We start from the raw sequence: 144,179 nt of genomic DNA on the forward strand, positions 1-144,179 counted from the left end.
TTTAGGGGTAGGGTGGCACAGGCAGGGTGTTTCAGGGACAGAAGTAGGACTGATAGGCTGTTTAGAGGCAGAAGTGGCACAGACAGGCTGCTTCAGTGACAGAGGTGGCACAGCCAGGCTGCTTCCGGGGCACAGGCCTACCACTTCAATGTCTAGCTTAGTATATAATGATGGATTACCGTCAATGTCTGGCTCAGTATATAGTTATAGGAGTTATGCTGTATCATATCTGTTCAGTAAATGTTATTTGTTTAAACTTATTTAATTTATTTATAAGGTGTTTTTTTTTTCAGTTGACATACAATTTGCCAACATTAATTTTTTGTGGGTGTCTTTACATTTTAAAGTGGGGGGTGCCACATACAGTATCCACCCAAGGGTGCCAAATACTCTAGTTATGCCCCTGGGATGCACAATACAATTTTGTAGAGGACTTTAATCACAGGTGTTCCCATACATTACTTTTGTACTTATAACCTTTTGCACCAAGCAGGTACAGGTATGGCAGTGGCAGTGAAGATTGAACCTGGAACTATAAGTCCACCAGCCATTAAATCACAAGCGCACAAAGGGATTGATGACCAGTCCAGGCTTGGGTACGGCTTAGTTTTATAACTAAAGATGTTCTCCTAATATGCTATGATATTGGCCCCCAATAAAGTACCTCAAAACCTTTGCAAAGTATATGTTCATCCTTTAATAGTAAATGGATGGTGACAGCAGTGCACCAAGGACGGTTACTTCTGCTGTGCCCTATATCTCTTCGGCAGTGTGCAAGAGAGTGTGTTTGTATGGCACACGTCTACTTCTTCCACATATGGTTTAAGGTGGTTTAGTATATGAATGTCTTTGTTTGATGTTCTATAATATATATACACACACACATATATATATATATATTACCTTTAGCCACCTAGGCCCTGGCAGAACCCTGTGATCCCCAATCTCTCACACATACAGAGGTTACAGTTTCCTGGAATACGTGAATCATTAGACCCTAAAAATAAGTAAACTAGTTACATTAACCGTTTCTTATGTTTTCTGTCAATAGCTGAAATGTGTATATGGGTAGTTTTGGCAATTTGCACCAATGACAACAGACCTGCCAATACACTCAGGTTTATTAATGATAAACTAATAATGTATGCGCATGAAATGTTATTGGCTTTGGTACAAAATGTAGCATATATATATATATATATATATACATATATATATATACTGTCTTACTGTATATATATATATATATATATATATATATATATATATACAGTAATACAGCAGTAATGCGGATGCGTATACGTTATTTATAACCATAGCCTTCTACCTGTGAGTATTCATCTTAAAGGAATGCATTTGGTACATGAAGTGGATGCTGTATATGTGTTTTTGTATAACTATAGGCGTCATAGGCGTCGAGCTAGGAGTACTCATCGCAGAGGAATGTCTCCCGTACGTTAAATAGATGTGCGCTACCACAGCCTATGTGTCCCAGCACCTCCTCCCCCCTCTCTGGTCCATTCCCAAAGCCCCGCCTAATCTTCGTCCTGTTCTTCGGACACCTCTGGTTAGGCGCTCTGTGATTGGCTGGGCCTCTCCATCCGGGTACTTTGCGCAGTTGCAACTCGTTCGCCTAGAGGTACCAATATGGCGGAGGTAAGGAGGAAAACCGGGCCGGAGCGGGGGGAGGGAGGTTTTACACGGAAATCTCGGGCTCGGGAACCTCTTCACTCGGCTCATTCACACCGGAATCGGACCTTCTGCGGTTTAGCTAGCGATATGGTGGCGTAGGGGACTTGAGGTTAGCGCAGAGCCGAGGAAATAGTCCGTAGGCCGCTGATGGGAGCGGACTGTCCGAGTCGGGGGTGGGACCGAGACCTTAGAGGCGGTGGCTGCCGACTCGGAGGCTTCCGGTGCTTGGGTCTGATGCCAGTGTTGGTTGTTATCGGCTGTGTACTTCTACTTACCGTATTTTGGTCTGGCTTTATATGTCACGCTGTTCATCTCCCGGTGCGTAATTTCCAGCTAAAGTCTCTGTAACCTGCGCCCGGGGCACGAGCCCCTGATAGCCGCTTACTCCGGTGTAACTCTGCTTACGTGCTGCGGGCTGCGAACTGTTTGCGAGTTGAGGAGGATGATGTATCCGCTTACAGTTCGCTGTCTCCACTTTGTGCGCCCGTACGGCTGGGTATCTGGGTGCAACTGCTGAAGCGCTTTGGGGTATTTTTGTTGGTTCTGTATTTATGATGCACTTTTATAAAGACAGTGCCGCAGCACGTACACGTATGCACCGGGCACACACCTCGCACCGGGCACACACCTCGCACCGGGCACACACCTGCATATCATCCTTTGGATCACTCATCTGGCTGCAGTCTGTTGTAAGACTTTATACATTGTTGTAATTTGGCGTTTATGGAATGGATTTATCATCTGTGTGGTTTTTTTCCCCTGTATAGCAGCGAATTAATACGTTTCCCAGCTTTAGTTTGTGCCCATAATGAAAATGTCAACTATTATTTGAAAAGTATTCTCGTTCAGAAGATGGCTTGTTTTGTTTTGGAATGTGATTAGTAACAAATACTTTTTGTATGTTTCATGCTTATTGCCTTGTCTTTTTTTTTTTTTCTGTACAGGCTTCGTTTGACAGTTCGAGTCCAGGTATGTACTTTTTTGTATGTTTATTCCTTTTTTTTATGCTAAGATTTTAGACACCACAAGTGAAGACTACCAGTTAGATGCATCCTACTTAATGTTTGGGGGCAGGGATTTTTTATTTTGCTTTACCTTTTCATATATATATTTTTTTTATTATTATTTTTTTTTTATATATGCTGTATATTAAATGGCACTGATCTTTCTTAAAACGCTAACTCTTGTAATGTCTTTAATTTTAGTTGGGGGAGGAAATTCAAAACACATTCAAGCAAAAATAGGTAGTCATTTATTTTTATTATTTTTTTTTGTCAATATTTAGTTTAATTGCTACTCAAGATACGATTTACACGGCAGTAGCAGCACTGCTGCTGTATCAGGAATAATCCTTTGCAAACGCTTTAAGCACTAATTCTACAAATACAGAAGGAACACAAATGTTGTAAAAATTGAACTCCTTGATAAAGCCTTGTTTAAAATGTTATAAAACACAAACATTTTGTAATTGTTTGAATAATATATTAAGCTGCTTTTCTAGTTTACTATATATATATAGTATTAAATATATATATGTAGTTGCACACACCCTGTGTACTAAAATATATAGGCAGCTTATTACTAAATAATAAAAAAAAAATATATTGAACTCTATATAACTTTTTAGAAAGCTTTCGTAGCTGCGTGCTTCAGTTTTTTTATTTTATGCAATCTAACCGAAGCAGTAAAGGGTTATTATTGTGTTCTTTTTAATATTCTGTATTGATTAGTGTCAGTGGAAGTTGGTGAGATTTGGCTGCTGTAATCAGAACACATTTTTATTTTACTTTTAACATTTATTTACTCTTTTACTTCACCTTTCAGTAAAATATTTACTCCTCTGATTATGTATTATGTTTGCATACTGGACCGTGGTTCCCGTTTTCTGTGTTTCTTCAGTAGCTCGGCGTGCTGATATCTTCTATAGATATATGCGTCATAGCGATGCCTACAGTGACGCTTAGTGTTTCCGAGTTATTGCAATGTAATAACTGACAGATGAGTCTTGGGTCATATGCTACATACCCTGTAATACGCCGAGTACCACGTTTTACAGTGACACGCAAACTTTGTATGAATATAAAAATGTACAGATGACCTTTCAGTTCCAAGTTAGTTTCAGGTTATCACTGATTCTAGCTTGCGGTTCTATAAAGTATGCATGAAAGAGGCTTTTTAAAGGCTACTAAGGATGGCCTTAGGCTAGAGTCTCGGCTCTTAACTTCATTTGAGTCTCGAAAATACTGTTTTTATTTCAATTTTTCTCTGAACTAGATAACTACTGAAGCATTTCACAATGAAATATTCAATCAGAATGACAAAGAGAAAGTAAAGGTAATATGAGAAACATAATGTTTTTGTTTTTTTTAATTTTATTTTCAGTATAAGTGAGGCTGCTGGTGTTTTCAAGGGATTGGCAGGAGGCAGAACTGCTGTACTGTATCTCCAGTATAACCGCTTTTCAAAGGCAGATTGGGATAATGCATTTTGCTTGACCAGGGAAACCTGATTTGTTTTGTGCATTCGCACCTCCTTGCTGGGAGAGTCGGCCCTGAATTTGACCGCATGTTGGTATTGTGGATATGTTATCGCTGTACGATGCACTTCTTGAGAAAGTCATAGACATGGGAGAACAGCGTAAGATGGGTCATAAGACCCAAGTCCAATCAAACACATTTTTCAGATCATTCTTACTCCAAATTTACCAATATTTCACAATGTGATAATTTAATGGAGCAAATGTTGTTTTTTTGGAAGTTGCCAAAGTTCTTTATTGAAGGGCAGTGAGGATATAGAATTTAAATACATTGGACGCTTATATTCCTTTTCATTTGTAGGTTAGCATAGTATGTTGAGGGGGGGTCTGCACTTCCAACTGATCCTAATTTTGCTTGTGGGGGAGATGCTTTGGAATTTTGCTCTTATCGATTCTGGAATATTTTTTTTATTTATTTTTTTTTGGAGCCCTAAGTTTATCAGATTGAACTGTTTTATTCTTATGTTTGGAGCGACCACTCAAAAGATCTGACAATATGGCTTTATACTCTGATGTAGAATAGTATGGCATGCATATCGTAGAATGGACCTGTCATCTAAAAACAAATCCGCAGAATTGTTGGCATACAATTTTTTTTTTTTTTTTTTTTTTCTCGCCCCCCCCATGGACACTTTACTGATTCCTTACATTGAAGGATTGTTACTTGTCCTGCTCAACTTTGTTGTGTTTATTTAGCTTTTTTTCTCTAATACAGAACTTGTTTTTAGATGACCGTTATATAGGTCCGCGGGTTTGCATGTAAGTGTGAAGCCGTTACATGTACCCGATGTAGTCTTACTTTCCCTTGTGGTGTTTTTTGTTGTTTTTTTTTTCTCCCTCCCTAAGCATGAACTGTAAGCATTTTACCAGATCTATTTGAGGTGAAGCCATGTAAATTATAAGGTGCCCGGTATACCTGTATTTTTGTGTTTTGCAGTTTTTTTTTCTTAAACTGATATTTCAGTGCTCCTCCTTGGAAATAATTATACGCTAACTCAAGGGAATATGGATATTTATTTTTTATGAATACACAAGGATTCTTTAGTATTTCTATATTGTGTGATTTAATGTTATCATTATTGGCCTATAAATATATATTTATATAAATACTTCTGCTTATAGTTGCTATAGCTGTGTTATATTTTGATTTCCTCTCCTGATCAATATTGTTTTTTGTAAAGCGAATTTGTTTTTTGTTTTTTCTCTGTTGCAGTCGGCTCTCTGTCTTCTGAAGACCATGATTTTGACCCTACGGCTGAAATGTTGGTACATGATTATGATGATGAGAGAACTCTTGAAGAGGAAGAAATGAAGGAGGATGGAAAAAACTTTGCCTCTGAAATTGAAGATTTAGAAAAGGTACCCATTCTTTAGTATTGGAGGACCATTGAAATCATGCCCCAGACTACCTCAAGTAGCTTGTGTTGGGAAAGCTCGCTGTAGGCCATGTTATGCCTGTTTTTCTGTAGTGTAACTCCCAATTTCTTTGAAAAGTCCATACTATGCCACTAATGCACTGCGTTTTGATGACTTAGCTCATGTATTATCAGGGTTTAATGCCATGTAACCTTTGTCGCGCGGTTAAAACATCTACAGGGCAATGTCGCTGTCCTGCGTAGGAAATTCAGGCCACTTTAAGAAAGCCTGCATGGATCTGTCACTTTGGGCAAAACATTTTTTGGTCGCAAGCTGGCACCTTAAATCTAACCAGAACTCCCTTTCTTGATGGTTTGTCAGCTGCATAATTGTTCCCAAACTTTTTTTTCTACAGGAAGGAAACATGCCTTTGGAAGATTTATTGGCAATTTACGTCTATGAGCCTGCGGACCCAGGGTTGGCGGGTTCCAGTGCAGGTAGTTCCCCAAGTGAACTTGCTGATGAACTGCCTGATATGACTCTGGATAAAGTAAGTGCTAAGCAAGTATACAGTGCCTTTTTTATTATTTAGAATTTTTTTTTTTTTTTTATCATTGATCAGAGATGGCAGAATGCAATGAACAGTATATTAGAATCTTTCAAAGCCAAGGTGACAGATCTGTGTACCCAGTTATAATATTTTTTAAAGGTTCTGAAAAAGATGATTTGAAAGTCTGGTCTTTGATGTTAAAGGTGTCTAAGTCAGAAGGTTCTGTCTGTATATAGTTTCCTGGGGATTTGTTTATGTTCGAAATTTTAGAGCTTATGGGCACCTTGATAACTCAGTTTTTTACAGTTGGAATAGGGATTTTTGATAAATGAGCAAGCAAAATGGGGGGGGGGGGTTAATTTCAGGGCACCAGTTTACAATAACTATATATACCATGCAAAAATTATGTCTCGTGCAGTGTCTGTGATGCTCAGCCAGAATCTGAAGAGAAGTGTGTCTGTGGTTCAAAGATGTCCTACAACTGGACAGCATCCTTTTTCATTTTACTCTGATCTAGGGAATATATAATTTTAATTGAAACCTGCAGAGCCAACCAAATCAAAATATATCCCATGATATCTTTTGCAGCCCTCCTTGTTTTTTCATGTGGTTTACGGTTTGTATAAAGAAAATACACATCTTCTGCTACCATTGTATATGTATAGAAACTGACAACTTAATTTATCTGATCTTTTGTCTGCAGGAGGAAATTGCAAAGGACCTTTTGTCAGGTGACGACGAAGAAACACAATCATCTGCCGATGACTTAACTCCATCTGTTACATCACATGAAGCTACAGACTTCTTTCCACGCCCTTTAAGATGTAAGATATTTTGAATTATTTGGGAAAAGTAATTATGTAGTTGCCACCATTTTTGCTTTTTATTTAGAAAATGTTATATGAAGATATGCAAAAGCTTTTTTTCCTATATTCAGTATTGGTGGAGAACAATAAGGAAAAGTTTTGAAATGTAACCTTAATTACAGTCTTCTAAAACTCTGAGCTGCGATCACGGGTAGGGAGATGGCAGCCTGAACACGGCAATTTCCCTGATCGACTGCTTGGCGGCTAAACACTGCTAAACTAACAAAAGATCTTACATGGAAACTACACTGGTGTTATAGCCTTAATGTTCCTACATAATTATATCTCCAGTTGATTAGGGAATTTCATGTGTCCAGAAGACTTTAATAAAGGTTACATTTTATCTACCTAGGGCAGGGATGTCCACCCTGCGACCCAATAGCTGCTGCAGGACTACATCTCCCATAATGCTCTTTCAGCTAAGGGGCTGGCTGAGGAGGATGAAAAATGTAGTCCTGCAGCAGCTGGAGGGCGGCAGGTTGGACGCCCCTGACCTAGGGAAATACAGGAACTTTTTCTTATTGTTCTCCACCGATTGCAACTATATAGGGTTACCACAAATCCTGATATTCATTAAATCTACTCCTAGGACATATTTGTATTAAATACTCCACTATACCCAGCATTGGATGTACTCATTGCAGTTGGTGTTTTGCCGTGAAGTTGGTGTCATCACTACATTGTATACAGGGCCAAAAAGTCTTGTTGAAGAAGCTTAGTTGAGTTGTTTTTTCATTGAGTAGGGAAATTGGGGCTAAAACTTGTATTTTACTTGAAAGCTCCCACATTCCTGCATAAAGCTATGGTTTTAAACTGTAAAAGGATGTTATAATTCTCCCAATTTAGGCTTTATTTTGTGATGTTTTGGGTAATTACAAACTTTCTAATCAAGAACAAGCATTTTATGTGAATTTTTAGAAGCAGAGTTTGCAATTTATCGGACGTGTAATCAGCATTGATAACTTTTATATTGCTATTTAGCAAACACTACGTGTGATGGTGATAAAGAATCAGAGAGTGAGGATTTGGAAACTGACCTTGGAACTTCTCCTGAAGATTTAAGAAAGGTAACATTGCATGTGAGCTACCGACTTATTTTCACAAATGCTCATAAGTTGAATCAGTCAGATTTTTCTTATCATCTCAGAATTTTGTTTTAAGCTTCCTTCGCATGTAAAACAAGCCACTTTTTTTCCCTTAGGAAATAATGCTTGGTCCACAGCATCAAGCAGAAGTTCCACCTTTTCAGGGAAACTACATGCAAGATTCAACAGGTACGTTGTTTATTTTTTTTTTCTTTTAATGCAAAATGTTTTCTTCAATGTGTTGGGAACGCGTCACTTTGTGTGACTCCTTGATCTGCCGCTGTTTCCTCCTTTTTTTTTTTTTTTTTTTTTTTTTTTTTTTTATCAGTGCTTAATATATTTTCATGTTATGTTTGTAGTAGGACTCATTGTTTGTTTGATGTACTAAAGCATGAACAAAACTGTTTGCAGAGTACGAACATGAGGATCAATTGCTTTGGAGCCCTGATGTTCTTCCAGAAAGCAAAGTAAAGGAGTTTCTTTACGAGATATCACGCGCTGCTAATGAGCGAGTCACAGACCGGATTCTAGATGGAATGCTTATGAGGGACAATGAACAGGTATGGGCCTTTTTCAAAAGGTATAACAAGAACCTTTTTGTTCTGCACTATCGGTTACTATACAATAAATCTTCCAAACAAAACTTCTTGAATTGTTTATTTTTTATTTTTTCCTCTATTTTTAGGCACTACATGAGCTCTTCAAGTGTGATTACAATATTAAGGAAGCTGTGGAACGTTATTGTTGCAATAGAAAGAGTTCACATGGTAAACCATTCAAGAACATATTCATTGCTTTGCCTGCTGGTGTACTGGAAATGTAATACATTTGTAAACTAGCAAAACTTTATTTTATCCTTTGTATCAAAACCTGCTTTCTGATAACGAGGCTTTAAATATATTTCAGATTTAATCACTCCTTGGACAGAGGAGGAATGTAGAAATTTTGAGCATGCACTTCTAATCCATGGGAAGGATTTTCATCTGATACAGAAAAATAAGGTAACTTGCTTGGAAGTATAATCACTGCCATATAGTTTTTCTTCCAAGCCATAAAGAAGTACTACACATTGCTGTGTCACTGTCTGAAAAGTGGCAGGTTTTGTACGCATTTTGTTACATGGGAACTTGCTTTTTTAATAGTGTTTTTTGGGGGGGGTTTATCTGTAGGTGAGATCGCGATCGGTTGCTGAATGTGTTGCCTTCTATTATATGTGGAAGAAATCTGAGCGGTATGATTATTTTGCCCAACAAACAAGGTTTGGAAAGAAAAGATACAATCACCATCCAGGAGTAACGTAAGTTGAAACACTGTTACTAAATTTATAAATCCTTATTTTTTGTGTGGAAAAAGCTTCTTCCTTGAAGATTGTGGCCTCTTGAGGCAGAACAATTGTACAGCAAATATAAAAAAAATAGTTTTTGTACAAATTTCATATAAAAGCCACCCTTTCATTCGGTCTTGAAAAAGCATCATTATTTAAACTCGCTGTCTGAGATTGTAGCTTAGTACCACTTGTTACCTGATCCACAAATAACATCACCAAATATGCCATGCCCTTCCTCTCGTGTAAAACAGTATTAGATTTTGATGAAGTGATGGGGGTGTGCTGAAGACTAGTAAAGACGGCCAAAATAAAGGTACTACAGTTCTGCACAGTATGATAGCAATATATAAATGAAAGTACTTTAATATGCATTATTAAAAAGCCACTAACCTGGCACAGAAGCGCTGATATTTCTTGCCGCTGATTTAGATGTTAGAAGCAGCCATTCAGCGGCAGGAAAGCACTTCAATTGAAATCAGTGGAAGCTCTTTCGGTGCATATACATCATGGTCTGAACTAGAGATTAGAAGGCCTGGGGGAAAAATGGAAAAAACAGTGGAGGGCTTTTTCCAAAGCAATTTTTATCCTCAGAAAATATGGAGTATGGAATGTGTTCTTTTACAATGATAAACGAGTTTTTATGACATGGTTTTCAAACTATATAACATGAATACCTTCATGAGACTTAAGAGACTTTACGTAAAGTCACAAATCATTGCAAGTTCTCTCACCTGAATAGAAGCAAATCCTGGAGTAGAATGCATATACTGAGAACGCAATTCTCAAATAGTAATATGCATTCCTGCCTCTAGGGGGCGATGCAGGGAAAAGTTTGGTTTGGTTGTAGCCGAGCTCCATCTTGTTGGTATACAATAGTAGTTTGTCCTCTCAGTTAGGCCTTAATTGGCACGTAAGAGGTTAAATTCATCTGAAAAATTAGGCTATCCTTATAACCTTTAAATTATTCCTATTAACGTTCTCCCCAATCACCGCTTAATGCTTACATATAGAGTCTGGCCAGTACATTTTTTTCTTTTCCGACATCATGTTCTCATGTATACTTGAAACGTTCTTGACACAGACAGACTTTTTTCCGTTTGTAACAAAACAAAAAAAAATATTAAAAAGCAAATTTAGTTTATTTACTGAATAAGCTGTGCTTTTCTTTCAAGCACAACATACACTGCATTTCATGTTCCCAGTTTAGCAAAATGATTTTCCTTTTCAATTTTTCTGTAAATTTCCTTTTTCCCCATTGCTTCAAAATTTCTAGAAATCTTACATCCGCCCGCAGTGTTTGGTGAAATTGATAACGTGCGGAGCGATATGTTCCACCGAACACATAACCTGCTTGGGAAATGGACAAATGCATATGGGAATTCTGCAGAATCCTCCCATACATTTGCAGGGGGACACCTCAAAAATTTAAAGGGGACCACACGGCTTATGTGCATTATGGGGGCTGGATTGTCTCTTTTGTATTAAAGGAGCTATCCCACCCACTTAATGTGTTTCTAATTTTATAGGCAAATTGGCATTATAGCCAATATGCCACCATTTATTAGTTTTCATATCTTTCATCCTTGACGCTTTTTTATTTTAGGGATTACATGGATCGTATGGTAGATGAAGCAGAGGTACTTGGAAGCACAGTCGATTCGTCAGCCTTAACCTGTCAGCATAGGGTAGATCCCATACCTGACTCACAACTTAACATATTGAATTCTATTACTGCTAATGACCTGACAGGTGAGTGTGATGCATGGATTGTCAGTCCCTTTTTAAGACACCCCTCCCCACATACACCCCCCCTAAACTTACATTTGTGCTATCTCTATCTTATTTTCAGCTTTGACAAACAGTGTGGCTACAGTATGTAACTCTACAGATGTAAACTGCTTGAACGATGGTTTCCCAGTGCTGGACACCCTGCCAAGAGGACCGGTAAATCATGTGCCTGTTGGGACGGAAGACTTGCTCAATTTACCCAGCAACGGTGAAAGTGATTGTTTTAACTTATTTGAGACTGGATTTTATCCTTCCGAGCTCAACTCTGTGAGCTTATGCAACGAGGAATCAGAGCGGCCCGCAAAGAGGCTAAAAATGGGAATCTCAGTTCCAGAACCCTTCATGAGTGATGTTTCTGTAAATAACCTTGGTGTGGACTTTGAGAACCATACACACCACATTAGCAGTGCCAAAATGGCTGTCTCTGTTGCAGACTATAGCAGTTTATCCGCAAATGAGACAAACAGTTTTATAAATTCGCACACGCTACATCATACAGCCCTGCAATCAGAATAATTTCACCATCTAAAAAACATTGCATACGCGGGTGCAGTAAATATAAACTTCGGGTCTGCTTAGTCTTTCACTGGAAGTTTGGACTTTTTTTTTTTTTTTTTCTTCTCTATGACATCAGTGATGTCTTTGTATGTAAAGAACTATATCTTGATTTTGTCAAGAACTTCAATTTGGTCCATTAATGTGGAATAACAGAATATGTTCAGCAGAGTTGGGAACTTGGATTAATATGTGAGAATGCAACTTTACACTTCTGTTTTTGTTAGTCTGTAGATTTTTGGTCTCCATCTTGATACCAGCACAGGTTCTGAATCCTAAAAAAAAAAATGGTTTCTCTTGGTCTATGCTACCTTTTTGCAGAAATGGGTGCAGTGGAAAAATCAATGTTTACAGGTACCGCTCTGATCCCTGCTTTAATGTAGCATTTTATTTTTGTTTTTTAATTTATTATAAATCTATATATATATTTTTTTGTTTTAAAAATGGCAGGGCTTGGATATTGTAATTCAGACAGCGCAGAAATCTTTTTTTTTTTTTTTTTTTTCCTTCCCTATACCATTTTGAAAGAGATACAAAAAAGAGCACTTCATTTCACACCAAGATGGCAGCTCAAGAAGCTGGCACATGGGTACAGTGCGCTTTTATCAGCGAGCCTTGCTGTTCAGCTTGTAGCAGTTACCAGAAGCAGCAGCTTGAAGCAAATCTTGTAATACTGCCAGAATGGATCTGTGTACTTTTTAGCAAAATGGGCAAAACTTCTTTTTTTGTTTGTGTGTGTGTGTGTGTGTGTGAAATTGTATTGTATATTTGGTTAATGGGGAGGGAGGGGGGGGGGAGAGGGTGTATCCACACCTTTTATTTTTTAAGATTGTAAAATAAATTACACATTGAGCTGTGTATTGTAAAATGACCTGAGGCAGCTGACATTGTCCACAAGCACAGTCGGCAAACTCTCTACCACTAAGTTTACACAATGACAAACATTCTAGTTTTGTTTTTCTCTATTTGAGGTTGGGTCTTTTTGTTAATGGATGTACCACTCCATTTGTGTTCGTTTTCCCCACACAGAGCCGAGAAGATTCTGGTTTCAACAAAGATTTCTCTACGTATTACATATGTTTAATAGCTTGAAAAGCATTTCTCCTAGATATGGTTTATTGTCACATGCAACTTTGGGTTCCAATACATTAATGACCTCCTAACAGCAAAGAAGTTAACGTGTGCTTTTTTAATTTTTCTTTTTTTCTTTTTCTGTAAATGTTTGGAAAAAGGCACATATTTCCTTGTGCTTCCTCTGCCAAAGCGCCCTTCGTGTTGCTTTTCACAACCCATTTTGTTGTTTGCCCGCCAGTTAATGATTTTGATGCTTTTTCTCCCAGAAATAAGGGAAGCTGCCACATAGGTAGGAATTAAACAATATGATTGTGTTTCCACCTGTGGGAAAGGTTATTTCATTGTATGTTTGCCTTTCAGTTTCTGCTAACGTTCCTGCGTTTTGGGGTTTGAAATGAGCGATTACACCTTAGTTAGAAGGGAGAGGGTATTTATTGCATGTACTGTCAACAGCCTTCATGTTTTCAAGTGACTTTCTTTTCTCCCCATTTAAGAAAAATTTTACAAAATGTGCCGTTTTTGTGGAGGGGTGTTTTATTCGTTAGAGTCTGCTCCCTACCCCCCCCCCGTTAATAACCAATTTTTTATTAAAAAAAATGTTGTGCACAGCTGTTCTAAATGCTCTTATCAAGATGACTTCCCATTAAGAGCATTCCCTGTGATCGCTCTATTTCTTCGTGTTTTTTTTTGTTTGTTTGTTTACAGTGACTATATAATTTCATGAGGATGAGTGAATGCTTATACCAGTTGCACTTAAATGAACATGACCATTCTCTATAGTAAATGCAGTAATATTCAGTATAACTATGCATTGCTGGACTCAGTGTAAATGATTGCCTCAAATTTGTCGTTAGATTTTTGTCAGTAATATGTACAGACCCTTTAGTAATTCAGTGATAAAGTGGTAACTTTTATTATGCCCTTGCTTCTCTTTAAGGAGCTTTTTACAAATGGAATAACCTTTCTTTTGCCTGAGTTGCCAACAGTCCAAAGTGTGTTGGCTGCTGCTCAGGTACCAGATGGTTGGAAACTGTGAGTAAGCTAGCATAGAATATTTACCTCTAATTATTATTATTATGAGGCAATAACTTGCAAGAATTTTTTGTAAATATGTGTAAATGTTCCTTATAGATATATATTTCGGTAATATTGTTTTCAGACTTTTCTGCATTGTATAGTAAACATATTTTGTGCATGCATAATGTGTCACAATATATACCACTAATAACTTTACCCATGTAAAATATCTATTTATTCTTTGGTTTCAAAAAGTTACGCCATTTTTTGTTTTATTATAACCCTCTTGCTTCCTCAGGGACCTGCAATTTCAAATACAGAAGGTCAAATGTATAGGTAGTGATATAATGATGTGCAGCGGCGCAGGCCCCTCTTAGAAGCCAAGTGGTCAAGGCATTTTTCTAGATGGCATGAAGGGTCCTGCAAACGTGAATAATCCAGCTTGCCTTTTAAGTCCATAAATATGAAAGCACAATTCCTTTTTAGGAAACCTCTTTCCACTTTTTCTTTTCATACCGACAAACCAAAAAGGAGGGGAACAAACCCATCCATGAGCTGTTTTGTTCATTCTAGAGGATCTGGTTCATTTGGGAGTGTAACTGGTGCTGTACTTAGAGCAATACTGTAGGCCAATAGCGCACCAGTCGCAAGCTGCTTGGCACCTCTTCATGCAGCCAGTAAGCTGGGCTATGTCCTCATTCTGAGCAGATGTTTCCGATGTGTTAAAGTGTACCGACGATTTGACAGTTTTCATAGCCATTCAATGTGAGTCGCACAGAAACCCATGACTAGTGAGCCTAATGAGTGAAGCTTTTGCAGTGTTTGGACCAAAATGATTCCATAATAAAGGGTTAAAGGTTGCGAAACTTGCAACCCTGTCATTTCTGAGTAACTTTGATTTGATTGTCCATTTTGTTCCTTCATGTATGTTAGCTTGAAAGCTGTCAAGAAGCTAACGGTCCATGCTGACATTAAAATGTTTAGTGTCCATTCAACAAAAAGTCTTAATTACTGTATCATTATGTTGAGAATGACTGACTGTATTTTGAACATGATTACGTCTTTAGAGCTTACATTTTTTGAATGAAACTCCTTCGTTTTGTGTGTTTCGTTTTCTTCCTCCTCTGCCCTGCTTTCTCAGTATCTACCTATTTCTCGGTTTGAAGGATGTGAAAAAAAACTGAAAATATAGCAAATTATACAATTCAACAACTCTGCCATTCCCTTTAGATGGAAGATGGGAATCTTCCTTCACGCTACATCTGGTATTTTGGTGAATATCATTCAGGTGTGTGTATGTATATAATATTATACACACGAGCCTGTGCAGTATTTCTTTACCATTTCATGTTATGTGAGCAGCTTCATTTCTAAAGGGCGATGAAAGTCCAATGTAAAGCCTTTCCTAGATCAGTCCAAAAGCTAGTAACATATAGATAACATTATCACTTACCTTGTGTAGTTCACACCATTCTGGATGTATGTAGCTTGAAAACTTAATTTTCTAACAAATCCATATGTTTCAAAAGTTGGACATATTTTTGTTGAGATTCTTGATAAGGTCCCTTATCTTTATTAAAAAAAAAAAAAAAAGAAAAAGCATTTTGACCTCTTTTTTTCAAATGTCCTGCGGAACATCGACCAAGGGTATGTTATTCCTCTTACAAGCAATTAGAGTATTCTATTTTTTATAAGAGCTAGAAATTATACATATAGACTGATTATAACTTACTGAAAAGTACCTTTTTTTTTAAGTGAAGAATGCCATGTATATTTGTTAAAAATATATGTATGAATATTCCTATTCTATTGCCAGTGTGTTCAGTTTTTCAAAAGTATAATCCTGAAGAAAATTGGTGACAATCAGAAATAGTACTGAAGGTTTGAAAAGGTCACTGTTCATTAGTTTTAATATCTGTACATAGACACTGGTGGGGTTTTTTGTTTGTTTGTTTGTTTTTTTAACATTATTTTGTATTTTTGTTGTACTTTAACATATGGTGTACAGTTCCAGAAATAAAGTCTGGAAACCTTACCATCTCATGCGTGTTAAAGAGATTTTTCTAATGACTTTTGTGTCTGATTGTATTTTGTAAATATTAAGCATATTCTTATGGCGGGTTATAAAAAGTTAATAAATATCTTTGTATCTTGAAAGCCGAAGGACAGAGCGGTGTTTTTTAAAATGTGTATAAGCTTTATTAAATAACTAGGCATCCATACTAAACCCCCCCCCCCCCCCCGAGTTACATAGATAAAAAACCGGGGGATTGAGATTGTGAGCATCTTGAAGAGCTATAACAATTTTGGTAATTAATTCATTTCAAAAGTTTTAATGGGCCCCAGCCACAAAATTTTGAATTTGGTTAATTTGTTGAGGTTATTTTGTAGGTGGTTACAGAAAGGTAGAAAGTTAAACTAAAAAAGAGATTGTGGAGATTTTGGTACCAGGTATGTTATGTAGTCTGACCACAATATAGTTCAGATTGCCATTTCTTCTATGTCTTGCAAAATCTCCGCTAGAATTTGGTGTGAAAATCATATAGAAAACTCTAATTCCCTTGGTAATTTTTAAAGTATCTCGGATATGTGGCAGAGGGAGTTGCGGTTAAGTCTACGGAGGGGAGTCATGATCATCTTAAAATCCCTGCAGACTATTGTGTTCCCTTTCCTGATTTTGTAAAAATGTTGATAAATTGCAACGGACCAATTTATAGATTTATAAAGAATGATACGCTGTGGGGTGGTCTTTGCATTTAGGTGTTTGAGGTTTCTCAATGATCGTATAGGCAGTATTTTTCTTTGTACCATTGCATCATAACTTTCTTGGTAATTTTTCTAAATCATTAGAGCAGTGTGACATACTAGGTATTCCAATATATATTCTATATCAAAGTTAATATGTTTAGAGTGGGACAATATCAACTGTTAACATAGCTGTTTTATGATACAAGTGAAAGTTTGGCACTCTCAGTCCCTGTAAATTGCTTGTTTTTTGAAGTACGTTCAGTTAGAGCCTGGATTTCTTATAGTTAGAGAGAAGCTAGAAACATCAACAATGACTATCTAATCGAGGCTTTGGAGTCTGAGCTGGTATTCCTTGAAAACCATAGAATAATTTTGGCAAGGTTGACACCCTAATGGCCTCTGTTCTCACCAGCCAGGTATATAGTTTGGAAAGCCTTGGTATGTCTAGCTTAACTTGTTTGATATATTGTATTTGTCGTTAAAAGTGAGATTTTTGGGGAATGAGTCCCCAAATAGTACGTACACGCTAGAAACTCAAATGATTACGGAATTATTGCTCCACAAACTAAATGAAAATAAATTAACACATGAAGTAAATCAAATGATTGGGCAGCTGTCTTGATCGGTTCAGGGGAACCTCAGTCAATACCAATACTCAGTAACAACGATGCAAGAGGTGCACTATATGGTTATGAGTGTATTACAAAAACAAAACATAACAATCAGAAGCATATAAATGATCAAATTCATAATGCTGGTATATTCACGGAAGTCTTTGTCATGTCCCTGGTACGTGTATTAAATTGACTAATGTGGGAGGTTGAAGATCCAAATGAAAAGTCAAATGAATAGCTGTGACAAACTTGTGTGTTTCTTGTGCCCTGGCACAGACCAGCAATGGAGCCAACAGACTCAAAAGTAGATCCCCTGGAACAGGACTTGAGATAGAGAAACCCAGTGATGGTGAAAAACCTCTCAGCTGCAATAATACCGACTGGACACCCTGGATGTGCATCATCCGCCATATAGATGCTCCTGAAGTAAAAGAAATCAATGGGCATACACATCTGATGGAACACAGACCAAATAAAAGCAAGTGCCACAGGAAAAACTTCCTACGAGCACGCCTGGCTAGCTTCGTTCACGATTTGACCTTTCTCAAACACAAAATTATTAGTAACATATAACGCCATACCATAGGGTTTCTGGACTTCCAGCATTGATTTAGTAGATCCACCAACCCTAATCCAATAGCCACCAATGGTTACTTGCAGGCCCCCCAGTAACAGCTGGATTAGAAACTTCCCCCTAAGGGAAGTTCTTTTGGTTCAAAAGAAACTGCAGTAAAAAGATGGACTTTAAACATGAGGCCGAACAGCTTAGAGAACCATCTTTATCTAAAGGCTACAAAACGAATATTGCAGATAGGCCCTTATTAGAATTAGAACTAGGAGAGGGGGTAGAACTGATATGTTGAGCAATAAGCCCCAAAGGCCTGATGGGTTTATGAATTAATGCTTGTTTATCCCCCTTTATCCAACTCTTGGTAAGATTAGGAACATAAGCAAGACACGAGGGTCTCTCCAGACTTGAGGTTGAATAGAGGTACCCCATTTAACCATGCAAGTCATTGGAGCCCATTTTACTAATCCCATGCCCATGCATGGGTGGTATCACTGCACTCAGGAGATGCTGCTGCATACATACTGGGTTTTGTTTGGCAGTGACATAAACCAGAAGCTGTAAAATCATGTCTGAATTGCAATGTGTGTAAAAAATAATAATAAAAACAACCCAAAAATTTAACAAATGCCAGTGATAAAATTAATGAATGGAAAGGGTTAAAATACCAACATTTGAAATACCCTGGGGTGTCTAGTTTTCAAATACATATGGTTTGAACTGATGGGTTTCAAAAATAGGATAACGAAAGCACCACCATTTTGCGCTAGGGTGAGCTTCCACCCAACTGGAGGCACTTTCTCCTCTCCCTTATTGGATGATCGAGGATGAGGACAGCATAGGAAGAGCCACCATTTTGGCCAAAGATTGTCCGGAAACAAATGGACCAAAACGGAACCGCAAATTTTGTCTGAATTGTTTTTGGCCCATTTGCACATGTCTAGTAGAAACATTTTTCTAGTGTGTTTATCAATCTTATTAGGAAGCATATCCAAACAGGGCAATTTTGGGGTGGGTGAGTATTGGAATTGGAAGAATAATATTAAATAATTGAAAAACAAAAGACCAAAAAGGAAGAATGTTAATTCATGGCATACTTTCTATTAATGTAACGGAAACATTTCTCTGAGATCTTCCTGCAGATTTGTCGGCTGCACATCCATGATGCAGATCTCCCGCTCCACCACATCCCAAAGGTGCTCTATTGGATTGAGATCTGGTGACTGTGGAGGCCATTGGAGTTCAGTGAACTCATTGTCATGTTCAAGAAACCAGTTTGAGATGATGTGAGGTTTGTGACATGGTGCATTATCCTGCTGGAACTAGCCATCAGAAGATAGGTACACTGTGGTCATAAAGGGATGGACATGGTCATCAACAATACTCAGGTAGGCTGTTATGTTTAAATGATGCTCAAGTGGTACTAAGGGGCCCAAAGTGTGCCAAGAAAATGCCCCCCACACCATTACACTGCCACCATCAGCCTGAACCGTTGATACAAGGCAGGATGGATCCATGCTTTCATGTTGTTTACGCCAAAGTCTGACCCTGCCATCTGAATGTCGCAGCCTGAATTAAGACTCATACCAGGCAACGTTTTTCCAGTCTTCCATTGTCCAATTTGGGTGAGCCAGTGTGAATTGTAGCCTCAGTTTCCTGTTCTTAGCTGACAGGAGTGGCACCCAGTGTGGTCTTCTGCTGCTGTAGCCCATCTGCTTCAAGATTCCACGTGTTTTGCGTTCAGAGATGGTATTCTGCATACCTTGGTTGTAATGAGTTGTTATTTGAGTTACTGCTGCCCTTCTGTCATCTCCAACCAGTCTGCCCATTCTCCTCTGACCTCTGACATTAACAAGGGATTTTTGTCCACACAACCGCCGCTCACTCGACATTTTCTCTTTTTTTTTGGGCCGTTCTCTGTAAACCCTAGAGATGGTTGTGTGTAGATCAGCAGTTTCTGAAATAGTTAGACCAGCCCATCTGGCAACAACAACCATGCCACATTCAAAGTCACTTAAACCTTTCTTCCCCATTCTGCTGCTCAGCTTGAACTTCAGCAAGTTGTCTTGATCACGTCTACATGCCTAAATGAGTTGCTGCCATGTGATTGGCTGATTAAATATTTGTGTTAACAAGCAATTTAACATGTGTACCTAATAAAGTGGCCAGGGAGTGTGTGTCAGGAGAATATTGGAAACAATCTCTAATTTCTATTGTTAGATTTGACATCAGTCATTTAGCAGCACCAGATTTACTAACAGTCTCTGAAAGAGTAATTAAAATTGACACATTACATGCAAAATGAGCCATACATCATAAACCATCATATTGGGGCAACAATTCTTGAAATTGTGTCCTCATCATTTTGATACTTACAGATACAGAAACAAGTGTGGGAGTAATTACTGGGTGTTTATTTAACACCCTTGAAGAAATTAACAAGTGATCATAAAACTTTTCATGATTTCCACCTACAAAGGTTTATTCACCTAGCAGCAGCTGGTGCATTGCATAGCAGCTGAATGTGTATTGCTGCTTGTTCTGTTACACAGCATCTGTTCAGACTGACTTTAGGCAACCTGACTAATTGTGTAGGGCAGGAGTGGGGAACCTTTTTTCTACCAAGGGCCATTTAGATATAACATCAGTTGCAGGCCATAGAAAATTATCAAGTAAAAAATTAGCCCCACATTGTATATTTATCCCACCAGACAGCCCTCCCTTTCGTATTGTTTTATGTGATGACCACAGCCAGCACCCCCTTGTGAATTGATGCCCCCAGCCAGTACCACATTGTATATTTATGCCACCCAGCCAGCCCCCCTTTAGTATCATGTCAGTCCTGGCTTGCATCTACAGGACCTGCCTTGCACCCAGACATATTACCTCATTCAGATATTCATTTACTTAAGCACACATACTCATTCATGCACCCTCCTCCACCCCCTTACCTGAACTGCAGATCTCTTTGTGCTGCTAGCAGACCTTCTTCCTTCTGTTTTGCTTGCATGTGCGAGCAAGGCACTGTAAACAGCGGGCCCCTTTAGAAGTGATCGCGGGGGACGCCCAGGCCCCCTAGTGCGGCGGGCCGGTCAGTGTTGCGACCCCTGCGACCGCGATTGCTGCCTCTTTCGCCCTGCGGGCCAGATGTTCCCAATCCCTGACATAGAGCAGATCTGCCTGCTGCAGCAAAAAGGTTGGACCTACATATATGTACTAAGGGTCATCCAGAACCTGTTTTTGAAGAGGGTTTTGCATCAAAGGGCATAAAGAGTTAGAGATCATAACATTCTTAACCCCTTAACGTCCATTGCAGGGTCAGGCACGCCATGCAAAACGGTCACTTAACGACCTATGACGTGCCTGACACGTCATCAGACTTAAACAAGGTTAGAAAGTGATCAACGATCACTTTCTAAGCTTAAACGGTGTTGCTGTAATGCCTCGATGTCGAGGCATTCAGCAACACCGAGATCGGCATGATGGGCCATGTCCAGCGACACCAAACACTTACCTCTTGATGGACTGTGACCGCTCCAGAGAGCGGTCACAGCCGCAGCTGCACGTAGTCTTCACCATCCGCAAGATGGCGGCGGCCCGGGAAAAAAAATAATAACGTTGAAAAAGTTCGCTAGACAGTCTCCAGACCCTCTAGAGAACTCTGGCTCCACTTGCAGGTTGAATACAGGTACTGCATTCAACCATACAAGTCAATGGAGCCCAGCTTTCTAATCACTATGTGATTAGTAAAATATTTAAAAAAAAAAATAAAAAAATTTAAAAAAAGGAAAAAAAGAAAAAGCTTAAAAAAAACATGGTAACATTTAAAAATTATTATGCTTTAGAGGAACTATCCAGTTCCAGCAAAATGTAAAAAAAAGTCCAAAAAGAGTAAAATAAATAAAATAAAAAAATAAAGTTTATTATTATGAGCAAGTGCTAAAATTAGCGCTGTATCTTCCCAAAAATCCTGATGTGGAAAAATTTAAATAAAAGCATTTCAAATACCCAAGGGGTGTCTTATTTAAAAAAATGAATGGTTTGATGGGGTAAATTGGAGTGGCCGGGCTCAAAGATAGGGCATAGGCACAGACTGACCGAAATGGGGGGGAAAAAAAGCGCACTTCCAAAATGTGGCATTTTAACCTCAAACACCAGACAAACCCATACATGTGGGGTATGACTGAACTCGGGAGATGTTCCTGAACACATATTAGGTTGTTGTTTGATAGTGACGTATACCTGGAGCTATAAATTTATACCCAAAGTACAATTTGTGGGGGAAAAAAAAAAAAAAAAATACTACCACAAAGTGTGGCAAAGGCTGGTGGTAGAATCTGATTCATGGAAAGGGTTAAATACTACCATTTTAAGTACCTTGGGGTGTCTAGTTTTCAAAAATATATGGTTTGATGGGGTAAATTGTAGTGGCCAGGCTCAAAGATAGGGCATAGGCACAGACTGACCAAAATAGGGGAAAAAAAGCGCACTTCCCAAATGTGGCCTTTTAACCCCAAACAGCAGTCAAACCCAAGCATGGGTGGTATCACTGTACTCGAGAGATGTTGTTGAACACATATTAGGGTGTTGTTTGATAGTGACGTATACCTGGAGCTATAAATGTATACCCAAAGTGTGTAAAAAAAAAATACCAAAAAAATACTAACACAAAGTGTGGCAAAGGCTGGTGGTAGAATCTCATGCATGGAAAGGGTTAAAATACTAGCATTTGAAATACCTTGGGGTGTCTAGTTTTTAAAAATATATGATTTGATGGGGTAAATTGCATTGGCCGGCTTCAAAGATACCCGAAATGGCATGGGGAAGAATTACCAGTTTTGGAAAAAATGGTTTTGAAATAGCAAAACGCTACCTGTACTTAATGCTCCATAACGTGCAGAAAAAAACATAAAAACATTGGGTATTTCTAAACTCAGGACAAATAGTAGAATATATTTAGTAGGTTTTTTCATTAGCTTTTTTGGATGAGTAAAAGATTTTTGGGGTAAAAGTCAGAAAATGTGGGGTTTTTTTACATTTTTCATCATATTTTATTATTTTTTTTTATGGGAAATTAGATAATATGATTAAAACAATGGTATCTGAAGAAAGCCCTTCTTTTCCTGAAAAAAACAACATATAATTTGTGTGGGTTCACTAAATGAGTGAAGAGAAAATTACATCTAAACACGAACACCGCAAAAGTGTTAAAACAGCCTCGGTCCCAATGGTACAAAAGGTAAAACACAGCCTGGTCCTTAAGGGGTTAAGCCAATACATCATTTTAAATTTAGGAATACCCTGTGAAGATGACAACTTTCTTGAAATTTGTGTTATACAGTGTCTGCTTTTGTTTTCGTAAGAGAATCTTACAGTTAAAGAGTCAGTGAGATGAAATGGCAGCTCTCATCAAACTCACCTGCAACCATTTACTTACCCACAAATTACCGTATTTGCTCGATTATAAGACGAGGTTTTTTTCAGAGTAAATGCTCTGAAAAATACCCCTCGTCTTGTAATCGGGGTCGTCTTCTAATCAGACCTCAAATGAGGTCTGACTATTAGACTAAGATCCAGATCCCCTGCATCGCTGCAGGGGACCTGGATCCTCCTGTATGGTAACCTCAGCTGCTGCCGGCGTCTATCACCGAGCGCCGGCGAAAGTGCCGGCAGCAGCCGAGGTTGCATACGCGCGTACCTTCCTGCTCCCGGGATAGCCCGCCCACTGCGGGGAAGCAGAGCCGGTTGGGGAGATTGCTGCAGGACCGGGACCCGGCGGCACTGTGCCGTCCCAAAGCAGATCCGGTAGACCTCTTCAATTTTCTGGAGGAGGCGGGGCCTAGCGGGGTCACACAGCATCATGCTGAAATCCCGTGGGAGCTGCAGCAAGCGCCTGCTGAGGCATCGCGGTGAGTGAAGTGCCTGAGTATATTAGTGTCTGGGTAGGTAGGTAAGTGTCAGAGTGGGTAGGTAAGTGTAAGTGTCTGGGTGGGTATTTTAGTGTCTGGGTATGTAAGTGTCCCCCTATATGCCACTCTGTCCCATGATATGCCTTTTAACCCCCTATATGCCAGGGTGGCATATAGGGGGTTAAAAGGCATAACATGGGGCAGAGTGGCATATAGGAGGGTATAAGGCATGCCTGGGGGCAGATGTGCATAACTGGCTGCAGATGAGCATAACTGGGGGCAGGTTGGTAAATAAAAGGAAATTAAAAACAAAAAAATAGACATGAATTATTATTTACTAGTAAAACTTTTTTCCTATAGGGTCGTCTTATAATCAGACTTTTTCTTTTTTTTCCTAAATTAATATTCAGATTTTGGGGGTCGTCTTATAATCAGGGTCGTCTTATAATCGAGCAAATACGGTAAGTCCTTTTTCAGTTGGGTTTATTCACTATAAGGAGAGTTGTGGTTTCAACTCCTTTACTTCGCAATGCATTATGAAGGGCCAACAATTACATTACATTTATTTATAAAGCACCAGCAGATTCTGCAGCGCTGAATCAGCCAAGTTTCTCAAGCAAGATGGTGCTGAGTTGGCCCTGCATAATGAAGTGAAAAAGTCAAAATGTTCCAGAAGCTGACTTTCACTAGGATTGGCACTTTAGAATGTATAGTGACAGCAAGGAGTTCACATGACAAATCTCCAGTCATTTCTTCCAGCCTCGATGAATTTCTGCCTTTTCTTTCCTCTGTCTCCGCAGTGCTGTCTATGTGTATTTGAACAGTGATGCACTTTTTATACATAGTATCTATATTGCAGGGGACCAAAGTCATTGGTTCTCATATTTTCTTATTTTATTTATTGTGGGTTATCCCCCAACCATTGGCATCTCTTTTCATTTTTAGATAGTTATTCCTCTTGGTGTACTCTTCAGATAATATACTTTCCTTTGTTTCTGCGCATCTTTCCCGATCAGTCTTGTCTTCAGCAAGCGGAAAGCAATACAGCAATGCCCTGCTCCAAGGTGCAGTGCCTTCCAGCGACTTTCCAGGCACACTGATCACTGCCTAAAGTCAGCCATGTTTCACAAATGGTGTGACTAGGATCATGTGCAATTCTTTTTCTCTATATAGATTCTGTGTCTCACTTTTCCATAATACTTTGTTCCAGAACTACGCAGATCTTCATGTACTTTTTAGCAAGCTTTAGCCTGGTCTTTCTGTTGTTGAACCTTACCATTTGTGGTAAACCCGCTAAGATCATGTTGTGCTAGTCTTCTTCTTTTTTATACTCTGACATTTCAATGCCTTCGTCTACGAATGGGTTCTCCATATGTTCAACAGTTAAAATTAGGCTATTATTCACAACTGCAAACATTATTCAATCATCCACTACAGTGGCCTGTCATGGTCTAGCAGGTCATTTGCTATTGTTCAGCACACCTGTGTGTTTTTGCTGTTTAATTTACCACACGGTTGATCTACTTACCTAGTCGTTTGGATAAGCCTCTGATTTATTTCCACTCTACAGCCTCTTCATGGCCCGCTGGCATTGACATTTCTTCACTCCATCTTAAAACAGCAGCAGACTCCAAATGCAAATCATACATCTACATTATTATATCTTTTAGTGTTGCAATATGTCATAGAAGTCACATGATGCCGATATGGGTTTATAAAGCAATCAGAATAAATTTTATGACCTTTGCTTGTGCCTTCTTATTATTAAAGTGGAGATTTTGTATGGAGCCTAACGGTTCTCTTATAGTGAATAGCTTGAATTATTTGCACTAAGTGAATAAAGTATTATTGATTGGAGGGGGGTCAAGGCAACTTGCTGAAGTTCAAACAGAGCATCAGAATGGGGAGGAAAGGGGATTTAAGTGACTTTGAACGTGGAATGGTTGTTGGTGCCAGATGGGCTGGTCTGAGTATTTCAGAAACTGCTGATCTACTGGGATTTTCACTCACAACCATCTCTAGGGTTTACAGAGAATGGTCCGAAAAAGAGAAAATATCCTGTGAGCAGCAGTTGCATGGACAGAAATGCCTTGTTGATGTCAGAGAAGAATGGGCAGACCGGTTCGAGATGACAGGCAACAGTAACTCAAATAACCGTTCGTTACAACCAAGGTCTGCAGAATACCATCTCTGAACGCACAAAACGTCGAACCTTGAAGCAGATGGGCTGCAGCAGCAGACGACCACACCGGGTGCCGCTCCTGTCAGCTAAGAACAGGAAACTGAGGCTACAATTCGCAGAGGCTCACCAAAATTGGACAATGGAAGACTGGAAGAATGTTGCCTGGCCTGATGAGTCTCAATTCCAGCTGCGACATTCAGATGGCAGGGTACAACTTTGGCGTAAAAAACATGAAAGCATGGATCCGTCCCGCCTTGTATCAACGGTTCAGGCGGGTGGTAGTGGTGTAATGGTGTGGGGGGACATTTTATTGGCACACTTTGGGCCCCTCAGTTGAGCATTTTTTTAAACACGACAGCCTACCTGAGTATTGTTGATGTCCATCCCTTTATGAGCACAGGGTACCCATCTTCTGATGGCTACTTCCAGCAGGATAATGCACCATGTCACAAAGCTCACATCATCTCAAAATGGTTTCTTGAACATGACAATGAGGTCACTGAACAATGGCCTCCACAGTCACCAGATCTCAATCCACTAGAGCACCTTTGTGATGCAGTGGAACGGGAGATCTGCATCATGGATGTGCAGCCGACAAATCTGCAGCAACTGCGTGATGCCATCATGTCCATATGGACCAAAATCTCTGAGGAATGTTTCCAGCACCTTGTAGAAAGTATGCCTCAAAGAATGAAGGCAGTTCTGAAGCCAGGTCCAACCTGGTACTAGCAAGGTGTTCCTAATAAAGTGGCCAGTGACTGTATATTGCTAGGTGTTTGTAATTATGCCTAAGTATAAGAGTATCATATTTTTAAGTTTATTTCATTTTAATGGTCAAATCTGTCCAAAAATTTTGTTGGATGGTATTATGGAGACAGAATGTCTGGACCAATTTCATCAAAAAACTTTTTGATGTTTGACACAATCTTTGAGAGCTCAAATTTAGGTAATTAGAGATCTATTATTTTCATTCAACTCTTTAGTATTCTTTATATTTACATGTTTTTCCTGACTAATTTAAATTTTACGGCAGTTTCCCAACTTTAAAGAAAGTTATTTCCACTTACTTTCTCCATTTAAACTGGATTGATAATTCCTCATCAAATAGCATTACATAAGTTATGGTGGGTAAAAGGTGATGGAAACCCTTCCACTTAAATTTAAGGGGTAGTAGAAGTATTATTAAACACTCATCTACAGACACCAGACAAGCCAGAAGGCTTGTTTTTCACTCAGAAATCTCATGGTGCTCCGACAACCACAAGGGATTCTGGGTAGGCGCATGCAAATAAGGTTAACAATTATCACCTTTGCCTCTATATCCACTTTATACATGGATCCCTTGAAAGTAATTGTCCGCTGTACAAGACAGCCTTTAGACAAAACTCAGGAAGAGGTACAATAGCCAGATCACCGCTCATGGACAGCTGTTTCGTCCTTCATGGGACTCGTCAGCATGAGGTTGTGATACTGGCTTAATAGTTGAGCCTTGGGGTAGCTAAGAAATACCATTACATAAGTTATGGTGGGTAAAAGGTGATGGAAACCCTTCCACTTAAATTTAAGGGGTAGTAGAAGCATTATTAAACACTCATCTACAGACACCAGACAAGCCAGAAGGCTTGTTTTTCCCCATGAAGGACGAAACAGCTGTCCATGAGTGGTGATCTATTATATAGATAAATTATGTGTCAATTTGCAATGCGATTCCTGTGAACATTTGATTTACAGCTAATAGTTTAGACATGTTTATTTTGATCATAATTATTTCCTACACCTTGTACAGGTCTCATGTTCACCAGTTCTTTATGGGGTTTTGGTTAGGAACAGTGATACCAAATCTTCTTTGTATCAAAAATCATATAAGTATTGTTCATAAATACAAGCTTATTCAATAGACTACTAAAAAAAGGTGCAGTTTTTTTTTTCTTACACACTCCATTCTTTTAGTCCTTGCATACTAATTTAAATGGATTGTTTTCATATGGTTTGCTGAACTTTAAATATCCGACAAGGTTGGTAAAGCAAACTAGTTAATTCTGACAATGAAAGTATCCAAAATCGTAATTCTTATCAACAATAAAAAAATCAAATGGTCAACAACTATCGAACAAGTGTGAAATAGTTTGAAAAGAGTTCCTCTCCACAATCAATGTCCCTGATTGCAACTAGCACGACACATCTTAACAATCTGAAACAAAACACAAAGTAAACAAGTTATTACAATAATAATAATAACAATCATAACATTAATAGTCATATCACCTATATAAAATTTGCTACAGGGGTATAAGGCAGCAGGGTAGATTAGTGCAATGAGGAGTTGGGCACTCTAAATAACCAAATATTCTGTGTATTCTGCTTGTTAAATTGTTGACAGATGTGATGTACCCTCAAGATGAGAACAATCCTCCATTGATAAAAAAACACAATACAGAAACGTGTTGCGTGTATCGGGGCCGAACGTATAGAGAGAAATTCAAGGACAGAGCAGAGCAATCAACAGACATGTTCCACTGTTTGCTAGAGCGACTTTTCCTATAACTAATGTGCCGTTTGAACGCAGAACTTTCAATGTTTGTATACGGCATTGGCTGAGGCTCTGCCCATTTAATGCAAGACACTCCAAGAGCATGCAGCTATTATTGTAGTCATGCCTGGCACTTGTCGTACGTTACAATATAAATATGCAAACACCACAAATGGAAACCCCAACAGCTACAACATGAAGCACAAACCAACACATTGAACATGTTGATAAATACAAACCCTTCTGAATTGTGAGAGTAATTGATGTTTGGAATATACTGTCGTAGTTCAACTGGGAAACATTGAGGTACATCAAATTCCTGATAGCACACATTAGCAGCACATTCTAAGGGAGAAGAAAAGGTTTATTTTTATTTCAATTCAGCCTCTTAAATTTCTGATTAAATAAAATAATAAAAGAATCATGGAAGCAAAGACAAATGAGTAGTAACCATCCTGCTGAAACATACCTACTTGCTGCATTAGCAATGGAGATGCTAAGCCATATTTATGTGAAAATGTAAGTTCTTTTCCCAGTCTTGGGGTGGAATGCATAAATGGTACAACTAATATAAAGCGTAGCAACGGCAATAGCCTTTTCTCACGCATTATGATTTAAATCACTTTCCGATATCTCTTTCTGGAATCAACACTGCCTCGTACCCCCATCTCCGGAATGAAAAGTTCAATGAACGCACACTTTTGGCCAAGAAACTCGCTCTGTGTGTATACCCTCACTGGGAAAGCATGCACCATCTCTGATGGTTGGGCTCAGGAATTCAACCCAATGGTCAGGCTATGGGTCAGAGCTAGTATTTATCTAGTAGGTGTTTCCCAATACAATATTTTCCAGTTATTACGATCAAAAAGTGTTTTCCGCCTCTGTAAGCCTATAATTCATGTTCTTTCTGGAGTCTAAGACCTCGGTTTTACTTTGTACACAAGTCACTTACTGAGCAGGCAGCAGGCCACATGAAGCCTTCAGGTGCTGCTACTAATTCCCATACATTTCGGTAAGCCTATCAAGGCCAGTGTAAAGGTAAATGTGTAGTGAGGTGGCTAGTGGCTCTTCTATCACACTAACATGGCTGGCAGTAACAAGTTACCATATTCAACCCTAGTCACATAGCATTAAACATCTCTCCAACATTACCACCACGTACCATTTGAACAGTTGTTAATATATTGTCCAACAGTCAAAGGATTATAGAGACTGGCTGTAAGCCAGGAGGTATCGCACAATTTCAGAGGACCAAGCTGATCTCTTCCACTGCAAGACCTGAAAGAAAAAAGCAAAACACTTTGATCAGCTGTTACAATGTAGGGCATTACTATTTAATATTTTAAAAAGGAGGTTCAAGAACAGACATCCAGTATCACCAACTGACACAGTGCCTGTCACTGGGCCACAGGATCTACACACAACTCTTTTATACTACATTTCCATTTCTCGCGGTGGCAATCACGACTGACCTACTGTACTCACTGCTTGTGCAAACGTGCGAGACATCTTCTAAGACTCTAAAGGCGTAATATGTACCCAGTCCCAAACGGCAGATTAGAATAATTCAGTCTATTTTTAGTTTAGTCTCCCAGTATTTTAGAGACTGACTTTAATTAGTACTTGGTCAGTCTTTAAATCAGGCTAGCTCTATGCCTATCCCATGCATATGTTTCCTCACTTTATGAGCCTCCACCAGAACCTCCTCTCTGCTACTAACGCCTCTCGCTATACAACCCGGGACCCTGCTTACTTTTCCCAACGGTTTATCGCATTGTCTGCTTACCTTTAGGCCGTTAGAAATAATGACTCCCAAGTCCTCCTCTTTCGTTGTCACTGACAGAACAGCATCCCCTATGCTTTATTCTGCCTTGGGATTTTTACGCTACTAACAAGACATTCCTCTGAATATACACCATTAATAACAACCGTCTGTCTCCTATCAGTCAAGTCTACCTAATGCTCTTCCCTGGTCTGATATGCTAGTTACACGAGGATTGCTGGTGATGTCAGAAACAGCCCCATACACACAATTTACATTTATAGGACGGCTTACATTCACCAAGTGCAGTGGGGAAAAAAGTATTTTCACCCGTTATAACTGACCATGTAGAATACAAGAGCTGATGTCCATGCACCTCACAGTAGTATGAGGTTTTTAAAAATAATGTGAGCATCGTCCAAGAAATAAAATCCAATCTTTATTGTAAACTATAAAATTATCGCAGCATGAGGAGGAGATAGCCTCACGCCTTTCCCTTTAGCAGACCTTGGTGAATGTAAGATGAAACGCGTGAGACTCCTCCTCATGCCTTATAGTTTTATTAAAAAGTGTCTCTAGTGAGCGCTAGACCGCGAATATAGGCCGCACCCCCACTTTAAAGACTTAAAGTGGGGGGAAAAGTGCGGCTATATTCGAGCCAATACGGTACATCATTTAAAGTGGTATCTCGTATGTCAGGTTTTTTTTGTGAAGGAAAAAAAACAAACAAATGCCATACAATCATGTGCAGTACTGACTCCACAACACACATGCATGAAACCCGGTAAGTACATTAATGAATTTCATTATACTGAGAACATAACCGAGCAACTTGTGATGCTTTTATAGCTCATTCCCAGCGTTCCTTTGTCTTTCCTGCCCAGATCATTTATAATTAAGGACTGGTCACACACTGCCCTCTTCTGGCTGAATCAGAGAATACACGTGACTACCCAATCTCAATTACTACTCGTCACATTTTACTGGGCATTTCTTTTCTGCGGAGACTTGCAAAACATCGTGACACATCTGCCCATTATTTCTTTTTATTTACCCAAAGCTTACAAAATAGACAGCTGAGCAAATTAAAGTTATAAAGAACCCTACAATTTCCTTCTCATTAGCTTATCCGTGTTAGATACCAAGAAACAATATAATCCCCCCCCCCCATTCAGACGCTCTCAAATACACAGGGAATAAAACCTGCATTTGACTAGAAACAGTATCAATGTATAAGCTCTCCTGTGATACCCAAAAGTTACTAAAGAAAGTCCTACAAACAAAAACTCTGTTGCTTACCTGTACACAGACTTAGAGATCCCTTTGTCATTTCCATCAATCAGAATGCCATCAAGGCACCTAAAAATAAACGGGTTCCCAATTGACTGAAAGAAGATAGGTTCATACTTCTGATACACAGTACCTAATGGAAGAAGAGCAATTTATGGTCATAACATACATCGTTTGCAGTCTGACACCTAAATGTGAACAGGTTTCTAAGGATGTCACGCTGTCCCTAGAGGAATTATATTCCTTTCCGCAGAAAAGCATGGGAGATAACTGATAACGCAGCAGTGAGATACCTCTGTGTGGAGAACCAGCTCTTCCTTCTACCAACAGCAGTATAACCCTCCTGCCCCGTTCACAACCACCAAACCCGTTAAGCCAGATGCATATGTTCCCTATGAGTGCTGGGAAAGTATGGAAAATCTATATAAATTAGGTATTTCTGAAATCAGGACACCTGAATTGATAAACTTGGAGGGAATTTTCCATCACTTTACCTAATTTTGTGAGGATTCAGAGGGAAAATGTAAAAAAAAAATCAGTTTTTTTTTTTTCTTTCTAATTTTCTCTAGTTTTTACTAAATTTCTCATTCTAAGTTTTCAGCTAATCATCCAACTATGGTATCAAAAGAAAGCTCTATCTCTCCTTGAAAAAACAATATATAATTTACATGGGTACACTATTTGCAGGAAAAGAGAATAATCGCTGAACCGACATAGCACAAAAATGGCAAAATTGCTCCGGGACTTGAGGTACCAAAAACCCCTGGGATTGAAGAGGTTAAGATGACAACGCTTTCTCAAAATAAACACTGAGGTGACTGTTTATGGCAGAGATAATGATGCCCCTTTCCTAATAGACCGTCATTAATTAGGAGACAAAGAGCACAAGGACCGTGTGTTTATATAGTAGAGTTACGGCAAATGTGCCGCCGTCGCTTTCAAGCGGAACGTGTAACAAAAAACTACAATACTACTACTATACACATACAATGAATCGCAGAAACTTTCTGAAACGGATTTCTTACACATGTACCGCGTACGAAACAAGATATCCAAGTTCTAAGCTTTCTATTCCAGAAGCAGAGCCTGCTCACCATGCCACATTGTTACCCGTTGCTCATGAACTTAAGTGACTGCGTTTACCATTCTACCCCAAGTTTTAGACAAAACAGTAATTTTGCCATAAAACAACAAACCGTCCTTACATCGGCCTTAAAGATATATTACGAGGTAAATCCAGGCATCACACAATGTATTTGATAAAGTTGCTCTGAGTACCGGGGTACATCGACACCACTGCTCCTTCTCTCACAATCCCTCTGGAAACAAACACTCCCGTCCCAGCAGCATTTAGAGAACTCGGCCGGCGTACAACAGAGAATCCCAGGTTATCATAAAGTATTTCATCTGACTTCAGGAGGGTCTCGCTATCCTTGGCGTGTGCGAAAGGCTTGAGATTTTCCGTCACAGGAGGCTGATAAATTGATTTCGTTGCTTCGGGGAGCACATTAAGGAGGTCAGTTTGTTGGCGGATATTATATATGAATAGCGCCCGGAATAGCTTGAGCAGCGCTGAATAAACGTCCGTATCCGGAATCACTTTGTCAGCGCATCCTTCAGACACATAACGCAAGGTCCTGTGAATACAAACACACGTACTTACAGGTCATTTCAGAAAGCGCTGTCCCCCATGCTTAGACCCCCCGCCCCAGATCCCACTTTCTCTACCTAGTCAAATATCACCACTAATTTGTCTGTGGGTTCTTTTTGTCTGTCTGTGTGTAATTAGATGATAAAAGGATACTTTTGTACTAGTGTAAAAAATAAAATAAAAAAAGAAGACCTCCAATTCCTGTGCTGTGGATAAAACACTCCTGTCCCCCACCGTAACATCAGCACCACAGACTAGCACGCTTACCGGGATATGGTGCTGCTACGGCAATCCAGCCAGAAGAGAGAATTAGAGGGAAGGGTGTATCATTTGGCTCTAAGTCTTCGCTCGCACCAGAGTTTTTCCATACAGCCCTTTCAGTAAGTGGCCGTTCCACACACGGGGCCGGCGGATATTACGCCGTCTGTATTAATTGCCCGCGTGTCAATACCCGTCATTGTTTAAAATGTGAATGTTTGCCCTATTCCTTTTTCTCCGGAAGTGCAAACGGGCAAAAATAATTAGGACTTTTTCGGTTCGTTTTTGGACAACATATCACATTCCCTGCCCATTCGGTTCAGCCGAATTTACCTAAATTCTGTAAATTTGCAGTTTATAGGAATTTAAATGCACAAGTCTAATGGCCGATGCTCTTCTGTGACCTAGGGCCCTGCAGGGGCCACACGGGCTTGTTCGGGCATCCTGGTTAGTCAGGTTTCCCACAGATATCTGCCGGTGCAGGTCACAAGCGGGCAAGCAATGACAGCGGTGTGTCCTAACGCCACGCAGGGGAACCACAGAGTGCATGTGGCACAACTTGGGCATATAGGGGCAGTTCAGAGGCAAATGTGGTACAAGCAAGCAGGCAGGGGCAGCACATAGAGCACATAGCACGCAGGGGCAGTACAGAGAGTGTGTGGCCCTACTGGGCCCCCCCGGGGGCAGTACACAGAGTGTGTGGCTCTACTGGGCACCCTGGGGCAGTACACAGAGTGTGTGGCTCTACTGGGCACCCGGGGGCAGTACACAGAGTGTGTGGCTCTACTGGGCACCCGGGGGGCAGTACACAGAGTGTGTGGCCCTACTCGGCACCCAGGGGCAGTAAAGAGAGTGGGGCACCCGGGGGCACCACTAGGTATGTAGGTGCAAGGCGTGCAAGTGCTGGGCATGCAGAGGCAGCACAAAGAGCGCCCCCCTGCGCGACTCAGAAACCCGGCAAAGTTAAGTGAGTGAAGCCGGCACTCCGCGTTCTTTCTCACCTGCGGTTTCGGGCCATGTTTAGCGCCACCCAAGGCACAAAACGATATTTGTAGGATTTCCACCTGCGGAGCACTGAACGGAGTAAGGAGCCCGGAGACCGCATGTCCGAACACCGGAGAAGCCAAAGAAAACACGGAAAGCATGAGGGTCACTCACTATGCGGAGGGAGGAACCATAACGGAGTGGGAGGGAAGGGAATGACATCACAGCAGGGCGCAGGGGGAAGCAGTCCGGGGGCCGCTGAGGCCCTCTAGCGGAGATATCATGTATGTGCAGCTTGCACGCTGACAGAGACACTTCCATGAACGACCCATAATACCAGACCTAGCTTTCCGTTTACAGCACCCCCACCCCCCCTTTAAGCCGCTGAAATGAATACAATCTCCCGCTATATAGAAGAATATTTCGGAGCTCTAATACGTAACATTTCTTCCATACTCAGTTTGTATTCTGCAACAGCAGTGACCGTGATTTCTCACACGCAAAGGGTTTTATTTAGTTCCCGAATGCTTCCTCAAATTAATGCTTAGTGTGAGCAACAGTTTTTTTTTATTTATTATTTACAATTTAATGCTTCTTCAGGAAGGGAGTTGCGGAGTAACTGTTTTCCAGCACTTTATTTATTTATTTATTTTGAGCTGCCCTCATCAGAGAGCCACGCAGCAGGGCTTGAGATCATTTTGGTGTCTTTGTAAACTGCAGGTATTCCAAAACATGTCAGGGACATCAGGGTCTTGTAAGAACGCGTTCTAGACATTTGGATTCGTACAAACTGAAATTTGAATGATTTTTTTTAAAATTCATGAATTCATACAAATGTCTGAAAACGAGGACCGGCTCCAAAGAAAGAAACAAACAAACAAAAATGAATCAGCAGTGACGGATCTGCAGGGGTCGCGACTGCGAAATCTTTTTTAAGTTTTTTTTTTTTTTTAAATAAGGCAGGGGCGTCCAACATGCGGGCCAAATGCGGCCCGCGAGACCTCGAGGTGCGGCCCGCGTAAGATCGGCAGCCAGGGCAACCGATCTTACACGAGCCGCACCTCAAGCCCTGCTACTTACTTGTGGGAGGGTCTTCTGGACAGCACAGAGGAAGCAGAGTTCACGTGACATCCTACTTCCTCTGTGCTTTAGCAGAGAAGGCAGAGGGAGGCCGCGCCCCCTGCTGAAGTCTGTGAGCGGCATCGAGGGAGCTGCAGTGCAGGTAAGGGGGTGGGGAGGGTGTTTGAATGAGTGTGTGTGATTGAGGGAATGAATCTGTGAATTAATGATTATATGAATAAATGAGTGTGTGTGTGTGTGTGATAGCATGGATGTGTAAGTGCTGGAACCTAGGCATGATGGGACTGTGATTGCTGTTAGCAATCACACTCCTATCATGCCAAGTCAGCCAGTACATGCTGAAACCTGGCCAGCTGCCCCCCTTGTGTAGTGATGCTGCCAGCAGTATGGGGTCTGCACTTACAGCCACCCTGTACCAGCATGTACTGGCTGACTTGGCATGATAGGAGTGTGATTGCTAACAGCAATCACAGTCCCATAATGCCTAGGTTCCAGCATTTACTGGATGGATGTGTAAGTGCTGGAACCTAGGCATGATGGGACTGTGATTGCTGTTAGCAATCACACTCCTATCGTGCCAAGTCAGCCAGTACATGCTGAAACCTAGCTAGCTGCCCCCCTTGTGTAGTGATGCTGCCAGCAGTATGGGGTCTGCACATCACTTACAGCCACCCTGTACCAGCATGTACTGGCTGACTTGGCATGATAGGAGTGTGATTGCTAACAGCAATCACAGCGAGCACAGTCCCATCATGCCTAGGTACCAGCATTTACTGGTTGCCTGGGTATGATAGGAGTGTGATTGCTGTTAGCAATCACACTCCTATCATGCCAAGTCATATTGCTATTTTTGTCCAATTGTGTGTTACCTACTTTTATTAAACATGTGAGTTTTTATTATTATTTTTAAAGGTGGGGGTCATTTTCGGTTTTGGCTAAGTGAACCCTGAATGTTTTGGTCCAGAATTTTCATTTTAGTTCATCCCTAGAATAAATCTAGGGAATCCTGAATTTGTAGTCGCAAAACTTTCAAGGCCCAGAAATCAGTGAGAGGAAGAGTAAAGGTTTTGTGTCATTTTACTTTACTGCATATTTTATTAAAGGCCATATTTTTTGTCACAGTGAAAAATGAGTGCGGCCCGCGCACGTATACAATTCTGATGAAGTGGCCCACTGCAGAAAAAACTTGGACACCCCTGGATTATGCCCTTTGTACATGCGCCCCTTTTTCTTTGATTTTTTTACAGATATGATTCAATATGTAAATTGAATTTGTTGAATTAGTTGAAAAAAAATTGTTGGGTAAAAATCATGTTTTTTTGGGGGGTGAGGCCCTGAGGCGTCTAGTTACGCCCCTGTGAATCAGAGAGCATTTTGTGTTTTTATTTATTTTTTTAAAACTTTCTCTACCGTCTCCGCTTCTTATACCTTCTCAGGTGGCTCTGCCCTGCTGCAGAACTTCTACGCCAGGCCAGAATAATGAAGACGGATCCATGGAGAAAGAAGGATTTCTATACTGCCTCACGCAGTAAGCCAGTATTCACATCCTCATGCTGATGAGTCCCATAAAGGACAAAACAGCTGTCATCAGGGGTAATCTGGCTACCTCATTCCCGGGCTTTTGGTTAAATGCTCTAGTACAGCAGACATTTGCTCTAAAGGGATCCATGTATAAAGTGCATTTAGAGGCCAAAGTTGATTATTGTTAACCCTGTTTCCATACACCTACCCAGAATCGCTTCCAGTTGTGGCAGCACTATGAGATTTATGAGGGAAAAACAAGTCTTCCCGCTTGTTTGGTTGGTGTAGACTAGTGGTTATTAATGCCTCTGCTCCCCCGTTAATTTCATCCAAACAGAAAGGGCAGGAAACACAATTCATTGTCCGAAAACGAATGGACCAAAAATGAAACTAAATAAATAAAAAATTGGTCCAAATCATTTTAGGTCCATTTGCAATGCTCTACCTCCTTCACCATTCTATTGCATAGAAAGCCCATAACATAAAGTGAGAATTCTTACCTGGGAATTCCTTTTCCTTGTCCATTTCCAAGGTGGCACAGGAAAAGAAGAAGGCTCCGCCTACCAGGTAAGGCAGGAAATACTATAAAAAAAGGAGACCTCCCCCTTCCTCCCCAGTGTGGTTAAAAAGAAAGACTCAGACAATAGACAAGCAAAAGTAAATTTAATGGGTGGGAGTAAAAGTGTGCCACCTTGGAAATGGACAAGGAAAAGGAATTCCCAGGTAAGAATTCTCACTTTCCTTGCCATTCCAGGTGGCACAGGAGATAGGGAGGGAAGGATTCCAGTCTGCAGGACACGACGACCAAATTGAGACTCGCCAGAGACATGAAGATTCAGCCTGTAGTGCCTTACGAACGTATGAATCGACCTCCAGGTCGCTGCCTTGCAAATGAGAGACGGATTCACCCCGGAGAGTTCAGCCCAGGAAGTCGAGACGGATCTGGTCGAGTGTGCCTTCAGGCCAGAGGGAGGTACTCTTCCCGCGGAGATATAACATAAGGTGATTGCGTCCTTAAGCCAGCGGCTTATGGAAGCCCTGGATACTGCTCTGCCCTTGCGAGCCCCCGCAAAGGACAGGAAGAGAGCGTTGGATTTATTCCAGGAAGACGTACGCGAGAGATAAGACAGGATACACCTCTGCAGGTCTAGTGAGTGGAGTTCCAGCTCCATGGGATTCTTGGGATCCGGACATAAAGTAGGTAAGACGATCTCCTGATCCGAATGGAAAGGTGAGACTACTTTAGGGAGAAACTCTGGTGGTAAACGGAGGATAATGCAGTCCGGCAGAATCCTGAGAAAAGGCTCCACTCTGGAGAGAGCCTGGAGCTCACTCACCCTCCTAGCGGAAGTGAGGGCTACTAGAAGGACAACCTTGTAGGTGAGCAGCTTTAGAGAGGTATCCTCCAGAGGCTCAAAAGGAGACGTGGTGAGTTGGTGCAACACGAGGTTAAGGTCCCAAGGTGGAACCGACGGACGGAGCCTAGGGCGAAGTCTGCACATCCCCTTAGAAAATCTGGAGATCCAGGGATGGGAAGCCAGATTGGAGTCCAAGAAGTTGCTGAGAGCTGAGATCTGGACCTTGATAGTAGCAGGTTGTAACCTCTTATCAAAGCTGTCTTGTAAAAAGCGCAGCACCTCACGGCTGGATGGAGAGGATACTTCGTGCCCATTGCACCAGGTAATGAACGTTTCCCAAACCTTCTGGTATTTAGCAGCCGTAGTTTTCTTGCGGCTGGAGAGAATCGTTTCCACTACTGATGAAGTTAATCCCATTGAGGTCAGGATCTCCCTTTCAGAAGCCATGCTGAGAGGTTGAGCCGGGAGGGATCTGGGTGGAGAACAGGGCCTTGAACGAGAATATCCTTCACCTGAGGAAGAAGCATGGGCTCGTCTACGGCCAGGTTGGTAAGGTCCGAAAACCAGATTCTTCGAGGCCAGAAAGGAACAACCAGGATGACACTTTGAGGGTTTTCCCGAATCTTCCAGAGCACTCTGGAGATAAGGGGAAGCGGAGGAAAAACATACGCAAGATCGAAGTCCCAGGTCTGCGAGAGTGCTTCCAGGGCTCGGGGACGGCCGACTGGAGAGAGAGAAAAAAAACTCCTTTATCTGTTTGTTTAGGTGCGTGGCCAACAGGTCTATCTGAGGAGTACCCCATTTCTTTGTGATGAAGGCGAAGACCCTTTTGCTTAAGGACCATTCTCCCAGAAGTCCTGAGTTCCTGCTGAGGTAATCCGCCTCCTGATTCAGTGAACCCTTGAGATGAACCGCGGAGAGAGTGCAGTGACTGAACTCCACCCATCGGCAGATCTGAGCGGTCAGGGTCTGCAGGCGCCTGCTTCTGGTGCCACCTTGTTTGGAAAGATAGGCCACAACGGTGACGTTGTCTGAAAGGATCCTGATGGACTTGTGTCGCAGGATTGTAGACCAGAACCTTAGAGCCCTCCAGACCGCTAACAGTTCTAGAAAATTGATGTGTAGGTCTGATTCCTGAGGAGACCAAGTTCCCTGGGTAATATTGCTTCCCATAACAGCACCCCAGCTTCTCAAACTGGCGTCGGTGGAAATTATCACCCAGTCTCTCGTCTGCCAAGAGAGCCCCTGTGAAAGATTCTTGGCTGTCAGCCACCATCGGAGTGACTCCCGAACGAAGAGAGAAAGTCGGACCTTCTTGCGAAAGGACATCCTGGAGCGATCCCAGTGATCCAGCAGGAACTGTTGAAGAGGTCTTGCGTGAGCAAGTGCCCAGGGAACCGCTGAGATGGAGAAGGTCATTAGACCGAGCAAAGACATGATGGCTCTGATGGACACTGACTTGTTCGTTAGGACCGCATGTGTGAATTCCCTCAATCTTAGGATCTTGTCCCGAGGGAGAAACGTCTTCTGTACGTGTGAATCGAGGATCATTCCCAGAAAGGTACGACGTCTGTTTGGAAGCAACTGTGACTTGAGTCTGTTTACTAGCCATTCTAGGTCGTGGAGGGTCCTGAGAGAAAACTCCAGATGGGACTGGAGCAGAGTTGCTGAGGCCGCTACGAGGAGCCAATCGTCTCGATATGGGACCACCTTTATGCCTTTTTGCCTCAGAAAGGCCACGACCACCAACATGAGCTTTGTGAAGATCCGAGGTGCTGAAGCAATTCCAAAAGGAAGAGCCCGAAACTGAAAATGTTGAATACCTTGAGCTAATGGAACGGCCAGACGGAGGAATCCTTGGTGGTCTCTTCTGATGGGAACATGTAAATAGGCATCCCGCAAGTCTATGGTGACCATGAAGTCCCCCGAAGAAATGATCTCTGTGGCGGACTTCAGGGATTCCATCCGGAACCTGTTGTATCTTATACAGGTGTTCACCACCTGTAGGTTGATTATTAGCCTGAATTTCCCGGATGGCTTTGGCACGATGAGGATCCGGGACCAGAACCCTTTCGTGAATTAAGTTGTTGAGCGTGGAGAAGAAACCCGATCTTTTCCAAGGATCTGCATAGCCTTGTTCGATGATGCGAAGGACCCAGGGGTCTGAGGTGATCTCTTCCCAGGCATGAATGAAACCAGTCAACCTGCCCCCTACCTGAAGCCTGCTGGCGTCAGAACCTTCCTGCTTTACCGTCCCTGCCTCTTCCTCTTCCTCTCTGGAATCTTCCTCTTGCGTAGGGTTTACCCCGAAAGAACTGGTAGTCTTGATTGGAGGTTGAGGGCCTGTAGGACTCTGTCTCTTGGAGCTCTGTAATAATTTGACCTGAAACGAGGTGGTCCTTTCCTCTGAGGTAACCAGTGCTTGTCCCCCGTGGTGGATTCTAGGATCGTGTCGAGATCGCTGCCGAAGAGGTGGGTCCCCTGGAACGGAATGCTGCACAGCTTGTGTTTAGAGGCATTATCTGCAGACCACGACTTAAGCCAGAGAGCTCGCCTAGAAACTGCTGAAAGCGCAGTGGCTTTAGCAGACTTATGGACTGATTCAATGGAGGCATCGGAGATGAAATCAACTGCTAAGCAGGTGTCGGACAGGTTTCTTGCGACCTGCTCAGTCCCTGGAATAGCTGCAAGGTCTTCCACCGCCTGTTGGAGCCAGATTTTAATGGCTCTAGAAGTTGACGCCATAGCAATAGCTGGACGAAAATTCGCCGCTGCTGCTTCAAAAGACCTTTTGGCAGCGTTCTCAGACCTCCGGTCCATGGGGTCTTTGAAATGGGACGCGTCCTCCAACAGAATGGCTGTTTTTTTCGTGGCCTTGGCTACTGCGGTGTCGACTTTCGGGACTTCCCAGGCCTCAGAATTCTTATTATCGAAAGGAAAAAGCTTCTTGGTTCTGGAGGATGTGAAGAATCTCCTGTCAGGATATTTCCACTGCTCCGTGATAATGTCAGAAAGTGAATCGTGGACTGGAAAGGTCTGCGGTTTCCTAGAGTGACCCTGAAAAGGATCTGGTTTTGCAACTGGTATGTCATCCTGTAGATTCAAAGTAGATCTGACTGCAGAGATGAGTTTCTTCAACTGGAAAGAAAAAGGTTTCCTCTTTAATCTCCCCGTCCTCATCAGAAGACTATGGGTCATTCGACTGGTAGTCATATTCAGAAAAAGGAGCCGAATAATCTTCCGGGTTATCTGGGAGATAATTTGGTGGACCCTGCTGGTAAGGTTGTTGCTGGGGTACAGGTGCCTGAGAGGAGCTTGCCATGGCTCGAAAACAGTCAAAGGTAGACTGAAGTTCCCCCTTCAACCAGGAGGTAAATTCCGTTGTGGAAACTTCTTTAGGCCGAGAGCAGGAGTTGCATGTTTTGGCCGAAGGGTCATGCAGGGTCTTTTTGCAGGATGAGCAGGCTTTGTTCTTTCCCACAGATTTCCTATGTGGGGAGGCTTCAGGAGGGATATCCTGATTTTTATCTGACATGACCGAGGAGAAAAACCACAAGCTGTAACTGCAGAAAACAATGGCATAGGCAACATAAAACTTTTTCCAAGAGGGCAACACCTACTTGAAATGGCAGTAAACAATCCTCAGGCACAATAGCAGAGAAGTAGATACAAAACTACAGCACAGAAACAAAGAGCAAGGAAAGATCTTACCCATTCTGGCGTTTTATAGAGGCATTTAGGTGCCCAGGACCGGAAACCTCACATCCGGAAATTCCCAGCCAATTGACCTCTCGTGACCCCAGGTCGCTGCACCGGAAGTGAAGCCGATTGGAGATATGAACGTGTGCCGAGAAACCGGCACAGCCGGTTAGAGATCTCTCCTGCCGTGCCACACTCTGAGGATTCCCCGGGACAGAGTGAACCATGGCTGTGGGCAGAGCTGAACGAGGGCTGAGCCTCGTGTGCATTGCCGCGATGAACGCGGAGTTGCAGCTTCCGAGGCTGCCGCACGAACCCTGGATCCACACGGGACCTCTGCCGGGTATCAACAAAGGACGCCCCCCCGGGGCTCCGAGAAAATAAAAAAAAAAGGAAGTAGAGGTAAGCTTCAGCCTAACCGCTACCTGAGTAGGGCAGGAAACAACACTGGGGAGGAAGGGGAGGTCTCCTTTTTTTATAGTATTTCCTGCCCTACCTGGTAGGCGGAGCCTTCTTCTTCTCCTGTGCCACCTGGAATGGCAAGGAAACCGATATTATAAATACCCTGTTAAATACAACCTAGTATCCGTATGTGTAGTTGCATGTATAAACTCGACTTGTGCATTTGTTTTCAGTGCCAAATTTTACCGTCCAAATGCAATACTAATTCTTCATTCATTAGTCCCGCCGCCGCCATTTTAATCACACTAAGAGGAGGAGAATCTCGCCATTTTGTCTGCATCAAGAGGAGGGACATTGAGTGAGCTGATCTTTGTCCAATCGGCTCACTCCTGTCATATCATGCTGAGGGCTTGTCCAATGGCTGTGCTGTATCTTTAAAATAAAAATGCAGACTAGTAATGGAGAGCCTATAAAACAGCAGAGCAGGCAGGGGATCTGTTCATGACACAGTTACTGCTTTCTGTGACACTGCTCTTCCGCAACCAAGCATTTTACAGAGTGAGATTCTTCCGTGTGAGACTTTGTGAGCCTCGGCCTGCCACTTCTCACAGCGTCTAAGACTTTTTTCTACACGTTTATTTCTTGTTTCCATGGCAACCTGAACGAATGGGATTTCAAAAAACGAAAATGTTGTACGAATTTTGTCGAATACAAAGAAAATCCCCTGTGCCCAAGTCTAATAAAAACAAACAGCCCAAGTGCCCCTTTTGCAGGAGGGACTGCTTTACTTCAGGACACCAAACCCTCTGTCGGCAGCTCAGAGTTTGATGCCAACGACTGAGTTGGCATGTCCAGGCCTCTGGCAAGCAAAGGGTTAAGCCAGTATGAATTTATATTCTTTGATCTAGGGGCATACAGGATATTCCTTGAACAACAGTCCTTAAAGTGTTAACATCACCAGCACTGGATTTAAGGTATTGTAAAATGAGATGGGTTACCTAGGGGTCAATCATTATATATTATAAAATATGTTTTAAAACACTCAGGTTTTATCCTTTTGAATACACAAAATGCCCGGGGAGGGTGTTCTTATGAACTTAAAATATGAGGAATGTAATAGGACAAAATTATGGAGGTGTGCTGTAAATTGCATGACAGGACTGATTGAGTCTGTTATTGTCAGGCCAAACCTCTGAGCTTCCCAATTTTGGGTTCAACTCCCTTGATTCACAATGTTCCCTGTCAAATTTCTCTAGAGGAAGGGCTCAGATGCGTTGCTTAACACATAATTCAATCAGTGAGGTGACTTTCAAGAAATCTTAGTGATTTAAATATGCTTTATACAGGGCCATTTAAGCTATCATTGGAGCAGAAGCTCACTGGGGTTGTCATAATGTTAACTAAAGTGAGAAGTGAATTAGCACATCATGTTAAAAATGGCCATTACTGCCCCAATAAGAGGGTTGTAGCCAAGCAAAAGCCCTAGAAGATTATGATTTCCCACCCCTACAAAAAGGATAACCAAAAAAAATTCCAAAATAATTTAAATTAATATCGCAAAGAAGATGAAAACATTGACAAAAAGAAACCAGACTCTTAGTTTGTTCAAAACCTTGGATTTACTATAAAGACAAAAACACCAGAAATACATACAAATTATACTATAAAATCCATTTGTGGGTTAAAAACCTTTAATAATTAAAATATATCTTGATATATTTAAAATAAAGGATACATTTAAGCCAAATGTTCTTAACCCAGAGATTTCTGCAACATTAGCTTGCACAGTAAGGAGCTAAAAGATTAGCCCTCGAGCCCTGGAAATCTTAGGAATCATACAGCAAATAATAGTCTCATTGTGAACTTTGGTAGAAGAAGAAAAAAAAAATCTAAAAGGACACCTGAGGTAGTCGAGACTGGAATAAACAGCAGTAGACATTATTTACAACTTAAGAAGAGTACCAAATAACGTTAAAGGACATCACAAAATAAAAAACACAATTATACAGGTATTCAGTCCAGCTTTGATCCAAAGAAATAAGATTACAACACAATATGCATAAAGAAAAAAAACACAATTGCCAGCAAGCTGAAGGAAACGAGGGTGACGGCAACATGGAAGAGAGTTTGAAGCGTAGGAATCAACAAGTTATAACACTGATCAGATGAGGTTCAGTTCTGTAAGGAGAAGCATTATTCATTACAAAGACCAATCTTCCAGTATGCGAAACAAGAATAAAAAGCAACAATGGCAGCAAGACAATAACAGTAAGACTTAAGGGAAGAAATAAAAATAAATCAGGTTTATGCCGTGGCATAATAGTCAAGTACAATACAGTTAGAGCTACCAAATTTCACATTTAGGAACAGTTTAACTCTTTGGAACTTGCTTGCCTGTCACACAATAAGGAATGCTGGATCTCATCGGCTTGACGTTCACATTTAACACCTCGGTGTTAGGCATGTTTCAGGGTTATTTGCATCTTTTTTTTTTTTTTTTTTTAGATGCAAGGAAAGTACATTTTTATTACATGCACAATAGCTTATTTTATCATCTCTTTCATCCTGAGTTTTGGAATAATCGTGTATTTTTTCAATGTGCAACAAACTAACCGGGGCTTCCAATGAGTTAAATACAAAACAAGCCATTTTTGATTGAAAATCTAACCGAAAGAAAAGAAAGCAATGCACCAGCTGCCTTTTAATTTAAGTTCCCATGCATAAAATAACAGGAAAACTATTTAAAAATAGAATGCTTAAAATTGAACACGAAAAGCATCACCCGCTGAATAGATGCAGGAAGCATTTAACGCGACACTGACTGATGCACAACAGTCCTCCAAATGTAGAAATACACTTTCAAGTAGTTTTTTGTCTCTCTTTTTTTTACACTTAACCCTTTGAGTGTCAGCAAGGCTGGCAACGCAATGGTTACCCTCACAGGCACCCAAAGTGCTCAATTGCATAACAGCCACATCCTACTCATAACGTACAACACAAGAAAACCCGCAGAAATCTATTTAAAAAGTACATAAAACGTGATTATGTAAAATACGTTTGATTTGGTTTGGAAACTACAACTTAAAAAGCTACACAATAGAATAAAAAAATCCTGAATGTTCCAGAACATTATTCCAATTAAGATTATGCCTGCTTTGTATTTTTGCAGAAGGATGCAACAGGTGGAGCAACCAAAGCCCTATCCAAATATTAAAAATGACAGAAATCACAAAAATACAGATGAATCCATTTCTTGAGGGGAAAAAAACCCAAATTGTTATGATGCAAGAGAAGAATGAATGTGCCAGTACAGATGCGGAAAGTCGGAGCCGCCTTATAGAAACGGCTGCGGGACACAGTGTGGACAGTATTTACACATTGCAAAATCTTGATGGCCTTGTATCGGGATCTCCTGCAAAAAAAGAACCAGGAGCTCAAACAGTATTCCCTTGCCCCATGACAACATCTCTTAAAGGAGGCTTCTAAACACTACTTTGCACATACATCATATACTGTGCACACATCCACGGAGAACACATGCGCCAGATGCCTCCTGACATGCACACGTTTCTGTAGGTTCCAATACACTGAATAGAATATGTGTGTGTTTGTGAAGCACAATGAAGGGAAGGAATAACATTTTCTTTCAATTTAAGGGGTCTTCCAAAAGGCACAGTTTGTCAAAAATATGTGCTGTATATTTCATCTAGAAATATAATCCTCGTCTGAAGCTTCCAAAGGTTTTGAGTTGTCATGCACAGGGTAGGGATGCTCTATACTGGGCCTATCACCACGGCTGATAAACAGGACACGCTGCTGCATTTCAGCAGGACCCATTGTCTCTGCAATCAGTAGCAATTATTCTTTTAAAGTCTTCTCCTTTTACAGTTTCTTCTACCACTTTATTCGAAAGACAGGGTGTTTCAGCAGCTCCCTCGAAGGAGGTCTGTCTTGGGGCTGAAGCTCCAAACACCGCAGGGTCACATCACGCAGACCAGGAGAAAGGTGCGGTGGGATTGTTGGAGCGGTTGTGGCACTTGCAATCTAAAATAATAAAATTTTAAGTTATACAGATAGATAGATAGATAGATAGGATACATATATACACACACACAGACACATCTGCTTCCAAGATATCCATGCATAAGCCTGTCCATTACAAAATGCCACAACACAAACAAGACAAAGATATATACACATATTATATACATATATATATATACACATACGCATATTATATATATACATACCGTATTTGCTCGATTATAAGACAAGCTTTTTTTCAGAGCAAATGCTCTGAAAAATACCCCTCGTCTTATAATCGGGGTCGTCTTATAATCAGACCTCAAATAGGTCCGACTATGAGACGACTAAGATCCAGATCCAGATCCCCCGCAGCTGCAGGGGACCTGGATCCTCCTTTCCTAAAGGGTCGTCTTATATTCAGGCTCTCTTTTTTTCCTAAATTAATATTCAGATTTGGGGGGTCGTCTTATAATCGAGCAAATACGGTGTGTATATATATAACAATAAGCTTGACTGGGTGATGCTCGATGCATTTTTTTTATTTTTTAGTTTTGCCAAAATACACAGGTTTGTGTATTGTACATGTCCATTTACATGTGGCAAGAAAAAAGCTATATATCTATATAATCTATATCTCTATATATCGCATACATATATACACACATATACATATAGAAGCTCTTCTTTCTTCTGAGGATTTCTTCTGGTTCATGAGTACCATAAACAGTCCTCAACATGTTAGTCTATTATACAGAACTATAAATGTACGTATTGCCTGGCTCATTAAAACACAAGACAGGCTTGCAAATTGTTTGACCAGGCTTCCTAGTTGAGCGACTACTCCTCTCAACCCCTGTGCCAGGTTTATCAAAAGCCCAAAAATTAGGGGCAGAAAAAAAAGCCTGCTGACCTGCATGTGCTTCAGACTACCTGTGACAGTATGCCATATAAACTGTAACAGAATTGCTTACAACCAGTTGAAATAATAAACCTCTTATAACCCCATATACATCTAATATATTTAAGGACGAGACCCGCTTTGGCTCTTACCTTGAATATGAGAGCAAGGTGATTAGAGTGCTTTTCTGCATTCCACGGTGGTTTGGCACAAGACATCTCAATAATGCTGCAGCCAACACTCCACACATCACAGCTTCTTCCATACTGCTGCCCCCGAAGCACCTACAAAAGCAGAGGAAAAAATAGGAAACAAGCCTCAATTTTACAGTTCATCCACCGTACATCTTACCACAGCTTAAGAAACCAAAGGGTAGCTGATATTCATGGGACCCGAGGTTCCACAAGTCATCTACACCCAATACAGATATTTGAGGAATTGCTAAAGTGGAAATGAACATTTTTTTTTGGTAGATCTCATGAAATGTGTAACTACTTAAGGGACTCTGCAGCTATCACAGGCACTTTAATGAGACGCCCAGCACATGCGCAGAAGGCATTCCCATTAATTTCAACAAGAGCGCTTTGCCAGTCAGTGCTCAAGAAAGGCTATGTTTGGGTGTCTCATGAATGTATTATTTTAGTACTGGATTCCTCATTGTGTGGGCTGTATGGGACACTAAACTATCCCCCTTTAAGGTGATCATTTAATCAGCAGGGGAAGAACACTAAACACCTAAAGCCGATTTGGTCTCTGATTCTATTTCGCTACCAGACTTACCTCTGGTGCCATGAATGCAATGGTTCCCAGTAGCTGTCCCTGAAACTCCCCAGCGCCAGTGCCCTTTGATGCGAGCCGAGCTGCTGCTCCAAAATCTGCAATTCGCAGCCGCTGCCCAGTGCTGTCAATGAGTAGATTGGCACCTAGAAAAAGAGCGAGCACTCAGCTTTAATCTTTCATTCCCAAAGCAATCAGCTTTAATAAACTTTACCAGGTTATTTTAAGGTCTAGACAACCAGTGTGATTCCAATGAACTAGGACTAGTGGTTAAGCATTATCTAACATACAGCTGGGAAAAGTCCTGTCTGGTTTTGTAAAGAGGATGCCCAAGAAAACAAACACCACCAAAGTCTGGCGCTGGTTTCATTTGTTTGTACGGGCAAAGTACCGTATTTGCTTGATTATAAGACGACCCTGACTATAAGACGACCCCCCCTAATCTGAATATTAATTTAGGAAAAAAAGAAAAAGCCTGAATATAAGACGACCCTATAGGAAAAATGTTTTACCAGTAAATGTTAATTCATCTAAACTATTACGTTTTTTAATAAGAGCTATGATTGAGAAAAATATTTTTTTGTTTTTATTTCCTTGTATTTTCCAACCTGCCCTCCAGTTACGCACATCTGCACTTAGGGGGTTAAAAGGCATATTATGGGGCAGAGTGGCATTTAGGGGGTTAAAAGGCATTTCATAGAGCACTCTGCCTCCAGAAATGCCCTATGCCCCCATTTAACAGCCCCCCCCACCCACACACACACTTACCGGTGCTTCCAATTTCCTGCTGTATACCGGGGCAGTGGGTTGACGTCCACACGATCCGCGTAGACAACTTACGTTGCACTCGGAAGGAGGTGTGGCTAGCAGCGGGGGTTGTCTGGGTCCATCGCGCAGACCTTCCCCGGCTGTCAGAGATCAGAGTTCCCCGCACCGGTAAGTGTGTGTGGGGGAGTGTTAAATGGGAGGGAGACAGAAGGATCCAGGTCCCCTGCAGCGGTGCGGGGGATCTGGATCTTAGTCTCATAGTCAGACCTCTATTTGAGGTCTGATTATAAGACGACCCCGATTAGAAGACGAGGGGTATTTTTCAGAGCATTTGCTCTGAAAAAAACCTCGTCTTATAATCGAGCAAATACGGTAATCAAACATGCACGCTTCACGTGTGAAAAGATAATCAAAAATTAACAGCGCATTGCAGGAGTCCTAAACTGTTCTATGTACAGAATATAGGACTCATACCAGGAAAAAAGAAAACTATGCTTTCCCCATTACCAGGCTCAAGCTAGTTGTCAAACATCACAGGGTCATGATATAACCCCTTTGTGACAGAGATCTTTCACCCTAAGCCATCCGAGCTTTTTGCTGTTTTTAGCATATTCTGCCACTTTTACTTAGAATTTCTTCTACAAATTTACGTCCAGCTTCTGAATAGAATCTCACATGCACGTTTTTAATTTTAAAGCAAAATGCTCCCTCGCAGAAAACATTTTTATTTATCAACTTTTAAATTATTTATGTAATAATTTATTTTGATTAATAAGTCTTTAAAGACTTCCAGGATCTCTTTTGCAACTTGATGGTACCCCTTATGATGCCATGGGTACCACTACAGCCTGTTTAACATTCATTTTTCATTTTGTTTCATTTTTAACTAATTGTTTAAAATATTATTGAAGAGAAACAGCTTCTCACTCTTCACTTTGATCCCTACTGCTGCTGATCACAGAGCGATCAGTAAGCAGGGCTCCATTGCTCTGCACTGTTGAGCCCAAGACTGACACTGCCAGCAGAGAATGCACCAACTTTCAGGTTATTTTTTTTCTTATTCCTGAGGGATTGGTCAGCAGGAAGGCTAGCAATACTAGCCGTTGCTGACAAGGCAGACCCCAGGCTGTCTAAAGACACCCTGATCCCCATTTCCTGCCGGTGTGAAACCCATAGGACAGGGGCGTCCAACATGCGGCCCGCGTGACCTCGAGGTGCGGCCCGCGTGAGATCGGCAGCCAGGATCACAAGCCCTGCCGCTTACTTATGGGAGGGTCTATTCTCTGCTCCAGTCCTGCCTCCTCTGTGTGGAGAACGAGGGAGGCCGCGCTCCCTGCTGAAGTCTGTGAATGGCATCGAGAGCTGTTGTGCAGGTAAGGGGGTGGGGGAGGTTGTTTGAATGAGTATGCCTGTGAGGGAATGAATGTGTGAATGAATGAATGAATGAATGAGTGTGTGTGTGTGTGATAGCATGGATGTGTAAGTGCTGGAACCTAGGTATGATGGGACTGTGATTGCTGTTAGCAATCACACTCCTATCATGCTAAGTCAGCCAGTACATGCTGAAACCTGGCTAGCTGCCCCCCTTGTGTATTGATGCTGCCAGCAGTATGGGGTCTGCACTTACAGCCACCCGGTACCAGCATGTACTGGCTGACTTGGCATGATAGGAGTGTGATTGCTAACAGCAATCTGCTAACAGCAATCACAGTCCCATCATCAGGTTCCAGCATTTACTGGTTGCCTGGGTATAAAAAGAGTGTGTTTGCTGTTAGCAATCACACTCCTATCATGCCAAGTCAGCCAGTACATGCTGAAACCTGGCTAGCTGGCCCCCTTGTGTATTGATGCTGCCAGCAGTATGGGGTCTGCACTTACGGCCACCCTGTACCAGCATGTACTGGTGACTTGGCATGATAGAAGTGTGATTGCTAACAGCAATCTGCTAACAGCATTCACAGTCCCATCATGCCTAGGTTCCAGCATTTACTGGTTGCCTGGGTATGAAAAGAGTGTGTTTGCTGTTAGCAATCACACTCCTATCATGCCAAGTCATATTGTTGATTTTTGACCAATTGTGGTGTGTTACTTTTAATAAAAGTGTGGTTACACACTAAAATTGGACAAAAATTACTGGTACAATGCCCAGCCAACCAGTACATGCTGGAATCTGGGTATGCCTGAGATTGCTGTTAACAATCATAATATATAATTTTTTTGTACAATTTTGGTGTGTAACTTACTTTTATTAAAAGTATGTGGGGGGGGGTCATTTTCGGTTTCGGCTAAGTGAACCCTGAATTTTCGGTTTTGGTCCAGAATTTTCATTTCGGTGTATCCCTAAAATAAATAGAACTATTTCCTTTTAACTTATCCAGAATCCTAAATTTGTAGTCACAAAACTTTCTAGGCCCAGAAATCAGTGAGAGGAAAAGTAAAGGTTTTGTGTCATTTACTTTATTTTAATCCGCATATCTTAAAGGCCATATTTTCACATAGTGAAAAATGAGTGCGGCCCGCGCACGTATACAATTCTGATGAAGTGGCCCACTGCAGAAAAAACTCGGACACCCCTGCCATAGGACGTACTATCGCATCCTCTGTCATCTAGGGTCTGTATTATAGGATGTAATAGTCTTAAGGTTGCAAAGTGGTTAAGGGTGCTTTTCTTCATTATTTGCGTTGTATCAGTGAATCTTACAAGAGATTATGATCATCATTATCTGTCAGCCTGCCAATGATCCAGAACATCAATGACGGAAAGGTTGAAGAACAAGAATTTTCTTTCACAGTTTTGCAGTTTATTCACAAAAGCGCATAGAAGAACAGAAAGCAACTTAATAGCATGTCTCACTAGGATGTGTCAAGCTTTAGCTCCATTGTGGCATTTGAAAGGAAAAATCTCCAGAAATATCGGGTCTAGAACTCAAATGCAAGGCAAACGCCCTCAGCACAAGGGAACCAACAACCACAGAGGTTCTATATGGCAGGCTATTAAGTTGAGTTGTTCTCAATCTCTTCTTGTGCGCAATGTCTCCCCTTTGAGATCTTTTGGGGCTTACTCTAACTATACAGTCAAGTCCAAACATAGACCTACTTATGCCTAGACTCATACCAATCACACTCCAACAACAATGCAATATTGAACAAATGTGCAGAGAAATATGAATTTAGGATCTGGAAAAACATGTGTCCCTGAAAAATCTACGTGCTCTCAAATTACTAATGTGTTTGTTTTTTTACACAATGGATGTATTATAGTAGGACTCCCTGCGTCCCCCAAATGTTAGATTAAAAAAAAAGAGGTAGTACAAATAGACATGGTTGTGTGTGTGGTCAATTAAATTGCCTCCAAGAAGGGGATCACTTTGAGAAACTATAGAGCACTATTACACACAGCCTGGCGATTCATACCTTTTATGTCTCTGTGAATGATCTGGTTCTCGTGCAGGTATGATAGGCCACGCAGCAGCTGCTCAGTGTAGTTAATGATTACAGTTTCCTTAAATGCTCCATATTTACTCAGCAGGTGGGCAACAGAACCACCTAGAGGATAGATGTGGTGCCAATTAATTCTCAGAAAATAATCATTACTTCCTCACTTTATTCCATAATGCAGATGGCTCTTACCTGCCATCCATTCAATGAACAGGTTGTAGTTGCTCTTTTCACATGTAGCACCTAACATTCTAATAATATTAGGGTGAGATAGGTGGTTCATCATCCTTATTTCTTCTCTGAGAGCCTCAACTACCTCTCCTTGCTCGGCTGAAGTATTCCGCACGTAGGTTACCTATCAAACATGGACATTCAAAAAAACAGTTAAAAATCCACTTTTATGGCGACCTTAGTGGAACATTTTCATTTAGGGTACATTTATCTACACATAGGATTAGAAGCCTTTCCATTTGGCAACTGCTTAACAGAAGGGAACGTTCACTGCAAATGCCTAAGCCATTGTGTTCAGCCAAATGGGCTCAGCAAACGAATACATTACTTTAGTCGCTTACTGGAAAGTAAATTGAAGGCTAGGCATTATACATATTATAGCCTATACACAATAATACACAAAAGAAAAGGTAGGGTAGTAATGCTGGATAGTGAAAAGTATTTACTCCACTGAATGACAAAGCGTTTCTTTATTTGCAAAAAAGCTAAATCAAAAGTCACCTGTTTAACGGCCATTAGTGTTCCAGTTCCGACATCCTGAGCTTGATAGCAGGAAGAAAAAGCCCCTAAGCCGATCTGCTGGCCTTTTAGCCACTCCACTTCCTCCCTATAATGATGTTTTGCTTTGGTATGTCCAGGCAGGGTCTCCGGAGTCTGTCAAAAAAAAAAAAAACATAAAAAATATTACAAGTTCAAAAGAAATGAAAAAGATAAGCTTTAAGTGAAAATATAAAAAGTAAAAAAAATAAACCTTCCTGCTGGTATGTGGACAGCATAAACAGTATACATATAATGAAATCCTAGTTAGCAAAAGTTTCTACATGAAGTATTCTAAAATACATAGCACTTTAGTGACATGGATATTTTTCTCCATAATGTTGGTTTACAGAAGAGGCATTATTATTACCATGATTATACCAACTACAGCTATTTTATGACTATTAAAATTACATTAAAATTAAGAGTGTTTCTGCTTTTAAAACAGCAAGAAGACTGCTGATTTGAATTTATGAGATTAAATATTTGATTTAAACTCCTTGATTAGTGAATAAACTAGGAACGGTTTTCAGGTTAAAAATTATCAAGAAAGAATAGATACCTTGGAGGAGAGAAAACAGGGATGCTTCCAACGAAAGTACAAGTAAATTTCAAAAGGAGGAGAAATCATTCTAAAGGTAGAGCGTCAGAGGCTTAGATGTGAAATACTTAAGTTTTACTTCACCAAGGGGGTGGTAGATAAGTAGAACAGCTGTTAATACAGTGAGGGGATTTAAACACGCATGAAAAAGAAACGGGAAGATAAGATGGGCCGCATTATTCTTATCAGCATTCAAACTCCTATGTGTTGCAAAAAGAGACATGAAAATAATGCTTCACGGTCACATCCAGATAGGCTTTTTGGGGTTTAGATCCTTAGTGACTTTTGCCAACCCCCACCTACTATAACGCTATACTACAAGGGGTAGTAAGGTCAAAATAAGAAGAATTAGCTTTCCAAGGTTATTCTATATATCCTAACACACGGGCTCTGATAGATGTACGTTAATAAGTATCAAGAAAATGCAAACTTACATCCTGCTGAATTATAATAATGTCCTCCCCATTTTGAACCTGCAGCTGGGGTATAACTGGCAAGGCATCCTGGGAGGCGGACATTGCCAAAACAACGGCTAGAGCTTCTTCTTCCTCTGCTTCCATTTTCTCCTTGCATTTCTGATTATGGCTAACATCATCTTTGTAAGTGTTATCAACCTCTGCTTTCTCGGTAGAAAGTACAGCAACTTCAGACTTGAAGGTGACGGTGCTATCGCATGCTGAATTTGAAGCCTCCAGAAGGTCCTCCATGCTAGAATTGAGCTCAGTGTTGGCGTCCAGTCGGCACTTTTCCTCCACAGGTGTGAACACCGTGTCATCACTTGGTATAACTGCATTCATGTTATTACCGCAGTTTTCACAGTGTGAAACATTCAAGTCAAGAGTCATATGGGCTTTTGGAGACTCTCCTGTTTTGCCCATGTTGTCACCGATTGTTGGTCGAGATGGCTTTGGCCGGTGTATTTGATGAGATGGTAATGGTCTTGCTTGAGTGAAAACAGGAGAAAGTTTCTCAGGTTCCTTACTTCCTGAATAGTGCTTTTGTATTTGAAGTGAAAACTTCCTCTGCGTTTGAGGGGAAGCAGAAGACAATTTAGAGGGTGTAAAAGCCTGAGGTTTAGGTTTTGTGGCATCTGTGCCAGGGCCAGCTGGCACAGAAGGGGTAGAAGTGGGAGAAGGCAAAGTTTGGAAAAGGGAATGGGGGTGAGCGGAAGACTGAGAGTTCAAGCACTGACTCGGTGGTCTACGTTTTGTTTGAACAGCAGGCTTTGGTTGCTCATTTGTTACAGAGGACAAACTTAGTCCTAAGGACATGACTTCCAGTTCATTGCGTAAATCCTCGGGGCTGGAATCCGATTTTGAGTCACAACGATCTCTGCCCACTTTCCTTGATAGCTGCATAGTATTTTCGGGGGAATTATTTTGTGAGATTACTGGGGAGTTGGCAGGGGCAGAAGGCTGCACAAATGCTTCTCTGCGGTGTTCGAAGGCCTGAACATCTTCAAGACCCTGTTGGATAACATCGACAATGTCCATCTCTTCAGCGATCGCCATTAGACGTCTCCGCATGCGGATGTAATGTGTTGAACTGGTTGCACTTAACATATCCAGCAATTTGACGTACACATGAGGAACTCTTGCAACCATTCTTGCTGCACTTAAGAACACCCTGCGTGACAGCTTCCCCACCATCGAATGTGAATTGTCAATAGATTGCAAGGCAAAATTTAACAAGGACAGCAGGTTCTTATACCTGTGAAGTGAGAGGGGACAATAATGAACATACATTCTTAAGGCGGTTTGTTATCACAATATCATTCAACTGGAATGTACAATGTCCGCGGCATCTTTACGTAAATCCAATTTCATATTCTTCCATTGTGTTTTCCCCAATACCTTTCCACTGCTGCATCAGCCTGCAAAACCTCTCCGCTGATAATGTGAGGATAAAACTCAGCAGGAAACTCCAGAAGAAGTCTGTCAATTAGACACAGACGGCCGAGAAGAGCCTGCCAGTTGGTAGCTTCTGTTTGGGTGGCGAGAATACAGTTTAGGACATAGTCAACGCCACCAATTCCAATGGAACCTGACAGGGAAGAAGAAGAGAAAAACCCAAACATATACATACTGCTTATACATGCTTCATAAAAATGTTGTTAACCAAGATAAACATTTCCCATATATTTTATATATATATAGGTTATGGATCATTAGTCATGGGTCAATAACACTAATCAAGAATAATACTGTAATATAATAATAATGTTAACATACTGCAGTTTAAATGCAAGATTTGAAGCATGAATAGGTGTGAAAGTGAAAAAGTAACCCTACAGCCTGCAGTTAACATGTTATAGGTTTATGAAATGTCAGATATATAAGATTAAAACGTGAAAATAACAGTCTACGGCTCAAGTTTCATAGGACAATGTGTTCTTTAAGATTGTGTACCTTTAATTAATTAGAATGGACACACTTGTCTGTGTGTAATATAAACAAGTCACAAGGCAATATATATTTATGCAAAATATATGCCTGGGTGAGTATGTCTTATAATTAGTTCTACCCATTTCTCCAGTTTTTCTTTTGTTAGCGGTTTGGTTTATTTTCAGATGCACAAAACCGTCAAGAAATAAAAAAGCAATAATTTACCAGATTTGAGTATTTCTCTTCCGACCGCCAACTCTCCAGCTTGCCCTTTGCATAGCTCCAACAACGTTGACACTGAAAGTTGGCTTGTCCGGCTGCAGGGGGTCAGACAAGATTTAATGGTCATCTGTCTTCATTCAAAAGCACAGATTCTATCTAGCTAAAGTCAATTAACTAAACCTACTTGTAACTATTGCTTGCTTTCTAGTCTATGTACATTTTTGGAGATACTTGAAAGTGAAAGTATAAGTATAGATAGAATGTAATGGTTGTTATCTGCAGTCAAATTCTGTGTTTGTGTGACGGGGGAACATCCATAACCATTAACTTTCTGCCCTGAATTCCTGTGCTTCCCCGCACCTCACCATAATAAAGGCAGCTACATCAGCAACTTAATGGAAGAGCAGAAATAAGGGAGGGATAATCACACAGAGCGTGATAAAAGTCTATAGATGACTGCAGGACTTCACAAGTTGATCTGCTTGAATTAAGACAATATTTTTGACAGTATTCATCCTTTGCATACTGCTGTAGCAGCCCAGTAGTAGGTTCAATGTACCTGTTGGCATCTGCACACTTGACCAAGATGGTTTCCACCACCGGGTTGAGAAGTCGTTGCAGTTTCTTTCTTTCCGCTGGCGTATGGCAGGGAGTATACACCAACATGGCTCGCAGGGTTTTCTAGAAAGAGTGGACAAAGTTACTACCGGCCGAAGCTCATGAGTCTATGTTTAGCTTTAATCACAGGGAAGCTGGTACAAAGAAACGAGATATAAAAGTAAAGCGCTGACACTTACTAAAGCAGCGACATACACCTTGTAGACAGGGTCAGCGCACACCATAGACAGTACGCTGCAGCATGCTTCCACCACAACATCCCCTGAGATACTGGATTGAGATGAGCCACTAGCAGCCTGTGGGGCACTAGGGGTACCCCCACTGCCTGAATTTCCAGTGCTTTCACCATTTGCTAAGAGAAGGGCTCCGCTGACATCATGTGAAAGACGGCGCAAGGCCATTTCTCTAATATTCCAGTTGCGAGAAAACAAACAGCCCACCAACTCCATGCCGAACACCTGAAAACCAAAAATAATATTGACGTTATTTGGTATAATTACTATAGGATGCATGTGCATCCCCAGCTCTATATGATATATACGCAGTCTAGTAGTGGATACATCTAAGTAAGTAGAAATTTGGGTATTGAAGAGCTACTGCCCACGAGCTTCCTACCATAACCCTTAGTTGTACCCACCACACTATCCCTATTTCTGAAAAGGCAGGACATTAGATGGTAAACAAAGACTACAAACAGTAAACTGAGCCCAAGCGAATCCCTCAAGATTTTACACGTAGCCAAGATACCTGAATCCATGGCTCAGCCATGCTCTTGTAGGCAGAGGGAATTTGCTGGACTCCATAATGTGTCAGGTTTAAGTTGGAGTCCTGCGACCTTCTTTGGGACCCAGCTGTAGACGGTTGTTGTAGAGATGGTTGCTGAACAGCACGATGGACGGGAGGAGAATCCACAGGACCAGGTAACTCATGGCTACAAAATACAAAAACAAACTGTATTAAAAAGAGGCGGTCTGGAACTTTTATTTTCCTTCTTCAATCAGTGATGCACTCACAAGCCCCGGGAGCAGGAAACTTGGTGTTTGTTGATGGTCATTGCACCATGTTTCACACAAAAAAAAATTAAGATACAGGGAGCTTATTGGTTAGCCTAATATTTCAGTAAAGTTTCTTTAAAAAGTTGTGGGTAAAGGTAGGTGAGATGGGTACTTAAAATGTACTTTTATTCTACACAAGACATGGATATAATGTTAAGTCTTGCTTCTCAACTTACAAACAAGATGTCCCACATAAAGATCTCTCATTATATCTACCTGTAGAAATCCTGTGACCTCCACTTTGAACGACAAAGTGGACAAATCAGGGGCTCCCTGTTTCTTCTGCACTCCTCAGCCCCTGCAATATAGAGACACATTTAAATACATACAGCAGTCTCAGCGAGAAGCACAGAGTACACCAATTGCCTTTAGCAACATCTGCTTGATAGTTCTAATACAAGAAAATGATAAAACTGAGCACGCTCAACACCCAGTAAAACAGACCAGTAAATTTTAATGAAGGCGATGCAAGATGCTAAAGACTTGAGACGGAGCTCCAGCTGCTCCTTGGGGTGAAGAGTCTTGCACTAATGTTATGTTAACATACTGTCCACCGTTATCCATGGGAAATCCCAAAGTTTACTATAATTACACAAGTTACATTTACCTTTAAATAAATATATCTGCTGAATTTGACGTCATACCCCCTGACTTTTAAAGCCACTGCTGCAGATGTTTAGTAGATCAGAGAATTCACGTCTTGTAATTAGTGCTGGTTAGAGCTCTCTCTATACGTTATGTAAACTCATCAACGCAGCACAGATGTCGGCGAGCGATTGCAAAAGACATTGACCTAGATATACCGACACAAACAAAAGCAGATCCAGCAATATACTGACATTATCCTATTTGTGTGTCTTATTATTTGTACTTCAACTGCCAATTCTCTACATAGGGCAGGACAACGGTTCCTCAGGCACTGTTACATGAGCCACTTTTGAGCAGATCACATGTATTGAGAGCATTTAACCAAATTACAGCTGTCCGAGTACAAGATATGAACCTCTCTGAGCCGTGCTTGTAAATCTGAGAAGGCGATATGTACCGGCAAAGACAAGCGACAGAGCTCATATAACAGAGCGTACGGAAACAAAGTCCTTATCCTCATGGCTCTGTACCTTAGTTTTTTTTATTTTGTTTTTAATCATCCCCATGTTGACATAGAAGGTATTTTATTTTGACCGCTATATTCTATATACTGAGTGTAAGGATACTGAATCTGTGAATTTTATAAGTTATTTTATAGTCCTGTCCACTTAGAGGCAGCATTGCAACAAAATACAACATTTCTAAAAATCGGAAGGTCTGCAACAGATGTTGCATTGCATTTGAGATTTAAAAAAAAAGGTATTCAATTGTAAACGATCAACAAGCCTATTGAAGCTTGCGTTTCATTATATTTCCACACTTTTTAAAGTGTATATCGTTGTCCAATGGTTATCATTTTAAGTGTTTTAATCATCGTTTTAACTGTAGGTAAGGTTTTATTCACTAACGAGGAAGTTGGCAGCAGATTTGAAGTTTGTTCTCCCGCGCTTCATTTTACATGATAAAGGGCCAATCCCAGCGAGCGTCTGCTCAGAAGCCGTTCTGTACAAAGCAAATATCAAATATGAAAGTTCCTTGGAGACACCTAGTGAACACACCATGCAGGAGACGCTCAGTGATTTTTGAACAGAAATGTATTTTGTTTAGATAATTTAAAAGTTTAGATAATTTAGGGAGTTGCAACCATAAATCTACTGTCAACGCCTGCTTTAGTAAATAAATACCAAAACAACGTTCACTGAATGTAAAAAGCTGTCACCCGGGGGTTTTTTCCCCCAGTAATATTTTGAAATGACTCCCAATTCACACAGAGGCGAAGCTCTAATTATGCTCACTGGGTCTTGCATAGCAGTGACAAAGTCCCCTAGGTGCCGGTAGTAACGCAAAGTAAAAACCTGACATCTACGCGATTATTAGATGACCGGTGACCGTGAATGTCATGCAGTATGGCGGCGGGTGACGTACAAATTGACATGCAGTGATGGTGCAGCTTGTTTCGGCAGCCTTCTTCACATACTATCAGGCTTTCCTCATCCAGCATGCCCAGCAAACAGATGGGGCACATCTGCTCCTCTTCATCCTTCATGCTGCCAAAGACGAAGAAACAAACAAAAACGATTAATTTCATGCACTTTGGATATATTAGGTGTACTTAACTAATTCAGTGTCAGATGGTTCAAAATAGTCAAGTGGAAAATCACTACATTACAAGGAATAGAAAGCGTCACAACAGTGTTGGTGATCTGGTTAGTTTTATAGGTATAACTAAGACTTTGTCTTTCCAATGGGGTTGCCGCACTCAACTTAAGTTTGGCAGGATGAGAACATTTAAACTCCCTAAAAATCAAAAAGCAGCGGAGCTTCTTCTGCATGGAGCCAAGTCTGACTTATCTAGAGAGTTTGAGGCTATTTCACACAAATTTTCCGGCACTGTATTATGTAGGGCCATCGCAGCCATTCTTGCAGGAAAGGCTTGCCGGAACTGGCCCATAATACTGCATACATGTCAGGAATATTGAATGTTATCATATACGTATATACAACACGAAATATTTGGGAACAAAAATATGTCTGTTATTCTTGCTTCTGTCATACTGAACTAGTTTGCGTCCAGGTCTAGGTTCGGAGAACAAACATCCTAAATAAGGCTGATACTTTATTATATGGAATCCCTGACATCTATTCTTGTTATAATACCGGTAGGTTTGCCTTAAAAGGAACCTGTAGTCCCTACAGCGGTATTTTTATTTTTTTAAACACACGTCAGAGCTCATTTTATAGCTTGCATATTGGAGGATGCATCTCAGCTGCATTTACTGAACCCAGGTAAAACCAGCATGGCTACAAAGGGCCTTCTCCGGACTATGTGCAACAAGGGCATCATGGTATTTAACACGCAAATAGGGCTGAAGTGCTCCTTTAAAAAGAATGATGGTCATTAGTGTTATCAGTCATGCTTCCAAGAGAGCTACATGTCTCACGCAAAATTATGAAAACCACCATTACTTAATATATTCAGTGATACACAGAATTCTTAACAGACGTCAAACTAATAAAAACAAACAATGCAATCAAATGGCATACGTGGAATACACCTGGCTAATTAATCTCGAGCTTAATTTTCACTTAAATAAAACAACTGTAGCCTCCTCAGATGAAAACTGATAAAGGCATTCATAACAATTCACATGGTCAAAAATTCTAAAAGGTTTAATAGCACTGGAATTCGCTCACATTTGCAAGCTCACGCGCTCCCAACATGTCCTTTCCTAGCAGCCCATTCAGGGCAAAGATGCGTGCCAATGGTACGCTAGCCTTCTGGACCAGCAAATGTGACAATTGACAATAAGGGACATGCAGTACTGCCTAATGTATAGCAGTCCTGAAAGCAACACTTAACCTACTGCTTAACTAGTTATCCATTATTCCTTTGTACCGTATCTGCTAATGCTTCTAAAATATAATTTTATATAGCGCGTCATCAAAAATAGCAAAGATGGCATTGGCCTAAAACCGTTAAATCTGAGCTGCAATCCTCACCTTTCACCTTATGCCTAGAAGATTGTAATCTCTCAAGCGCAGGGCCCCCTCTAATTCTGTACCATCACATCTTATTTGTGTTCAATTTATTGTTTGATTTTATAATGCATGAGGGTCTCTACATTATTATTAGTTTCTGTGTCAATAATGAAAATAAAGGAGACAAACTCTCAGCACCAATTCCTAGGTACAAACCTGGCATCTGAACTAGATGTTGAGGTGGTAGATGATGACAATGTATGAGAATTTGACATGCGTGACACAAACTTCTGGATGGTGTTACGTGATGGAGCTTTGATCCTTGAGCTACGTCTACTGTGATATTTCTGGAACAAACTCTCAACCTAACAGAAGAAAACAGCAGGTGTGAAATCTCATACGTTTACAGAAAAACACAGCTCAACACTAAGCCACCCAAACTATCTGAGCACCACAACAGCGACATGAATCGTATCAGAAGGATGCAGGTACAATAAAACTAGGTACCCTGAACATGTTTGAATGAACCACAAAGGAATAAGTCTTTTGATTAGATCCTGAATACGGGCTAGATGCTCATAAACGCTAATGTTTAATGTACAGCGTGTTTTAATTTGAGAACACCAACTGAACACTAGCCTACCAGAGGGCAGATATCTGCGTTGTCAGTTGAGCCTCTCGTTCGAAAGCCCAAAATGTCCCTTTATATATTTTCCATATTTGACCAAAACACACACACAGTTGATGAAGCACCTCAAAATTCTTTAGCGCTTTCCGCCAGAGCATGGTGTCTGAAGGTTCCAGCTGAAACACTCGCAGCATGACAAACAGGAGGTGGATACAGAAAGAGCCTCTGCCACAGCTGCACGTCTGTAAGAGAGAGACTTTTAGTTTGGGGAAAACATTAGCGGTAGACTTATCGGTGTGATCTTTGGGTTAGAAAGACGGCGTTTGAAGGCTGTAACATGCTGGCGACTACATTATTTAGTGTTAGATGCTACATTCCTGGTTATGTGTTAAAAGCATTCTTACCTGAGGTCCAATGAAGACTCTGTACTTATTATCAGGACTGTCCCCACCAATTAAGAAAGAATTGGGTCCAATCTGCTGCAGCAAGTAGAGTCGGGCTCGCATTACTTTGTTGACTCTGCGGCTGGTCTCCTCGGGACTGTACGGTGAAAAGCCATCAGGAGAGGGCGCTCTTCGGGGCGGTGTAACACGTCCACTCTGAAACTGCAAACAAAAGCTCTTATTCTACTAGCACAAGTATAATAGGAAAGTGTGAATAACAGGCTATGTGGTAAATTTACACACAATAAATAATAAGCACTTCATAGTAAAAGGTGCATCTTATAATAAAACATGTAACATGCCACATTATCAGTTAGGAGGCCTGCTAGCACTTACTATGTAATGAACATGAAGCAGAACATTCAGATAATGTGAATGGCTTTCAATCTCTTAAACGGAATCATAAGGAATTTTTCAGATTGGAACTCACAGGGATGGGAGATATTCCTCTCCGCCGTACTCCTGGAGAATCTGGCTTCGTTGATTTGGATGAGCTTGACGAGCTACTAGGCGAAGGGCTACGCCTTCCTTTTTGCAGGTGGGTCAACCCGTTCAGAGACCGGTCACCACTGGAGTCCGTTTTGGAAGAATCCGATCCATCAGCTTTCACGGGAATTGGTTTAACAATCTAGAACATAAAAGAAAAACAATAAGTAGGTTAAAAAGGTGTTATATAGTCATATAATCAAAATAATTAACCTGGCGTGTGCTAAAATTAATGTATTTGTCTGAAAGTGAAAACATTATATATAGTTAGGTAGGTATTGAAGAATCTATGAAGTCTGCTTTAGGACCACATGGCATCTCCAGAGTTTAAGCCGTTCTCGGGGCGATGCACTCCCAGCCTCTTCACCCTCCGTCCCTCAAGTGTGTGTCCTCTTATGTATACAAAGAATATGGGGGAGGACAAAAGGTTCATTAACCTATTTAGTGCAACGTCTATGTAAGTGTGTGTGGTCTCTGCACTGGTATTTTGACTTTTTATGTTCCAGAGGTTTTGTGTTTTGCATCACAAAATCTCAACGTGATTGAAACCCAATAGTCCTTCCCAAAATTAACTGAGTTAATCTACTGAGTAATAGACCACGTCTCTATTAAATACTTTTTTTTTGGCAGATTTAGCTACGGACTTCCCATGTAAAAACGATACCATTGCACACTGGAATACACACACAGCGTATATTGCTGCTGCTTCGTATGTGAAACAATATAACGTTTTCATGTTAGCCTAGGCTGACCTAAGAGGGCAGTGTGACTCCATAAAATGACAGCGAGACCAGGCTTACCACAGGGCCGCGTTTGTTCTTCCTCTCCAACCATTCGTGCTTCCAGGCTGGCATGCACGTCGCCTTGAGTTTCTCCCTGATCATGCGCTCCTCTGGGCGGTCATCCATTTTCTGTAAGCCCCTGAGTGTTTCTTTATTCTCCATGTCACGGCTGCAGGAAAGACAAAGCACAGATCAAATCATTAGCGAGGTTGCTGGGCAGGGTGCGCGGTGGCACAATTTCCAGCCTGTCCACCGTGCTTCCCTGCTCTCGTATTACAACTACTGGAAGATTAATTCCGACTGGCCGGAGCAAGGCACGTAAGCAGCGCTCTGAAAATATTTGCTGGTTTGCTTTTTAGAGCAGAAGTGCCCGAGGACATTTTGGACATCCGAGAGCCGAGGATATAAAGAGTACAAATAAAATCAATAACCTTTCAAGAATACGAAAGAACACAGCTAATGTATTATGTTTCAGCACGGGAGAATCATCATGATAGAAGCTACAAAAAAAAAAAAAAAATAATAAAAAAAAATTAAAACATAAAAGGACGTTAACAGCCACAAGTAGCTGGTGTGAAGTTTAATCATATGTGTAAACATTATACACACTGCATACAATTAAATTAGAGAATACACTACCCATCAGATTACATTCATACTATAAACTATTTCAGCAATAATGTGCTTTTCACCCTTTTAAGATGAATAGGGTTAGAAGCATGTGTTTCTGCCATGATAAACAAGAACCTGGATTGAAAACGTTCATCAGATACATTCTAAGTACAGAAGTATAGTGTTGTCTTAACACTTTGTAGCACACATAAAAACAACTCAGGTGACAAGTTTAAAGAGACAATCTTAATGCAGCCCCGTCAATGAAGAATGCATATTCTAAGTCAATGTTAGTTTTCGGTTGCTTAAATCAGCAGTCTCTGGTAGAAAAGTGCTCCCATTGATATTGATAGGAGCATGTTCTGGGCATGTGTTCTGGGCATGTGTTCTGGGCATGTCATTAGACCCCCTGGAGACATAACATCCATAGAGATGGAGAAAAGGCAAATGCATGGGTGGCCAAATACCAACAAATATCTATGCATTTACAAGAGGGAAAGGAGCGTTAATCCAAAGATGGCACTCCGCTGTCATATGTATTAAACTATACGGGAAAACAAGCGTGTGGGTACATCAAAAAGTCAAGTCACGATAATGAACCATGTAGTTACGAGTAGCCGTATTAGTCCAGTAACATAATTGCAAAGTAGCAGAACGTTGTAGAATACGTTTTATTGGACTAACCGTATTTTTGTAATAAACCATGTTAAGAGGAGGGGAAAAAAAACAAAAAACGCAGAGAATTGTGTTCCTCTTGGAAAGAATATCAATTCAACTTGGCAACGCGACTACAACACTACAGATCCCCTTCAGAAAATAACCTCTGTGCAGACACAAGAGCCTGTACAACGAGCACCAAAACAAAAAGCCAGATAACGTCCAGCATATGGTAGGCAGCCCCGAACACTAGCCTTCCAGCAATAGAGAGGAGGGAGGGGAGGAAAAACACCCTCGGAGAAAATCCCTTTCAATTAACTAGGTCGGGAAACTGGATAAGAGCAAGGCTTTCTGAACCCAGTGTTTGTGCTTGATCTCTGCTGACTGCTATAACTGAAGACATTAGTACTGCATGCGGGGAGAGAAAAGATCCTTTGAGATGCAAATGCCTGTAAAATAAATACTCTCGGGCTTTTATCATAAGAGTAAATACATCGAGAAAACATAAGAGGCAGGAAGGTATAAAACCGATGTACGTGGATTACCCCAACGTCTCACAGATTACATTTTAAGTAGACTAATACCCAGCGCTCACACGTTTTGTTCACAATTGCAATTGACCTGGAAAATGTTTTGCCTGCACACAACGATCAGAGTATATGAAAAAATGTCTATACACGCATGGGATCGGCACACGACTCCTGAATCTAAGACAAGAACAGAAACCGATTAACGATGGAGTCTCTACCCCATGGGGCAGGCCAGAGGGGCCGAATGGATCTGCCGTCAAATTCTGTATTTATATACCTCACTCTCGCATACATACATACACACACACACACACACACAGACACACACACACACAATGTCGCAGGTCCTGGATGAATACATCACCGGGCTGAACCCTTTATATTGGGCTTTCAGGGTCAATGAAAACAAATTCTCTAAACATCGTATCCCATAAAAGCCATTATGTGACTATCCAGATATAGCCCTTCCCTCGACGTCTTTAGATGCCTCACATATAAGTCTAACACGTGTGTACTAGTCGTGCCGCGGTTACAATACTTCCCAAACACGTTTGCTTTAAAGGAGTTTGGAAGGAGATTACGGGCGACCCGTTTGTCAGCACGACCTTTGGAAAGAAATTGAGTCATTACAATAATTTATCAGGAAGGAGTAAAGGATCTTGGAGGAAAGAAGAGAGATGTGATAAAAACATTAAATAGATTTAATAAAGTAAAGAAGAGATGTTTGAGAGGTCAAAGGGTAAAACTGGAGGGGTCAGAGGTTTAAATGTAAAAATGTTTGCCTTTACCGAGAAGTTGCCAGCCGCCGATTAGAAGTGATGTTTTTTTTTTCTGTTTTTAAAGAATGCATATTAAATAACTTTCTGATCAGTAACGGTGGTCTGAATTCTGTCAGTTTCCATGGACCAAGAAGCCAATCAGAATTCAGCTTTTATTTGAAATATTTATTTTGGTTGTTTATATTTCTCCATCACCCTCAGTTCCTGATTTCACTAAAAGTAGGACTATGTAGGACTCATGAAAACGTATGAATTTATCCGTATTTGAACTTCGGACATAGTGCTTGGTGTAAACTAATTTACATTAAAGAATATTCCATTCAACCAAACATTGCTTGTGTCATTCACGTCTTCTTGATTGGGCAAAAGCTATCTTGGAAACAGACATTTGGCAGAATTCTTTAATAATTAGAGTAAAATGCTGAAATGGTGGAATGCTTAAAACAACGCAATACAAAAGATAGCAAACTAGATTTATCCAAGACGCAGCCAACTCGCAGGAATGGCTTTAAAGGACACGCAGATTAACTACCGGTCTCTCGACATCTTCCCAAATGATGGGAAGCGAAAGAGTTAAGTGCAGAAAAAGTGAAATAAATTGCATGCAACTTCCTTTTTCTTTTTAAGGGGACTTTGTTTTCATTCTCTTTCAGACTTCCTGCCTCTAGAACACACACACGCATACACACACGCATACACACACGCATACACACACGCATACACACACACACACAGGGACAGCTGCGTAGTTCAGCTCAGCAAAAGAACATAACAAATGGAAGTGCTTCAGAGCTGCAGCCATCTGAAAGCATGTTGGGAAAAGGGCCCATAAAACAAACAAGAATATCTGTTTATGTTTTACGAAGCGAACGGTACCAGAGGCTTCGAAATAATATTTTCCCAAACGTGTTTTTGCAGCTTTGTGCTCACACACATTTGCAGATTAAAGTGGACCGCTCACCAAATATACCGTATTTGCTCGATTTATTTGCTTGATTATAAGACGACCCCCCAAAATCTGAATATTAACTTAGGAAAAAAAGAAAAAGCCTGAATATAAGACGACCCTAAAGGAAAAAAGTTTTACCAGTAAATGTTAATTCATGTAAACTATTTTTTTAAATAAAAGCTATGATTGAGAAAAATATTTTTTTTTGTTTTTATTTCCTTGTATTTTCCAACCTGTTCCCCAGTTACGCACATCTGCCCCCAGGCTTGCCACACCAATATGGCATTGTGGCCCATGATATGCCTTTTAACCCTCTATATGCCACTGTGCCCCATGGTATGCCTTTTGACCGCCTATGTGCCACTCTGCCTCCAGAAATGCCTTATACCCCTATATCCCATTCTGGCATTTAGGGGGTTAAAATGCATATTATGGGGCAGAGTGGCATATAGGGAGGTATAAGGCATTTCAGGAGGCAGAGTGCACTATTAAATGCCCCCTTAACGCCACTCTGCCTCCTGAAATGCCTTATACTTCCCTATATGCCACTCTGCCCCATAATATGCCTTTTAACCCCCTAAGTGCCAGAGTGGCATATAGGGGTATAAGGCATTCCAGAAATGCCCTTTGCCCCCATTTAACACACACACACACACACACACACACACACACACACTTACCCGTGCTTCCAATTTCCTGCTGTATTGCCGGGGCAGCGGGTTGACATCTCCTTCCGCTGCACCGGTGCGGGGAACTCTGATCTCTGACAGTCGGGGAAGGTATGCGCGACGGACACAAACAACCCCCGCTGCTAGCCACACCTCCTTCCGGCTGCAGCGGACGTTGTCTACGCAGATCACGTAGACGTCAACCTGCTGCCCCGGCAATACAGCAGGAAGCACCGGTAAGTGTGTGTGTTGGGGGGGGGGGGGGAGACAGGAGGATCCAGGTCCCCTGCAGCGGTGCGGGGGATCTGGATCTTAGTCTCATAATCAATGTCCTTGAAGACTCGCGTTGGCCATCGCTCCAATAAATCTCCGTATACAGGCATTCATTCTAACTGAATAAGTAAATAAAACTGAACGTGAAATGGTGCTCACTTTACAATTTATGGTTTCCATTGCCTCTGGAGCAAAAAACAAATTAGTCACTCATAAGAATCAAACCAAGACAGCAAGTAGTCCCGAGACGGCCTAGCTTGGCTAATCATGAGGGGAAATACGTTCAAGTAATATGATACACGATTAATAAGATCAAATGCGTGACTTCTGTAGAACACACTAAGCGTTGTATGAGGTTTCTTACTGTGCCATTTCATATCAAAGAGAAATAAAGATCTGCCTAAACTATATTTTGACGTTAATGCCGACTCTTAATCTACACGTTATCTTGAACGCCATGACAGTAAACACAGAACAGGACCTTCCCAGATAAGTCATGAAGTTGTTTCTTACAGAGGAACCCCGGAATACATACATGTAACACGTGTGGCTGTAAAGCTTTGGAACATTTGCAATGAAAAGGGATCATGAGAGTTTCTCAACAACTGGAGAGTTTCAGGGTTTTACTACCTCGTCCACAGTTGTTATAAAGACGTTTCTGTGAGGAAACAAAAGGTTTCAAGTTATTTTAATGATTTAGATTTTGCGTGGAAGCAGACGTTAAGAGTTAATCAGTGGCTACAGATTACTTTCTGAATGATCAGTAGAAGGATTGAAGAAAAGATGGCAGCAATAGAGAAAGAAATAGCAAAGATCCTTGAAATCCCGAAAGAACGAACGAAAAAGAACAACGAGAAAGAGACAGAGTAGAGAGCGAGACGGCTCAATCTGCACTTGTGTTGCAGGAGCTCTCGAGCTCTCATGTGACAGTCGGCCCAGTTTACTTTCACGCGGCACAAAGGCCTATTGTTTTTCTAATGCAGGTGGGAACGGTGAAGCTTTCCAATAAGACGAGAAACGGGTTTGTGCACATGACTTTCCTCCCCAGACACAACTTTATGAAATTAATGGGATCTCGCTGTGTCGTGTGATTTCCAGGGGAGGGGGGGAGAAAAAGGCTGGTTTCAGTCATACGTTTATACGAATTATATGAAGCAAAAAATGCAACGTGTACTATTCAGGTATTCGGTTATAGGAGAATACATTTTTCTAACAAAGCAAGGGTTTTTTTTTTGGCTCAATTATTCTATAAAAGACAAAAAGGTAAGAACAATACAATCCGTGAAGTCATTTTGACAACACTTGCTACTTAAGCTGTCACCATAATGTTGTGGCAAAACGAACAAGAATTTGTCCTGTCAACAAATGTTAAGGGAAGGCAGTGACATCTTCTCCGGGGTTTTCATCGTCACAGAATAGGCTCGGATCACCAGGCTGGTAAATCCCATCAGAGGGCCCTACTCGCTAAATAGGAAGCAGTGTTTTTACTTCTTAAAAAGGGACACCCCAGCCATCGCATGTACTTTAACGCATATTATATCTGCATGCGCCGCCCTCCGCTTGCAAACACACGACTCTGCAGAATTCCTCCATATGCATTTGTCCCTTTTCCCATCCGCCAGCTATTTCTGTGCAGGAGACGTACATATCTCCATACACGTGATATATTTACTACCAATCAGCTCCTGTTCAGGGGGCCTGAACAGGAGCTCATCGGTGCACATGCGCTGGAAGCGCTCCCACAGATTTCAATGAAGCACGAATCTTAAGAACATGGAGGAAGAAAGCTACAGATTCTAGATCTGGTCTATTTTTATTATTTTGGAAGAAGGCATAGTGAATTACCCAAAGAGCTTTAGAATGCGTTCTCCTTTAGAGCAGGGCTTGACAAATTTGTTATAAATCTAGGAGCCAGGACTTTTTTTTTGCCCCTGCACCCACACTTTGTCCCAGCACTTTGCCCTGCACCCACACTTTGCCCCAGCACTCATACTTTGCCCTGCACCCACAATTTACCCAGCACTCAGTCTCACACTTTGCACCCAGCACTCAATTTCGAGTTATTGATTGTTAACACCAATCACAGTCCTGCCCAGACATACCCAGGTTCCAGCATGTACTGGCTGACTTGGCATGATAGGAGTACATGCTGAAACCTGGCTTGCTGCCCCCCCCCCTTGTGTATTGATGCTGCACATCACTTAGAGCCCCATGTGCCATGCCCCTCCCCCCACTTACACAACCATGCTATCACACACACTCATTCATATACTCATTCATAGACCCTCCTTCACCCCCTTACCTGCACTGCAGATCTCTCACACGCTCTCTCTCTCACTTCCATAGGGGCCCTGCTGCTTCTATCTCTGTCTCTCTGCACGAACTTCTCTTGTCCCGCCCACTGGGAGGAGGAACAGAGCAGTCATGTGACTCCTCTGGTTTCCTGCTTCCTGTGGCCACTCCAGCACAAGAGACGCTGCTTGCATATTAAGAGCAACGCACAGCTAAGCAGTGTGGCCCCCGCGGGGATTATTTTCGACCTTTTTTTTTTTTTATTTCGGCATTTTGCCGAATATGTGTTTCGGCCACCGGTTTGGCTCACAAACACCTAGGCGCCAGAACAAAATTATCAGCTTAGCTTGAGTGCTTATCAAACATTTTTATAAAGCTGCTTCGGGACCTGTGAGCACAACTGGAGTCTCAGTATATTTGGAAAATCTAACAAACTCATGGACATCCTAAGCATATAAGTGCTTCCAAAGACAAGCAAATGAATATATTTTGAGAAATTTGAATTGTCTGTATACAATTTATAAATGGCTTTTTTCTTTCATTTTTTTTTTTTTTTTACATAGTTAATACAAAAATCTAAATTGTTGCAGCTCGGCTTTAATTGTACAAATAGGAGAGTTACTAACAGTGGTAGTAAACTGGAGATTGCACAAGTGTTTGAATAATTCACATATTATATGAAGAATCTGAACACATTTCCTGTGAGTGTGACAGGAAGAGTGAGGCCAATTAACACGGATGAATCAGGACATCCAGAGATCATGCCAGAAACCTTTCTACGTGAAGAGAAGTGAAGAATCCTAGAGGAATGAGGCTGCAAAGTACATGGGCTGCTTCCTTAACAAATACCAGAGAACAACCAAAACACAGCTGAGCGAGCCATCTAGTCGTATACTTGCCTACACTTTGCGACTAGAAAATGAAAGACTACGAAGTTTAATTGTTAATTACTTTTAAACGTGTTTTTTCTGATGTACTAGTTGTTCAGTGTCTGCACCCAAGAGGTGCCATGTCTCATCTGCAGGGGATTATGAGAAACCTCACCCGGCCCTTACAGATCACGTAGCGTTCCTAGTAAAATAGAGAATCCAATAGAAGAAAACTAAACAAAGAGAAACTTTGTATCCCATTATTGATTTGTGTTAATCAGACCTTTTCAGTACATTACGTTGTATTCGACTGATCAATAGGATGCACGCAATGCTAACAACTGATCACACGTTTTCAGGTAGCTGCATATTAGTCAAGGTTATATTTTCCAGCACGGTTATTCTATCTAGACCAAACACCTCGGACTCACTGCTTTGTGGTAAACAATAGAAAGTTATTGTTCATTACACTGCGGGACTCTCTGACTGATGAAAGTCTATGGAGGAATGGACTTCACTTCATTAGCATTGCTGTAAGGAATCAGCTCAGTGTGTTTGCGCAGTCACATGATTGACAACAGCTAAAGTCTCCAGGTTTGTAGATAATAAAGTAAATTTTTTGGAACAAAATTAGATAAACCAAGTACCGTATTTGCTCGATTATAAGACGACCCCCAAAATCTGAATATTAATTTAGGAAAAAAAAAGAAAAAGCCTGAATATAAGACAACCCTATAGGGAAAAAGTTTTACCAGTAAATGTTAATTCATGTAAACTATTTTTTTTTAATAAAAGCTATGATTGAGAAAAATATTTTGGTTTTATTTGCCAACATACACTAATATTACAACATAGATATAGCTATATATATCACTGTAGTTTATACTATTACATAAGTTATGGTTATTTAGCCAGTATCACAACCTCATGCTGACGAGTCCCATGAAGGACGAAACAGCTGTCCATGAGCGGTGATCTGGCTATTGCACCTCTTCCCGAGTTTTGTCTAACGGCTGTCTTGTACAACGGGCAATTACTTTCAAGGGATCCATGTATAAAGTGGATATAGAGGCAAAGGTGATAATTGTTAACCTTATTTGCATGCGCCTACCCAGAATCCCTTGTGGTTGTCGAAGCACCATGAGATTTCTGAGGGAAAAACAAGCCTTCTGGCTTGTCTGGTGTCTGTAGATGAGTGTTTAATAATACTTCTACTACCCCTGTAGTTTATACTCAAATCGATTTTAAACTTCCTGTTCCTCCATTACTTTTCCTCTTCACACACCCCATTCCCCCTGCCCACCACCGTCAGCAGGACCGCCAACAGATGTCAGCAGGCAGCCCTGGCCACGTCCCGCAGGGGTAGGTTCCAGATAGCCAGAGCCCACGAGTTCCCAGGCATGTCTTTGTAGGATGGGGTCGAGAAGGGCAGAAAATATCTGGACAGATAATTGCTATGCTCATTGTGCCATGTATCAACACATCTCAAGTTCGTAATCTAAATAGTTACTTTAAAGCAGATCATCTTTAAGACGGTTACACTAAATGACAATTTACTAAAGGTAGTTTAATTACTTATGCTAAAAACTAGCTGACCGCATTCAGTTTCTCTTCAACCATATGAAAACTTGACTACATCGCAAAGTACAACCAAAACAGAAAAAATGTCAGTAAGAGACACTGTCTACGATTACTTTTCATACATACATTTTATTTATTTTTTAATATGAGTATATGAAAAATATATTTTATTGGATATATTACACACACGAGTGCAAGAGATAAGAAACTGTAAGAGTTAAAAACTAACCCTTAACGTATCAGCCTATTTTAATGCATTTAGTTAATACAGCCCTGGATATATTGCCATTACCTTCCTAACATACTTTATAAGGCCAAGATGTTTAAAAGTTAAAAAAGTATCAAAATGCCAAGGTGTGCCATAAGCGGGATATTAAAAAGGTTGATTTACACCAGTGGAGGGGGAGACAGACAAACAGAAGTTACTGACCTTGACTAGAACAATAGTGGATTAATCTGGGTGCAGAAACATTAATCAGAGCGAACCAGCTCAAAATACATGACTTATGGCAGGAATGAAGGGGACGCTAAATCACTGAACAATATTTCACCCTCAGTTCCAATTAACCTGTAAAACGTCAAAAAGGGACACTCTTTTCTGGCAACAGAGCCATTAAGTAGGGAGAACAGTTGGCTATGAAAAAAGTTTCATGTTTGAAGCTCTCTAATCTTAACAAAGGAATTCTAATTGCAGGTGGTCCAAGTATTAACTTTGATCCTTTCTTCGGCTCTTAACTCATGTACTGGTTTTTAATCATCCAGATCTTTCAAGTCCTGTAACTGGTGCACTTCATACTTTTCCCACCCCCTGACCTGTCTTTCTTCTTTCAAGTTATAAAAAAAAAAAAAAAAAAAAAAAAAAGTTAAGAAAAAAAAAAAAAAATACTAATCTCCAGTTTCCTCTTACACTGCAGTCTTTTCAGAGGTTTTAATTTGTGACCTTTGCAGCAGAAGACAGTTACAAAAGGACTTCCCTTTTGTGTACAGACACACAAAGACCTTTTATTTATAATTAAAAAATTTTTTTTAAAACAAATTTAAAAAAAACAAGGCTGGGAAAATGCAGATTTTATAATTGAAGCCTGCTCTGCCGCACTAAACTTTCAGGTGAAAGCAGGAACAGCATGGGTTCATGGAGGGGACAGACTAATAAACGGGAAAGAGAAGGGGATGAGGGGGGAGAGAAAAAAAAAGAATGGGTCGTAAAATAACAGAATGGGTTTACCCACAGCAGCTTTAATAAAAAATAAAAATAACGCAAGACATTTAAATGCCAAGAACAGTTTAATACCCCTGGTCCACAGTCGTTTTACTCCAGGGTAAGTACAGTCCCTAGTGCTTGCGACTGCCCATAGGGGGTTCATTGCAGTTTTTCTTGCACGGTGCAAACAAAGAGTAGCTTTGCAGATACAGTGACTACCGAGGGGCAGACGGAGCTTCCCACAAACTTTGAGCAATTGACCAGACTCACGATCCTTTCCGAGGTATCAGCAGAACAGCTGCGCAGCTCAAGGGAGGTCCCGGCAGAATACCATGTATTCTCCTTATAGACATCAATGGGACAGATGCTATTTTTCAGCCAATGTTTATATTATTGAAGGGGAAGGCAAAATATTTAGGGGATTTATATAAATCAGGTAGAGCTACAAAGGTCTGTATGAAATGCTCACATTGGAGGCACCAGGCAGTACCAGCACAGAGGTCCATGACCTCCCCTGACTCCTGGGATTTCTCAAAACGCTGCTTTACATTTTGACACCTCGCAAAACAATGTGCGAGCGCCTAGAGAGAAGAGGAATTTTTACTTACCTAAATGTAATATTTTTGCAATTATTCCTTTATACCTCAAAATTAAACTGCGTAAAATTTAAACGGTATCATACAGGAAAGGCTATACTAGAATACAAGTCACTGTGTCAAAATAGATGTAAAAATAGTATATACCAGGGGCTTCCAACATGCGGCCCGCGTGAGACCGGCAGCCAGGATCACAAGAGCCCTGCTGCTTACTTGTGGGAGGGTCTATTCTCTGCTCCAGTCCTGCCTCCTCTGTGGGGAGAACGAGGGAGGCCGCGCCCCCTGCTGAAGTCTGTGATCGGCATTGAGAGAGCTGTAGTGCAGGTAAAGGGGTGGGGGTGTGTGTTTGAATGAGTATGCCTGATTGAGGGAATGAATCTGTGAATGAATGAATTTGTGTGTGTGTGTGTGTGTGTGTGTGTGTGTGTGTGTGTGTGTGTGTGTGTGTGTGTGTAAGTGCTGGAACCTAGGCATGATGGGACTGTGATTGCCTTTAACAATCCCACTCCTATCATGCCAAGTCAGCCAGTATATGCTGAAACCTGGCTAGCTGCCCCCTTGTGTATTGATGCTGCCAGCAGTATGGGGTCTGCACTTACAGCCACCCTGTACCAGCATGTACTGGCTGACTTGGGATGATAGGAGTGTGATTGCTAACAGCCATCACAGTCCCATCATGCCTAGGTTCCAGCATTTACTGGTTGCCTGGGTATAAAAAGAGTGTGTTTGCTGTTCGCAATCAGACTCCTATCATGCCAAGTCATATTGTTGTGTTACTTTTAATAAAAGTGTGGTTACACACTAAAATTGGACAAGAAATACAATGCCCAGCCAACCAGTACATGCTGGAATCTGGGTATGCCTGAGATTGCTGTTAACAATCATAATATATAATTTTTTTGTACAATTTTGGTGTGTAACTTACTTTTATTAAAAGTGTGTGGGGGGGTCACTTTCAGTTTCGGCTAAGTGAACCCTGAATTTTCGGTTTTGGTCCAGAATTTTCATTTTAGTGCATCCCTAAAATAAATAGAACTATTTTATTTTTACTTATCCAGAATCCAGAATCCTGAATTTGTAGTCACAAAACTTTCTAGGCCCAGAAATCAGTGAGAGGAAAAGTAAAGGTTTTGTGTCATTTAATTTATTTTAATTGCATATTTTATTAAAGGCCATATTTTCTCTCAGTGAAAAATGAGTGCGGCCCTCGCACGTATACAATTCTGATGAAGTGGCCCACTGCAGAAAAAACTTGGACGCCCCTGGTATATACTATACACCAGTAAGAAGGGTCAAGATGACCTTCAGTAATGCTTAGTCAGTGAGGAGAAAGTCTTCAGTTGCCCTACAACCTCTTATCTAGTATTGCATAAATCCTGTAATTTCTTCAAGACAGGGCTGGTCACAGTTAACACAGTTGCCCTTTGGTGATTTCATTTAACTTTCTAAAACTAAACGCTTTCTATAGAACGAGTGTTACCACTAGCTAAGCCGCAAAGAATGTAGGTCTAATCATTCTACTGTACTTGAAGTCTTCAGAATAGGTGGGATCTGCTTCATGTGGCCAAACATTGCTTCTGGGAAACTGGCATAAAGGATATTAAAAGTCCAAAAATTTGGTTCAATAGCATGAATGTTAAAAATATACTTCCTGCACAGTTCCCCCCCAGACGGCTTGTACTTTAGAAGTCCATCAGAGGAAAGGCATTGTAAATTAGAAATGGTCACATTCAGAATTTATGGCCAAGGATTGCTCTCCTATAGATGCGACAGTACTTTATACCGCGCAGGAAACACCAAATCAGCATACAGCAGATGTATAGACAAGCAATTTTTTTTTTTCTTTCAACATTTCTACATTGTTTTCTAAATATACAAATGCGGTTTTCTCAGTTGAAGAAAATGATTATGATTTCCTGGAATATAAAAAAAAAAAAAAAAAAAAAAAAAAAGTATTTCTGTGTAGGACATTTAACATTTGCAGATTAAAGCAAGAGTGTGCATTTACTCGCAGAAAAAGATACAAAAGCACTTTAGATTACGTTAACCCTTTTTTGTTTTACAAGTGCTAAAAAAAAAAAAAAAAAAAAAAAAAAAAGCTTTCTAAAATATACATAAATACCAAAAACTACGGAGTATAAATTGTGCTAGATGTTTCAGAACAGAGTTAGGATCTTAAGCGGGTTAAGTCCTGTGTAGTTGTCTATAAATGACATCAAAAAGACTGAATAGGGATGTTGAGATGGAACCTCATTCCCTATTATGAAACTTGTGAACACTGCACCACCTATCAACATACGCACATGTGATCCCTACACGTGGGAGGAAGTCCCCCTTAGCATATGGATCATATGGCCTGTCATGCCCAGCTCTGCCCCGAGTCTATTAGTCACATGGACCTGTGGCTGCATACATTACAATACTTTATACTGACTTTATTCTACTGTTCTGGATCTTTAGAGAGATTACAAGCCTTTCATGGTGAAATAAAGGGCACATTTAAATTTTTGAAGCAACAATGGCTGAAGAGCTTTGTAGCATCAGAAGGGTTTCATGCAAGGAGCTACTAGCCTATAAAATAAACTAAAGTTTTTGGCTTTTAAAAAAAACAATCTCCGTAGAATAGAACCTCATACACGTCATGACTACTCGAATTAGTTGGCGTGTTCTCTAGAACCACTGTGTGTTGACTTTAAGTCCATGTTACAGATTTCCACCAACTTAAGTAGTTACTTTGTCACCTAATTCGCACACGTAAAAACCCCTGCCAATGTTGCTGAATTATTTAGTATATTGAAAGTGTAATCTGATGAAATATGTATTTCTGCTTGGTATCATTCCATCTTCTAGGCTACAAACACGCTTGGGCAAGGCCCTGCTAACCTTTTCTTTCTCTAAGAGCAAATTGTTATTTCATACATTCTTTTATTTGCCCTTGTACAGCGCTGCAAAAAATAATAAACTATGCAATCCATTATGTTTATGCTTATTTTAGACAATTTATATACTCCTCCAATAGCGCATATATTAAATAATTAAAGCTTTGATCGATTATTTAAAAAAATAAAAAATACAAGTAACAGCAAACATTGAGACTTCATGTCACACTCAATTCTGAGACGTGGTGCATCAGCTAAGCTAAAAAAGCTAAATCTTGGAGACAGCTGCAGAGGACATTACCATACAAATCCCACTGCACAGCACTGCATTATAAATCAATACATTATAATAAAATAATTCTCCATTGTACAATCAGCGCATCTCCAACTCAGTAGAAACAGAGGCTGCCTACATTATCATGAGGATTATCCCCACAATCTACCTCAGAGAAATGACATGAGCGAAAGTGGTGGCTCCTCTTGTGTGGCCTAACAACTTAGACATTATTAGAGAGGGACAACGTTACCATCAACACTTGACTGCTTAACGTCTAATAAAAATGCAACATTTACTCTCTGGCATACCCAGAACCCAACAAACTTTCACTATGGACTCAGGAAGGGGCATTTCTGGGAAAAAAAGGCTGAATATAACCAGGATTTACTTTTAAAGGGCTGGAGAGAGGTACAAGAATGAGCGTTTGCAGGCACCAGTAAGAAATGGCAGAAGTTTAGGGCTGTGCTTCTGCTTAAAGATTTGGGAATTTGGTCAGATTTAATCCGTTCCCAACACTGTGGACATAAAGGTAGGCCCTGAAAAGGCAGACCGAGATTATGTTTAAGATGTACCTGTACGTCATGCGTTTTACACAACAGCAGGGACATTGTCTACCAACAGCCTGGACTGCCCCATCAGCAGAAGCAAGTTTTGCTGGCTCCCTGCCTACCGATTGTGTGTAACGGAGCTCGGTGTGAGCACCGGTACATAAGGAATGCCCAATCGGCCATTCCCTTTCAGTAGGAGTCACCGACGCCCACCGAAAGGTCACTGGAGGACAGGAGGGACATGGCAGAAATGTTTACTTAATAAGCTGAACTACATAATGTAATGGGGGGGGGGACGACATTTGAAAATGAACATCCTATAACCACGGGACTTGACTTCAGTGGCCAAAAATCCTGAATGCCATAACTGATTGTACCTAATGTTTAGAATCACCTTGTATTGGGCTCTATTCACAGCCCCCACCTAAATTCACTTGACTCAAAAGAAACACGTCAAGTTCAACCGCCTTTTTTTGACATTAAGAGTTCAGAGGGTTCTGCTCTACGTCCTTACTTTGCATTTTCAGTCTTGGTTGATGCTATTTTTACACAAAAACCTGTAATTTGAAAGCGATTGGGTAATTAAGGAAGGACAGGGTGTATCCTTTTAAGCGCATACTGAAATAGTTTCATTCTTTATAGTTAAGACGCCCAAACATGTTACTACTAAGAAGGGGAAGAGAATGGACAACAGCTACTGCACGGTTAGAGAAAATTTGATAAGTGGGACCAAAAAGAAGTGCATTTCTTTAGAATTTTCTGAAAATTTTAACACTTATGATTTTGGGAATCATGATCGTTAACCCTTTATTGTGGATTGCAAGAAAGAAGATCAACCAAAAGCAAGTTACACAAAAGTTTATTTTATGCGTTTTAATGAAAAGGAGAAATTTTCTCTTAAAAGAAGAAGATAGATTTAATATTATACTAAGCTACACCAATACTATTCTATCTACCCTACTGTTACAACCCCAAAAAACATTACTGCATCCCAATATTTCCACAGAGCAGAACACAGAATATAAACTGGATAAAATCGGGAAACATACAGCATGAGAACTTTTTCTCATTTCCTTCACTATGCTTCCTTGATATACAATGGTCTATAACATAGCAGGTATCTATGATGAAAGGTGGAATAACAGCCATCAAGGCCAGAGTTTTCCACCAGCCTATGACCAAAAAAAAATAAAAAAATTCCAAATGGGAAACAGATTTTTCCGATGATGTTTCAGAATCTCTCTAAAAAACGTTTGATTATTTCAAATTACATGTCCAAGAAAAAACAGGGCTTGTCAAGTTTTTATTTTAAAGCATTCTGAGCCAGGAGATGGATCTCCACTATCCAATACCCCCCCCACCAGTTTTTCCCTCTTGGGATGTCAGCAAGGGCAGAGTTTATGCCACCCAGTCACGGTGTATTGTAATCACCTCATAGGCTCAGGCTGGATCAGGGCGAGAGCGTGTTGTGAGATGCAGAATAGATACTATGTGCAGAACTACCATTTTTCTTCCACCCTCAAGCATTCAGATATCATCCAATACATACTGTAATATTATAAACTTTTTACTATTTCGATATGTTTTGCCCATTATTGTAAGCAAAATCATCTGTTAATTGCCGTACTGAACTGAATCCCGTTTAATTTGACGCCTGCTCACAGATTGTAGAAGATATAGATATTTGTTTGCTATATGCGACATGTAACAAGGCTTCTCTAATCCTGTAGATGAAGTCTCAAACAGAAGTGGTTCACATACCAAGGTGAAATTCCGCATGGTTTATTGTTAAATATTTTCTCTTAAGATGCTACCCTCAGCAAATTACACGAGATGTTACATTTTCCCCATTTCTACAGCCTTTCCTAAAACCAACATTGTTTTTCGTAAACAGTCCGGTATATATGCATACATAAAACTATAACGACTGTGTACACATTCTTGCAGGTCTGTACACGAACAAATACTTTGTATAGTATCACATGGCAGTATGTATGATTGAGTCTATACAATTCTGTGGCATGTCTTAGAAGCTTGTGGGCTCAAGCTCATGTATACCAACCTACAAACGGAGAACCTTCTTCCTTAGTTTGGCCAGGCAAGACCATCAAGCTCTCTGCTTGCACACAGAGTTAAGGCCAGCTACAACTCATACAATTCTCAGGCAAAGTTTGTATGTTCTTCTGGATCACCAGCCGGATTGACCTTGAAGGACTTGCGTCTTTTTGCCATAAACATGAACCAGCTGTTGGGCACTAAGGCTTCCACTAAAGTCAGTCTTTTGGGAGTTTACTAGACTCCCAATATTCCTACCTCAACAAGCAGAAAGGCGCATGTGCTTAAATAGCAACTTTCAACTAGTTTATTATCACATGCCCTACTAGTACATCAGCCAAAAACAACATAATCATGTAGTTGAATTTAACCATATCAAAGACACAGTTATGAAAATGATTTACGGTAAATCACTCAGACATGTCCTCACTTAAACTTCTACATGATTTAACAAAAACAGTTCGCAAGGAGACGTATAAACAACAGCGCCGTATCTAAACCCAACCATAATCTGATCTGTCTTATTTTACTTGTGTTCGTATGTTATGGCTAATGCTGCCTGTAATAGTTTTATAGCCAAAAATAGTCTTAACGTGACATCTTCATACTAATAATGTCATAGGGATAGAAGATAACCACACTTACACCATAATCATTTTAAACAATGATGGCACATTCACAATTACATTGCTTTAATAAAACACCCCTATTTACCAGCAAATTATCAATTCCTGTTTTGTGTTCAGAGGTTTCTATTTTTAGGGCAAAAATTAAGAACTAGAACTGACCTGGTACCACATTCCAACAGGATGGACAACCATGACAAGCGACTTCTAAGTGTTTGTTTAGCATAAACGACACAAAGTAGAGCTCCGGATTTGAAATCGACAACTCTCACGGGCAATACAGCAACTTATTTAGTGGAAAGGCAAGCAGGTGAACGGGTTTGTTGGGGTAAATTATCTTTAAGATATCTTAGAGGAAAAATAAGTGTCAAAGTATTTAATATGATGCAACTAAGAAAAGGTGTGTGATGAAGCCGGCGCACTCCCACACCTCAAAAATAAGAGAAAGAAGACAAAATTTCTCTCAGTTACAATGTAGAGGAAAAAAATGTAAACCCGAAAAGGCAAAAAATATAAAGGGGGGGGGGCTACAGCATATAATGATGGCACACTGTTCAGTAAGCAGGTTTACACATCTATATCAGCCAACCCAACAGACTCTTCTACTGAAGAAAAAAAATTATTTAAGAACATTACTAAAATGAAGACACATTACCACAATGGTTGGGATTCTAACGAGAATGAAAATATCAATAATTAGCGTATCATGAGACCGTTTTGCAGGGCAGAGCACCAACTGTAAAACACTTTGTATTATCAGAGAAATTACATAAAAAAAAACAACTAAGAATTTCAAATATATGAACATAGTGAACATAAGGGAAGCTGTCATCATCAACAGAAAAGACTAAAAAGAATGGCACTCTCGACTACAACTGATCACCAGTAATTAGGGGTCAACCCCATCCATTAGGACAAGACAACCTCTCACCATTCTTCTTTAACAGCTTCTCAAAATATCATGAAGCAGCCATTGTTACTAATGGGACCTAAACACAGCCTAGGACAATACATAGCCCATGGCATGTCCATCCTCTTGTTGTTTTAGAGATCAGTAACTGTAGAGGAACACCACAGGAGAGGTGACCCGTATACAGACATGTTAAAGCCTCCAATGGGCATCAACATCCCCTTGACTGGGGGCATTATTGCAAACATTTTAAGTTTTGAAATATCATATCTGTGTATTAAATGGTTTCCCTCTCAAAATGAGCGAAAGGTAGTAATAAAAACAGATGTGGCAGGGATACAATGTATTGGGGGAGGGGAAAGAAAGAAAAAAAAAAAAAGACAGGAAGTCTAAGCAATAACTACAGATAAGATAAGCGAAAGAGACAGCAGGAGCAGCGTCAGCAGACTGGAGGCAACATTTACTGTCTGTCTCCATCCTTCAGATGGAAGCTATGTTGTCTAAGACAGCACCCAAAATATCGCTTTATTTAGAAGAAGGTTCTGCATTCACTTTTAATAATAATTTAAAAAGTCAAACACGGCATCAACATGTGTGCTGCTGGCACGGATGAACAATGGACAGGTTGGGTTGAAAGACATTACCATTTTTTGTAGTGTTTGTGATAAAGCGTGTAGGGAATTTTCACTTTATGCCTAATAAATGGGTTTAGACCCTTCCGTGTAATATCATTTGCTTAGAGATCATTGTGAGCTGCATTAAAATGTTTTCAAACTATAAGCTACAAAATAACAAAACAATGTAATAATATATCATATAGAAATACCTACACACACGCAAAAGTACATACACACACACACACAGGAGTACCTCTCCTACCCATTCCAGATCACGGATGAGATACTTGTACAGTGGAAAAAATGTTTTAAAATAAAGTACTAAAATACTCAAGGCCATGGTAAATGCTAAAAAGCAGAGTTTGCACAATGGCTCCCAGTTATATAATGTTTGTCTGTTTTATTTGGGGATCAAAATAAATAAGTAAGAAAAAAAAAAATAGCGAGCATATACTCTAATTCCGAGAAAGTCTAAATTTACACCAATAACGCCAGTTGCTACCTGCACAGCACTGCATATAACCCGATTAGGTGCACAACACCGCCGGACTTATCAACTTTGCATAACCTTGGGGTCAGTTTCGGGTCCCAATACTGAAACTGGGAAACAGACCAAATATTCCAGGCATTCACCCACTACTCAGTGCCACGGGCAAGCTGAACTATGAGCACATTCCCGTAGCTCTTTTTTCTTCCTACGTGGACACTGTCATCACACAGACTTTTAAGACCAATACTGCAGATTTGTATTATTTCACGTTCATTTGCCAGCAATACAGCATACATGACCCAGGTCGTCAGAAAGAGAAATCATGCGTGCAGAAGTCCGTGAAGAAAAACAAGCGAGATGCGCCATACCCAGTCTTAGACTTTTCTACCCTTTCTAGATGATCCACTTTTATTATAGATGACTTTACATACAGTGCAGAGACCACAGAAACATCATCGGCGTTCACTGCGCTTCTTGCTGGAATATTACTTTTTCTCCCAGTTCTGAAAGCTACACCAAACATTAAGACATATGGAATAGAGGTCACAGACGGACAATCTGAGCGGCGAACAAACAGCAGGGAAGACGAAGAGCCCTGATTTACCCAAAGCTGCTGGGATTTTTCAAAACAGATTTACCGATAGCAATAAGTCTTTTTGAGTAACCAGCGCACAGAGCTTTAGGAAGAACTTCCATCGTAGCCAGATCTTTTTTGTAGATAATCGATAGCTCCATTTCTGAATTATGAGTTTGCTTACAAAATGGTTCTTACAGGAGTGCCTTTTAACAATGGGCAACATTATTCTCTGCGATACTGGGAGAGGCATTTCAGATGGCCGTAAAAAACAACCTAATATATAAAGTCCTATCAGAAACAAGACAAGTTCCAACTCAGAAGCTTAAGACCAAAAAGGCAGCATCTCTGCACATGGAGTCGAGTCATTGGTAGTGGGATTTGGTAAACAGGATTCTTTCTGTGGCTAATTGATGCGATGCATGATAGATTGCAAGCTTTCGGGACTATCTAGGCGTCATTCAGGCATATGAAGAAGAGACATAGATAGTCCTGAAATCTTGCAATCTATTATACGTCAGTAATCCAATAAGAGTATCATCTTTACCAAATTTTCTGGCTTTTACAGTGTCACAGCAAAACAAAAGACACGTGTCACGTGACTGGATAATCCGTGCTTTCCAAAACTGGTCTCAGAGGTATTTGCCATTAACTCAGCTTCTCCCCCCCTACTATAGATTAGTACTTAAAATGTAAAACTGCAATGGTTAATCATTCATTATCGTTTTGCGGAGTGGTTTTGTGTGTGATCACTCACTGGATCTACTCAAATAATAATAGTAAAATATGTTCGTAAAACAAACGTGCTGCAGATTTAGTTTTGACTCCTTGAAGCGCAGATTGACAGATTGTACCACAAACTCCACGAAACCCCCCTTCGGTGACTCAGGGGGTCACAATCTGCTGCCAGGTCCAAAAAAAAAAAAAAAGAAGAAAATCACAACAACCGTAAATATCAGCCCCCCCAACAAGTTAGGTCACATCTGCAAAACGCAGTTTGTAAAACCTTAGTTTTTTAAAAGACAAGGTGCGCCGCCAAGGATTACTTTGACCGCGCTCCATACGTTTCCTCCAAGACATTTTAGACAAGTAACAGAAATCAGATACACAAAAGACAATACTGCTTGGACATGAGATTTAGTCACTAAGTGACAGAGCGGAATTATTCAATGAATAAAAAGCCCTGATGACTGCCTTCAGAACAGACGCGCTCTATATTCAGTCTTCGGGCTCCTCGTCCACTGATCCTATTATTGGCTCACTTTATTTTTGTCTCAGTTCAGTTCCGAGGATTAGGAAGAGCTGTGCCGCTTAAACTGCCTTTACAAGACGCAATCGCACGAACCAGACATTACAATCTACTGCGTTTGGTCAGTACATTTTTAACCCCGTGTACTAAGCGGGGGTCTCAGCGATGTGTTAAAAATATTAGGACCCGTAGCTGCAAAAGGGGTGTCTTAAAGACATTTCTCAATAATTGTACGCAGACTGTGGGATATACTGTGCAATCTGTGCAGACATTATTAACAATCGACAATCATCTAATAGATTGCAAGAACTTACAATAGCCCCCCCCCTTCATCAAATAAATCATTGGAAAAATTTGGGGTCACTCACGACAACAATGCAGAAATGTGCAGCATTTGAGATTTTTTTGGAAGGGCTAAGCTGGTCCTGCATAATTCAACGGGAATGGAGATTTAAGGAGACCATGCGGGGAAAGCTCTCCCTGCACCGGCATAAACTAAAGTCAAGTGAAGAAGGAGCTAAAACCAAAAGCACAACTCGCCGGTGAACTCTCCCTTTATTGAGGGCAAAACGCATATTTAACCTGCAGCAGCGGTCACTAAACCTAATGCCACGACATAACTCATGTTACACACACATATATATATATATATATATATATATATATATATATATATATATATATATATATATATACATATATACATACACACACACACACATTATACATACACAAAAAAAGTCAAATAAAAATATGTTTTGCCAACAAAACACTCAGCAAGAAAATCAGAGGAAAACAATGAAATATTATTTCAATCCCACATACAGATGCATTGGCTTGTGGGAAGAATAAAAAACATGCGACGTACAGACATTTAACACTAATAAACGAGGACTGCTTTACACACGTACATCATAGCGACCCCACGACATTCTACACTAAACCAGGAAATGAAACCATTCAATAAATAAGTGTTGCAAAAAAAGTACAACAAAACAACTTTGTCCCTTGAAGCGCAACACCTTACCTGTCAATCAGCAAAAAGAGAGTAAAAGCGGTTATCTGATGAAGACAAACGTACACATACAACACCTACACTACACCTACACCACATCCATCAACAGTCTGCAGAACAATCCGATCCCGCAGACTCAAGCATTCCACGAGGGCTTCCACTCCCATACAGGCTGAGAGACAGGTAAACGCGGGGACGGGAAGACAGAGCACACAGCGTATGTGGCAAACATTATAGTTCATCTAATACAAAAAAAACCACACAGGTTTACAGTATTTTCTCTGATTCAATTATAATAAAGTAACAAACAAATAAACTCATCAAAGGCAAAGGACTTCTAATTATATACCGTATATAGGATTAGCAGACATGAAATTCCCCTGATCACAGTATGGCATCACATCTGTGCCCATTCTCTGTCCAGCATCTGTCACCATTAGGGGGGGGGGGTCGGGGCTGCCAATCTCCTGGAGATCTATTTATAGAGTTAATGAATCCACAACATGGGAAATACACACAATGATCGCCTACAACAACACACACTGTCAGAGTGTGACGGAGGGGTAACAAAACAAAGGGTTAACATAAGTAAATGGTCAAAGTGTATTTGAAATAAACTGCACCTACCGACTGCATCCAAAATACCCCCAACACACACTGACACTCACACACTGACACTCACACACTGACACTCACACACTGACACTCACACACTGACACTCACACACTGACACACCTCGGGGTTCGGAGACTTTAAACCACTGTGACAGCACCGATCAATCTAAAATAAGCGCTAATAAAAAGGGCGATAAGTGAGCCAGGCTGCCGGCTGCACACGGGAGATTCTGGCCATTTAAATACCGCCTGCATCCAGCAGGAAGCCCCCATGCGCCGGAGTCCGGGGCACCAACCCCTCAGCTGCTGGGGCAGGAAGGCAAGACGGACAGATCGCTTATTCTCTACCGATCTGACAGGCCGACCGGGGGCTTCTGCAGCAGCAGCACCTACCAGGTACAAATAACTAACTACGACTCTCCGATACGGTACCGCCACAAGCACTGCGGGCCAGGAAATACTTTATCGCTGTTCGACAATACTGTGGCCCCAGAGTCGGTAACGGGAGACTCATCAACGTCCGGTGACAGGAGCTCACTGAAGCAGCATAAAGAGTGCAGCAGCCTAAGCCCCGGCTGCAGCGCGCCCGGTCAATGCATGTGACCAGAAGACTTTCCCGTCCTCTCTACCCCCTACTCCAGGTCTATGCTCCCCAGCGCATCGTCATACCCAGTACTGTGGCTCCCCGCCGTGTCCTCGGCCTCGCTGCCCGGGACAGAGCCCTGTGCTGCCGGCTCCAGGTCCCCGTTGCCACCCGGTGCGTTCTGTGGCTCTGTTTCGGTTCTCACGGCCAACTTGTCCAACTCAACACTCCGAACTTTGCGTAGCTGCTTGCGTCTCCAGTCTGCTTTGTGCTCCCCCGCTAAATTCCCACTAAGCTCCGGACTACTTGGAACCGTCGCCCCGCCGGCGGCTGTCGATAATACGGACGACGAGCTCCGACTCCCCGCCGTAGCCGCCATCTTCCTAGGACCAGGTTTACATTCGTAGCGAACAGCCCATGCGATGGGCGGAGTCAATTGCTAAAGAGGCGGAGTCGCGACTGGACGAAATCTTCGTAACGTCGGAGGAGCGTTTTGGACAGGTACGCAAACTGCGTAACGCCATCAGACAACGTACAGTGAATTTGAGAAAGCGGGTAAAATGTCCACTGTTGAGGGCTGAGAGCTGCGGTACAGCAGTCATACAAATATGACGCGTATCTGTGTTTTCCGTCAGTTTTAACTGCATTTGCTTGGTGCTACGCAACCTGCCTCCTGTAGCGAGTGTGGACCTAGTTTACGCAAACTACTCATTGAACAGGTGGAGATTGGGCACTGAGACAAACTCTTACGCTGTTTGCGTACGAACAGTGGGTGTGTGCTCTATTTACACTGACACCCACTCGAGGCGGATGTGAGGGGCGGGCACGTATTTCAAACTGTACCTGATAACCGACTGTCGGTGTAGACTGTAGAGACTCAATAGCGGGATACGTGTAATTAATGCTGATATTTTATTGCCAATTTGGCAAACTGCTTCAAAATGACGTCATTGCTGCTGGGGTAATGGTTACACTCAAGAAAAAAAAATGAAAATGTAAAAGGACTTAACCCTTTGCAAGTCATGGTCATGTTGGCACAGCTTTAGCTCGGAAACAAACAGTTTGGGCTGAAGGTCACACTAACAGCGGCGGCGGGGAATCCCCCGTTATAAATATTTAACCAATGGTGCTAATTCCTCCGCTTTGTTATATTTGGAATCCGAGTCACCGCAGCACCATTGCTTGGGAAAGTGTTTTCAAGCATGCTAAGTTTTTATTGCGGGCCGCCAAAGGCATAACCCTTGAAAATTCTATGTAGTGACTGTCTGAATATGTTACCTAAATAGCGGTCCTCATGGAAAGTTGGACATTATGAAATGATACTTAACTGACACACCTGCATTCAAGCAGGGATATTAACTATAACATATTGGTTAAAAAAAAATACCAATTGAGGTTATACACTCACTGGCCACTTTATTAGGTACACCTGTTCAATTGCTTGTTAACATGATTAGCTAATCAGCCAATCACATGGCAGCAATTCCGAATCGGAACGGGAAAGAAAGGGGATTTAAGTGACTTTGAACGTGGAATGGTTGTTGGTGCCAGACGGGCTGGTCTGAGTATTTCAGAAACTGCTGATCTACTGGGATTTTTACTCACAACCATCTCTAGGGTTTACAGAGAATGATCCGAAAAAGAGAAAATATCCTGTGAGTGACAGTTGTGTGGACAGAAATGCCTTCTTAATGTCAGAGGAGAATGGGCAGACCGGTTCGAAATAACAGACAGGCAACAGTAACTCAAATAACCGCTCGTTACAACCGAGGTATGCAGAATACCATCTCCGAACACACAACACGTTGAACCTTGAAGCAGATGGGCTGCAGCAGCAGAAGACCACACCGGGTGTCACTCCTGTCAGCTAAGAACAGGAAACTGAGGCTACAGTTGGCACAGGCTCACCAAAATTGGATAATGGAAGACTGGAAGAACGTTGCCTGGTCTGATGAGTCTTGATTCCTGCCGCGACATTCAGATGGCAGGGTACGACTTTGGGGTAAACAACATGAAAGCATGGATCCATCCCGCCTTGTATCAACGGTTCAGGCTGGTGGTGGCGGTGGGGGACTTTTCTTTGTGTTTGTAAGTGTGTGGATAAAAAGGCAAGTGTAAGCCAGGAGATTTATGTGTAAAGGCAAATGTGAATGTGTACGTATGTGTGTATGGGCAGGCTTGTGTAATTATAGGCAGGTGTTTGTAAGGGTGTGCGCATTTTGACAGTCTATACTGTTACTGCTTTGGGCCTAAATGGTATGAATAAAGGGTCCGCATGAGCCTGAGTTAGAGGAAATCTGAGACTCTGCAATCTCGGTGCTGGGGAAGTCCTGTGGATGCGATCTGGGCATGCCCTGTGTGTAATCTGGGTGCTGGGGCAAGTCTTTGTGTATATACCGTATTGGCTCGGATATAGGCCACACTTTTTCCCCCCACTTTAAAGACTTAAAGTGGGGGAAAAAAGTGTGGCCTATATTCGGGGTCTAGCGCCCGACGCCCGGGACATGCAGCGCCGGGCAGGCAGCGGGGTTAGGATACAGATCCCCCGCAGCGGTGCAGGGGACCTGCATCCTACTCCCCGATACGCTCAGACAGCCTCCCCTGCCAGCACTTCCCACGGGGGGGGTGCCGGCACGGGAGGTTGTCTAAGCGCATCGTGTGGTTGTCTAACCGCACGATGCGTTTTACCTCCGGCACCGGAAGTTGTATACGCGTATTGCGTAGATGTCCCCCGCCGGCCTCGCAAGACACCCGGGAGTCAGCTCCGGTAAGTCAGTCGGGGGGCAGAGGAGGACAGTGGCAGCATATCTCGGGGGGAGGGAGGAGGACAGTGGCAGCATATCTCGGGGAGGGAGGAGGACAGTGGCAGCATATCTCGGGGAGGGAGGAGGACAGTGGCAGCATATCTCGGGGGGGGGGGGGACGGACAGTGGCAGCATATCTCGGGGAGGGAGGAGGACAGTGGCAGCATATCTCGGGGGGGGGGGGGGGGACAGTGGTAGCATATCTCGGGGAGGGAGGACAGTGACAGCATATCTCGGGGGGGGGCAGAGTGGCAGCATGTTTTTTTGGTGCTTTTTTAAAGAAAAAAACTTTTTCTTTAAAAAAGCACCAAACTTTTAGGGTGCGGCCTATATACGGGGGCGGCCTATATCCGAGCCAATACGGTATATTATAAAAATGGGATGTCTGAAGCAGAGAGACTTGGTTGCATATTTGACAGAGGTTGCTGGAAATAAATCAGAATATATATCAGAATCATATATATGAGATTTGTGGGTGTGTGTATTGCAGGATCTTAATTGCGGGGCAAATAACACAATAATACACAAAATAAAACCTAACTTCACTCTGGAGCATAAACTAAACGGTTTGCCAGGAAAGGAAAGGGACCCAGCTATAGACTGACACCTAAATACCTCCCTTATGATACCTTACTACTTCACAAATCCGTTTAAAAGAAGAATTGTGGATTGCTATTCAATGATTTAATGGGAACAACAATGCATCATCTATCTATCTATAAGCCGTGTTCCCGCTCTGTGTCTGTAAAGCTGACGTCACAGACTCGCGTATGCAGAGCAGCTATCGGTATTGCAGCAATGGTTTCCACGCCTTTGTCTGACTGTGTGCTTCCTCGTCTTGTGCTAATTCAGAAACCTCCCTGCCCATGCTGTATGTACATTCTGTACCCAATGTTATGATAGACTCATCAGCTAATAAATATATATTGTGGAAACATATATGTAACTAGCCAGTAAGAGTGACTACTAGGATTTAAGGTTGTACAGTATCGTTTTCACGGTCTTGCTATGCAGATTGCATCCCTGTATGGCCGTTTTTATACTCCCTGCAGGGTAAGCCCGTGTCCTGTGACTACCTGTACTACATCTTATGCATGTGAGTCACTTCTTAACTCATGAACAGACTAGAAAGTCTGGGAGAGTGGATATGAACTAAGAAAACAAGAAATCAGGCCAAAAATCGCCAAGTAGATTAGAGTGCGCGGTGGTAGAAAATTATAACGAGACTGAATTTCTGTATAATCCTACAGAACCTATTAATGTATCTAAAAGTTAGAGCTCAAAAAAGGTCTTCATGGGTCAGAATATTGTGCCAAATAGCCACAGTTTTACAAATACATACGTTAGAATGCAACATAAAACTTGTTCAGTCAGTTGTTTCAGGGTATTTAAATGTCTATGATTTACTTGAAATGTTACCATTTGCAAAGTTCATCTACGGCCACAATAACAAAAACCTGTGCGGGGATACATGCATATCTGTTGCCTCCACACCCATGTACAAGCAGGGGAGCAGGGAAGGGAAATAAATGATGCACGTTCCTGATGCGGCTCTGTTGCCACAGTTTATGAAATGTAGGGATGTATCCCAGGCCTCCGCTCCTTATCACTACCTTGCACGTTGCTTTTGTGTTTTTTCTTCCATCATGCATTATCAGTGGTGTATGTGGGCATAAATATACTTCTTATTCCCTGCTTCTTAGAATCCATAATTGTTCTGAAATACTGGCTTCTGACCAGTTGGCTAGTCATCTGACCTGCAATGATTCTGACTTAGGTTCATATTACTACTACCACCATTATTGACCTATGACGTTCTCATCTGACCCATTTACTAGTAGGTGATTTGACTTTGTACAAGATATTTAGTATTGACCTCTGATTATCCCTCCTGAGGCTTTCACATCTGAGCTCTTGACTTAGCTTCAAGCTTTGCCCATCCATGTGACTTACACTGGACCTGAGTTCCACCTACCCATAAGCTCTTGCATACATGTAAGTAAACAAAATAGGAATAGAAGCAGCCAGTAATATTTTGTTTGTCTACATCACAAACTTTATATTATAGTATATTTATTGTAGGAAAATTGTTGACACCACTAATTCACACCGGGTCACTTGTTGTACAGGTATAGAACTTGTTGGACCCACTTGGACTTCAGAATGATAGGTTTCAAGAGCAAATGGCAGATTTCCCCTAATATCCTTCAGTACACTACAGTTCACCAGTTTGTCCAGGCAGTAGGGGCATATTATAGGAATTGATTCTGAGGGAGATCTATTACAACCTAGGGTACTGCCTTAGAACTGTATTGGCACAAGGTAGCCATTTTTGTTCATTGCCTGGTATGTATATTCTGGGACCTTAAGCATCTGTTATTCCCTTTTTGCTTTTGATTTGTGTCAATCACAAAAAAATGAATACTGCTTACATAGCAGAAAAAATGGCACTGCTTATACCCATTTATACAATGATTTACTTTTTTATTTGAAAAAGTGAATTCTAAAAAAATTTTATTTTTTGGAATGATCGGTTTTACAGGTAAGCCGAACAATTATAACGGAATAGCAAACCACACAAATATTGGAAAACCAGAGTTTTTCAATGTCGCCCTTACCTGTAAAGACAGGTATACTTCTATTCTAGAAATATACAAATGAAGCTATATACATTATGGAATTTTTTCAACATTTGGAACATTTGTTTTAAAATTTTACAGAAAATTCAGCTTTTGTATCAAAGGTCAAATACTTACACATTTAATAGATTCCTATTTGTTCAAATACCAGGAAGCAGAACTGCATAATTACACTTAAATAGCAATTGCTACTAGGTAATTTGTACAAAAGTATTTTACATTGATAGCAGAAATAGATCCTGTTTCAAGCGCACCTGAGAATATTGAATCTCTGCGCTATTTCAAACATACTTTATACTAATAAATCTTCCTGAAATAACACTGCACATAAACAATACTTCCTTTCCCTGTATATGTTCCAGATCTTTACTTTCAGATGTTCAGTTTTATTTTGTGTTATGTTTACTGAACATAGCCATCTGTGCGTATACGAAGAATGAAATAGTTTCTTGAGCCAATATTTATTCCTCGTTGTGTTGGTCAATATAAGCCAATCCCTGATATCTGTGATTTAGATTAACTTCTTAATTGACAAAGTGTAATTTTGAAACTTAAAGTAGAACTTCCACATCTGCACCCAAAGTGTGTTTTATTTATCAGGATGTTTAACACAAATTCTCACCTTCTCATGCTCATTTGGTACTCTCCAGCCTCATCCCTTATGATCTGGTAGTCTCCTGGAGCTAAGAACACCACAGTGATGATGTTGCATTCAAAATAGCATTTAGCATCATCATGTAAGTACAGAGGCCACAAATGATCTCACATGTCCAATGCTGAAGCCAAAAAAAATGACAATATGGAGCTTTACGCAAGTGACGTTTGATGTCATCGGAGGATGTCACTGCCCCCTTGATCTGTGGTTGAGCAGACAACACTGGAGCTCTGTGAAGACAGAACTATGCTGTTCCCTTTGCTCCCTATTCACTACACAGCGTCATAAAATACAACTGGAGGTCCCCGTTCAAGTGTATATGTCACAATCTATTTTAGTTACTTTCAGGCTTTATTACGTTTGACTAAATTCCCCAGAAGCAACACACAGACCTTGTCACAGAGACTAGTGTGCGACACTTTTCACTACGCTTCTATTTCAAATAAAAGGTACTACTTCTAAAACTTTCGCTGCTCCGGCTCTGAACCTTTTCTCCTGACCCTTACTGAAATGGCTGGTTATATTTTCCAAGCACAAAATTATACTTTAACCCCTGTTTGCTACCTAATTTCCTATAAACGATACTGCCATTTTAATGGGAATTTCCACATTGTTTTTCAATTTGAATTGTAAAAAATAATTTAGAGTTTTTGTCATTTTGCTAAAGATCACTTCTGGGCTAGATAACTAAAATATTAATTTCAGGCTTCTCTCTTTGTAGTTGGAGGGCACATGCCATGCAGACAGAAGTCCATATCATATATACAAGTGCAGGAAACAGATGAGGGGAAACAGTCAAAATTAAACCATTTGGGAAATTGATAAAGAGTTGAAACCTTGTAAAAACAGCGGAAATACAGACTGGAAAAAAAAAACATTGTTCTGAATTTATTGTCCTACCATGGAATGAAAGGTGTACCAGCTGCACAGGGAAAATCCATTTCCAATTGATCTAAAGTAATTAATGACTACAGTAAAACAAACTTAAAGGGACTGTTTAGTGTCCTTGGCCTTCTCAACAAAAACAAAAGGAATATACTTGCTTTGTAAGTTCTTTAATATGCATTCTTCAACTTTTTGGAAACTACAGAGCAACAACCGCTCTTTGGTGCCATTTGTGTGCCACCAATTGGCTGCTTAAAGCACCCAATCAGTGATAGGAAAGTGCTCCCACTTACAATGGGCGAGCTTTCTGAGCATGGGCACGGTGTCATTAGAGACCCCTGGAACCTCACGGAGCCAGCACTGGATCTGACCGGTGGCACATAGGCACAGGAAGCAAAAGCCAAGTAGCTAAAAGATGGGAAAGGCATAACGGCATGTGGGGAGACTCCGCAGAATCTTTCGATGTATAAATTTAAAGGGAACAACTTAACTATCATTTGCATTAAAGTATAAAGGATGGCTTGAGTGTACCCTTCAATTTGGAAGATATTTTAATCTTATTTACATTTTGGCCAGAGAAAGGCTAATAGTCTACCTATGTATTCTTGTGCTTTCTGCAAAAATGTTTATAGCATAATAGCTGTTATGCAATCAAAATCTTACCTCTTATTGTTCCATATACATGACGTTTATTTGGTACCCGAGGGAAATTGTCTCAGAGGGGGGAGTTAAATGTATTAAAGCCCTTTATTTTCTTGTGATCTCTACGTGTAGTAGAAATTCTAAATTACAATACACCAACTCATGTGAACTTGTATGAAATACTTTTATGCCCATAAGTCTACTTTGATCTTCAAGTGAAATGGATCACACAGTTTGCATAATATAGTCACAAAAATGTGGTATTTTTCAGAAATGTAACTGAGTAATAAAAACGAACTTTGTTTTATAGAGTACAAATAGCAACAGATGTATATTTATATTCATGAATATTATGAATGTATGATATTACTGTCTACCATTCCAGCAACGATTGCTCCCTCAGGCTTCAAACTAGATGCGTGCAGCTGCCATGCTTAATGATAGTCACTTGAAAGTGTCCTTAGGGCACAGTGTATATCTGAATGCTTCATAAAGTATAACAAACAGCCATTCCAAAAGCCTGCAGGATTTCATTTTGTTATTTTCATTATTTTAAAAGTGGATAATAAACACAAAGATGAGGAAGAAAAATTTATTTTATTTAAAGTGTTTACATACCATACAGGAAAAAAGAGAAGCAGAACAAAAAAACTGAGGCAGGTTAATAAGAAACAACCATCCATTAGATGTTGTCCTTCATGGCAACAACATTAAAAGTCACTGCTAGTAAATATATATACAGTGGATATAAAAAGTCTACAAACCCCTGTTAAAATGCCTGGTTCTTGTGATTGTTTTGGAATTTAATTGTTCATGTTATAGGTCACATTAAAGGTGGAAAAAGGTCTGACATGGTTTATCTTTGTCTCATTCTTTAAAATCACAAGAACCTGGCAATTTAACAGGGGTGTGTGGACTTTTTCTATCCACTGTATTGTGTCCCTTCCCTAAAGGTTGAGCTAAATTTGAATGAGTTTTCTGAAGCTGAACTGGTGGATTCACTAGAGTTGACCAGACAACCATATTCCATGTTGATTCATCTCAATTTTTATCAAGTTGCAAAGGTAAGCAGATTTAGTTGTCTATTCCTAGGAAGTTCTATAGACTAAGCAACCAAGTTGACAGATGGCTACATTTTAACAAAATAAACCAAAATGAGGAGGCAAGTTGACCTAGAACAGGCCAGAGTGTCATTAAAACAAACTGAAAAACTTGACAGGCAAATTGAGTGCAAGTTCAACAGCCAAATTAACTGCCAACTCCACGGTTCATTGTAACTTGATATCAGTCTTTAGGAGCCTTGAAATTCCAGACAATGTTCAACTCAACAGCATCTCTGCTTTTAGAGAGTGGATGAGTTGTGATTTAAGATTGTTGGGTTAAGTCAGTTGATTGACAACTTGAACTTTAGGCATGTATAATTCACATTTTACTGAAAGCTAGTCAGGGTCAATTTGTTCTAGATCCAAAATTATTGAGTGCCCAATACGTTTAATTAGCCCAGAATAAAATAGGTTCTGGGGAAAACCATTAATTGCTAGAACATAAAATACATAAATGTGATATAGAATTTTAACAGGAACAGAATAGACATGTGGCCTGCATTCAATGAAGCATACAGTTCTGTATGTCATTATGGTTCTAATTTATTCGTAATCAAATACCTTCTCTTTTTCTATAGTTAACAAGGTACAACTCTATACATTTATCGAAATGGGATGACGAAGAACCTTTCTAAGGCAGCTAGGTCCAGCAAAGAGAAGGGATTTGTCAAACAATGGATGGGCAAAAAGGTGGGAAGTTCTGAATTAGGATTGAGTAGAACCAGTTAAAAACTGGAGAGAACTAAACACCATTTTCTCACCATGGAAAGATCAGGTCTTGAGATCAGCTGCAATATTCTGGAAGCCAAACTGTTGCCAAAACCTTTATTTGGAAATGACAGACATGAATAAAATAACAAAACTTGGATTAATATTTTCCAATGTTTTCCGTTGGGTTGTAACATACAGCAATACATATATTGAAGCCAAGAGCATTTAAGGTAAAAAAAAAAAAAGCACCTCAAGGATTAGTGGGATAAAATACAGTTATTTTAATGACAGCATACCTTTATTGCATAGCTGAGTAGAAAACAGAAATGCTTTATCTAGCTAGACAAATGACTAGGACACGTCTACTGAACAAGAAAATATTTCAAGATTTGTCAGTTATCAACTAGATGTTGCAGTGCCTTAATGCTCCAGTAATCACAATAACAAAACGTTTCCTGGAAAATACACTCTATAAATTTCCATGTGACAACATGAAGCTTTCCAAATATAAGGCTCAGGTTTACTGCATAAAATTTAAGGATTAAAAAGAGTTGGAGTGAAATTTCATAGCTAATCAAGCTGTTTGGTGTTATATGTGGAAATTCAGGCAACTGACACTTTGGTAATCTTTATGATTTTTCATGTTCTCAGTTTTAAAAATATCGCTAATTTACAACAAATGAAAAAAATGAATTGAGTTTCAAATTACATTGACAGTTTTCCAGAATGGTTGTTGTGACAGTGTGACCCCTTGAAATCTTTGCAGTTTCAACTCAATACCTAAAGAAGGGCCAAACATGGTTTGGAAAGAAACACACAACACAGTGCAGCTCACGATCACGATAACGAGGTTAACTGAAACACCACCTATACCTCAAGTGGAATCAACATATGGAAAAATACTAAAACAATTGTATCAGTCCTCAGTAAACCACAATGACATTTGGAAATGGCAGTTTAGGGAAATAAGAAAAATCTAGAAATATATGTGACACTATAAAAACCACTTTTAATAAAATCACAACTGTCAGTCTAAGAAACCACAGACTCAGTTGCTTAATTGACCAGAAAAAAAGAAATACCAAAAAATATATATAATAAAACATAATAATATAACACTCCTAATCAATATTGGTACACGGTTCAGGCTTAATAAGTATAAAGTCCCATATAAGAAAAACCTATAAAAAATTGTATCCCACTAAAAACTTTGTAGCAATTGTCCTGCAATATAAATTTGTATCAACAGTGTTTCAGCACTGAATAATTCAAAACATCGTGCTGATGGCATGGATCCCTTGGGGTAGGCAGTAAGCACTATGTCTTTATAGAATCACTGGCCGGTGCCTTATTGGATTATAAAAGGTGTTACACTGTACCGCTCACGATCTGATGTTAAACCGGATTTTTGTCGGTAGCAGATCTTTTCCAGTACAACGCTCCAACTGGGAGATATGGCTCTGGATGGAAGGTAGCCTCTCACACAGGCGAGCGCACTGGCAATCACCGGCGTCTGACGTAATAGTCAGATGATATCCGTCAGTTGTTAACTGTATGTGGGACGTTCCGGCCGATATCGCAAACACAGACCAACTCAGTGATGGTATTCGCTGGGTGTTCGCGTGGATTCCACAGTCAATCAGCATACAGCCAAAAAGTTGTGATTTTATTAAAAGTGGTTTTTATTCTGTCACATATATTTCTAGATTTTTCTTATTTCCCTAAACTGCCATTTCCAAATGTCATTGTGGTTTACTGAGGACTGATACAATTGTTGTAGTATTTTTCCATGGTTTGGAAAGAGTTCTATAAAGTAACATCAAAACAAAGTAGTGAACCTAAATAAGCTATTATTTATATTTAAATACATTTAATGGCACGTAACACTTAAAGTACAATAATTAAATAATGGAAAAAGAAAAGTGTATGCAAGCACCCTGAATGTCACCTATGTATTTATGCATATGTAAAGACAACTCACATGGGCTGGAGTTTTAATTTGGACAGGGTAGTTGGTGAGATAAACTCACAAACCTAAAGTTAAACTTAGCGGAGAACTCCTAGTTTTTTTACAGATACATTACATGACCATTGTAATATTATCAACCATTGTTCATTCTCTTTACAAAATACATTATCCTTGTACTAAAACAAGAAATTGTCTAACATATAAGAGATAAAAATGGTACAGAACAAATATATATGGTGTATTATATTCCTTTAGTCCTATGGTTACCCTTAACGATTAAGGGTGTTCCGTTGCCTATTATAGACAAGCAACCAGTTTAATCATAACCACTGGATCTGACGCACCTCTTTAACCTGTTGTTTTCATATATGTGACCTCACTTCCCTCTATTGTATTCTAAGGTAGTTAAACTGGGACACAACTTGGACAAGCTCAGAAGTGTCCCCAGCAACCCAAGCATCTCCCCTGCACATAAAGGTATTGGGTCTCTACCAAACAGTGACTACATCGAAAACCATCCTGTATTTCAGAGTGAGGTGCTGACTGACTTATCCAATGTAACCACATTGGGGGACCATTTATGGAAAAAAGGATTTGACCCGGGTGTCTTTATGCAAAGAGACTTCTATCCAGTCCATTTGAAAAAGAAACCCCTGTCTATTTAAAATCACTTCTAGGACCAGTGGTTGAGACTGGATTGCCTTCTTCCCCAGTGCTGAAATTACCAATCAGCCTTTTATCTTTGGTGGAAGTTCTATCATTGTCCCCTGAGGATAGGATTCCACAGAGGACCCAGGCTAGCGAAATCAGGAATCTCAGTTTCAACTTCTGTGTTATATAGTTGCAAAAAGTTTCCCAAAAAACCTTGATATATATGGACAAAACCAAAAGCAATGTAGTAAATCAGCATTCGGTGCATTGCAGTATGACAGTCAAAACTAAACTAATTGTGGGCCTAATCAATCTATAGATATTGACTTTGGTAGTCTGCTGGAAAACTATAGTATTGTCTATAGTGTTGGAGCAATCTCTATTGGTGAGATGAGACAGAACTTGTGCACTATAGCTAGACAGCTATATCCCACCATAATGCATGTTGGGAAATGCAGCAATATGGACAAAAGCTCAACAGAAAAAAGTAACAAGTTTAGATGTGCACTTTAAGTCTGATTGACTTAATGCTCCATCTCCACAAACGTTTTCAAGTAAACCAGGTAAATAAGACATCTTATAGGATACGGAAGAAAATGTATTATTAGTGCTGATTTGGAATGTGCCTGCCATCAGCTCCTACAAATGTTGCAGAAGGAACTTTTCCATCTTGCCCTGCCCTGTGGGTTCCCATGCACTATTTTCATACTGAAAAAAGGAAACGTGTTATCAGCCTACTGTAAAGTAATGTAAAGAAAAGTTAGGGGATGTCCCTCCAATTACATTACATTTTGAAAGGCGCATCAGAGGATTCCATAGCACGTTTGCAATAGCTAAGAATACAAAATGAACTTGCCAGAATTGGGCTATTTTGATGAAGTGGGGGCTAAGCAATATATGGCCATATAGTGTGACGGAATCCTCAATATTTATGCCTAAGAAGTTGGGTATGCACTGAATTCTTGCTCTGTTTTGTGTATTTATTGGTCATTATTATAATTTCAGCAACCTGGGAGCTACAAATAACCTGTTTAACCTCATTTATCATTTTGACACATACCATTGTTTGCAGTGTAGTTAAAGAATAATGAAACATCCCTGTCGTATTTATTTTTAATAAATCTGATCCCGTGTGTTAGACATCTTGGCACAATAAGCTTCAACTGTTCACCATATTATAACTGCTAGTATTTGAAAAATAATCCAGAAGGCAGTAAAGAGTTGTGTTAACATATTGGCATGTTAACACTTCTAATGAGAATTTTCTCTCAAAATTAAAAGGGGCATCAGGGAAGTGCTGTGTGCATTTCCGATACTCATAATGGGGTATTGACGCAGCAGTAACATGCAGCAACACTTTTTAGCTTTTAACCTGGAGTGGTATTTGAGGAAAAATACTACCGGCAGTACAAACCTACATATTTATGATTTATGTAAGAATATGATTTTTATAATAATTCATGTCTGTTAAAATAAAGGCCCACAATAGCATATTTTATGTTACAGAAAAGGAGATATGCATACTGAACACTTTCAGTAGATATGGTTAAGGACTGCTGCCGTACCAGAATTCCCAGAATAGGCAGAATTAACGAATTCCCAGAATAGGCAGTTTGTTGCTTTCAGGAATCCAGCATTAATTAGGTCGAAGTATGAAATGTAGCAAGCTAGATGTGTCAATTGTATCTTCTACGGCTTCATTCAAATCCTTTTTATATTTAAGTTTCCAACATGTTTGAAATCCATATATACTTCAGACAGAGCTATCAAATCTACATTTAAATATTAATAAAGCTGTCTTGACTCTCAGTATTAATATATACTGTAATCCTCAATCATATTAAATCATTTGAATTCATATCTGCTCCCCTCATTTTTCCTATACCATCATCTTTTTTATGGCATTAGGTTAAATGTAATACTTTTCACATTATGATTACAGGCATTTTTTGTTCTCAGCGTTCTCAGATATGCCTTACAGGTCATACACGCGATTCGATAAAATACATCTATTGTATGTTTATATTATTATCCATTCTTCTAAACACATGATCTACAGAAGACTTTATAACATTGCTAAAAAAAAAACACAGGCCAGCAGGGGATTTGAAAAAAAAAACATCAAAATATTGTGGAACTCCTTTAACAGAGCAGGATGTCCTTTTCTGGAATCATTGTCTCCTCCTAGTCTACTGGTCATGTTTTGTAGGCCTTTTTTTTTAGAAGAAAAAAGAGTGTGGTTCCAAAGAGGTTAAGTAAAGAATCAGTGCAGCTTGTGCTGTCAATCTGCCATAAAATGTAATTTCTGCTTTCCATAGTCTTTAACACTGATTATATTAAGCCTTATATTAGGTGTGAATGTAACCCAAGCATTTGCTCCTTGAGAACCAGTCTGACATATTATAATCATTGATTTAAATGCAGAATGTTTTTTTTATTCAGCCCACATAAACTGATATTGTATTTGAAAGTGAATAGCAACCGAAATAAAACTTTTGGCAAATTTGTTTTCTTTGTATTCTTGAAATTATGTTTCAAAAGCAGATACCATAGAGATGACTAGCAAATACCAAAGGAGATAAATGGTTACATTTTGAGATAGGGAGAAATGCTGTCTCAAATTGTGCTTGTGCAGCAAGTATTCATTAACAATATATATGTTTTTCCTTCTTTTGTTGTTAGTACACTGAGCAGACTCTTTTCCCTGAATCCAAACAAAAGGTCTACTTGGAGAGAGAACGGAGCACAATGTCATAGAATATTACCATATATGGAAGTTCCTTGATGCAGCTTCCTGAAAGGAAGCTCGGGATGTAAGCTTAGCTGAACTCTATCCTTTATCAGGAAACAAGTACACAACATCATCGTAGGTGTTATTACAGACTCATAACAAATACACATCATATTAACCCCTTCGTGACAAAGGCTAATTTTACTTTTTGTACCCTTCGTGACAATGGCCGTTTTAACATTTCTGCGCTACTCGTGTTTAGCTGTAATTTTCTTCTTTCCCGTTTACTGAACCCACACACATTAGATATTGTGTTTTTCAGGACAAGAAGGGCTTTCTTTAGATGACATTGTTTTGATTGTATCATATTATTGACTAATAAAAAAAAAAGTATAAAATATGGTGAAAAATTTTGAAAAAAATGACTGTTTCTAACTTTTAGTTGAAAACTCTTTTACTCATCTATAAAAGGTAATGAAAAAACCTGCTAAATAGATTCTACTATTTGTCCTGAGTTTAGAAATACCCAATGTTTTTATGTTTTTTTTTCTACACATTATGGGGCAATATGTACAGGTAGCGTTTTGCTATTTCAAAGCCATTTTTTCCAAATCTGGTAATTCTTCCCCCCATGTGCCATTTCGGGTATCTTTGAAGCCGGCCAATGCAATTTACCCCATCAAGTCATATATTTTTGAAAACTAGACAGCTCAGGTTATTTTAAATGCTAGTATTTTAACTCTTTCCATGCACCATATCTACCACCAGTCTTTGTCAAACTTTGTGGTAGTCATTTTTTTGCATTTGTTTTGTCACACACATTTTACTTCAGGTATGAATTAAAAGGTTCTGGTATATGTCACTATCAAAAAACACCCCAAAATGTGTTCAGCAACATCTCCTGAGTACAGCGATACCTCACATAAATGATTTTGCCTGGCTGTTTGGGGGCAAAAGGGACACATTTGGGGCATGCGCATTTTTCAATGTTGAACTTTGGCATTTGGGGATCCACTGCCCATGCCCTATTTGGTACATCTTTGAGCCGGGCCATTTCAGTGTGCCCAACAAAACCATATATTTTTGAAAAACTAGACACCCCAGGGTATTTTAAATGCTGGTATTTTAACTCTTTGCATGCACACATTTTACCACCAGAATTTTTTCTAAGTCTGCAGTAGTATTCTTTTGTGTGTATTTTTCCCCCACACACCTATGTTATGTATGAATTTACAGCTCCTGGTATATGCCGCTGTCACATGACACCCCAATATGTGTTCAGCAACATCTCCTGAGTACAGTGATACTCCACATGCATGGGTTTGTCATTTTTTGGGGGAACTAAAAAGCCACATTTGGTACGTGTGCATTTTTCTAATTGGAAATTAGATGTGTGGCCATCCTTCCCCCCGTGTTAATTGGGACATTGTTGAACCCGGCCAATTCAATTTACCCCATCAAATCATACATTTTTTAAAAGTAGACACCCCATGGGCATTTAATATGCCCGTATTTTAACTCTTTCCATGCGAGAATTGTTTTAAGCTAATGTGCTAATTTTAGTACTTGCTCACAAAAATATATTTTTTATATATATATTTTAATAAGCGGTCACAGTCCATCCCGAGGTAAGTGTTTGGTGTCGCTGGATGCCTCCTGATCGAGGCATTCCAGCGACACCATTTAAGTTTAGGAGGCGATCGTTGATCGCCTCCTAAATACTTTTAAAATGGGAGTCCGCCGCCATACAATGTATGGCGGATGTTGACGCCCCGGGGAGGGGCCAGAGATGGCCCCTTAGTGGCGATCGTGGCGTTGCTGAATGCCTCGAGGTAGCCGTTTAAAGGCACGTCAATTGTCCTGGCACGTCAATTGTCGTAAACGACATGTTTTTCCGTGACGTGCCCGGACCGGCAATTGTCATCAAGGGGTTAAAGGAACAGTCATGTCTTTTTTTTTTTTTTTTTTTTTTTTTTACCAGATTGCTCGTTATAGAGTCTTTGCTGGTGCCTGTGCTCTTCATTGTTGTTGACACTCTACAGATCGAATTGGTTCCTCTCCTATTAGGGTGATAGACATTGGTGCAGAAAGGTGCCAACATAATTCAATTCTGAATTTAGCCACGCTAAAAGCTGCAAAGGTAAAAATTCCCCATTGGTTCATTTGGGAATATATACTTTTCTGACGTGGTGATTTCGGCAGCAATGGACCAGAGGGACCCACCTTTAACAAAAACCTATGAAACCTAAAACCTAGGTTAAGTATGCGTGAGATTTATTCAATGTAACAAACTGATAGTATTTAGTCATGGTGATATAATACATTCATGTGATGTTTGGCACTAACTCCAAGCCTGGATTAGTTATATGTGGTAGCAACACCTATACCATATACCCTTAATACTGTAAAGATTTTATATCTAGCCTAAATATTATAAGGGTGACGTGTCACAGTGAAGTCCCCAAACCGTAAAACCTATGGTACCCATCACTCATTCACTACAGGGTATATTTTATATAAATTATGTTTACATTACATCACAGGTACAGGGATGTGCAGTAATCTATAGCAGTATTTGTGTCACTAGTAAGAACTAACGGAACTCCAAGTCCCCAGGGTTTCACCTTCCCAAACTCTCACTACAAGTATACTAGAAAATGACAGCATACATGTATATATTGATTAATTTTGATGAAAATGTGGTCCTGATAAAATTAGAATGGATCTAAAGACACTAAATATTACAAATATTTTTGTGATGTATTACTTTTAATTACAGCTCCTTACTGAAATAGCTAATGTGCAGATATTCTAGTTTCCCATGCAGACAAAATGTTGGTTTTACATTCCTTTTTATCACCAATGAGACTCATGGGAACATAGTGAAACAGTGTGGGAATTTTTACTATCATGTCACTGTGACAGGTGACATTTATTGAACATACCAAGTGGGATAATACTAGCAGATGGCTCCATTTTGCCATCACTAAAGCCCGTCCTCTGTAAAGGAATATAAAAAATAACACTAATAACATTAGTGTATTATTAAAGACAAAGCACAAACAACATGGTTGGCATCATGTGTTTTTCACATCATAAAGAATTATATCGACCTACACACATTTACAAACATCTAGTTTTTTTTCCAACGTGTACGTTTCCAAGCAACTAAACCTCAAAACAATGGAATGTGGGGTAAATTATAATCCTCAGTCAATGGCAAACATGTAGGATACAATAGAACTCAGAACGCCTTCTCTCTCTCTACCTACTATTGCCTACTATTACTACACTGATCTGTACCATTATGATATAAACGCAGAAATAATTTGAGTACAAATAGCAACAATGGCTAATAAATCTGTAAACTCTTTATGTATTTGATAACTGTTTAAAGCGACATAAAGTCCCTGGTTATAAAAATAGCTATACATATTGCCAAACATCAACCTTGCTGTGTCACAAGAGATTCTGTATGGAGGTCCATACATTGCATGCGTGGTCCGAATTGCACTGCTTAGATTAGGCGATTAGAGGGCAAGTGGTATAGCAGAGGGCAACTGCCACTGGGATGACCTGTTATAAGGAATTTGGGAAATTAACGTACCAACCTTTTTCTTGCAATTCTCTGTATGACCACAGGGGGCAACGTTACCAAATGTGCACAACTAAGGGTGTTGAGCTTCAGGTCTCAAGCACCACAAATAGGTCAGGATGTTTGTTTATTCCATTTTGAGCCAAGGCAGCTCAACAAAACAGATGCAATTTATTAAATCATTTATTCTAATGCACAGATACAGTATACAGTAGTTTGACAGCCCTGCTATAAAGGCTGTTTATGTTTGCAAATGCTATTGGATTGACCAGTGAGCATTGGGGCCACTTGTACAGCCACTGACATTGCTATAGAAACTCAGTAAATCATCAATTGTCTGGATGTATGTCATATAATTGATATGAAAGTGTGTTTTTGAGTACATTTTAAGAAGAATGTTTATTTCTAGTTGTCATATTATGTTTATATTATTAGCTGGGTGTACTGGTCTCAATCAGAAACTAATGTACAGGTAAACAATATTGGGGAAAAAAAATATTTTTCTAAAATGGAAGCAGTAATTAATCTATTAATCCCGAATTGCAGCAGGGACAACAGCAGAATTAGTTTACAATAGCAATGTTGAATTGCGGCCCTACGAGGACTTGTTTTATCCCTGTTTTAGGATGCATAGTGGTCATTGTTTGATGCCTTTAGAATTCCTGAAATTCAAAAAACTAAAAAAAGGATTGTCTTGAGATCCTTTTGAAATTAAACTTATTTGTCTTCGATAAATAATGTCCACATATTTCCAACTAATATTTAACCCTTTAAGTACTTAAATGAAGCAAGCATTGCTTGCTTTTGGACATTACTCTGGGACTTAGTGTGTTAATTAGTGTTGACTTTGATGAGAAATTTTCCTTCTGTAGCCTCAGAGATCAGATAGAGAAGCCTCTGAAGATTAGAATCACTTCAATAGCCGTCAGCAGGAAAGCAGCTTCATGCTGTTAAGTTTTCATATTAACAGATGTTCTTCCTGTGAGATATATTTAACTTACACTAAATAAATGGGGACCAGCGGAACACTCAAAGAGCTAGAAACCACATAAATGCAGAAACTAAAGTAACAGGCAAAGGTTTATCAATCTGAAACATCACAATTCCGCCATCAATTCTCTGGTGTATTCCTTTACAACGTTCAAAGTTTATCTGGGAAATCTGGCAGCCCAATGTTAACAGCAGAACTCAAAAGAAAACATTCGTTTTTGAGTGTCACAGAGACACTGGAAGAAATGCTTCTAAGTGCAGAACCTCACACTGAGGGGTCTGCATCATTAGCTTTGATGTATAGACCCCCCACAGTCTGGGAGATGGTTGGACTGCAGCGATTGGTGACATAAGTAATATATTCATCGCTTCACATAAACATCTGGATTCTTTATCTAGGTCAGAAAGAGTGATCTGGTACATTTTAAGCAGGGCTTTATCTCTCATAGTATAATTTCCTGTTTTTGTAAAACGTATCTTTGATAGTATTGCCATCAATAGAGGACTTATAACACAAAATATATGTACCTAGTAGTGTCATTAAACCTATAATGTCAATTTCAATAAATATTCTGCTTATACTCATTGTGTCTTTTAGAAAAGATAGTAACATAAAAACTGACAATATACAAAACTGACAACATAAACACACAGGAGGACACACCAGTACAGAAGAAGAAAGGGACCCTTTCTTGTGAGTTTACAATCTAGTTACACGGCATTTCCACCTATATGCACCCAAGGATTCATATTAATGCTGAAAATAAATAAATGGATTTTAAAGAGCTTAGAAAGTAATCGCGTTCTAGTCTACACTGTAGCTGCAAAAGATATCCTCTGGTCATTCACAATGTAGCCTGCTCGCTGGAAGGCAGCCTAGTTTTTTGTAAAATGTATATTGGAACGGAGTTTACATGGACTCCAATGCAATTTACTGCATGCAGACTGGCCATCTGTTACACCGGTCAGATGCCACATTCTGACCTATATTGCCACTCCTGAGGCAGATTGGGTTCAGCAGTGTGCAACTGCCAACAGGTTATCTGCATCCACCAAGGTTATCTGCATCCAACAGGTTATCTGCAGCAATATGCTGTGTAAGCCACCTGTTTGAAGGTACAGTTATGGTATAGTGCTTGTGCTTCTAAGAATAAAAATCCAGAGGAACAGTTTCATGGAATATCATGTCATCCATTATCGTTATATACCACATCTAGCAAATCCTTTCTGTTTTTAGAGCATGGGGTATAATAATTAGACTTTGTGTCTAGGGGCAAGTAGTGCAAGTAGTGCTACTCCTGCATGCCCTTACGGCAGCACCTCTACCAGTTCTATATATCCGCTTAGTTTTTTTGTTGGGAGAGTGTGCCAGAATAATTTATATTACGTACTGCAGACACAAATGATAGTACAAAATATAAATTATAATGTTTTATGGTTCAGGAGACTATAAACAAAGGATACTGTATGTTTGATACTGGATGGATATTTCTTAATGCATTGTGGTCAGATGTTTATACATACATACCATGTATCTATATATTTAACAACCATTGGTATGCATTGTATGCATCATATTACCAAAAGGGCATCATTCTAGATTCTCTGTGTCCCAAGCAGGTCTTATGACTCTCATGCCTATTGTTTACATTTCTACCCATCAAAATGCAGACTCCCTCTACCTTGTTCTTTGTTGCTCTATCCTTTACCTCCCCCACTAAGAATACATTCACATAGTGGCATCTTCTTCTTTTTGTTTAAACCACATAAAGTGTATAATCTACTAAACCTCAAATCTCTGTGACTATGGTTCTTCTCGCCTGTGATTATGCCCTGTGTAGTTTTGGAATTTAAGGGATGTTTGGGAATTAAATCATAACCCGAAGTCAAATAATGTGTATAGGAACAGTCTGAAAAACTCATAGTCAAATTAAAGAATGTTTTATTATAAAGAAACTATTACAGGTAATACCTTCAAAGAAAGAAAAGTGAGAACTATTGAACTTGGTGGTCAACTTTATCAGGTAACTAGAAGCACAACAGACATAACTGTGGAGGCCCCGAGATACAGATTGTCAACACAAAAAAAAAAAACTTTAGTAAAATCCTTTGTAGATAATATCAGGAAATGCCAGTGGTCAGGTCTCAGAAATAGATCAATGGCAGAGACTTCTATCGACCAGATAAAGCAGGCAAAACAGAAAAAAAACAGAAACATAAAAAGTGACAAGGTAAAGTAATCTCCATCCATTTGTAATCTTGAATGTTTTAGAAAAAACCAAATATTTAAAAGACAGTAAATATAATAAATGTTGATTTCAGTGAAAAATATATACAGAATAAGTAGAAAATAAAATCTGGCTTTCATGAGAAAAAAAAGACTGGTTTCCTCATGGTTAATGCTTTGAAGTGAAAAAAGTCCCCAAAACAACAAAAAATGCACAAATGGAAATTTAAAGATAGAAGAATAACTGCAATCAAAATTCGCAATATGAATAATAAAATGTTTGCATAATTATTTAACTCCTATTTCCAGAAGTCACGTTACAGACAATCTGACCCAAGTATACTGTAGTATCCTCTAGAATTATTTGTTCCTAAGACTTCTTAAGAGGAAGCTCGGAGAATTTAAAAAAACGCTGCTACTGCTTCTTAAGTCTGGTTTCCTGTCCATGTGGCTTCAGATCCGTTGCAGTAGTTATTATCAGCTGCTACAGGATCTCCTATTTTTAGTGGTGTCGTCTAAATCCAACTTGCAAAACTTTGGTCACTTGACTTTGATCAGGAAACTGTCTTAAATTTATAATCTGTGTTCAACCCATTCACTCTGAAAAACAACACATTTCTTTGAACCACTCGTTGATTAGAAGAAGAACAATTGGTCTGTACTGTAAGATTTCTGAGGTGTTTGAATGGCAAATAAAAATATAAAAGGTTTAAAGAGTTAAATAAATGATATTGAGTGGTGGACTAGAAGGCAGCCTAGAAAGTAGCGGGACGCAAATAAATCAAGAGGAGCACTACACAGTAAAAGGATGGAGGGAAAGACATTAAAATCATGATTAATAGAACATTTGTCTTGTAATTCTTCTTAATATATGTGTGTAATCATGCTTAGCAAATTATGTAAATTCACAGTTAAGGGGACACACCACAAAATATATAAAAGGTAATCTTTCTGATGCTACCCACATAAACGTTAAATATTGTGGATTAACCTCATAAAAAGCATAAAGAAACATGCAAAGTACAAGCGCAATAAGAAAACTTATAGTACAGATCCCAAACAGTACCTCAAAAATACATTACAGTAGATAATTATAGAAGGTCTATCATAAACTACGTCCAAACGGCCCGACCAACGAACGAGTTAACAATCTGAAGAGTTTCCATGGTTAGTGGAAATGCTTCAAGTACATTTAAGTTATCATAGCAGGTGCTAAATTTGCTATAAATGGGCAATTTATAAGAAGAGCGGACAACTGAGAAAACAGAGCAGTGGCAAGTGTTGGCATTCCAGAGGCCGGCAGTTGACTTCCTATAAGATGGTCTCCGGCATGTGATTATTGATGGCTACACTGAAAGGTTGCCAGTTGGCAAATGTGATAAAAGACAGTGCTTTCATTCAGAAGAGATTCTCTTTCTTACACTCGTAAACATCCTCATCATTTTGAATAAGTAATAGAAGTGCTGTTAAAGGAACAGTTATGGCTAACTTATTTTTCGCCATTACTAAACCCAACTGCAAGAGATGTTTTTGGAATCTCAGATGTCTCTTTTTCAGATGGGATGAAGAACTCTATCTAAAGATGAGACCTCTGAGGGACTGAAAGCTCATGTGACTCTAAATATTTATCTGTGCTTGTCCAATGAAAGATATCACCGTTGAATACAGACACCTTTGCCTTTTTCTACCAATATGAATGTATAAATTTTTGTTTATGTGTTACCATTATGGCTGAGAACTGGTTATGCAGTTGTTAGTTGTTTTTGAGGTGCTTCGAACCAGTGAGAGTATGGGCACACATTAATGCCTGGAAAGGTCAAGATAAGTGAGTGGCTACAAGTTTATAATTTCTTATTTATATTATTATGGATAATTGTACAAATGTATTATTGTGTATAGTATCATTGCTTGATATGAATAGATACAAATGCGTAATTGGGCAAAAAGTATTGGAAAGGAAAGGATTACCCAAATTAACATTGTTTTGCTGTTTAGAGATCAAGGATCTTTTCAGAGATAAAGATGGTCTTTGAATCTATAATAAAACGTATCTATAGTCTGGATGGATAATGGGAATTTTAAATGGAACAATGGCTTTTTGGCTTCCTTTTATTTTTATTTTATTAGCCACAAGTAAGAATAAATTATACCACCACATCTGCCCGACCACTCAAATAGTTATATGATTATATTTTATAATCAGCATCTGTTCTTTTTACATTACTTTAAGCAGATTCTTCCAAAACAGCTGTTCCCAATGAAATACAAGATGAAGAAGAAGGTGCTTTGTGCTGACTTTGCATACAGATAATAGGAAAAATATGCCTTGAGCTAAGCAAATGTATCTGCTGTAACATGTCCAATCAGGTCCACTTTCATCTACATGTTATATGATCCATCAGGTACGACAGAAAAAAATAAACCCATTGTTTTCTCTGTAACATTAGTAAATACCTACTATCATAAGTCAACACATACACATATACATATGACAATTTCTTATTGGTATGGTAATGGTGGTATGTCCATGATTATTTTTTTAAAATGTATAAATTAAAAGCATAGAACAAGAAAGAGCCTATCAAATTATTTATGTAATGTAACAGATAAACACAGTATTAGGAAAAGAACTTAGAGGTGTAAGTGCCACTAAATTGTTTAAAAAAATACCAAAACCAAAGCTATTATTAAACTTTGAGAAAGAAGCATGTAGTTGGGAAGTTACAAGCTGCTTTCTCTTGGTGACTTGTGCTGTCTTCCTGCCCAGTAACTCTTTGTGATTTCAGTCTTAGATGACTGACTGAGGCAGCCACTGACAGATCAGGTGAAAAAAGACCTAAGTTAATTAAGTTCAACCTATCCAATATATATTAATGCACAAATTAATCCAAAACCCCAAAACTCATGGACACTCTAACTTTGCCCAGAAGGAGGAATTCCTTCATGGCTCCATCAACGGTCAGAATAACCCCTAGACCAACAAACTGTAAATATATATATATATATATATATAGAGAGAGAGAGAGAGAGAGAGAGAGAGAGAGAGAGAGAGAGATGCGCATGTGCTCACCCTTGGTAAATATGGAAAAACTGTAATATTTGTCCTGAGTGTACAAATACCTAATGTCTCATTTTTTGCACATTACAGGGGCAATAAGTACAAGTAGCGTATTGGTCTTTTAAAATAGACATTTTAATTTTGACACTTTTCATGCTGCCATTTTACCACCAATCTTTCCCAAACTTTGCCAAAGAGGTAACATTTTTGGTGAATGTTTCACACGGATTGCAATTCAGGTATACATTTACTAAGAATTTAGAGAGTTACTAAGAAAAAACACCCATAATGTAACAAATATGTGTTTAACAACATCTCTTGAGTACATTAATACCACTCATGATTAGGTTTGTCGGGTTTTTGGGGGACTAAAATGCCACATTTGAGAGGTGCCAATTTCAGTTTTTCAACTTGGAATTTTGGCATCTGGTTATTCTACACCCATGTCCTATTTGGGAGATTTTTGAAGCCGGCAAATTCGTCATCAAGGCATATATTTTTGAAAACTAGACAGTCCAGGGTATTTCAAATGCTGGTACTTTAACACTTTCCATGCAATACACAAGCCTTACACAAAATTACACAAAAAAGAAAGCCTTGACAAATGCTGGTGGTTGAATTAGTGCATGGTGTTGCTGAAATGCTTCGATGCCAGGCACGTCATTCGTTGAGGAGCGGTTAAGTAGGGTTGAAGTACATTTATCCCAGCCCATAGTTAGTTATAGAGAATTGTATGTTAGTTGTTCTAGAGCTACAGCTCTGAATGTAAAGTATAACAATTCTTCATACCCCAGAATTGCTTGGTACCCTCAGGTAAAACAGTTGATACCCCAAATGTTGTTTACAAAGAGGTTTTTGATATGTGAGAATTATCAGACCCTCCACTGGGTCTGCGGTCCAACCACTTTTTATGATTACTGGATATTAAAATTTAGTAATATGAAGCCAATAATCTTAAAGCTGCCATTTTTTCTTTCATGTGTTTAGTGCAGAACCAAAACCCAAAAAACAGACAGGGACTTTTATTTTGCAGTCAATATATAGTTCTGCCAGTCTATATAACCTACATCAAGCCAGATTGTGTAACATTCTACTCCATCATGTCAAAACTGAGAAAGTTTTTTAGGCAGTTTGCCACATTTGACGCTTCATATGATAAAAGGCAATTCTTGCACTTTTGCAATTACAAAATTCTTCTTATTCAGATTTCCTTTTTTCATCAGTGCTCACGTCAATTACTGGAAGGGTCAACAATTGATATTACGCAATTCAAATGTCCTGATTGGTAATTTCCTTTCTAAAATTTTTAGTATATCATTGTATGTTGTATTGTATAAGAAACCCATGCATATTTACCATATGAATAAATTAATCTAATATAGCTTTTTTAATGTAGCTTTTTTTAAATTTCCAAAATTTACCCCTATTCTATAACTCCGATTGTATCAATAATGAAAAATATGGGCATCTTCCAGAATAGATTAGCTGTATTCATGATTTATGACCAGGGCCGGAGTTGAATCTCAGACACCTACACACAGATAATTTTAATTTGCACAGGAGTATTTGCAAATGTCTTATACTTTTTCTCTGAACTTCATGCAGGAAAATTGAAATGTACTGACGTTGTGCAAAAACCTTTTTGGAACTTTACATGATTCATGATAGAATCATCATGCCACACGATATTAACGTCAGACAAACATGGCGCTTGTTTTAATAATAAAGCTTCTTCCCGTAAAGTCAGCAGTACTCAGCAGGCTCTTATTTTAAAACAAAAAATATATACACATAGATTGCCTTTTTGGCCCTTAAATTATTAAACCTGTAGGTGCATCCCTTGTCTTTCAAGGTCATGTTAAGATGTAATATATGTTACCTCATGGAAATGATGGTTGATGGGTGGAATACATTTTCAAATTGTTCCATTTCCCCCCATTATAATGTTTTTATTTACTTTCAACCTGTGTGTTTTCATTTTTATATATATACAGTTCCTTATTTCCCTATCTGATCACACACAATATGACCAGGAAATCAGTGCAAAGCCCTATGGAGTGGCCAAGAGGAGAGACCGATGTGAAAAGAGGATATGCAGTTCACTTGTAGTAATGTTAAATGTCATAACATCAAGTAATCTACCTGACCTTTTTATTATTACATTCTGAATTATTTTCTTAATTATTATTTGCTTAACAGTTTCTATTTTAAAGCACTCTACATATTATATTGTTTTAATTTTGAGGTGGAACTTACCCTTTAAGTCAATGCAATGGTTATAATAGACAGAATGTATACGCGAGTGTTTTGTATGTTGCATAAAGAATATGTATCGTCACTTTGTATCTTTTTGTAGCTTGTATAACTTTTAGTGGTTCAAAGAATAGCATTAGCTTACAAAATAGATAAATTGGGAATTATGAGTTTGTTCTACAATAACCATTTAAATGAATGGCAGACAGGTCAATACATCGAAATAAAACAAAAACTAACACGATTAGTGCCTATTGTTACTCACTCCATCATGGCAACTCATAACTTAACCTGGATCTACCTCTCTTCACACATTTCATGCCCCGCAATTACTCCGCAGCCCTGTTTCTGAAGTTTAGGTTGACCAGTAGAGGTCTACTTTTATTATGCTAAAGGGAATGTTTATATTTGAATGCATTGCTTAATGTAATATTTTTATATATTGTATGTTTTCATATATACAGTAGAATTCCATATTCTGCAGCATTATATATATGGAAACTATGTAGAGAACATAGTTTCCATATATAATGACATAAAAAACAGACACACACGGCAACTATAGACTTTCTAATATGGGATGTTCACACACATAACACCAGCACACAAACATTGGTTTTACTGCTTACAGAATGGTCAGACTGATGATCACTAGCCAGCCCCGGCATTTTATGTCAAGGAGCCTCCTAGTGACGTAGATGCGGCAACGGCTGGATACGTTTTTTTTACCTAGCTTCCAGGTGTGGGGTGCCGATGGCCAGGCTAGGCCTGCAAGTGTATATACATATGTGTACACCCTTGCTCTCTGTTTTGTCACTATCACCATCTTAATGTTTTAATTAAGTTCCTTAGATAAGTCACAATAAAGGGCCATTGTCTCTTCCCTGTAAATTCTCTCTGAGTCTTGCCTTTGTGCCACAGACAGGGCCGGCCCGACAATGGAGCCGAGTGGGGCAACCGCTCCACTTTGCCGCCCCAAGCCCTTTTTTTTTTTTTTTAAAAGCGAAAGAGAGAGAAAGGGGCGCCGAGTGGTTTTCGCTTACCAAGCTGTCAGTACCCGCTCGGCGCCCCTCTCTTCCTCCTCTGCGGCGAGTCTACCTGTTCGGTCTCGGTGCCGGCTTGTAATGCTGAGTGCCAGAAGATTTCCGGCGCTCAGCATTACAAGCCGGCACCGAGACCGAACAGGGAGACTCGCCGCAGGACTGCTGAAAGGTAAGTACAAGGGGGGGGGGACGGAGGGAGAGGAAGGGTAGATAATGAGGGGGGGGCGGCAGGGACGGAGGGAGAGGAAGGGTAGATAAGGGGGGGGGCGGCATTTTAAAATTCGCCCCAGGCGGCATTTTGCCTTGGGCCGGCCCTGGCCACAGACTATTATACTCTGGCATACGCGTACTTAAAACATGCATTATATGGTAATTAAATCAAATTAGGTACTTGACAAATGTAATCTATACCATGACATGAATTATTGAATATGTTATAATAATAATAATAAACATTATTATTTTAATACTAAAATATTTCTTGCATTATATTTTTTGGTTTCTGCTTTTCACATAATCGTTAATGGTTATCCCATAGATTTAAGGGTTTAGGAAATGGGCCATAACCTTAAAAAATATGACAGATAGTTCAATCAGGCATTCCACACGTGAAGGTAAACATCCCTCCATATTATAGATATGGGTGCTCAGAAACTACAGGGAGTAAATAATGAATGAGATCAGCATGAGAGTTTCCAGACAGATTGAGCCCAACAGACAATATCTAGAGCAAATTATACACACCTGTGCCAAAATGAGATCTGAATAATTACAATAACCTTTATGCTTTTCCTTATCTGGGAAATGAGGCACAGTGAAAAGATGTGCTAGTCTTCTTTGTGTTTAAGAGATTAAGATGAAAGTGTTGGCTGAGTGTGAGAAATGGTTATGTCTCTGAACGGAACTATTCCAAGTGTTAGCGCCTAGCATGATGACACATCATGCTCCATGCAATAGTCCAGCGTTGCCCAGCTCTTTAATGCTATCTAGAAGAAAGAAGTATTAGATAACAAGACCAATGTTTATTAGAGGGTCCATTAACCTATAACATTTATACAATAAGCTTCCCAACCCAAGTACACCAACAGATCTGGATTTATAAATTAGCCCATCATGCTCTAACAAAGAAATCCATGCAACCTGAACCACTGGTGTTCTCTTAGCGTCTCTTAGCAAATTGATGATTTTGGCCATCTCCGGGTAAGTGAATCGCCCAAACTTGTGTTTGCACAAAAAGACCACTTTCTGAGAGTTGGCCTTATGGATTACAAATCCGATCCTGGTCATTAAAATTCAGAAAATCAAGTACATAAATAAGTGCAGGCATTCAACGAGTGTATAGTTTGGTCGCCCTTAATCTGTTTCCAAAATTCACACTTTAAATATCAGAGGGATAAGTAACAGTATGATTTTCTGTTAGATATACATAGCATAGCTAAAGCTCTGTGAGAACATAGTTTTATGTAAATCATAAGCCAACACAAATAAGCCCCATATTTTAATTTAAACAACCACTTGATTATATGGTGATATAGAAATCATATATATATATATACGCTGAAGACTTGCTTTGTGAATGTTGATGAGTGTTTAATAATACTTACTATTATATACCTTATATATATATATATATATATATATTATATATTGCATTGGTGAAGAGAACAGCAAATGAACATGGGGATTCTGCGGGATCCATACATACATTGGCAAGGGGGTCCACATGGAAACTTAAAGACATCAACAGTAGCACAGGTTACACATCACCATTTGCTGCCCTTGCCTTTGATGGCTTGGGAGCAAAGGGGGGCAGTTTGTGGTTTATCATAAAATGAGTAAGGAATGATTTGTGCACCCAAGGTTAACATGGAAGAGAATGGAAAATGTGTAGATTATTAAAAAATAATTTTGTTTTGCACACAAGAAACCCTCTGTAATGTGAAACTATTATAGTTATTTTAAGTAGATTAATTTACCGTCACATGTAATCACATTGTCATGTTTGCACAGTGTGTACACAAAATGTAACATTTTCAATACTTGTAAATTATTAAACACTGAAATCCATGCAGATTGCAGTCAATGTAACGATTAAACAACAGAACAAAGAAATATCTGTCTTATCATTTAGAGATTCTATACCAATTTGTAACTCTAAACTTTATTTTTCCTTTGGTGGTATGCACTCTCTGAATTTATTAGAACACAAACTGATAAATTAAATAGTGGATGCATTGAGACTAGTAGGAAAAGTTTAAAGGTCTACTTTTTCCCACCAAAGCTATTTGATATCAGCTATGGAGTGGGTGTGTGTGTGTGTGGAGGGGTTGTGACCTTTTTTATTTTTACAGCTAAAAGACGTGATTTCACAATCTTACACTCAGTGTAAGTGGGGAACAGAACATTATTGCAGAAATCATATGCTAGAATGTGGGTTTAAATGCAAGAAAGATTTTTTTTATGTACTACAAATGTTAAAGGACAGAATCATCTTGCCTAACAAAAATGTCTTCTTTGTAGCTGTGTAGGAATATTATTTATTTCACAAATTACGCATTAACATTGATGCTCTTATGTCCAAAAAACAAACTTCTTACCATAAAACACACAATTAACCTTTTACATTATTGTGAGGGTAATAAGTCGAACAGTACCCCAGCATAAGTGATAGAGGTTAAGAATTTAAACATATATTCAGGATAGCCGCATGCCTGTCCCATACAAGAAGAGATCAATGAGTGATTAAGATTTCCGTCTTCAGACTAGGAATAATGGGCAGACTAGATGGGCCGAATTATTCTCATCTAACGTTCCAATTCTGTGTTCTCTGCATAGTGCCCTGTTGGGCAATCAAGCTGCCCGGTGTGGCACTGCTCCAAGGCCCGTTGTGGAGATCAGAGATCTGCATTATAGCTAGTTGGCACAGGCTCGACAGTGATCTTATTTTGTGCCACGAATGCAGCGTGCCGGATATGATGGATTAGGAAAGGGGTTTCTCCTGCACGAAGAGCTGATTTGGCTGTGCATTAAGTATAGTTAGCAAGGAAGAGCCAGCACCTTTAGGCCTACAGAGAAGGTAAACCCAAGTAGGCAGAACTCTACACAGAAGACCTACCGTCCAGAACAGGGCAAAAGGAAGCACAGACTTTTCTCAGCACTACATGGGCCTAAAAAAAGGAGCATATTGTATGTCCTATAATATTTAACATTTTAAATTGAAAGCAATAAGGAACACGATAACATACCCAAACCACGGCTCTGAGATGGAGGCTTAAGATACCTCCACGGTCCTGCTAAAAATTTGCTGACCTTGGGTTTGAGACAGCTAATATTTTTCACATTGTACTATAAAAGCACTTCACATTGAGAAGCCTCGACGTTCAACAACCATAATCACTTGCTCAGCGTTCATGTTTTATAAGCATTCGGCTTGAGAAAGAGCCGTCTGTCAGATACTTGTCCTGACAAGCTATTTTAAGGCAAACAACCTGTATTGTTTAACCTGTACAATTTAATATAATAATTCTACACGTATTTATACATCAAAAACCACAACGTATTCTTGTGGGCGACAAAATGAAACAAGATCTAAGGATACATTGAATTTAAAACAAAGAACCTGAATTGTGTACCGGCACCATGGTTTAGAACATGATTCGGTTCATATCTGATTTATTGAGATTTGAAGGGTACTATCTGGAGCTTTTAAGGGGCAACAGCACTCGTTACTATGTCCAAGAAAAAAACGGGTAATGAATATAGTTATGTTTTTTTATGTCACACACACTTGTGCTAGTTGGAAAACAGTTTTGGGGGGAATGCATAAAACATGCTGCCTGTTTGCTTGTCAGATTTTATTGTTAGAATTTTTCATAAGTCTAAATGTCAATCAAACTCAGGACTCAAGTTACCCCCATGTCTCATTTTAAGCAATGCATTTATTGCCCTATTTTTCTTTTGTTGATGTGAAGAACTGGTAAAACTTGGTTTTAGGGTTTGGGCTCCAGACTTTTCAACATCATGCAGAGTAAGGTAGATGTCAAATCCATTTGCGAGCTTTATTGGACAAAGGCACATGACTTAGAGTAGGTTTTAACAGGCAGGAATATAAGTATCCACCAATTACATATAAGGTATATTCTGGTATGCCTATCATCAGGACACAAACACTACCTAATTATTGGTCTAAAATTGTAGTGATCTGTTTTTGTGTGACGGCATATTTTAAGAGGAAAGGTAGATTGCAGGAGCTTAGAGGATCTCATAGGTCTCTTGTTAATACATAATAGTAAATAGATTACAGAGAATTAGTGAGCATTTGAGTTAACTTGTGTGACAGACGTATGTCGTGATTATAAGGACAGGCCAATGCTATGCTCCGTACAGAGATGATAGACAGGAGTTAAGCTAACAAGAAACATTTCTTACTGATGAGATGGACTTTAATTGATGGATCAGATGTTCATTAATCTAATAAAGGAATGGGCATGACTGTTCTTTAAAGGAATGAAATTAGGTTGTCTCCTGCGCCAGTTCCGCAGACTCAATTTTTCATCTCGGTGAAAGACCCCACAGTAACCCTACTAGGTCTGCTACATGGTTAAAAGTCCACCACCCTTCCTGTAAAATGTTCTTAGCTTTGTCTGATCTTAAACATATATCACTGTATTGTTTTCTTATTCATCCTATTCAACTTAACATGCAGCTAGTCGCTTAGCTCATAAAGATGAAATGATGCAGGGTAAGGTTGGTACCCCAAACAGTAATTTCCCCCGAAACTAATGTCTTTGTAAGGATTTGTAGAATTTTTTCTGTTACAGCTAAAACAGTCTTACAGGGATATGTTGCTGAAAGATTTACAAAAGAACAACATAATTATGCTGGTAATTAAACACTGCACACAAGGAAAATTGCTCAGATTACGCCTTTGCTTTTATTTGACTACCCGCTTGCCAGAATTTATACATTCTAATTTCTATTTAAAAACAGCTTTTGGAGTAGGTTTTTTTGTTAATTGATTGACATAGTGACAAATAACCAGATGTGATACTGTGGAATCTACAAGACCCATTATTATCTGTTTGTTCAGTCTGTAGAGATATGCTGTACAGTCAAAAGAGAAGAGAATGGAGAAAAAACTTGGCTTTGTATGTCGGAATAATTTACAACAAAAAATAAATACAAAAATATTGTCCTGGCTTAAAATGCAGTCTTTTGGTTCGTTTTTATAAAAAAAAAAATTTTTTTAAATATGATAAGCCATATAAGCTATTACTGTTTCAGATGAGTAAACGGTTTAGTACTAGTTCATTTCTGTACTTATCTGGGGAAGCCACAAGATTTATTACCCAGATAGGTCCCTTCATTTCAAATGCTATTCAGCCACTTTAACTCAAGCAAAAAATAAGTTCTCATGATGTAAACCAGCAGGGATCTTTTAGGTGTCATTTCTTTATACTTTCTTTTTCCCAGCCAAAATGTAAGCTATTACTATGTTTTGATTTGGTTTGTCAAAAGCATTTAGTGTTTCATAAATGAAATCACTGAAACCTACAATGTCCCAGACTGCAAAGTTCTTGGTACACTGTACTTATACAGTAACACGTTTGCTTTAGGGTACAGGTCCTGACATCAGGTCTTTGAAGTATTTGGCATCTAAGATATCATTCTAGTAGTAAAGCCTGTTTTAGGTTTGCCATCTGACGACATTTGTGACAGCTCCTAGATTGCAAGCTCCTATGGGGACTTAAAATACCTCTTGTTGCATGCGATGGTCTTAAAAAGTAAAGAGAAGTTGTAAAGTCTTCAGCTGTTTGACAAAAAGAGAATTGATTTCCCACCTGCTTTAAAAGGCAACTGTTGAGGTAAAACTGGATACTTAAAAGGCATGAGATCTTTAAATACAATCTTTAAAAGTGTTGCACAGCTTTGTTTGAAAATAATGAAATAAAGTACTTGTGTTAAACAACAATAAGCAGTTTGATTAATTACTCAAAACAAGAGTTCAGTGCATGACCAGCGAATACCATTCAAAATAGCATAAATATTGGGGATTCCGTCACACTTTATGGCCATATATTGCTGAGACCGCCATTACATTAAAGTACCCAGAGTTTGGTGAGTCCTATTTAATTTTTCGATGGCTCTATTGCTTACAGAAGAGCTGAATCGGTGGGACTGCACCACATCTTAACCCAATGAGGCTCTCATGCAATTTATAGCCTTCTCTTGACACATTTAATGAGGCACTTCTGTGGCAGGTGGGGCTGCTCAACCCTAAGGTTTGGTGAAAACCTGCAAATATGAACAGCAAAAAAAAAAAAATACAGAAAGGGGAGAGATTATACATAGCCATGAAAAATTATATAGCACCCAAACTTGGGGTACTTTGACGTACTTGTGGGCTAGAATTCCTAATAATTATTCCTTGGGTGTTTTTTTAATGGTATTCGCTGGGTATGAACAAAATTTTTGCTTTGTTTTGTGTACTTATCGGTCATTATTATTCTAGCAGCAACCCGGGAACCTGAACATGTATGACTTGAATAATTACTGTTTTACACATATAATTTTTTCTCCACTTTATTTCTGTTTCTGTAATAGTGTTTTTCTTTTTAATAAGTAAAATGTTTTTTCTAGAAACCAGCTCAATATCCTGGATATGCATGGTTAATCGTGCCTATTATGTTATCTCTCATATATTTTTACGTTACTGATTGTTGTTGATTGACTCAGACAGCCTTTATGTGTGTCGAGGAGAAGGAAGAATACTTTAGGACAGGAAATTTAGATACTGCTAGTTGTGGCACAGTCAGATACAGATCTTGTATTTCTATGAAGTAAACATTTTAGAGAAATCTTATCTTATTGGCAAAAAGAACAAGCTATGGGTACTTTTTGTTAATGAATCTAGTAAACTTACAGGTTTTATCTGGTGTTGACTAAAAAACAATTCTATTTTATTTTAGTATATTTTTACTTTATTAGTACACATTGTTTCCTTTACTCTTCAAACATATTTTATCCTACATTGTTATTTATGGTTTATGCACAGTCTATAAAGATACTCTGTGTTTGATCTCATATACAACTGTGGGCAGTGTATGATTAGGCGTTATTTTGCAATGTTCTTAAACAATAGAGGCTTGTATAATAGAACAATAAATCTTGTCGGTTATGTTTTAATCTTTCTTGAACATGAAATACAAACACAGCACCATAAAGAAGAAACGTGCTGCAGCTCCATTCATAGCAAGCCCAAGCACGATCTGGCAGTAATAGCCAAAGCCTATATTTTCTTGTTCAAACAACAGGTTTCTCCTTCTAATCTGTACCGAGTCAGAGAATCGTGTTATATGAGTTCCCAACATTTTTGTTATTGCTTAATAAAGAAATTCCAGTTTTGTAGTTATTCTCTATTGTAGCAGCAAAACATGTCCAACATGTTCAAGAAGAACAAATGACCAGCATTTCAATCTAAATCAACAAATATATACCTTAAAAATTAGGTTTTAGTACTGTATTTTGGGTAAAGCACACAAGGTCACCCGCTATCTCAAGGCACCCCTTGAGAGGTGAGGAAAAACAGCGTTACTAAGCTAACATTGATAGCAAATGTATATTTATTTGCTTCATGGCGCTCAAACTAAAATGAAGGGGAATGACTTGTATTGTCCAACCTAAGAGTGGCGTGGGTGGGTCAGGGCAGAGGGGTGTTGGGGGGAGCAGGTCAGAGCAGAGGGACGCTTGAGGGGTGGATCAAGACACTTACCCTTGTGAGAATTCAAATTCTATGCATGACAGCCCCCTTTTAATGTTTAAAAAAAGGTTTAAAGACACTTAGGTTTGATGATATAAGCCCCACTCCTCTTTAAGGTTGAGCTCCCTATTAAGGTTTAATTCGGCAAGGCACTCGAAGAAGCCTCCGTCTTTGGATATTTACTTGATGTGGATATCCAGTCATTTTATGTTTCCAAAGTAAAACTGGTTTTGGGCTGCCTTTAAATGGCAGATGATCTAGTGTGCTTTGGTCTTTTGCCTTTTTAACCCCTTCTTTTTGGTACATTACAGCATTTTTTGCCATTTTCACCACATGTGGGTTTAATTAAGATTCTCCTTTTCCATATTTGATGTACCTAACTCAAAGTATACACCCTTCATCAGAAAAATAGGGCTTTCATTTGAAACCATAGAAACATGAAAAAAGTAATCATTTTGAGTGCTAGTATGTAAAAAAACCAAAACGTTTTTGTGCAATTTTTCAATTTCCTACACTTTGGTGCCACTGTTGAACAAGGACCACATTTGGCAATGTGCAAAGTCAAATGCTAGCATCAGGGCATACCTGTACATCCTAAAGGGCTTAATCTAAAGTATGTATTTGCAGGTTTGGATTTGAGCGCAGGTCAGTTGTCCTTCTTTGTTAAAAAAAATTATGTCATAGCTGCCATCCAATAACATGCAATGGAGAGTAGACGACAGACAATGTTTTTTATAGTTACAACCAGAGGCGTATTCTGGCCTAGGCCGACCTTTCTGGAATATTATATCATATCCTGGCTCTCAGCAGCAAGCATGGCAGTGTAGCGGTACCAGCTGGGGGCTATGTCCTGGGTAAAGCCTAGGGCAGTGCCAAAGGTAAATATGTAAATTACAATCAGTCCCAGACATAATCAAGCTACGTTAGGCATCTACCTCAACTATTGTTCTGAATGGAATGGTCTACCACATCCTAACATTCTGTAGAGAGAGCTTGTGGCTATCCAAAGTCTAAGCTGAAAGAAAGAGATGGCCATGGAGTAAGTTCAGCTGCATTACATGAGGGGGAAATAAAAATGGTGCTCTGTGTAGAAAATAATATAATATATATATATATATATGTATATATATGTATATATATATAAAACATGTTTTCATTCAATGATGGAACAGGCTCTCTCCAACCCATGGCCAAACCAGTAAACAGTAACTTTAGACCCAATATTTTTTAGGTAGATTAAGAATGTGTTTTAAAATCTCCCTGCTACCACATGAAGGATTACCTTTATGATAAATGCATGTCTGTTAATTTAAAACTTAAAACTTGTAAATTTTGTTTTTTGGCACGTAATTTAAGTGTCTGACCAACATATTTCATACAAGCACTTCATTGCATGTTTTGCAAAGCTGGCATATTGATAGGAGTATAAAAATATCCCTTTGAATGGGATCCATTAAAAAATAAAAACATCATTTTCTACTTCTTCGCTCATCTGTTTCTCAATTTGATAATATTTCTGCCAGATGATCCAACCATTGTTTATTAAGCTACAATTCCAAGATCATTCCTGGTTCAGTTCATTTGCAGCCATTGATTAGAATAAGGCCATTAATCCAATAAATCGTCATTTGCTTTATGTTTAATCTAAAGGTTTTAGACCCATTTAAACATTTCAGACTCTCGTTGGTTATCTCTGCTTGTCACCGCTAAGAGAATCATTACTCTCTATCATTACTCTTACTACATTCCTAAAACTTCAAAAAAGGGGATTGCTCACTCACAGTTATTGGTATTTTTGCATTGACATTCTATATCTGTGATGGCTTCGAAGTTAAATACTATCACATGCTACATGTCTTTTCTCTTCTCCGTCATACTGCAATTGGATTTAGAGGTGCTTTGTTCGAAAGTAATGATTATGTGTGATATATATATATATATATATATATATATGGAAAATGGTATCATAACATCAGACTAGAAATCATACATAGTAAACGTGTTTAGCAAAACTAAATGAACAAAATTAGGACTAAAAACAGGAATGTATGTTTATACTGTAAATTATAGCAATAGCTTTCATTTTAATCTACATAATTAATTCTAAATCGCCAATGCCATCCAATAGTCTTTATTTGCCAAATGTGTCCACTAAAACATTCTATCACCTAGAAAGCATGCCTTTTTCCCAGCATTTTCCATGAGAAATGTTATTTCTAGATCCACAGAAATAATACAGGTTAAATCCTGATCAAAAACAAAACAGCATAAATTGTACCTCGTGTCTCACTGTACCGAGATTAAACAGAAGCGTGGGAGTGGGAGTGGGAGTATTTTCTCAGTGAGAACAGATGGATGTTTTCAGAAGCAGAACTAGTGATAAAGCCAACTTATATTAATGATTGAAAATAAGTATTTACTTAAATCCAAAGAGAAAATTCAATTGGAGGGAGGAAGCTGGCAGTGACCAGGATAAAGTGTGGGGAGGACATGATGTCATAACTTTATCAATAGCTATTTATTGCATAAAACCATCTGCGTGATTCTTTGCCAAATGCTGCATTTTTATTACAACAAAAAAATAGTGAGAATTTTCCCACTGCCATATGATTTACAGACTTGCGTTGTAAGGCATAGGGGTGGGCATATTCAATGTCGGCAACAAATCAACCACGATTAACTGAACAAGAACCCTTACATAGATTGTAAAGGAAATACATTCGATAAAAATAGTGATACATTTTAAGTTAATGAATCTGGGACTATTTATTTTTTATCTTGTTTTTCTATTGAGTGGTTTGCTATTGCCGTATGCTGTATTCAAAGGTTGTGTCTATAATAGCAGGCCTAAGAGAATGCGGGAATCTGTGCAATCATGACGGAGGAATCAAAAAGTGACCGTGTTTGTCCATTTGCATCTTAATCATGTCCATATTGTATTGTGTTTAAGTATTTAAATGTTACAGAATCACACACAATCTGGGTGATACATGTTGAATTAAAGTTTCTATCACATCTTCCTTCCCTCTTTTTTCCTCCACGCCATACTTATTAAGATCACTTAGTGTTTCATGATAATTTTTATCCGGCAAACCTTTTACCATTTTCGTAGGCCTCTTCTGAACTTTGAACTCTTCTGACATTCTGAAAATGTCAATATACCGTATTGGCTCGAATATAGGCTGCACCCTTAAAGTTTGGTGCTATTTTAAAGAAAAAAAATATTTTTAAAGAAAAAATACACATTAGTTGATTGGTAAAACAGTATTTTGTCTAGTGAACAGGAATACATGCATTTTAACATTTTTGGTATCTATCAGTTTGCCAGCATATGTTATATACAGACAGAAAACCGATAGCCATTTTAAGGTCCCCCTTAATTCATAATGCACCTTACTTACAGATATGCCCCTCTGCCCCTGATATGCCATTCTGACCCCCAGATATGTTTTATGCCCCCTAGAAATGCCCACCTGCCCCCTCAGATATGCTTTATGTCCACTAGAAATGCCCCCCCATATTTACTTTTTATTTTTGAAATTTTAGCTATAACTCAATTAAAGTAATTTAATCTGAAAACTAAAAAAAAGTTAAATATGGTTACTACAGTTTTGCATTTTTTTGTATTGGTAAAAACAGATACATGTTTAGAGACTATAGATGACAAGTGTTTCTTGCATCAGGTGCAGCAGGTTCAAGACAGATAGGGTTATGTCTGGTGTTAATACAGATATGAAGCCACCAGTAGTAGGTCCCGGCTGTTAGCACTCCAGCGATACCACTTATAATACCTTCATCACAGTCAAATTTCAAATACAATCACCAAAGCACTCATAATTACACTGGAGTTATAGTAAATACTTTTACTCTATACATTTACTGGTGATTGCTGTCATCATTGCTATAGAGTAAACCAGAGGTAACATATTGCCAGGCTTTAAACTGAGGACACGGCAAAGGTCACTCATGCAACTCCATAGCGCAAAGAACACGGAAGGAAAACTGATCTACTCGTATACACGCTTTGAAAACCATACGCACCACACCAAATGTATTTCTCTTGTTACAGTAAAAACATGAATCCTTTATGCTTCTCTGCTTAATTTCCAAAAAAGGGACACAAGCAGCTCACATTACTAACTATTTTTAAAATTGTAGTTAAAGACAAGTCTATTTGCTAAAATCCTCAGGAGCACACTAGTCTCTTAATATCACAAAATGGTATCCATATAGAGCTATATAAGATGTCTTAAAAAGAGTTTTTATCCAATCAACACTGTGGTTAACCAAGATATCCATGGTTAAAGTTTAAATAAAAATACATTTTGGTGTGACCTTATATGTATTAGCAACCAAAAGAATTACACAATCAACAAATGTCTGTACAGTTAAACACAATGGTTAAAAAGCAGAATATTACGCCTGATCTGGCAGCTGGCATCTCCCGTGAATGGCCAAGGGAAGAAAACAGATCACAAGAGGACATATGTTGATAAGGCAACAAAGCTTTCAATGATTTGGAGAGAAGATTTTTTTTTTTTTAAACCAAGACACTCTTAACTGTAGATAACAAAGATAAACCATGTTGAGAAAAGCTACTGATGTGCTGCTTTCTGTCAATAAAAATAGCTATTGCCCTAGGCTGAAAAGAAGATATTGCTTATTTGAAAGCATCACATTAGTGGAAAAGCAAGAACAATACAAAGAATATTGGTTTAAAGGGGGAATCTCTCTAAATATAATTGAATTAACATAGAAGAGCAAACTTACAGACATTTACATAGGCACATACAAGTCATAGATCATGTGTGTTGCCTTTTATAACCAATATATTTGGTTTAGAAGAAGAAACACCCATTTATAAAATATATACATATTTTCTGCCACTTTCTAAAATTGTTATTTATATTGTGAAATCTGAAAAGACCAAGATAATATATTTACAGTTTAGATCAGTATTGGTTTGCTTCATCTAGTCTGTGTTTTCTTCTACAATACTAGTAAATATTTGTATTTTATATACTAATGTTTGTTTATAGACCATCACAATTTTCACAGCACCTTACACAGTGCTCAAGGTGAGACAAACTCAGGACAAACTCCAGGCTTAAAGGGTCACAGTATTTTAGGATGTGTTTATAAATGGTGTGAGAGGGAGTATGTGTTAGCATGAGTGTGTATGTGTGCATAATTATGTATGTGAGCATGAAGATGTATGTGTAAGCATTTGTGTGTGAGCATCCATGTGTAAGTGTAAGGAGTGTGTATTAGTACGAGTGTGTAAGTGTGAGCATGAATGTGCAAGTGTTTTGTGTGTTAGCATGAATGTGTATATATAAGTGTTTGTGTGCTAGCATGGATGTGTATGTGTAAGTGTGTGAGACGGAGCATGTCTCAGCATGAGTGTGCACATGTGTGTTAGCTGGTATTAGTAAGTGTATGTTAGTGTAAGTATGTGTAAGCATGTCTATATGTGTTAGCATGTAAGTATGTGTGCCAGTGCATATGTTGCAGGGGGGCTGATGGGACCACTTGGCTTTACTTGCCCTTTCGTGCCACAAAGTGCCAGCACACCCCTGTTATACGGTGCATCTGATTGATCCAGTGTGCAGGAAGTGACATCACATCCATTTTCTGCATGCTGAAGCAGTCTGCACACAGCACAAAGGGGCATAGGCAGCCAGTTTAGGTGCACTGATACGCCCTTTGGGTCACAAAGAAGGCGCAATTAAGTCATTTGGGGCACTGAAAAGGTGCTTGGGGACAAAGATGGCACAGACAAACTATTTGGGGGCACCGACAAGATGGAGCCTAACATTGCACAGTTAGGTTGTTTGGGGCTAAGATGGCCCAGATAAGCTGCCTGGGGGTAAAGGTTGTGCTTACAAGCTATTAGGGCGCAAAGGTGGCACTTTGGGACATTTTGCTTGGTGACGTTGAGGGACCCAGGGCATAGAGGTCGTGTAGCTTAAGAGTATATACAGTGCTGGTGGTCTTTCATATGCTGTATATTGTCTTTATATCTGTGCCACATCTGCAGGTTACTATAATGGTTTCCTTTTTTTTTAGCCTTACTAACAACTTTAATGCAATCTCCTAAATTCCATATTTCCTGGACAAATATAATTATAATATATTATTATCGCAAGCTTTGGATATCAATACCAGTCACAAAGTGCATGATTAAGTATTTATTGTTTAAATAATTAAGACATTTATGCAGAGAAAAGAGCCATTAAAAAACAAGTTACATGAAAAAGTGTAAATGATCAATTGTGTAATACTGTCTCATCTGCCAGCGCACACTCTGCCAGTTTTATGAGAGTAAACATCTAACAAAAAAATTACACGATGTTATTGCTCTCCATAATGCAGGAAATAGAAGAACAGAATAGTATATAGCTGTTGTGGCTCAACTGGAAACAAAATAATCAATGTTTTCAGATAAAGCACCTAGAACGATCATGGCCATTTAAGAAAGAATATTTATTAGTACCTCTAAGTGTACTCTTGTTTAGTCTAAGAGGCCAGATAAAATGGTTCAGATAAAATGGTTGTAGCAGGAGATGTTCATCCAGAAATTCCTGTTCATCAAGACATCACTTGGATTATTTCTTTGCAGTGCCCTAGCAAAGGCAACAATATGTTGAAAGAATATTTTACTTAACAAATTCCATCTCAAATCCCTGGATTTCCATTAGGCTCTGGTCCTGGTTTCACCACATCTTGCAAGACCAATGAAGGAGCATTTAATTTATAGTCTTTTTATTGATGGGCATCATAAGCAATGTATTATTTGAAAAGTTATAATAATTAAATAATTACTTTTTAAATTAAATAGATGGAATACACTAACTGAATACTTACCCTATGGAAACACAAGGCCAGAACCCGTGCATAACCCTATTCATTTTAATGTATTTGCTATTGTGTATAAAAATGAATCACAAGAGGCAGGACTGAGCCATAGTATGAATTTACAGAAACTTTACTACATTGTTAGTATTATTACTATTATTATTATTATTATTATTCCATTTTCGTAGCATTTTCAATAGCACTATTACAAATGAATGCAAAATTAAAGGGCCCTTCTAATGAAGAATGCATTTACTATGTGTGTACTTCAAGTGCATATAATGGCTGGAGTGTCTACTCCACTAACATTAAAATTAACAATATAACAATTACAGTTTTGACGCATCAGTCCACAGAGTATTGGCACTGAATTTGTGCTGAATAAATAAAAGGTGGCAATAATAATAATAATAATAATAATGTAAAACATTTAAATGTGGCAAATATGCAAAAATAGAAGGAATGGGGAAGAGGCAAATACTTTTTTCACAGCACTATACATGGACACACATAAATACTAGTATAGAAGTAGAATGAGACAGAAGGTGAGGGACTGCTTGCACGCGGATGGTCTGATTGTAGCAAATGTCATGTGCAGTGGCTGCCTGCAGATCTTGCTTGCAGCAAAACAATTGGCTTCTTTCAAGAATTTCCATTGTGCGGTATTGAGAATAGAATGGATGCTTTTTGAGAATGCTTACTCTTAAAGTAAAGTTAACATAACTTAAAAGCTGAATGACAGAAAACTACAAATTGCAGTCCTGCAGTGTGAAAAGAAACGTGGCGTTTGTGAGAATCAGGGCTCTGCTGAAACCAAACATTCGTAAACATGCACAAAGACAGGAATACAGAATGCTACATGTCCTGGAAAAATAAAACGTAAATAAATAGAAACAAAAAAAAAGAAAATACAGATTCAGCCCAAGAATCATGTTCAGCTCAACTTCCTACACATACAATCATATTACACCCCTTTATATGATCCTGTAATGTAAATTACATCTGTTATGCATTACATTATTTTGAAATAGGAAAAAGTTCCATTGAATTTTCTATCACCTTAAAGAGAGGTTTTATCGGTTTATCGCTTTTATAATTATTATTATATTTTATTTATATAGTTCCAACAGCTTACACAGCGCTTCTTACAATACATATATATCCAAAGGGGATGACAAGACTAGAATTGACAAACCGATAGGTAAAGAGGGTCCTGCGCCCAAGCTTTTATGGCTATTTCTGCTTTTCCTCTCTTGCAATTCCTGTATCCCAAATAAATATCACTAGTATGTGACTTCACTGCATTCTTGCAGTTATAAGAGAGCTAAAACTTGTCTGTCTAATTAATGCAGCAGAGCAGATGAACAGGAAATTGAGTCCCCTCACTTGACACACACAATCAGCTTGTATAAGCCAAGCAGAATATAGAGCCCTGAATATACTTCGGCCTTGCTCGTCCTAGAAAATCAAAGCTTTCGATATGTAAACTGTCTTTTTAACCTTTTGTTCAAGCGAGGCTTACTTTCATTTAATAAGATCTTCTTTTGTATTTGACTGGGAACTCTGTGCATTCGCTAGAGTATTTAAAGAGCAACATGCTTTTCTAAACATTTAATGAAACAACTCTAACCAGAGCACAAAAGCTGCAACTCAGTACTAGTTCAAAATCCAAAGTGAAAAGACTGTCATGTCCTGCAGGTTGAAGAACCGATCGGTGCAGGAAATGTGCTTTTTACTGCTTGCATAAAATATTACTGGCAACAAAAAAAAGAAATGATATAAAGTAAGCAACATCATGATGCTTAATTCTAATGTGAATTATAACTAGGTGGGATATAAAATTACAGAATTTAAATACTGTTGTGTGCTGCAGAGTGAAGAAATTAATTCCAGCACAATGAATGAGAAACATTTAGCTCCATTTCTGATGGTCTTGAGTGGATGAATGGAGAAGTGCAAGCCAAAGCTGAGCCGGCACAAACTCATAAGTCCCATTTAGGATTTTGATCCTAATGAGCATCCATACAGGTGCTTAGATGGACTTTTTTTATATTAAGGCTATATCCAGGGGTGGGCTGGGCCGGGGGGCAGGGGGGCAATTGCCCTCCCAGGCCGCCGGAAATCTAATCTAAACGGCCGCTGGGTGCTGATGCCGCCTTTAATACTTTAAAAAAAAATTTAATATGGCAAGCCGGATCGGCTATTAAATGGAAAAAATGGCGGTATCAGCACCCAGCGGCCGTATGCGATGGCCGCCAAGTGATGGGAGCAGCGTGAGGGGTGAAAGCTCCGCCCCCTCGCACTCACCTTTCACCCCCCACGCTGCTCCCATCACTATGCGGCCATCAGATTGTTGGAAATTGAATCTAAACGGCCGCTGGGTGTTGATGCTGCCGACCGGCACTACTTTAATACTTTATTTATTTATTTTTAATATGGCAAGCCGATCCGGCATATTAAATAAATAAAAAAAAGGATAAAAGTAGCTCCGGCCGGTTAGATAAGTTTTCCAGCAGTCTGATGGCCGCATAGTGATGGGAGCAGCGTGAGGGGTGAGAGGTGAGTGCGAGGGGGCAGAGCCACTTCACTTGACTTGCCCCCCAGGCCTTAAGCTGCCAGCCCTCCCCTGGCTATATCACACTCAACAAGCTGCTTTACTCATTCTGTCACCCGACAACCCACCTCTAGGTTTTGTGCTTTACCTGTCTCTGCCTGTGCAAATTAAAGATGATTATTATAGAGAAGTTGCAGAATACTTTGTGTTTTCTTTATATAGCTATTATAGTTTTCTTTTTACCTCTTAAATACTGTCACCTATTTTTGCTTCATATTTTGCTAAAGCAAATAACTTGATCTTGCTTCCGCACGTTTTCACATATTAAAAACTAGCGTGTCCTTAAGAGTTCCTGACTTCCCAATACAGCCTCTACCTCAGAATCCCACTGCCTCAGCTTTCATCTCATGTTTTATTGTAGAGAATAAAATATTTTTTACTGAATGTATTTATTGAAAATTTGGCAGGTTTCAGGTCTTTAACTGTTTCATATGCTTTTAAGTAGTACTTTAACATGAAACTATTTGTTATTTTGTTTATTTTTTCTGGAATGTGTACCGCTACATAACTGGACCTGTCACCCAAGCCACAAGGGCACTTATTTAGGAAATACATTCATGAAAACAATAAAACAGATGCGTCAAGGTCAGACAGCTCCTTATGTGATCCATCTGGGGTTTATGAAGTAGTTTTCCACAATGTAACTAGCATCCCACAATGAGAAAGGAGGCCACACTTAGAGCGTAAGCACGGACCACCATTCATGATTAGCTTTACGAGTCATTCAGGAGGATTCTTTATACAAGGACTCTAAAGAAATTAGATATAAACTCTTTCTTAATGCTAAAGCCCATCATTACAAACTATATAATATCACTTGTAAGAACTTGCTAACACCAAAATCTTGGTTCCTCTAAATGTTTGAGATCATCCTTTGGAAAGTGTAAAATGTCAAGTTTGAGTTATGTTGGTTTAAAACAACTTCCTGCTCAATAATATAATTTTTACGTATACACAGGACTCAAAGAATCTGTTGTGTAAAAAAAACCCAAAAAACAATTATTGATATGCTTTATTCTGATGCAGGATATAGATAAAAGGGTAAAGATAGAGACTTCTAATAACCCCTAAAATCAAATCTGTCCATTTTGTCTACTCTAAAAAAAAATTTTGTTATAACAGCGAACCAGGGGCTCCTTGCCACCAGGGGCCTTGGGCAAATGCCGCATTGTTGTTTATGGTATATGGTGTACACTGGGATGTACCAAGGAATTTGTGCCAGTAGAAGCTGTAGCATTGTTTGATTAATTGTAGATGTACCTCTCAGGTATGCTAAGGTAGACGATTTAATAGCTTGAAATAAATCAGCCCGGTTTCTCATAGGAAGAACATACCCCACCTCTCCCATGGTTTTTCTGTATAGTACATCATCTAGTACATAGATCATTAGCTGCAATTTAGTATTAGAATCAAGATGTAATTATCTAACTTGGGGCAAATTGTTAGTATTAACAATTTTTGTAAATGTTCCAATTAACCAAGACAGATTCTAGTCTCATTTTATTGGTGTCTTCATTTTGCCATTTGTAGTAACTAACATAGTAATATTTTCCTTTGGCCAGATTACAAAGAATAATTGTTCAAGGGAATTGAATCTAAGATTCAAGCTGAAACTTGAGGCATGGATGTAATCATTTTCCCCTCACACACCCACTAAGGTAAGCTTACAAAAATATAAACAGTGCATATTCAATAGAGATAGAGCTAGTTGTGAAACATGAGACCGCCGCAGTCAAAAGCTCCGATCTTTTTTCCTGGCACTGAGTATTTAGTTTGTTATGAAGATAAGACAGAAACTCACTTGAGATAATAAATGGACCACAGGGTTTGTTTTTTACAACCTTTTTAACCACTTTTTTAAAAAAAACATAATGTAGTCTAAATTTGCTATGTATAAATCGCCACCATAGGAACTTTTAGGCTCTGGCTACCCATGTCTGATACCCACTGATGTCGGCAGGTGTAGTTAGGGGGGGCATGTCAGGACCATGCTCCTGCGGTTTTTTTTATGGAAAGCAATGGGGTTTGGGTTAGGGCTGGCCCCACCATATAGGCATCCTAGACAGCTTTGTACAAATGTTTATAAGCAAGTAAATCTAATACAGACTGGCTTAAGCTGAACCTAAGTTTTTTGAAACAGAGTTTATGTGTGTTCAAAAAATGTATAATAAATGTGTGAGGTTTTATCACATTTAGTTAGTTTTCTCCTGAATGCAGAATGTTCTGATAAAAATCTGTTTTAGTGTAAGAAATTAAAAGTCAGAAGCATTTCCATTTATCTTGGAATATACATTTTAGGTGAAGTTGGTAGGGATCTACTCCTGAAACACCGCTCTCCTGCTCATTGGTTGGTGTTTTGTGGCAGCTTTGTCCATTCTCCCTCTAAAAAAGAAGTCCTGATACATATGAGATCAATAATAGATCGAAATATTTTTATGTCTCTTTGCTTAGGGGTCAAGTGGTTCTCTTTTTCATGTATTGGATTCTGTTTTATACAAAACGGTCCATACCTGCAGGGTTTACAGATTAGGTTTTTTAAAAAAAAAATAGTAATTAAGCTTGCCATTTAAGTTGTCTATATATTTGAATTACGTGACCAAAACCAAACGTGTATCATTCTATAGGTCTAGAAGGTCCTTTAATAAGATCTAAATGGCACTAAAATAGATCTACAAAACTTAATTGGGATATAATGCTAATAAAAAAAAATAAAAAGCTATTTCAATAAAATATAAATGAAGATCTGCATGCATTAAATACATACTTAAAAAATGTATTCATAGCAAAATGTTGGGTTATCGATATAAGCAGTATTGTAGAATCATGCCTACAGATCGACCATCAGCCCAGTGCCAAATTACACCAGAATACAGGTTCAGCCCGACCCTGCATTGTTCCAAGAATTCATAGCAAATGGTCATTTATGTTCAAGGTTAAGCATATTTCCACTTTAAAATGTTCAGTTTTGTTGATTCTAACACCTTTACTTATAGATATATTCTGCCTCTAATCAAGTCACACTTCAACCCAATTTCTTACTTTTAACCCGTTGGATCCAAGGAAGTGGCACGTAGAAATGGAAAGGCTTGGATGAGATAACAGCAGCACATTGGCTTCTTAAAAAGATTTAGCTTGTTTCTTGTGTTTGTAACTTTTGAGGAAAGAAGAAAAATGATAGACGTGAAAATTCTAACGTACAAGAGATCTCTATAGAGTCATTATTTAGGTTTATGGTGGGATGCAAAATGGGGGAACGGCAAAATAGCATCACCTATTCTCTGCCTACAGTCTTTTTATATTTTAAATTTTTTATAAAACAGTAGTATTTTTGTTACGGGTGCTTGGAAAGTAAATCTGTCTATAAGAGATTTTGCCCAACACTTTACTATTCACTATTTATTATGGTGAAGCTGAAATCATTATTTGGTGGCTCCCAAATGAAGTATGTGATATTCTCTTCAAATTCCACTGTTGCGTACAACTCTGTAAGTGTGTTAAAAGGTCTGGAATCCTGCGGTGGACTTTCCAAATCATGATAAAATGATGCAGGACAACGTTAGTGCCGGTGTAACAAAATAGACTGTAAGAGGTGAAGCCCTAACGTGATGAGTGAAATTTCTACAGGAAACAGCTTGCCCAGCTCTGAGGGTGGGGTTCTCATTTGTTTCTATAAACACGTTGAAAACATATTCTCTAATGCCAAAATACTTCATAAAGCCTGCGAGTTTCAAAGGTCATAGAGAGATCATTTGTAATATCTACCCCTGCTTTAACAAAGTTTGGCTGTATTTCATTTCTCGGTAATGAGAAACATGGATAACACCACCTCTGAAACTCTAGCTGCTGCACAACCTTTGACTGATCAGCTTCATTATAGTGGTAGTTTATACACTCTTGAGTTGTAAATGTTGTCTATTCCTTACATTATACCTCCCAAGTGTCTGGGATTTATTCACTAGTTATCCATTTTAACTTACAATGTATTTTTAATACCCTGCCCCAGGTAACTCCAGCAAGAAGTCCCCAGCTAGGTCTGCGTAATCACACCTATGAACTCTGTGTCAGGAGCAGAAGAGTATGGGCAGACTGCAATTACCCCCCACAGTGGTAAATATTTCCCAAGAAGGGCAGACTCTCAGCAGTTACTGACATTACATGTCTGCTGTAGTAGAGGGGCAGTTTTTACCAAGTGTGCAATCACTTTTGTTTAAATTATGCTTGGCCAGCAAAGCTCTTCTTGTAGGATAATCCACTTTGAGGCTGGTTGTTCATAATGTATAATAAACTGTCACTTAACAAACCACTCGCTTGTTAGGACCAAAATCCTTTACTAGGAACTCAAACCATTAGTGTGTATTTTATAACAAATAATGTACTTTCCAAGTAAGAGTAATGCTATGTTTTGACATTTTGATCGTAACATTTCTCAGTCTCTCTGTGATCCATCAGTTCCCCACCTCTTTCCATGGACTTTCTAGGAGGTTTAATCCAGAACGCGAATGTGTGTAGTGGGGAGGCAGCCACTGAAAAAATAAAAGAGCCCTTTTCTAAGTGAAAAACATTTTGCAGAAAGACGCAGCAACACGCAGGATTGGCCCTACCATAAAGATGACCTACAGTACTGAGCTGGTGTTGGTGATAGAGGGGCTGGTATTGTCTGTGGACCAGCATTTAGGGTGAACTTTTCCAGGACACTACCCTGCAGCGTGAGGGATGTATAAGGTCATCGATGGGAATCATGAACACTAATAACCATACACATGGTTCCAAACTACCTACTCAAAGTGCCTTCTCTTGTTATATCAGGCTGCAGACTGAGGGTCCTGACACTGTAACTCTGAAGCTGCCTTTTCCTTACAAGCATACTGACCGCAACCAACATGTGATTACAAACAAAGCTTCTTACTGGCTCTGCCATCTATGATAACTCTCCAGTAATGGATTCTGTATGTGTCTACCAGCCCAGGACTCTCCATCCGGCAAACTGGCAATATTTACTCAATTACGCCCGCCAGTGACCACCAAATGATGTTATTTGGCCAGGACCATCTAGGCATCCTCAGTCTGGCCCTGGTTGTTCCTTTGTTATTCTGCCACTAAAAATGCTTTAACTTCAAGTCAACTAAAAATGTAGATATATCCTTGCATCATAGCCATGCTGCCACCCAAACTACACAACGGAGAGCTCCATTTTGTTGTAAGTACATTAACTATCGCCGTACCTCTTTTTGTGGGGTGTATATCATGGTTGAAACAGCTGCTGAAAAAGATGTTAGACTGGGTACTACTTAAAGATTATCACTCACTCTCATCACTCCTGTGTGCCAATGGCATGTTGTGTTCAATAATCCAGGTTTAAGTAAGTTTAAAAAAGGCTATTTGGTCGTTAGAATACCCTTTTATGTTAGCATACTTGCTTAGAAAGTAAAAATTACTGTAAATACATAAAAGGAAAAAAAAGCTTGTAAGCGGTTAAACTAAGGTTATAAATAAAAATACCAATTAATTGTAACAGCACGTCCCCTACAAGTTAATTTGGAGCCTCTATCATAGTTTTTCTAGAAGTATTCCCAGTGCTATTGTACTGTAAATCCTGTCTGAGCCGACCTTCAAATATTTATGGAAACTCAAATATGTCTGGAAACACAGAGCAAAAAAAAAATAAAATCACATTTTCAAGTCTATAATATATCCCTCAGTCTTGGCCCTGAACATGCTTTAGTTATGGCTTTTATTTGTGAAAATTGTTTCCGAGTGTTCACAGCTTGTTTTTATCTTCTAATAAGATTTGACAGCTTAGTAAGCTGCCAAACCAAGCCTTCAGTATTCAGGAGCTAACTGGTTAAGTGCGTCAGGTGGGTTTCGTTTAAGTTTAACATGACATTGACTTTGAAAACAGTCCTATGATTCTTTGCTTTTATCTCATGGCTCAGAGCTCTTTTCTACTTCACACAATAACAGCACTTTAGCGGGACAGGTTGCAAATGTGTAACTTGATTTAACGGAATCAGATATTGGAGGTGATTTGGTTCTGGTAACACGTTGTGCCAGGCAAACATAGACCATTAGAGTTACAAATGCTGTATTGTTTATGGTTTGTTCTGTAAGTTTCCACTTAGAGTAGATCTGGCAGCTTTCCCAAAAATGTTATTTAACAGTTCAGTACACTCTGGTAACGGTGTAAACAGAGTAAACCAAGCACTCTACCAGCAGGTCTGTATTATTATTCATCCATTGAGCTATCTCACCACCTTTGTTAATTTCTTGATAGCTGTTTATTGGTCGGGGTGTAACTAGAAACCACGGGGCCCTGGTGAGAAAATTGCTCCCGGGCCCCCAACTTCAACAGCTAGTCTGTGCCATCATTGACCCCAAACAACTTGTCTGTGCCTTCTTTCTGCTTTGCTCCCCCTTCCAACATACAGCAAATGTAAAGCCACGTTAAAATAACACAAATTACACACACTTACTCATACTAACACACACTCCATCTCACCCCACTTACACATACATGCTCACACACATGTACACATGCATGCTCACACACACACACACACACACATGTACACATGCATGCTCACACACACACACACACATGTACACATGCATGCTCACACATGCACATGTACACATGCATGCTCATGTTGTTTATTTGAATAATTGTCATTTCTCCATCTGGCATTAGAGACTCTGGGTCCTCAGCCTGGGGTTAGTCCAAATACAGAGTAATTGTTCTTACTGTGCTGAAAACCAATATCTGAATTTGAGCAAAGAATCGGGTCCTTAAGCTCTTACTGTAAAGTGGTTGTCCCTGCTTGACATCCTACCTCTATTGAAAAAAATAAAATAAAAATAAAAACACGGAATTGTTCAGCACAGTCTTTAGTTTAATTAAAAACATCATGCGCGCTCCCTGTGGCAGTGTCAAACCTGCCTGTCCAGATTATTCTAGATGCTTGGAATAAACTCATCAAAGTAACATTTGGTTGGGTAGATGTGCAGGTGGGATCTATCTATTTTATATTAATAATTACTCATCACACCACCAGTTCTCTGATCTTTTCCTTTTTGGCCTGGAAGATATTAAGGACTTTGTTCAAGTAAAACTTTTTACAACTTAATTGTAGGTTCTTTTCCCAATAACACTGGCCATCTATTCAGGGCATCATCTGGTTTTGGACACACTAAAATTTGCATTTCTTGCTTATCTGTCAGCTGCAGTTTTTTGCTAGATTCAATCTATCCAGTGGTGTATTTATGTAGGATAGTGCCCCAGGCTAGTCACAAAGCAGTGCACTAGGAGCACTGGCACCTTCTGACCTGGGGGTAGGCAAAGCCAAATCCCCCTCTCTCCTGGTAACTCATATACAAACATTATACACACTCTAACACACACACAGACACTCACAGTGACATACTAACACACACTCAAAGACAATCACTTCTTCATACACACCAATACACAGTTTCACGTAAAACACTCACACTAGAGCACCGTCACTCTTATCACATTCTCACACCTCCCGCACACTTCACAGTCTTACGTTGCCTAAAACCTTTCCTCGATAGCTGTCTGCACACAGTGTGAGCAGCAACAATTTACCAAGGGATAATGTAACATTGTGTTATGTGACCCCAATGTGCCCTCCTGTCCTGGGCTAGCCCATCTCTGCCTGGAGCACTGCACATCCTTTGTTTTGAGTGCTAGGTACAGTCCTCTGTAGTGTAGATCTGTGATTACACATAAATTACACACACTGGGCTTAACCTTTTGCTTGCCAGAGGCCTGGACAGGCCAACTTATGCCTTGGCATGACATAAATTATTTCATTTTTTTCCCATTGTAATCAATGGGAAGCTTTTTGTTCAAATACTTGTAATACATTTATCTCTGATATTGAAACAATATTTTGTGACTAAACTACAATGTCCACTGAACAAGTCAATGGAAATGTTAGCCAACTGTTTGTCATTGGATGTTAATGACGAGCTAGAGCCCAATTCAGGCAAACCCTGCCAGGCACTAGCTGCAGCTGTGACTCTGATACTAACACTGGCTTGTATTGGAGATGGAAAAAAAAAGATAAAGCTGTGGTTGAGGTGTAAAAAATCATTTTCACTTGTTTCATAAATAAAATTTACTTTTTTTTGTCCTGGCGTGTACGTTAGCTCTTCGTCCAAACACAAATACTTGGTTGCCCTGGCACAACTATAGTTTGTCTGTCCGGATTCTAGAATTTTTCTGTAGTGGTATGATAATATGATCAAAGGACTCAGCAGGATGACGTATAGGGACTGTTGTAATGTGGCTGGCTATTACCTGGTTTGTCATCAGGAGGATATAAAGACACATTAATTTGTTCTATTTACACAATACACTGGCTGAGAAGAATGCACCGATGAAATTCTGTTTAAAAGCATTTAATGCCTTGAGGACGGTGTGCTTTGAAAAGGAGATCATGGAGAGATGCATATAAAAGGAAGGTTGAAGTAAATGTCAAGAAGCGTAACTAATATACCTCTGGCAATTGCTGCTATAACAAATTCTTGTTTGGATAAAGTAGCAGGTTAACATTTCCACATGTATTAAGTTCATCTATTCTCTAGCAGTTGTAGCAAAGTCTGAAAATGCAAGAGATAAGTGATCACCTTGAAAGAACCTTAACAGTTAGTTTAAGAGACATTATACACCCATGGTTTTCATGGTTATATCATGAATTGCAAACATATATATATATATCTGCCAGTGCCAAATGAAAGTTCTCCCTGGAGGACACAAGTGAATGTAGCATACAGATGACAAAGTTGTATAAGACCAAAACAGATTCTCAATCATTACACTAAAGAGTAACTACAGGGGAGACCCCTGCGACCCCTTGTTCCCATCTCCCCCAAGACCGAAGGGCTCAGTACCAGCAGACAGGAACATACCCCACGGGGAAACAGAGGCCGCTGGACAGTGTGCAAGCAGCCGGAGATAAAGTTGCAGGAATGGTGAGAGGTAAGCCGGGGGTGGGGGTATATATATGTGTTTGTATATATGTATGTGAGCATGGATGTGTAATTTTGTGTAAGTGGGGTGAGAAGGAGTGTGTGTTAGAATGAATGTGTACATGTGTGCAGGGGCGTAACTAGACGCCTCAGGGCCCGGGTGCGAGAATCTGTTAAGGGCCCCCCCACCCTCTCACCCCCCCCAAAAAAACCATGATTTTTACCCAACAATTATTTTTCAACTAATTCAACAAATTCAATTTACATATTGAATCATATCTGTAAAAAAATCAAAGAAAAAGGGGCGCATGTACAAAGGGCATAATCCAGGGGTGTCCAAGTTTTTTCTGCAGTGGGCCACTTCATCAGAATTGTATACGTGCGCGGGCCGCACTCATTTTTCACTGTGACAAAAAATATGGCCTTTAATAAAATATGCAGATTAAAATAAAGTAAAATGACACAAAACCTTTACTCTTCCTCTCACTGATTTCTGGGCCTTGAAAGTTTTGCGACTACAGATTCAGGATTCCCTAGATTTATTCTAGGGATGAACTAAAATGAAAATTCTGGACCAAAACATTCAGGGTTCACTTAGCCAAAACCGAAAATGACCCCCACCTTTAAAAATAATAATAAAAACTCACATGTTTAATAAAAGTAGGTAACACACAATTGGACAAAATTAGCAATATGACTTGGCATGATAGGAGTGTGATTGCTAACAGCAATCACACTCCTATCATACCCAGGCAACCAGTAAATGCTGGTACCTAGGCATGATGGGACTGTGCTCGCTGTGATTGCTGTTAGCAATCACACTCCTATCATGCCAAGTCAGCCAGTACATGCTGGTACAGGGTGGCTGTAAGTGATGTGCAGACCCCATACTGCTGGCAGCATCACTACACAAGGGAGGCAGCTAGCTAGGTTTCAGCATGTACTGGCTGACTTGGCATGATAGGAGTGTGATTGCTAACAGTAGTCACAGTCCCATCATGCCTAGGTTCCAGCACTTACACATCCATCCAGTAAATGCTGGAACCTAGGCATGATGGGACTCTGATTGCTGTTAGCAATCACACTCCTATCATGCCAAGTCAGCCAATACACGCTGGTACAGGATGGCTGTAAGTGCAGACCCCATACTGCTGGCAGCATCACTACACAAGGGGGCAGCTGGCCAGGTTTCAGCATGTACTGGCTGACTTGGCATGATAGGAGTGTGATTGCTAACAGCAATCACAGTCCCATCATGCCTAGGTTCCAGCACTTACACATCCATGCTATCACACACACACACGCACACACACACACTCATTTATTCATATAATCATTAATTCACAGATTCATTCCCTCAATCACACACACTCATTCAAACACCCTCCCCACCCCCTTACCTGCACTGCAGCTCCCTCGATGCCGCTCACAGACTTCAGCAGGGGGCGCGGCCTCCCTCTGCCTTCTCTGCTAAAGCACAGAGGAAGTAGGATGTCACGTGAACTCCGCTTCCTCTGTGCTGTCCAGAAGACCCTCCCACAAGTAAGTAGCAGGGCTTGAGGTGCGGCTCGTGTAAGATCGGTTGCCCTGGCTGCCGATCTTACGCGGGCCGCACCTCGAGGTCTCGCGGGCCGCATTTGGCCCGCGGGCCGCATGTTGGTCGCCCCTGCCTTATTTAAAAAAAAAAAAAAACGTAAAAAAGATTTCGGGCGGCCCCTTGGCTTGGGCCCCCCTGCCGCCGGGGCACGGTCGCAGTTGCGACCCCTGCGACCCCGGTAGATCCGCCACTGCATGTGTGTTAGTCAGTATGAGCAAGTGTGCATAATTTGTGTAAGTGTGTTTACATATGTGTGCCACAGTGTATGTTGGAGGGGGCAAAGAAAACACACACAGTTTGGAGGCAATGACGGCACAAACCAATTGTTGAAGTTGGGGGCCTTGAGGCAATTTTCGCACAAGGGCCCTGTGATTTCTAGTTACACCCCTGGATGTAGATTAATCTAGTTTTAAGCACTGACATCCACACCTGGGTGGCGCAGGTTAGTCCTGGGGGAGTGACTTTGTGAAGAGATAAGGCTAACCTATGTGGGGCTATCCCAAGACAACCTTTTAATGGGAAAGACAGGGGCAGGCAGGAGGAGAAAAGCAGGTGAAGTGGACATAGCCAAGTCTCCAAGACTTCAGGTGAAACCTGTAGAGTTCCCTGACAAGCTGGCATCCAGAGGATACCTCACAACTTGGGTATTAAGCATTGAAAGTTGGTTTCAACACTGGTAACTTTTCAAAGCTCATTATTATTATAATAATATTTTCTTACACCCCTACCTGCTCACAGGTGTAACACATGCTACTTTCTACTATGGGTAGTTGGAAAACATGTAAATAAATAGATCCTGGGAATATCAACTGAAGTAACAGGATAAACTAGTATATAATAAATTAATGTATATTCCTCTTTTAAGATGTTGACTGGCATCAACTTTGATAACAAACCAGCTAAATACAACCCATTAACAAAAACATCTTGTCACAAACGTCCTGCAAGGTGAAACATTTTCATTCACAATATATTTGGTAATTTTAATAACTGGAACTTACTTGTTTTGAAGAACATGGCACACTGATGACACCAGTGGCTCCTGATACCCACGTATCCTCATATCTAGGAAATAAAGAGTTTGGTATGCAATATG

The 144,179-nt window shown here is 39.7% G+C and overlaps 3 protein-coding genes across 3 annotated transcripts; 1 reads left to right on the forward strand and 2 right to left on the reverse strand.

Annotated features, from left to right (window-relative positions):
- The first annotated feature begins 2,633 nt into the window (after positions 1-2,633).
- LOC149285535 (mesoderm induction early response protein 3-like) lies at positions 2,634-11,716 on the forward strand. The gene is made up of 12 exons (XM_089495256.1): positions 2,634-2,661; positions 5,442-5,587; positions 6,000-6,134; positions 6,838-6,958; positions 7,982-8,067; positions 8,202-8,274; positions 8,497-8,645; positions 8,771-8,852; positions 8,992-9,086; positions 9,255-9,382; positions 11,016-11,161; positions 11,262-11,716. The coding sequence occupies exons 2-12, from the start codon at positions 5,489-5,491 to the stop codon at positions 11,714-11,716; spliced, it is 1,569 nt and encodes a 522-aa protein (XP_089351382.1). The 5' UTR covers positions 2,634-2,661; positions 5,442-5,488.
- Positions 11,717-27,970: 16,254 nt separating this feature from the next.
- LOC149285536 (SET domain-containing protein 9-like) lies at positions 27,971-34,448 on the reverse strand. The gene is made up of 6 exons (XM_089495284.1): positions 34,360-34,448; positions 32,728-33,086; positions 31,459-31,582; positions 29,560-29,675; positions 28,637-28,742; positions 27,971-28,058 (listed from the first exon to the last, which is right to left on the reverse strand). The coding sequence occupies exons 1-6, from the start codon at positions 34,374-34,376 to the stop codon at positions 27,971-27,973; spliced, it is 810 nt and encodes a 269-aa protein (XP_089351410.1). The 5' UTR covers positions 34,377-34,448.
- Positions 34,449-46,296: 11,848 nt separating this feature from the next.
- On the reverse strand, positions 46,297-87,687 carry LOC149285537 (mitogen-activated protein kinase kinase kinase 1-like). Its single transcript, XM_089495285.1, has 20 exons — positions 87,395-87,687; positions 63,882-64,032; positions 63,026-63,223; positions 62,557-62,757; positions 62,278-62,394; positions 61,741-61,889; positions 59,971-60,092; positions 58,174-58,255; positions 57,650-57,833; positions 57,082-57,360; positions 56,844-56,965; positions 56,288-56,379; positions 55,532-55,721; positions 54,113-55,388; positions 53,042-53,194; positions 52,502-52,664; positions 52,286-52,417; positions 48,107-48,249; positions 47,479-47,610; positions 46,297-46,446 (listed from the first exon to the last, which is right to left on the reverse strand). Exons 1-20 carry the CDS (start codon positions 87,685-87,687, stop codon positions 46,297-46,299), a joined length of 4,329 nt encoding a protein of 1,442 aa, XP_089351411.1.
- Between the last annotated feature and the right edge of the window lie 56,492 nt (positions 87,688-144,179).

This window comes from Sceloporus occidentalis, unplaced genomic scaffold (genome assembly GCF_023333645.1).
Source record: "Sceloporus occidentalis isolate IW3139 unplaced genomic scaffold, rSceOcc1.0.p SCAF_78, whole genome shotgun sequence".
NCBI classification, from domain to species: Eukaryota; Metazoa; Chordata; class Lepidosauria; order Squamata; family Phrynosomatidae; genus Sceloporus; species Sceloporus occidentalis.

Excerpts from the sequence above, each read along its gene's own strand:
- LOC149285536 (XM_089495284.1), bottom strand. Across the intron at positions 29,676-31,458 it reads ATCTCTAAGTCTGTGTACAG|GTCTTGCAGTGGAAGAGATC; the intron begins GTAAGCAACAGA and ends TTTTTCTTTCAG. Across the intron at positions 28,059-28,636 it reads TACTCTCACAATTCAGAAGG|ATTGTTAAGATGTGTCGTGC; the intron begins GTTTGTATTTAT and ends GTTTTGTTTCAG.
- LOC149285535 (XM_089495256.1), top strand. The coding sequence starts at position 5,489 with ATGTTGGTACATGATTATGATGATGAGAGAACTCTTGAAGAGGAAGAA. Across the intron at positions 8,646-8,770 it reads TTATGAGGGACAATGAACAG|GCACTACATGAGCTCTTCAA; the intron begins GTATGGGCCTTT and ends CTCTATTTTTAG. Across the intron at positions 9,383-11,015 it reads AATCACCATCCAGGAGTAAC|GGATTACATGGATCGTATGG; the intron begins GTAAGTTGAAAC and ends TTTTTATTTTAG.
- LOC149285537 (XM_089495285.1), bottom strand. The coding sequence starts at position 87,687 with ATGGCGGCTACGGCGGGGAGTCGGAGCTCGTCGTCCGTATTATCGACA. Across the intron at positions 64,033-87,394 it reads GCGGGGAGCCACAGTACTGG|CCGTGACATGGAGAATAAAG; the intron begins GTATGACGATGC and ends TCTTTCCTGCAG. Across the intron at positions 56,380-56,843 it reads AAGTGTGCAGATGCCAACAG|CCGGACAAGCCAACTTTCAG; the intron begins GTACATTGAACC and ends GACCCCCTGCAG.